This window comes from Palaemon carinicauda, chromosome 6, assembly GCF_036898095.1.
Source record: "Palaemon carinicauda isolate YSFRI2023 chromosome 6, ASM3689809v2, whole genome shotgun sequence".
NCBI lineage: Eukaryota > Metazoa > Arthropoda > Malacostraca > Decapoda > Palaemonidae > Palaemon > Palaemon carinicauda.
This window is the reverse complement of record NC_090730.1, coordinates 9,086,408-9,230,586: the sequence shown is the minus strand read 5'-3', so window position 1 is coordinate 9,230,586 and position 144,179 is coordinate 9,086,408. Positions and strand designations below refer to the sequence as shown.

The 144,179-nt window shown below is 40.3% G+C and overlaps 2 protein-coding genes and 1 long non-coding RNA gene across 9 annotated transcripts in view; 2 read left to right on the top strand and 1 right to left on the bottom strand.

Annotated features, from left to right (window-relative positions):
* The window catches only part of LOC137642420 (uncharacterized), a 35,727-nt gene extending 28,653 nt beyond the window's left edge, over positions 1-7,074 (top strand). For 4 of the 6 annotated variants that reach the window (XR_011044773.1, XR_011044774.1, XR_011044778.1 and 1 more), the window contains exon 2: positions 5,734-7,074. This is a non-coding gene — a long non-coding RNA (uncharacterized lncRNA). Of the gene's footprint in view, positions 1-621; positions 954-5,733 lie in introns of all 6 variants that reach the window. The other 2 variants (XR_011044776.1, XR_011044777.1) reach the window with 1 other exon arrangement.
* A 38,833-nt stretch (positions 7,075-45,907) lies between these two features.
* Positions 45,908-65,436, top strand: Prosbeta2 (Proteasome beta2 subunit). The gene is made up of 6 exons (XM_068374973.1): positions 45,908-46,065; positions 49,391-49,584; positions 59,728-59,861; positions 61,195-61,362; positions 63,269-63,420; positions 65,032-65,436. The coding sequence occupies exons 1-6, from the start codon at positions 46,022-46,024 to the stop codon at positions 65,147-65,149; spliced, it is 810 nt and encodes a 269-aa protein (XP_068231074.1). The 5' UTR covers positions 45,908-46,021; the 3' UTR covers positions 65,150-65,436.
* Positions 65,437-66,207: 771 nt separating this feature from the next.
* On the bottom strand, positions 66,208-125,778 carry shtd (shattered). 2 transcript variants are annotated; one of them, XM_068374971.1, is made up of 21 exons: positions 125,625-125,778; positions 120,883-121,076; positions 119,803-120,031; positions 118,184-118,278; positions 115,401-115,557; positions 114,515-114,660; positions 103,878-104,149; positions 100,314-103,050; positions 98,497-98,799; positions 97,960-98,094; positions 96,488-96,661; positions 85,225-85,349; positions 84,320-84,478; positions 83,834-83,993; positions 82,685-82,782; positions 81,511-81,642; positions 76,265-76,439; positions 75,610-75,897; positions 72,245-72,479; positions 69,913-70,038; positions 66,208-66,372 (listed from the first exon to the last, which is right to left on the bottom strand). In XM_068374971.1, exons 2-21 carry the CDS (start codon positions 121,042-121,044, stop codon positions 66,278-66,280), a joined length of 6,003 nt encoding a protein of 2,000 aa, XP_068231072.1. In that variant the 5' UTR covers positions 121,045-121,076; positions 125,625-125,778; the 3' UTR covers positions 66,208-66,277. The 2 variants fall into 2 exon arrangements, with proteins under 2 accessions (XP_068231072.1, XP_068231073.1); XM_068374972.1 differs by lacking the exons at positions 103,878-104,149; positions 114,515-114,660; positions 115,401-115,557; ... (2 more) ...; positions 120,883-121,076; positions 125,625-125,778 and adding an exon at positions 103,811-103,829.
* Between the last annotated feature and the right edge of the window lie 18,401 nt (positions 125,779-144,179).

Here is a 144,179-nt window from a genome sequence, read left to right as displayed (position 1 = left end):
TAGAGTTAAGGCACTTTGACTGGCCAGACAATACTACATAAGATCCTTCTCTCTAGTTACGGTTCACTTTCCCTTTGCCTGCACATACACCGAATAGTCTGGCCTATTCTTTACAGATTCTCCTCTCTCCTCATACACTTTACAACGCTGAGATTACCAAAAAAAATTTCTTCACCCATGAGGTAACTACTGCACTGTAATTGTCCAGTGGCTACTTTCCTCTTGGTAAGGGTAAAAGAGATTTTAGCTATGGTGAATAGCTCTTCCAGGAGGAGGACCCTCCAAAGTCAAACTGTCTTCTAGTCTTGGGTAGTGCCATAGCCTCTGTACTATGGTCTTCCACTGTCTCGGGTTAGTTCTCTTGCTTGAGGGTATACTCGGACACACTTTTCTGTCTCATTTTTCTAACTTGTTTTATTAAGATTTTCATAGTTTATATAGGAAATATTTATTTAAATGTTATTTCTTGAATTATTTTATTTTTCCTTGTTTCCTTTCCTCATTGGGCTATTTTCCCTGTTGGGGCTCTGGGTTTATAGCATCTTGCTTTTCCAACTAGTGTTGTAGCTTAGCAAGTAATAACAATAATAATTAGGTATGTTTTATTTGTTTATATTTTAGATCAACAAGAAAACCCCCCTGTATTGATCAAGATTGAAGTTTGAGGTCCACTATCTCCCTTGGCAATTGTAGTGGCACAGAAAAAGACCAGTGTAAACAATGCAGAACCCAATTTATCAAGATCACTTCAAAGAAACCAACATGAAAGTGTTGATAATTGCTAATGGAAACACTCCATCCAAGTTCTTTCCTCCATGTTGCGATGGAATTGTCAGGGTTTAAGTGCAAAAATTTAAGCCCTACATTCATGAGCTTTTCCCTGTAAATGTATCTCTACAGGAGAGCAAGCTTTAATACTATAGGACACCGTTTACCCAAAAAGCAGTCATACGGTAAGTCTTTCACATTTGTCAATGCTCCCCAAATGTCTATTCATACTCTGCAGGCAGTGGTTGTAAAAATAATGTATGGAGAAGATACACAATTTTGCTCTCCAGTTAACTCGAAATAAGTGATAATTCTGTAGAGGTGATTAAACAACTCATCTTTTCGCGTACTTGGAGAGTTGAATGGTAGACATAATTTGTGGGGTGATGTTTTGGCAATCACAAAGGGCAACATATCATCATTTGTAGGACTTCTTAATCTTGGGAGCCCATGCACTTATATGTTCACTGGTACCTTGTCATGCATTAAATTTCAGTGCTGTTTTAATCTGGAGAGTGTTATAAGATTGGCATACAAGGGGTCATGCAACAATTGTTATAAACAGTAAATGTCATCCCTTACAGAGATTGCCACAATGGAACTTTGACAAGGTAGACTGGGATAGATTACATTAGTCGAGCAAAACATTTTAAAAATGTAGATACTATACTCGCTGAATGAAACTTGATACAGCAAGTCCCTACAATAAAAGGCTATTCAAATGACGAAGTCCCTTGGTGGTTTTCGGATCTAATGGGTGTGCACAGCCACAATAAAATATTAATCACGTAGATGCTATACAGAGGAAAATTTAGGGTTACAGTATACAAGTTTAAAGCATAGTTGTTGTGCAGTGAAAGAAGCTAGGCGCGAGTCTTGGATATCTTCTTCTTCTTTTTTTTTTTTTTTCCTCGGTTAACATTGGAACACAACCATCTATTTTTCCCTGTTGGTGCCCTTGGGCTTTCAGTACCCTTCTTTTCCAATTAGGGTTGTAGCTTAGCTAGTAATAATATGGAAGAAAGTAAAAAAGATGGCAGGCAAGTTTAATCCCAATCCACGACAGTGTTGAAGGTGAATGTTCAGTGTGACTGGAGCGCACAAGGTTATTTCTCCAATGTATCCTGCAAGTATGAAGCAGCAGCTGGTCACCAGTATAAAGGCGATGAAGAACAAACTGAAATTTTCCAACACCTTTTACTGAAAGGTAATTTGATTCTGCACTTGCTACATGTAATGATACAGGCCATGGCCCAGATGGAATTCCATGTGCAATGATTTAAAAATTTAACCATCAATACTAAGTTGTCTACTTTAAGCATTATTAACACTGTTATGATCAGTTATCAGTGTTATTTTAGCACTCTTCAGACCTGGTAAGGATAATTTTTTGTAGCAAGCTATTGACCAGTTTCATTGACTAGTTTGTGTAAGATAAAGAAGGTCAATGCAAGACCAGTTTGGTAACTGGTGAAAGGTATTTAATCTCCTAGCCAGTGTTGGCTTGAAAAATGCACTTGAATGATTTGTCTGTACTGAATCCTCTATTTGTGATGCCTTTGCTTCCAAACAGCACCATGTAACTGTTTTATGACCTTGAAAAGGCTTATGGTACTGCATGGAGGTATGGTATACTAAAACCATTTATAATTTGGGATGGAAAATCACAAATCTTTTTAGCAGTTGTTGAACATGGATTTTTTTAGGTGAAATATGCCATTAGCTCTACTCCTGGTTCTTGACTCAACACTTGAATACCTGGACCAATATGTACTGAAGCTTTAATTTGGGATTGATAGCAGACACATTCCTACAGGTTCTAGCAGCTGCAACATCACTGCAGTTAATCACTGTTCCTGCTCAATCCTCATGCCTGGAGAGAGGAGCTGTGGTGATGGCCCTTATTGTGTCCTTGCTTGGTGCTGCACACACTACCTTGTTGCGCTCTCTTCTTGCAACTAAATAATGGACTCCAGTGGAAGAAAGCTGGTTGCTGCCCTTCACCTGCTTAGTCTGTTCCTGTGCCTGCTCCCTGCTGAGGAGCTGTTTTCTGCTCGGAAGAAAGAGTTCTTTAAGGCACATAACTGACCTGGAGGAGTCTCTTCAGTCTCAAACCTGTTCCAGGTTTCTTGGTGGTAGCAGCTCTGTACTGAAACCATTTGCCCTGCAGGAAGCTTTGAGGCAAGGTCCTAAGACACCTGACCTAGTTTGGTACCATATCTCAAAATGTCATGAGCACTGTTGGTCCGGATGACTAGGTACGTTCTAATCCTCATGTCCAAGAATAATTCCTGGATGATAAGTTTGATTTATTTCAATGCGCTGTGACATGTAGAGAATTAAAGCTGCCTCGAAAGACAAGCTAGACTGTTAGTGTTCCTGGCGAAGGAACATGCACGTGCTAAGAATACTGTTAGCATTACTCTCCCATTTAGACCAGTAGGTTTTGTCCTTCTGTGGACCGTTGAAGCACATAGAGAATCGGGAAGTGGACAGTCTGTACTATCACCGAAGTATTGGATCTTTGGAGGAACTACTAACTAGACGCCCAAGAGTGTCTACAGTCGTCAGTATGACCACTTCCTAAGGCAAATATAGTAGATAAATAGGTTCCATTATGTGTTAAGGTAATTTACAGTAATTGTATGGAAGCTAGGGTAGCAAATTCCCTTAACAAGGGGAATGATGTAGTGTATAGATTCCCATCATCATATAATGCCTTTACATTTGGAAACTATCTGTAATGATCTCCGGTAGATCCACTCAAGATTGTCCAGTTATCCTTTGTCAAAACATAGCCTTGCACCTGATGTATTTATGCTTGGGTTACAAGGAATTAACGATTTTGAAGGGTTCACTTTTTAGTCAGTCCGCTGACTCCATTTGCTCTTGGATGGTTAAGAAGTAAGTTTCTGTGATCTTGTCTTAGCTGCTGCTTGTATTAGTTGTTAATGTTCACTATGTCATCAGAAGGTCGTTCCGTGTATTTGCAATTTAGTATGTAAATAAATTGTTGGATCTCAAATTTTAATTTGTATCGGTTACCTCTACTGTTTAGTGTCGTGTGAAGAGGTTGATGTAATCTACATTTGTTATCAATTTAGGATTTTGAACATGGTAGCTGTCCCCTTCCTTAGTTGTAAAGTTTGTAGATAAAATTGGTTAAATTGTACCTTTCTCATAGTGAGTTTTCTTGGTGTTGACTTATTTGGGGGCACTAGCTTGTACTGCCTCCAGTCTTCCTGTATCCTTCTGTATGCTTGGAAGCCAGAATTGTACTCCATTCTAAGTTTGTTAAATGTTGTTTTCATTAGTGGTGTACAACAGTAGAATGTTTCTGTATTTGAATTCTCTCATGTATCCTATAAGATTTTGTGCTTTCGAACTTGAATGGTCTGTTAGGGAAACTAAAAATCTTACTAAAAATAATGCAGAGATCTTCCTGGTCCACACTTTTACTTCTCTTTGTGGATCACTATAACCCATGTGCATAAATTTGCATTTCCCACAGTTGAAAGGCATTTGCCATTTCCTGGACCATTTTTCAATATTAGATCTTAAGGCTTCTACATCAGCGATTCCTACTAGGAATTTCAGGGCTGTGTCAAATTGATATTCGTTGATAAAATTCTACCAAAACATCGGATGTTGGTCACGTTTTGGAAGTAGGTATTTGAAGCCACAGACTAATTGGCAAAAATATGCAGTAATGTCTAATGTGAATAAGAAAGGCACTTACCAGAGTAAATCTAAGAAATTGAAAGGGTAACTTAGCTAAATTTAGAAGCACCCAGAGAGAGAAAATGTAGACGTCATTACTAAAGGCCCTCCCACTCATTGATACTCTGCTGTAGTGACGTACTGTAGTTACTATACGCTCCAGTCCAGATTGGCTTTGACGTATGAATGGTCTGCTGTCCTCCGCTTGTTATCGGCGTGTTTACTATTGTGAATGGAAAGTTTACTGGGTATTACGTCTCTTAGTTCACGTCACAACTAGCCTCTCTCTGGTTACATCTAAATTTAGCTAAGTTACCCTTTCAATTTCTTAGATTTACTTAGGTAAGTGCCTCTATTCACATTAGAACTTATTTTATATTTTTGCCAATTAGGCTGTGGCTCCAAATACCTATTTCCAACATGCGACCCATATCAGATGGTTTGGTAGGATTTTATCAGCGAAAATCAATTGGACATGGCCAAGAAATGCGTAGTAAATCTGTTTTAAATATAAATTTGAAATGGTAAGGGGCCAAGGTTGGATCCCTGAGGTACTCGCTTGTAACAGCTGCCCAGAGGCTTGTCCTTTGATTACAACAGTTATTAGTCAGTCAATCTTCAATCCATTCAGGTGGCTCTTCAATAATGCTGAGTGCTCTTATTTTAGTAAGGGAAGTTGACACACATGACATTTGCTCCTGTACAGGTATTTTAATTTAAGTCAGTGAAGCCTAATAACTTCCGCCTGTTAAGAAAAGGTTTCCTATTAAAGATAAATGGTTTGTGTGGTGTAGGAACTAATTGAAAATTTTTGATAGATTTCTATTTTCCTAACCATGCTAACCAGTCCTTTACCATTGCACTAAAGTTTCAACCACCCAGTAAGGCCTAGGTAAAAGTGAAGGTAGCATTTTTTTCCTCTGAAAGCTTAATGGAAAGTCCAGCTTCGCCAAAGCCTTACTCCTATTAAAGTACTCTGGTTTGTTTGATTAGAAACATTTTCTGAAAATTCTAATTTTTGTGTAAAAGAAAGTTTATAAACTAATAAGCTTTAGCTTATTAAACTTTTGAATTAAGAATTACACTGGTTTTCTACAAATTTGGTACATTATTTTCCAAAGCAATATTTAATGCCATGAAGTTTTCAGTCACATTGAGAATAATTCTGAAGTTAACTTATGTAGATAGTCACATAATGAAAAAATTTCTGAAGTGTCAGTTTGTATTCATCATCTAATATTTCAGATTGGGGAATAAAATGATTGAAGAAATATGGCATTAGAAAATTATGAAATTTTAGGAAAGCAATGGAAAGTGTTGCAGAGAAGGATGTGCTGGGACGTCAGAGGACAAATTGTGGATATGATTTATTTCGACAAAGACGGGAGGTCTTTCAATTATGGCAGAGGAGTGTGGTAACGTATTAAAGGCAGGTGGCCATGGGATAGGAAAGTTGGGAGAAATGTAATATGCAATTAATGTTCTGGGACATCAGAGGACAAGATATGGAGATTCTTCATTTAAACACTGACTTTATTGCAACAAATACAGGAGATCCTTCAAGCGAATGCAGAGGGCAGGTGTGGTAAAGGATTAAAGGCAGGTGACCATAAGAAAGGAAAGTTGGGAGGAATGAAATATCTTTAATATATAGAGAAAATAGTAAGTAGCCTATTCAGAATCTTGAAGATGCTGAGAAAAATTAGTTTTAAAAGTAAAAATTCGATTAAAATTTATTACTGTAGTTATTGAAACAATGGAGGTAGCAATTTAATGATCGTGTAAAGATCATGAAAAGCTGTTTGAATTAGAAGTATCAATAGAGAATGACTAAGAGATTGTCCTTGGATGAATTTGAAATTTTAAAGTGCCTGTAACATTGAAGTGAAAGTATGAGGACCATGAGCCCACAACATGCTGAAAGAGAAAAATTTACAATAGGACAGGAAGAGTAGTAAGGAAACTACCTGATAATATGCAAAGGTAATTGGCTTTTTTATAAATGTAAAAATTATATAGCAATAGGATTTCTTTAGGGTACATTCAGGCACTAAAGTTTCTACTGTGTTCGGCATGCATCTATAGAGGAGCCATAGATGCCTCGTGATAGAGGTTGTCTTTTTCCTATTAGTTCATTTTCTCTGGTGTTAATGTTATAAACAATTTTTACTGCCCTCCCTAAAGTTTGTTATCCTGGTGGGAACCTAGCCTTGCATGGTCTTGCCTTTGCTATTTTGACCAATTTTATCAAACTGTTAAAGTTGTAGAAGTGTCTTTACATTTATCATAATTGTTTTGTAGTTTGACAAATTTTTTTATTGCTTTTGATTGTATGAAGATATTTAGCAAAATAAGAGATTTGTGCATTCTAGAGGAAGCATGTATTTATTGCACTATTCATTGACTGCATGGTTATGAGACACCTTTTAGGTGCTTCTTGACAATATGTTATGCTCAGAAACTTATAAAAAGTGCCTCATTTGAGAATCCCCTCTTGAGAAACCAGTAATTATGAAACCGTATGCTATTTATTTTATCGAGTATTAAAGGTTTATAGTTTTATATGTACCCTACTTCTCATAAATTCTGCTATGAATGTAGATGTGATGAGATATGAGTTATAACTTTTTTGTTCAATGTATTGAAACCAGACTAGGGTAATTCAGATTCACTAATTGCCATTATGGCTATTGTAAGAGATGATAGATTTCTTTGGGTTAGCAACTTAAATTTTCGTATAGGAAATAGTTTTTTTTTCTCATGATTGCCATTGCTTTGAGCATTGGGCTTTCTCTGAATCAGGATAAAAGGTATAATCATAAGTGAATCTTTTCACAAGTCTCTTCACTGCTTGGAACTAGTATATGCACGTTCATGGTGTTCTAACAATTAAGGTTTGTTCTCGTATTGGGAAGTCTGATCATGCCTTGGTGTGAATTAGTAATGAACACGGCAGCCTGTTCCTATGCCATAACAGAAGATATGCATGAATGCCATGTTATATGAAGGAGTTCCGTTCCTGAAGAAACTTTCGTAAAGCAAAATTCGTTCATTGAAGCACACTTTCCCATTGACTTCTATTATAAACATTGAGAATTGTTCCTACAAGCTCACTTAAGTTCACTTGTTTACATATTATTTCTTCATAAATCTGACACTTGGATAACAGAAAAATTCTCCACTCGAGGGGTTTACTGCAATGTAATTCAGTGGCTACTTTACTCTGGGTAAGGGTGGAAAACTTATGTGGTAAGCAGCTTGTCTAGGAGGCACCAAAATCAAACCCGAGTTCTTTTGTCTTGTAGTACCATAACACCTCAACCAAGGTCTTTCACTGTCTTGGGTTAGTTCTCTAGTTTTAGGGTACACACAGGCGCACTGTTCTATTCATCTTATCTCCTTAACTCACTGGGCTGGTTTCCCTATTGGAGCCCTTGGGCTTACATCATCCTTTTCCGACTAGGGTAGTACGTAGCAAGTAATGACTATACTCTTAAAAGCTGTGGCTCTGTTTATGCTTAAACAGAAAAGGAATAAAATTAGACCATATAAAAAATTCTGGTACAGACCAGGAACATAAATGTTGGCTTACCCTTAAATCAGCACACTTAGGTGTGGTGTTTCAATATTTTTTCCCTAACTTAAACCAGATAGCACACTCAACTGCCCAAAGGAAGAAAAAACTCCTTTAGGCTGATTTTTTTACATTGAGTAATGAGAAACTTAATTCTTCCTCACTCCTATTTACCCAAGGCTAAAATTTTGGCTTTAAAATCCTCCGAAATTAAAACGCTAGATGATCTGAAGTTAAAACACTAGATGGACCTTTGGTGTAGACCCCAAATTGTATAACTTTATTTTTTGACAGCTGAAATCTTAGCTCTAGTCATTTTCCACGTTAGTAAAAACAGTCTCTTTTGCATCTGTCTGAGAATGTTACTCCATTAGGTAAATTGTTGTAGGTCTAACCCTGCTGATTATCGCCAGATTTCCATAACTCCTATGAAAAGTTTTTTAACTTTTTGCTAAACTTCTAAATATGCTGGTTATAATCTGTTCCCTAGTTTGCAATACTGTATTGCAGAGGCCTTGGAACATCTGCCCTTAGTTTCTGATGCTCTACAAAAAAGGGATTTTGACGAAGGAAAAATCTATTTCTGGGCAAGGGACCTGTGTCGCTCCGTGAAATGCTCCTCATAGCACCATTTGTAAGGTATACATACTGCTAACTATACCAGAGAAAAAAGTTGCATGGAATGCCAGGAATAAACCCAGCTCGCTCACTCTAATAAAGTGTCGGTATAGTAACTGGGGTGTGTTAGAACCACTACCAGAGGTCCCTTACCAATTAGTCCTCTTTCCTCAATATGCCCCGATACTATGAGGTGCCGTTGTACATCCAACTACTGCCCGCTACTGACTACCCCCCCACCCCACCTCTTACCACTACCCATGCTTTTTCCCTCATAACTTTTAGCACTAGTGAGATTCAGACTTGTTGTTTTCATAGCTTTGTGTTTTTGAAGAGTCATATGTTTTGGAGATTCCTGCTCCAAAGTTGAGTACTATAATTCTGTTTTGATAATTCTAGGTAGCGACACATGTTAATTTTATAATCTTGTTGGTTTTAGTCTCGGCCACTTTGTATGATGCCTTCCCTTACGGGTATATTGGCAGTCATTTTGGTGTCGCTACCTCCCGATCTCTCTGTGCGACTTTAAATTAGTTCCTCGTACTAATGGTGGTCTCATTAAGTTGTTTTTAGACATCTTATACAGTGTTTTGTAATGGTTGTTGACAGTTATTTAGGCTATGTGGATGCTCAGTCAGTTAGCCTACCCGACAGGGTAGTACGCGGCTTCGGACGGTAACCTCCCCCGTGAGCTTCCTCTTCGATATATCCATTTTATATCAAAGTTAACTTGTTCATTTTGAGTATTTTACGGGTAATCAGAACACTTTTTACTTTATTTAGGGACTACCTGACCAGGTCAGTATTTTACCCAATTTTGGAGGGCGTTATTGTTTATAGGATGTGAAGAACCCTAACAAAACAAAAAGTATGATTGGAAGTTGGTTGTGAACACTGGCTCGTCATCGTTCAAAAGTAGGTCGTGAACACTGGCTTCTCGTCGTTCAGATCTCTGCATTTATGTGTCAAACTCAAGTTAAAATTTTAGGAGTGATTCTTTATTTTTTAGTTGGAAGACTGGCTTATTGAATCATTTCCAAAATCTGTCAAAGGTTTTAGTTCTTAGGTTCTAAAATTTTTCAATTATTTCTCTACACGGGCTCTTCAGCTGCTAACACTTTTTGTTGGACAAAAACGGTCTTAGTTTTTATTCCTTGATCTGGATATTAATGACACAGTTTAGGTAGGGTAGTTCTTTATGCATATTTCCTAAGATTTTTCTTTATTCTGACCGTTTAACTTGGCCAAATCTACCCAGATTGTATCATCTTGTACATAGTACTAGGTAGGCAGTTATTTTAGAAGTGTTGCTTTCTCCATCTTAAGGTTTGACACTACCAGTATTCGATAAGTTTTATTCCAACTGACCAGAGTGTAGAATGTTGCTAATCTGGTAATTGAATCTGGTACTTCCAAAGTTAAACTTTCAATGTTGAACCTCTTTTTCTCTACATGAAGGGGTTGGTAGCCTGATGGAGCATTGCCATTGCCTTTTACCAAAGGCATCCTCTTCTCTCCTTATCATTCTCTGCCTTCTCTAACTCTCTATAATTCCTGATACCTTCTATCTCTCCCCCCTCCTTAACATGTTCTTCCCAAGTCCACCTCATTCCCTCTTGCCCCCCTCCTTGAAATGTGCCCATACCATTTGTCATGACATTTCTATCACCTTTGTAGTCATTACTATGCCTGCCATTCTTCTTCCATTCATAATTTTCTGGTATTTTTGCACCATTCTCAAGTTTTGCTTCCTCTTATAAGCTTGAGTAATTGGTCTCATTACTGTGCGCTATAGATCTTGACTTTAGCTTGATTGGCTTTTTCTTATGTACCACCTTCCTCTTCCCCCAAGGTACTTTTCTTAATTTTAACAAGCCTCATATCCTCCCTCCTACCTTATAGTAGATCCCAAGTATCTTGATAGTTCCAATTTTTTTAGGACCACCTATATTAAAGCATGCATATCCTGTACCTACCTTCCTCACTGCCCACCACAGCTTCAGCCTTATAACTCCGAGCCACCCCTCCATAAAGAGTCTAGCTGGTGTACAACCCTTTTATGCAAGTCTTCTGGTTTTCAGTGGTTACCACCAAGTCTGCATTTAGCAACTCGACACAATTCGTTCCCATTGTCTTCACGGAAAACACCTATCACCCCCACTAAGTCTTGATGCAGACCCCTAGTATAATTCAACATTAACCTTAGACTTGTTTCCCTAACAGCTGTTATTACTTTGGTCTTTTTTCTTTTGTAAATCATCTCTAACATGGTAACTAATTGGGACATTACTTCCTTAAATACCAAAACATCGTGTCTTTGTATTTTATCATAAGCCTTCTCAAAGATCTACAGAATCACAGAAGAGCTTAGTTTCCCTCTAGCTGCCTTACTATAAAGATGGCATCCACAGTCCCTCTCCCTCTCGTGGATCCACACTGCTGTTAACCAATCTTTGATGATCTCTTGACCTAGTACCCTCTCATAAAACTTTTAAACAATGTTCAGTTCAATAACTCCTGCAGTTCCCACATTCCTTGATACAGTATCCCCTTTCTGTTTAAAAAGATGCCATTACTCACTCTCCAGTCTTAAGGCATGACTGTATTTCCTTTTCTCATATTACTTTTCATAAATCAAGCATCTCTTGTTCCCCCTTTGTAGCTAGAATCTTGACCTTTCCAGTTTGAAAAACTGGACTTCTTGCTTTACCATTTATTTTACTCATGTCCCCTTGAATCAACTCATCACTGACCCTTCCACCAGCTGTGCTTATTCCACCACCTCATAATATATTTCCATGTCTATCCTTTATAAATTCCAGTTACACTAAATCCTGTCTGCCTTTTCCTCAAATTTTATATGCTTTTCTTTCCTTGTTCCTAGCCCTTCATTCAAATGCTTTAATGCTCATACAATAGCTATACCTACTACCCTCCTAATACTTTTCCTCTTTACACACTACTTTCCAGTCCTTAAATACCTTTGATTTCTTTTAAGATTTTCACCTATCCCACCACCACCTTTTGACACCCTATATATTCCTCACAAACTCCACCCATATATTTTCGACTGTTACCCTGTCCAATCTAACCTTTTCTCCTTTTAAGGTTCCTAACCTGAATTTTACATCATCGTTTGGTTGTCTCCCTTGAACTTTAAAATTCAATATTACCATTTTAACACGTGCTTCCCCCCAAAATCTCAAGGATTTTTCACTTGCCCCAAAGTGACTTGTTTTGTAAACTTTTTTTTTTTTTTTTGAACAGACCGAATTCTATAATTTAGTACCTGTTTTAATGTTATTGATCCAATTTTAACGCCGGACTATTTTTCCCGCGTGAGCCCTTGGTGCTTATAGCATTGTTATCCTCTACCCAAGGTTGTAGCTTAGCTAGTACAGTAATACCTTTGTTCTTCCTTGCAATATTGGGTTTCTCAAAGAACAAGGCATTTGAGGGAAAGCAAGTTTAAAATTATCTTAAGAGAAAAAAGTTCTCTGCAAGAGTTTAAAGACTCAAGGTGAAGACGTGATGAACATTTTGCAGTCTTATGAAGGAACGGTAAGCAATATGAATATCAGGCGAGTATAGAAATTTTTATTACTGTAGCTGGAACTTGCATTGATAATTTGAAGGTTGTGATCACAAAATCAATGTCTTCTATGGTAATATCTGTGAAATGCTGAAAATACTGTAAAGGCATAACAGGTAGCATTAGACTTGCAACAGATGCGTTTTGACTCGATCTAGGCATTGTTGAACTTTGAAGTAAAGTTTCCGTAGATTTATTAGGCCACGGCATTATACTGTACAAATGCATTTTATCAATATTTTCTTAGATTTAATTTCCTTGGTTCATGTGATATGCTTTATTAACTTTTATTTGTATTAATTTTTCAATATTGGAATAATTTTAACAATAGAAAACCACTGCTTTATTTTGTTTAACTTTGTTACCAGTGGATTGGTCTTGCAATTGTATCTGGAGATGTACGAACAAGTGCGTATAATTTGAATTACTTCTTATTTTAATCGAATTCTTCACAAATATTTCATCAACACCAGTATGTTGAAGGTTTCCATATAGTTTGTGTATAGGCTTTGTTAATTATACAAATGTTCTCTTTCTGTGTATGGGTAGTCAAGTTATCATATTTCTTTATTTAATTTGCATTTATATAGCATGATTGCATTTAATTTCAATTTTGAGAGCATTTTAATCAGCAATTACTAGTTACTTAAGGTGGTAGTCGGCTGATCTCAAGGTCATGCTACTGTTGCGATAATACTCTCATACGAATAACAAGGATTGTCGATTACAGTACATAAATTCTTGAATCATTCAAAATACCTAAATAATGTATCAGCACAAATGTTACAGGATATCATAGTTGTCAGTTTGTTTATAACTATTAGAGAGTAGAGGTCCCCTTTTTGTTTTGTTTCTTGTTGTTGTTGGCTACCCCCCAAAATTGGGGGAAGTGCCTTTGGTATATGTATGTATGTATATCATATGAATACGTTCTAGTCAGTATTTCTCTGAAGACATTAGATATACTTGATATTACGTATTGTTTTGATAATGGGCTGGTACTTGATAAAGTATCGAAAGGAGATGGTTAGATTTGCTGGCTTGCCTACTGCCAAAAATGTAACGTCACCATACAGTATTTCTTAAATTTATGGTAAATAGTACTGTAGGATTTTGGTAACAACTGATAAACCACTGCAATACTTGGAATCATTAGTCGATGTTTCGATGATAGAAGTAAGAATACCCTATCACAAATCGATAGGAAAGCGCACTCTCCACCCAAAAAGTTGTCGGAGATGTACACTGTGATATGAACTTGGACTGTGTGTATGAAAAATCATTCTAAATGTTTGTGCAAGAAGAAATGCTATCTTTACTAGTGTAAGTATATTAAATTTTGTAACCGAAAGAAAATGTGACCTATTAGTGGTACTTGTACTAGATAATTGATAATTGATCTATCAGAAGAAAATAGCTATTAAAATGATTGATTCTGTCGTAGTTCTTGTCAAAATTATACTACATTATTTGTAACAGACTTGATTAATCTGCATTGTTACTCTATATTTCATTTATGGGTAGCCCATTGAAAGGAAACCACCATTTGCCCACTGGTTATCGACAGCTTCACCAGATATTAAAGCTTTTCTTATTATATCTAAAGTGGACACTATAACCAATGATAGAAACTCAACAATGTTAACTTATTTTTTACATACTTTACTGTACAAGTTTTTATATACTTTACTGTACAAGAAAATAATTCTAAACGTTTATTGGTGTACTATTAACTGGCATGTTTTCAGTCAAAAAGTGGTGAACACCTAAGTTAACTACTTGTATAGAATTTCTAGGTCTTAAAATTGTAGACTTCTATGGGGTTGTTTAATTTACTGAGCATTGCATGCATGTGATGCTTTTTTGTAAATTTATTGTATGTTCATGTGTGGCTTTATTGTATGTTCATGTGTGGCATTTTTTATAACTTGTGTGCGTGGCATTTTGAATACCTGTAACTTTTTCTAATCTTTGCTCATGGTGTGAAATAGTTTTAAAAGGCTGAAATTACTAAATGTCCTAAATCTTCATTATTAGGTAAAATAAAAAATCTAATAAATTTAAATTTATTGTACATAAATAAAAATACAAATAAAAATAAAATAAAGTAACTGCATTACTTGGATTTTCAATGTATTCACACCTACATTCTTATTGGTGCCTGCCTTTTCCTACACCAGCACCTGAATTGGTTGTCACCACTTAACTTTTACCACGTTGTGACAGTTGTTGTTACAAAATGACAATGTGTTAGTACGAGAGAGCTACTCCTCTCCCATCCCATGAAGTCCTAACCACATGCCACAATTCATTCTTAACTTCAAGCTCAACCAGCAATTAATCCCTCACCTGAAAAATATGAAAATAGCTTTATAGTGGACTAAAATGATTTTAGTAATATTGCTTTATAGAATATTTGGATTGAATTGTTCCTGCAATTTATACAAACCATTGCCCCTTAATAGGAAAGTTTGGTAAAATGGTGGGAGTTTCCCCACCCATGTGACCGGTACAGCATTCTGTTACTCATTGACGAGATGATAGATGAAGTTGAGCAGGTTGGCTTAACTCCTTCCAACAAAGTGCACAGCAGATTGGTCTAGATGATAGATGGTTTGCTTCGACATAAAGCGCACAGCAGATGGGTCTAGATGATAGATGGTTTACTTCGACAAAGCGCACAGCAGGTGATAGTATTACTTCTCGGAGAAGGCAGCTCCCTCCTTTCTCGCTCATGGCACTGAAAGAGTTAGAAGAGATGATAGATGGTTTGTCAAACACCTAGAAGGCTAGCCGGCCGGCAAAACTCCTTCCAACATCAAGCGCATAGCGAACTTCTACTTCTCGGAGGCAACAGCCCGGAGTTTGTCGCTAGAGGGAAATTTACCTCGTTAGCCCAATGTTGGATAGTGGTGACGAGTACGTTTTCTCAGTAGGTCAGAGACTACGGACATGGAACAGCAACATCTACAAGATAATCCATGTCACCACCAGGCTTGATCGCTGGTCTGGTCTACTCAATCTCATCATTCTTTGCTACAAAAATTATTTATGGGGACTAAATCTGCAGGAGGTATAACATGCCTCGTGTCCTTGGCAGTAAGGCTAGACACTGTCATCATAATCTCGATGCCTGAGCTAACTGGGTCCTAAGGAGACTGGATTAGATCTTCAAAGAAATATAGAAAGCATGATAGTCCAGAAACTCTTGCATGGCTTCTTCCCCAAGAAGTAGAAGACTGGAGAGTTGATTGCTGGAGGATGAAGAGCCAAGACCTTTTCTTGAGGAGAGTCTTGTTGTGGTCTATGGGGGCACGTAGGACCCTCGTTGTTAGGCCCAACTATGTCATTGCACCCTTGCTCATCTGTGAAGCGTTGTGTGTTTCCTACGGATGAATCTCCGTCCACCAGATGAGTACAAGGCCTTGTCAACAGTAGAAATGGCAGCCCAACATGGGACTCAAGGTTATGCCTAACTGAGGGAGGTGGATGGAGCACTGAGAAGACAAATGGAACGTTAAAGTTCTCTGTGACAGTTCCTGTATAAAATTCAGGGCCCCTCCAGTGCCGAAGAAACCACAAGAGTGGGGAGCAGAAAGTTTATACTGGGTAATCTTACAAAACTTAGTCTCGGACTTAGTTCCACATCAAAGCCAGAACAAGACATTTATGTGACTATGCTTTAGCTAATAGCAAAAGAAAGCTTCCTCTCCTCAAATTGATGGACCAGAACGAAGTGCATGATTAGCCGACAGGTTGACCAACCCATAGATACTGCATCATCAAAAATTGCAAATTGTGAAATGGGGCATCTTCCTCGAAAGTATAGAAGCAAAAAACCCAAGCATTTAAACTCTGGGTTAGAAAAGAGCTGGCAAAACTCCTGTTTCTACTTTGATACAGCTATGCAGACTACGAATGTATTTCTTAGTCTTGGATGCTGAAGCAGAGGATACTACAGGATGCTGGGACTACTTGGGTTCTATTAGCACAGCTATCTCTGAAAAATCCTGAAGGATATTCAAAACCTACAAAACAGGTGGAACAATGACCATCTGTTACAGTAAAATTCTGAGCCATCTTGAGACAGTTCACACTCAAAACTACATATAGTGGAAGCTTGTGGTTTTCTATTGTTTTTTTCCTTATGTTTCCTTGTTGCCTTTCCCCTCTGGGCTATTTTCCCAGTTAGAGCCCCTAGGCTTAAAGCATCCAGCTTTTCCAACTAAGGTTATAGCTTAGCAAGTAATAATAATAATGGTTAAAGTTGGAGATTTGAAAATTGCTCAAAACTCTGGTCCTGTGTTCAAGCCCTATGCCAAGATTGTCTGCCAGGATAATCAAAGTTTTTTTACTTAGATGTACCTGGCAGATGGAATGGTAAGAGCATTACTCATAATGGGAAGGATTACCTGCATTTGAGATTTCTCAACAAATATCTCCCTTTTTTGAGGCAACAAGCACCCACCTAGTTGTATATGAGGGGCTTATGGAGAGTTCTTTCGTGGATCAATTTTCCTCAACATCAGGACAACAATTATCAGTTCCTACACATTCATCTGAAAAGACAAAAACTGAGCACCATTTCAAAGGGCTCCTGTGATTGATCTCCCAGCCAGACCTGAACACATCTGTATGAATAATCATGGTAACCAGAGAGGGGACAATTGGAGCAACCTGGCCAAACAATTTGTTGTCATCCATAATCCAAGATTGCTTTTACACTGACCGGGTGACTAACGACGACTGTCCGAAAAACCTCTTTTGGGCCATCCTTCTCCAAATTCTGTTCTACAGAGGCAAACTGAAGGAGACCTTTAATGATCTTTGGTTGCCTCCTGGAAGAGTGGCTTGAAACCAAAGCTCTGACCCTACTTCTAAATTTTTGCCAAGGTCCCTTGTAAGGTTATTGCCACTTAAACCAAAATCCACTGGTGCCTAAACCACCACTGAGTTTCTTAGGGTTTTTATCCAAAGTCCTGAAGAAACAGATCGTGAACTTAAGGCAAATCAGTCAATTGCTTAAATGAGCTATGACCTTAACTACCTGCAACCTCAGGAGTTTGATCACTTCCTTACTTTGTAACCATCCTTGAGATCATACCAAGGCCAAATGGCATTGTTTTGAACTTGTGCACCACCCTCCCATGCCAAAATCCTTGGTGATGTAGGCAATAGGGGCATGCTAATAGTTTAGATCTACAGCATGGATCAAAACTTTTGTAGTATTTGTCGGACAAGCTGGACAGATGACGCATAGAGGTAGTACTAGATGTGTTCGAGAAGAGACAGGTCAAGAATGACGTTCTCTCCGGCTAGTCTTTCTTCAACACATTGAATAGTCTGGCCTGGAAGTTTAGAGGCTTCACCTTCTATGATTTTTTTTTTTTTTTTTTGACATCTTCCTCACAAAGAAGTTGAGTTCCAGGGTCCTAGCCTGGAAAAAAATTAGTAGTGCAGGGTGTTTGCTATCCACAATCAGCCAAGACTAAAACTTTATACCAAACTAGAAAAGGTCCAACAACATTCCCAAAAATGAAGGAGACAACCCTCAACAGGAGCTCCTAATTGACAAGATCCCCTGCCATTATTTGGTTTACTAGCTTTCTCTCTTGAAAGCTTTCCTATGGCCTCGCATTGCTGTCCTCATTCCTCTTTACGGAACTTTAGCGTGGGATGAGAGTCTGCCTCCTAGTGGGATATTTATGCCTGCTGCTGCTGGCTCTCATAGACACTATGAACGGAAATGTCCTTTTTATGGGAAAAAAAAAAAAAAACCTTCCTCCATTTTCTCTGGAAGTAAAGTGGCCACTACCTCGGCATTAGCTTTTAAAAATTGGGGGGAAGAACCATTTTCACCCTGGATCCCTGTACAATAATTGCCTCTACCTTCTCCAGGTTAAAAACACCAAAAGTACTGCAAGGCTTTAATACAGTGCCTACACAATAGCCCTACACTTAAATGGTAGACCACAAGATGAACAAGTCCTGTCTGGCACTACATTTTGCAGTCCAATCGTGATTAGGACCAAAGCGAAATGATCCTCTAATTGATTGTTCCCAATTTCGAGCATCTGACTTCTTGGGGAGATAGACTTCACGAAACGATATTAGTTCCACTAATTCTTCAAACTCTTAAGGTACACTCTCATGGAAGGAACACACTGTTGGGCAAGATAAAGTTACCTTTAAACAGCAACTCCCTTATTGACTCTGCAAAATTTTGCCATTTTGGTAAAACGAGTGTTCTGGCCAGGCACTATCATTCCAACTAACAAAGCAGGAAAGCCTACCAAAGTCAAGAAAAAAACCGTCGGCCTCTGATATGGTTGCTTCTAAGGAAATTGAGAGCCGCTTTGTAGGGCATCAGAAGAATCATTCGGGGACTGTATCAAAAGATAGATCTTTAATCTCCACACTGTTCTTCTAAGGAAATTGAGAATCGCTTTGTATGGCATCAGAAGAATCATTTGGGGACTGCATCAAAAGATAGATCTTTAATCTCCACACTGAGTCTGGAAATGCTGCCCCGTTTCAAGCTCTACTTCATCGAATGGCAAATCTGTATGTTGTGCTGAAAAACATTAGACTGATACCAGAATGTACATCCATAACAGAATTGCTAAGAATTACCTACTAAATACCAAATGCCCCTCATCAACATTCATGGCAAATTCCCACTGCCACATCCCCCACCATTACCTAGCCTTCTGAACTTGCAACAGAAGGAATAATTCCTACTAGACTCTTCCTTGGAAGCTGGAAACTTGAAAGGCTAGCATCAGCTGAATCCTTGAGCCCCAGAAAGAATAGGCCCCCTTCGAAGCCTCCCTTAAAAGCTGAAAAACCCGAAGGTCAGCAGCAGAAACAGAGGAGACTCCTCCCCCGCGGATTTTCCATTGGAAGCTGATAACCTGAAGGTCCAGCAGTAGATGAATTGAAAAGGCCGGAACAAAGACCGCTCACAAGAGACTTCCTTGAAGTTGGTAACCTGGAGGTCCAGCAACAGCCAGCTCACTAAGCTGGAGTGTGAAGGAACCAGAAGACAGGTCAATAATACTAAAGCGATCTCAGAGATCCTTACTGGGTAAATACTCCATTACCTATGATCTTAGAAAATTCTTTCTTCCACAGAAAGGAGGTAAACAGCCTTGGCTCTACGGTGTTCCTCCTCGGGCTCCAAAATCCGAGCGGAATTGATCTACTCCAAACAAATTGCATACTTTCCAGGGCCCCCTAAACCCTGCTACAATCGGGAAAACCTGTCAGAACAGATGAATGACTGGGCAGCCCTCTTAACCCAGCTAAACAGCTTCCAATGAGGCTATGCTAGCCAAGGCAAGGTATAGATACCTTTAGTTAATTTTCCTTTTGTATTTCATAACAATGTAGTTATTGAAACTCAATGAAATGAAGTTGCTAAAATGGTACCAGCAATCAACAAACCCTCCAGACATTGCTATGAGACAAAATATCTAGGACAGTCACTGTACTTCTGATATTAGAGGAACAACAAAATGTTTGGAGGGCAAGAAACAAAGACAATTACTGAAGTGGTGGTGCCAAGAAGCACACTTTTATATTAGGTAATTGAGTAATGAAAGAAAGAAAAAACGTGAATAAGGATACTCGTCTTAAAAAGGTTCTTGAAGAGATTGATCACACATAGAAATGTTGTATAAACTTCAACAACAATGGTGGTTAAGGGTTTGTTGTGACGTAGGCACGCCAGCAAGGACTGGAACAATGGTTCTTTAGACACTGCTTCACGTCACTCGTAGCAGCCAACTTTCAGCTACTGAGGTGCTGTAGCAAGTTAAAATAAGCCTGAACTTACTACAGCAGCTACTGAGGTGCTTTAGCAAGTTAAAATAAGCCTGAACTTGCAAGATCTCCCATATACACACTGAGTTCATGCCTTGCATGTTGATACACTGGCCCTAGAGCAGGGGTGACGATATTTCTTTGGTATTTGTCATATTGGATTCCTTCTAGCATTTCACAGGAAAAACTTTAGAGACCATAACACTTTAACCATAAAAATGGATCTTCAAGTATTTTGCATATATAGAAAAATTGTATCAGTCTATGAACTTTATAATTTTTCCACAAGATCTAAATCTAGAACTTACATTTTTTAAATAATTTTTAAGCAGTAAAGATCAGTTACTGTTTTTGTTTGATTTCTATTTTGTATAAGCTACTGACTGACTGATTCAGATGTGAGTGAAAGAAAATAAAAGTTAATATCAAAATGACGAACTAACATACCTTTAAATCACAAATCTATAATAAATTGCATGTTTGCTTAAACCCAGCACTTGCTCGGGTGTTACAAGCGGGCTCAGATGCATTGGATTTCCATCGTCCATTAACATGACTTCCTTTGGTGGCATGGGCATAGAAGTTACGCATTTAAGGAAATGAGCAGCTTGAGATATAAGTTTGACTTGCCATAATAACAATCCTGTCTTCTGGCTCAATCCTTTCACCCTAACAGAAGAAGAAAAATCAATGAAGCAGGTGTCAAACTTTTTTGCTCATAAGTAGCAATATTATTCCAAGAATAGAATTAGCAATAACAACACTCTAATATAGCAATATGATATAATGTATGGATACAGTATTGTAAATTTCTTTCTGAAATTAGAGGCAAATGATATTTGGTTTACAATATTAACTATTATTCCCAAAAATAGAATTTGCAATAACAAGTCTAATATAACAAGATGAAGTAAAGTACAGTAGTGATACAGTCCAGTAAATTTCTACAAATAAAGAGGCAAATGGTATTTGGTTTACAATATTAATGGTCCTATTATAAACTTTCACCTATGACAGTAAACTGTCAAATATGTAAAACTCCTCTACATCGTAAGTAAAAAAACCCTTACCTGAAGAGCTGCTAATCACACAGTGATGGCTTGAGGCTTGCCTACAGATAAGTACTCAAGCACAATAGTAACAAGAGCCTGGGTAAAGGCCTCATCTTCATCATCTAACTTTGGGTCAGAGTTATCCTTTGTAAAACTACTGTCCGCTGCTCCCGCCATCTGTGAACTGCTGCTACTCAGACCTATAGTGGAAGCCTCAAAAGGTCAATGTTTTCTTACATGAACCAATGAATAAAGTTTATAACAACCTTGCAGAACAGCCACTGACTTATGAAACTTACTCCTGAAAAGAAGTTAGGTGATAGGGGTGGTGGACAGCATTATGATTTGAAAGTTACGTATGTGACAAGAAAGGAATTTCAACTAAACCATACCAAATCAAGGTAAAAGGAGTAAGGAAAAAAAAAATAACAATGACCTTTCATTGTAACTAACATCAATACCTCTCAACAACAAGAGTGATAAAATTTAATTCCTGAGTATAAATTATTTATTATAGTATGAGAAAATATGCAAATTATTTCTTTTAACATGTTACAAAATTGTTTAAACAATGACAAAAATTCTTGGGCATTCATGTGCAGATATAACAAAAGTAATAAATACTTTCAAACTGATACCACCTTGACAGTCCAATGAGCTGATTTATCCTGAGTCGAGATGTGTTATCTGAACTTGAAAACCAGATAGAGCATCTCTCAATTTGAGAGAAAACCCTTCCCCTAAATACAGGAGTGTCTCTAAAACAGCCCCAGTGATGTCATCTGCTAAGAACCTGAAAATATAATAATGGAAATATAATAAAGGTAAAATTAAGGACAATTGTTCCCTTTCACGGCAAAAATACTTATATGTAGAACTGTACGAGAACCAAAAATATCAGATTCAAAACAATCAGGAAATTTTGTAGAAGCCTAACTTTTTGTATATGGATTTCTCAGGATATGGCAAAGTTGAATAATGTATGGTACTTAAGTAAGCTAAACTTTATGAAACAGATATGAGATGGGTAAAAAGTTATACAGTACTGTATTCAGTGATGTATAACTGTAGCAAGGGTGGAGGAATGCTGCACACCACTATGTTTCCTAGATTATAAAAAAATCATTTTCTAAAAGTAATTTATATTTTTCCTAACTATGCAAACTTCAGTCCTTTAATAGGAGTTTATGATTTCAACGCAGCTTGAAACTCGGCTGATAAAATTTACAACAAGGTGTCTGTATTTACTGGCAGGTAGTGGGGCAAGCCCTGACACATCTGCCAACTCACTAAGAAGGTAGAAAGTATAACTTAAAAGACACTGGTTTTGTAGGCAAGAAAATTTTATTTTCATTATAAAAAAAAATTTTGAACATACTTACCTGGTAGTTATATATATAGCTTACGTCTCTGACGTCACAGCAGAAAATTCAAAACTCGCGCCAATCGCAGATTGGATAGCCAGGTGTACGCTACCTGCGCACCCTAGCGAGGTACCTCGGAACCATCCCGTTCCCTCATATTTTCCATGCCCCTAGTCTCTAGAGGGGAGGAGGGTGGGAATTTAATTATATATAACTACAAGGTAAGTATGTTCAAACATTTATTTTATAATGTTAACATTTTTAAACATAAGACTTACCAGGTAATTATATATATAGCTAACTAACACCTTTGGTGGAGGGTTAGAGACAGCCAATACAGTAGGGATTTTTTACTTAAGAGTTAATAAACAAACTTAAGGGTTCGTACCTGATAAGGAAGCTGACTTCAATGAATTTTTTCATTATGCCCGCTTTCCTAATGAGATCCAGCGATCCACCCAGGGGGCTGAAGAGCTCTAGGAGCTGTCAAACCAGTCTAAAAACCTCTATGTGACAGAACCTCTTCCAATACTCTTGTTCCGGGCACTCTCAAGGAACAAATTGACCACCTGACTAAAATCAATGATTGTGGGAGACTGTCGCAATTTCCACAAACAACCATAAAAATATAAAAGTTCCAAGAGAAGAAAAAGGTATTAGGATTATGGGAATGTAGTGGTGGATCCTTCCCCCACTACTGCACTCGCTGCTACGAATGGTCCCAGAGTGTAGCAGTCCTCATAGAGAGTCTGGACACTTATCAAATAGTGTGAAGCGAACACAGATTTGCTCCTCCAAAAGGTTGTGTCCATAATGCTCTGCAACGATCTATTTTGTTTGAAGGCCACTGAGGTTGTTACAGCTCTTACCTTGTGAGTCTTGACCTTTAAAAGTCTAAAGTCCGTCGCACTGCAATGTGCATGAGCCTCTCTTATAAAAGTCTGATGAAGAATGAAAGGGCATTCTTTGACATCTACAAGGAGGGCTTCTTGACCGAGCACCACAGGGCTTCCGACTTGCCTTGCAACTCTTTCGTTCTGTCCAAGTAGAACTTCAGGGCTCTTACTGGGCATAGGACTCTCTCCAACTCTTCGCCAACCACATTCGAAAGATTCGGAATCTCAAAAGCCTTAGGCCAAGGTTGAGAAGGGCGTTCATTCTTGGCGAGAAAACCCAACTGCAATGAGCAAATAGCTTTGTTATCTCGAAAACCCACGTTTTTACTAAACGCATGGATTTCACTAACTCTCTTAGCTGTTGCCAGACTAACCAAGAAAAGGGTTTTCATTGTGAGGACCTTAAGAGAAGTTAAGTGCAAGGGCTCAAACCTGTCACTCATAAGGAACTTCAGGACTATATCCAGATTCCAAGCTGGTGAATCCTGAAGACGTTGCTTTGATGTATCAAAAGACTTAAGAAGTTCCTGAAGGTCTTAATTATTTGAAAGGTACAAATCTCTGTGCCTGAATACAGTTGCCAACATACTCCTGTATCCCTTGATGGTGGATGCTGAAAAATTGCGCTTCCTTTGCAGTTATAAAAGGAAGTCAGAAATCTGAGTTACAGAGGTACTGGATGAGGAAAGAGAGTTGACTCTGCACCATTCTCTAAAAACCTCCTACTTGGATTGATAGACCCTGATGGTAGAAGGCCTTCTTGCTCTTGCAATAGCTCTAGCTGCCTCCTTCGAAAAGCCTCTAGCTCTTGTGAGTTTTTGATAGTCTGAAAGCAGTTAGCTAAAGATTTGGAGACTTTGATGGTGCCTTTCCAAGTGGGGCTGTTTGAGTAAATCTACTCTTAATGGAAGGCTTCTTGGAGTGTCCACCATTCATTCCAGTACCTCTGTGAATCATTCTCTTGGGGGCCAGAAGGGGGATAGAGTCATTCTGGTCCCTTCGCTTGACACAAACTTTTGTAACACCTTGTAAAGGATCTTGAACGGTGGAAAAACGTACACGTCTAGATTGGACCAATCTAGCAGGAAAGCGTCCGTGTGGACTGCTTCAAGATCTGGCAATGGGGAGCAATACGTTTCTAGCCTCTTTGTCTTCGAGGTCGCGAAAAGGTCTATGCAAGGGCAACCCCAAAGTCGCCACAGACTCTTGCAAACTTCTTGATGGAGTGTCCACTCTGCGGGTAGGACTTGACCTCTCCTGCTGAGGCTGTCGGCCATCACGTTCTTCTCCCCTTGGATGAACCTTGTAATCAGAACTACATTTCTTTCCTTTGCCCAGATGAGGAGATTCATCGCCGTCTCTAAAGGGAAATCGAGTGGGTTCCGCCTTGCTTGGCAATGTAAGCCAATGCTGTGGTGTTGTCGGCATTGACCTGCACCACTTTGTTCAGAACTGACCCCTTGAAGCTTCTTAGGGCCAACAGGACTGCTAACAATAACAATTCCTTTTGGTTGATGTGGAAGTTCTTCTGAACCTCTGTCCACAACCCTGAAACTTCCAACTTGCCCAGTGTTGCTCCCCACCCCGAGTCCGAGGCGTCGGAACACAACACAAGGTCTGGGTTCTATTCTAAGGGGTAACCTTCTTGAAACTTGATTGGATCGTTCCACCAGTGAAGGCAACTTCTTAAGGACTCCGTGACTGGAATGCACATCGTCTCTAAATCCTTCTTCCTGTTCCAATGATGGTTGAGGTGGAATTGGAGAGGTCGAAGATTCAGCCTTCCTAGAGCAACAAACTGTTCCAACGAGGAGAGGGTTCCCAACAGGCTCATCCACTTCCTCGCAGAACACTTCTGCTCCTTCAGAAAAGATTGCAGCTTCAAGATGGCTTGCTCCGTCCTTAAGGGAGACGGAAAAGCCCGAAAAACTCGACTCTGAATCACCATCACCAAATAGAGTATCTCTTGTGATGGTGTCAGAAGAGATTTGTCCTTGTTGACAAGAAGACCCAATTCTTCTGTTAAATTCAATGTTATCTGAAGATCCTTCAAGCAGTGATCGTAAGAGAGAGCTCTGAGAAGCCAATCTTCTAGATACAAGGAGGCTCTGATGCCTCTTAAGTAGAGAATCCTTGCTACATTGAGCATAAGTTTTGTAAATATTTGAGGGGCGGTGCTGAGGCCGAAACACAGGGCTCGAAATTGAAACACTTCCCCCTTGAAGACGAACCTCAGATAATGTTTGAAGCTCGGATGAATGGGGATGTGAAAGTAAGCGTCCTGGAGGTCTAATGAGACTATCCAGTCGCCCTTTCTTACTGCTGCAAGAACTGACTTTGAAGTCTCCATAGAGAACTTCATCTTTTGGACAAAAGTGTTGAGTATACTTCCGTCCAGAACTGGACGCCATTCCCCCGAGTTCTTGGGAACCAGGAACAGGCGGTTGTAAAAACCTGGTGACTGCAAGTCCTGCACCCTCTCTATGGCCCCCTTCTACAACAAGAGAGACACTTGGCGAGTTGTAAAGCTTGCCTCTTTGACTCCTCTCTGTACCTGGGCGAGAGATCTACTGGGGTTAAAAGCAAAGGAGGTTTCCCTATAAAAGGGATTTTGTAACCCTCCTTTAGAACTGACAAAAGGTCTGCCCCCCTTATCTCGAACGCTTGCCAGAAGATGTGTATTCTGGCTCCTACTGCCTGAAGGCGAAAGCAGTCAGACTCTGCTTCGCCCTGTCCTGAATACTCTCCTCTTTGCTCTCCTTCCATTGGGCCTGCTGGAAGTCTTCCCTCGTAAGGGCTGAGAAAACTTAGGGAAAGGTGTTTCATCCTTTGGTTTGCGGCTAGAGAAGGAAGATGGTAGGACCTTTCTTGCCGTCTTTGAGACCAGATCTTGGGTGGCCTTCTGAGTCAATGAGGAAGAAATCTCTCTATTCAGACTTGCAGAAAAAGAGAGGAAGACAGCGGAGCATATAGCAATTCCGACTTCTGAAAGGGAGTACTGTAACCCCAAGAGACAGAAACGAACACATCTGAGCTCTCTTCTTAAGGATTCCTGCGGAGAAAATCGCTGCCAACTCATTCGATCCGTCTCGTAACGCCTTATCCATACAGGACATGATATGGATTAAACTAGAATAGTCACCTTCTTTAAAAGCAGACACTTTCTTGCCCAAGGCTCCCAGAGTCCAATCGAGGAAATTGAAAACCTCGAAGGCTCTAAAGACGCCTTTGGGCAGATGGCCTAACTCTGAAGTAGACCAGAGAATCTTGGTCTTCCTCATGGCCGATCGACGGGGAGCGTCTACTAGACTTGAGAAATCTCCCTGGGCAGAGGCAGGAACTCCCAAGCCGAGAACTTCTCCCGTATCGTACCGGATACTGAATCTAGATGCTAATCTAGTCGGAGGGAACGCGAAGGCTGCTTTCCCTTGGTCCTTTTTGGACTCCATCCAGTCTCCCATCATCCTAAGAGCTCTTTTTGATGATCGAGAGACAGAACCATTCTGGTAAAGAGAAACTTCTTCGACGTCTTCCCAAGCGTGAATTCTGATGGAGGCCAACGTGGAGCAACGGGAACAAAAGAATCTGGCAACTCATTGTTGAAGACTTTCATGAGTTTTTTCAGATCCACTGAAGGACGAAACGACTTAAAGTCTTCTCCTTCTGATAACTCCTCAAAAAGTTCGACAGAGGAAAGGTGATCGTCAACGTCTTCCTCTGACAAAGTCCCTTGAAGCTCTGTGAAACGCTCGTGATCCATGTGATCGGAACTTAAGAGTTCTTGATCTCGACTCTTGATTTGACTAAGATCATCATGAAGTCCGATGCTCGCATCCTCAAAGTCATGAGTCCTTTCTTGACTTTCATGTAAGGAAGCTTGACGCTCAAGTGTCATGCGCGATATCTCGTCCTGCTTGGCGCATGATGCCGCGTACCGCTTGACGCTCGACATCCTGCCTGGCTGCTCGCCGCTCGACGTCACGTCTCGCTGGACGTTCGATGTCCTGAATCGTAGGACGCTCAACGTCACGACTAGCTGGACGCTTAACGTCACGCTTTGCTGGACGATCTAGAACGCGCCCTGTAGTACGTTCAACGCTACGTAAAGTAGGACGCTCGACACCTCGCTCTGGAGGACGCTCGACATCGCATCTTGCTGGACGTTCAAAATCACTTCTACTAGGACGTTTGGCACCTCGCTTTGTAGGACACTCGACTTCACGTATGCCAGGACGTTCAACGTCACGTTTCCCTGGACGTTCAAGATCACGTCCTGTAGGACGTTTAACGTCACGTTTCCCTGGATGTTCAAGATCACGTCCTGTAGGACGTTTAAAGTCACGTTTACAAGGCCGCTCGGCGCTTTGCGCTGTTGATCGCTCGACGGCCCGTCTGGTCACTTGACACTCACTGACACAACTGGCTGCTTGACGCCTGCCGTCACGTTTAGTTGCCTGACGTTCGGGGTCAAGATTATGCCCACTTTCCTTTATAGGAACAGTTTTAGGACTTTTAACGGGGGAGACGTCCAAACGTTCGTCTTCAAGAGTCTCACGACTCACCGCCTTGCGCTGCTTGGCGTTCAGAAAGGAAGCTTCCTGACATTCAGGATCTAGGCACGCTACCCTTTTACTGTCAGTAGCTTTGTAGCTTTGCATAAATGACGAGAGTCTCTACTGCATCTCTTGCAGCATATTAAGAGGTTCGCTCTCAAGAGCGTCCAGAGGGCGATAACCAATCTGATGGTAGAGGCGGCGCATGAACCGAGGTCATGCCCGGTTCAGACAACTGCCCAACAACTGGAAGATTCTTTACAGAATCCAACGTCCTAGCAGGACGTTTGACAGACGAGCTCTCTTCGGTGGAAGGAAAACGCTCTGGACTGCTCCAATGGATACAACCAGGAACTTGCGGTGTCCTGGTAGAACGCTGGTTGACATTATTCATTTTCCTCTTAAGAGGTCTGGATGCTTGACGCCAGCCTCTTTTAGGAAGTGCGTCATCCAAGGATGAAGAAATCACCTTAACCTCACCTTTCCTATGGTGAGGGCGAACGTCCTGGGAAACGTCAACAGGAACGCTCGAGGGGACGTCTGCTCGGGAGCTAAAGCCTCTCGTTTCCTTTCGTCGTTCGACATTCCTTCTCCCAGGGGTTGGAGAGCTTGGAAGAGGTCTAAGACTAGGAGAACGACAAGCCCGAGCAGGCGCACCCTCCACTGCACTAAATAAGTTCATTGCACTTCTAGCACTGTCATCTTTTAACTGCTTCACATCGGACATTAATTGCGTCTTGTCCGCAACGATACATTCAACCTTCGCACCCAAAGCTTGAATAGCCAACATCATATCCTAAGCGTAGGTTCATTAGCAGTAACCGTAGTGGGATCAGAAACTACCACTACAGGGGAAGGAATAGGTTCGGTGACATGGGAAGAGGGAAAGTCTCTGGAAGAACGAGAAGAACTACGTCTCAACTTATCTCTTTCTAGTTTACGCGTATAGTGATCAAACTCTAGCCACAAATGCTCAGATAATAGAATGCATTCGTCACACCTATCATCCAACTCACATACCTTACCTCTGCATTTAACGAAGAGTGAATGTGGATTAATTGAGGCCTTAGCCAAACAGGTCTTACACCCAAGTCACACACATTCTAAAAGTTAAAGGAGGGGGTGGCCATTTTGAAAAATTTGTAAGAGATCAACAAGCAAGGGTCAAAATATCAAAATCCAAACGAAAATCAAGAGTGTCCAATAGAAAATCCAAACAAGCGAGAGTCAAAACCAAATTATTGTACATCACCAAAGTAAACAGCAATAATATCAGGTAATATTATTGGCGCGAGTTTTGAATTTTTCTGCCGTGACGTCAGGGACGTAAGCTATATACAGTATATAACTACTGGGTAAGTCATATGTTTAAAAATTCATATATAGTGTACTAAATCTAATATGGTTTTGCTGTAAACATACGCTATACCATATACAGTAAGTATCTCTATGTTTTTATCTGACCCGTCCTAGAGCGAGACCACCAGATAACTTTTAAAACACCATAACCCATACAGTACTGCTCACCCTTATGGTTTAGCATTAATGTCACTTTTAACTTCGTTCAGCACTCTCAGTTGGGGTGTACTACCCCATGCTAGGTGTAGCACCTGAACACAAGAGACAATATGAATAATGACAACAAAGATATTGAGCAATCTCTAAACTTAATCTTGTGATAGTTGATGACCTATACCATTGCAGTCTTCTGATCTCTTGATGCTCCAGTCCCCAAGGATAGGATCTGGATATGTTACAGGGAGATCTTCCAGGAGTCATTACTCACATCATATCAAACAAAAAAGGGTAAAATATAACCTCTTGGTCTGCAGTAATCCCATGTTTTTAGAGCAAGGACATATGGATATGTATAATAAAAAAACTTCAACTATACAGCAGGTACAGAACCACCTCTCAAAAGATGGCAATTGAAGAAAAACCATAGTACATTGACCTACCGGACAGTCCGATATCTTTTGCTTGCATTATTTCCTTTCATTGTCCCTTCTGCCAGTTTTGAAAGCTCGGGCAACATCAGTGAAGCCATCGTCGTACAGCTAGCCTTTGTATCGATCAGTGTCTTTAAATCTGCGGAAAGTGAAAATATTGTACCCAAGGTTTATCCAAACTTGAACTTTACACTCAAGAATACGTATAAAAACTAACAAATATTTGTAAACTAAGTTTCAAACTTGGAAGCCAGGACATTAGGATGTACTTTATACTAATCACTTGAAAGTTGATTGCATTTAAGACTAAGATACAGTATTCTCTCGAAGACCAACCAATGCTCTTACATTATATGGCCCTGTACTGACCTCTGTGCCATACCTATCCCTTGATCATTTATCATTCCTACAATCTGACATTGTTGTGTCCAAGTTAATGACTTCTGTCTATAAGTTTGGAAAATATCTCTTACACCCTTTGCTATATAAATATCACAAATTCTAAGTAATTTGTATTTTTCCTAACAGTACTTACCTCGAACTACTTTCTTAGGAGTATCTGGGATCTCCTCCCAACTGACCAGAATTTTGTGTAGTTTACCCTACTCCCGTTTTCTATGCGGGGTAACCTCTGGCGGAGTGATACGCGCCATGAGGCGACCCGGGGTCAGAGAGCATACTTGCTCAGGTCTCGATCTCCAGTAAGTTTTTGACAGATAGGTTTCTACTTAGTCCTATAAGGCACTCGGGGCAGGATGGGCGGGCCATAACCCAAAAGTAGTTCGAGGTAAGTACTGTTAGGAAAAATGTTATTTTTATTAGTAAAATAAATTTTTGAATATACTTACCCGATAATCATGTAGCTGTCAACTCCGTTGCCCGACAGAATTCTATGGAGGGATACGCCAGCTATCACAATACTAGAAGGGGGTGTACTTACCAGCGCCACCTGTGGCCAGGTACTCAAGTACTTCTTGTTGACACCTCCTCAATTATTCCTCGGTCCACTGGTTCTCTATGGGGAGGAAGGGAGGGTCGATTAAATCATGATTATCGGGTAAGTATATTCAAAAATTTATTTTACTAATAAAAATAACATTTTTCAATATTAAACTTACCTGATAATCATGTAGCTGATTCACACCCAGGGGGGTGGGTGAAAACCAGTGTACAAGATTAAAGGATAGCTAAGTATCCCATATTTCATATAACAGTTATCTCAAATAACAATGAAATAATAAGTACCTGGTAAGGAAGTCGAATTGAACCGTTACTCTGCCTCTTTTTAAGTTCGTCTTCCTTACTGAGCGCAGCGTTCCTCTTGGAGGCTGAATCAACCCAAAGGTGCCAAAGTATATGGGGTTGCAACCCCTACTAAAGGACCTCTACAAAACCTGTAACCCAGGCGCTTCTCAAGAATGAATAGACCACCCGCCAAATCAAAAGGATGCGGAAGGCTTCTTAGCCTACCGTAACAACCATAAAAACAACAATAAAAGCATTCAAGAGAAAGGTTAAAAAAGGTTATGGGATTAAGGGAATGTAGTGGCTGAGCCCTCACCTACTACTGCACTCGCTGCTACGAATGGTCCCAGGGTGTAGCAGTTCTCGTAAAGAGACTGGACATCTTTAAGATAAAATGATGCAAACACTGACTTGCTCCTCCAATAGGTTGCATCCATTATGCTCTGCAGAGAACGGTTTTTATTAAAGGCCATCGAAGTAGCTACGGCTCTTACTTCGTGGGTCCTTACCTTCAGCAATGCAAGGTCTTCCTCCTTTAAGTGAGAGTGGGCTTCTCTAATCAGAAGCCTTATATAATATGAAACCCCATTCTTGGACATGGGCCTCGAAGGTTTCTTGATGGCACACCATAAGGCTTCTGACTGTCCTCGAAGAGGTTTAGACCTCTTAAGATAAAATTTGAGAGCTCTGACAGGGCAAAGAACTCTCTCTAGTTCGTTACCTACCATGTTGGAGAGGCTAGGTATTTCAAACGATCTAGGCCAAGGACGTGAAGGAAGTTCGTTCTTTGCTAGGAATCCGAGCTGAAAAGAACATGTTGCAGATTCGGTCGTGAAACCAATGTTCTTGCTGAAGGCATGAACCTCACTGACTCTCTTAGCTGTTGCAAGGCAGACGAGAAAAAGAGTCTTGAGGGTAAGGTCCTTGAAGGAAGCTGACTGGAGAGGTTCGAACCTAGGTGACATAAGGAACCTTAAGACTACGTCTAGATTCCAGCCTGGAGTGGATAGACGACGCTCTTTAGACGTCTCAAAAGACTTAAGAATGTCTTGAAGGTCCTTGTTGGAAGAAAGGTCCAAACCTCTGTGGCGGAGAACTGAAGCCAACATACTCCTATACCCTTTAATCGTAGGGGCTGAAAGGGATCTCTCATTCCTAAGATGTAGAAGGAAGTCAGCTATTTGGGTCACAGAGGTATTGGTAGAGGATATTGAATTGGCTCTACACCAGCTTCGGAAGACCTCCCACTTAGACTGGTAGACTCTACGAGTGGAAACCCTTCTCGCTCTGGCAATCGCACTGGCTGCCTCCTTCGAAAAGCCTCTAGCTCTAGCGAATCTTTCGACAGTCTGAAGGCAGTCAGCCGAAGAGCGTGGAGGTTTGGGTGCAACCTGTCTACGTGAGGTTGACGTAGAAGGTCCACTCTTAGAGGTAGAGTCCTGGGGATGTCGACTAGCCATTGAAGTACCTCTGTGAACCATTCTCTTGCAGGCCAAAGGGGAGCAACCAGCGTCAGCCGTGTCCCTTCGTGCGAGATGAATTTCTGCAGAACTTTGTTTATTATCTTGAACGGTGGGAATGCGTACAGGTCGAGATGGGACCAGTTCAGTAGAAAAGCATCCACATGAACTGCTGCAGGGTCTGGAACAGGGGAACAGTACAGCGGAAGTCTCTTGGTTATGGAGGTGGCAAACAGATCTATGGTAGGTTGACCCCACAAGGTCCAAAGTCTGTTGCACACACTCTTGTGGAGGGTCCATTCCATGGGAATGACCTGATTCCTTCTGCTTAGGCGATCTGCTGAGACGTTCATATCGCCCTGAATGAACCTCGTGACCAGAGTGAGGTTTAGACCTCTTGACCAAATGAGGAGGTCCCTTGCGATCTCGTATAGGCTCCTCGAATGGGTCCCTCCTTGCTTGGAGATGTAAGCCAAGGCTGTGGTATTGTCTGAGTTCACCTCCACCACTTTGCCTAGCAGGAGGGACTTGAAGTTCAACAGGGCTAAATGAACTGCTAGTAGCTCCTTGCAGTTGATGTGGAGTAATCCCTGTTCTTCGTTCCACGTTCCCGAGCATTCCCGTCCGTTCAAGGTCGCACCCCAGCCCGAGTCTGATGCATCTGAGAAGAGATGAAGATTGGGGGTCTGAATAGCCAACGATAGACCCTCCCTGAGAAGGAGGTTGTGCTTCCACCACAGGAGAGTGGTCTTCATCTCTTGGGTGATTGGGATAGAGACTGCTTCGAGAGTCGAACCCTTGTCCCAATGAGCTGCAAGATGGAATTGAAGAGGGCGGAGGTGGAGTCTCCCTAGCTCGACGAACAGGGCCAGTGATGAAAGGGTCCCTGTGAGACTCATCCACTGTCTCACCGAGCAACTGCTCCTCTTCAGCATGCTCATGATGCACTCTAGGGCTTGGCTTATCCTGGGGGCCGATGGAAAAGCCCGAAAATCCTGACTCCGAATCTCCATTCCCAGGTACACAATGGATTGGGAGGGAATGAGTTGAGACTTTTCTATGTTGACTAATAGACCCAGTTCTCTGATTAAGTCTAAAGTCCAATTGAGATTCTCCAGACAGCGACGACTCGTGGAGGCTCTCAACAGCCAGTCGTCTAAGTAGAGGGAGGCTCTGATGTCCGATAAGTGTAGGAATTTTGCTATATTCCTCATCAGATGAGTAAAGACCATAGGAGCTGTGCTTAGGCCAAAACACAGGGCTTGGAATTGGTAGACAACCTTTCCGAAAACGAATCTCAGGAAAGGTTGGGAGTCTGGATGAATAGGAACGTGAAAGTAGGCATCTTTCAAGTCCAACGAGACCATCCAGTCCTCCTGCCTGACCGCTGCTAAGACCGACTTCGTCGTCTCCATCGTGAACGTCTGCTTGGTGACGTACGCGTTGAGCGCGCTGACGTCCAGCACCGGTCTCCAACCCCCTGTCTTCTTGGCCACAAGAAAGAGACGGTTGTAGAAGCCCGGGGATTGATGGTCCCGGACTATAACCACTGCCTTCTTCTGCACAAGTAGCGACACCTCCTGGTGCAATGCTAGCCTCTTGTCCTCTTCTTTGTAGTTGGGAGAGAGGTTGATGGGCGATGTGGTCAGAGGTGGTTTGAGGCAGAATGGAATCCTGTAACCGTTCCTCAGCCAACTGACAGACTGGGCGTCTGCACCTCTCTTCTCCCAGGCTCGCCAGAAGATCTTGAGTCTGGCTCCTAATGCTGTCTGGAGATGCGGAGAGTCAGTTTTTTCCTTTAGATGTCCTGGAGCCTTTCCTGGACTTGCTCCTGTAAGAGTCTGGACGGGAGCTTCCTCGGCTGGGGGCTCTACCACGAAAGGGCGGTATGAACCTCGTAGCAGGGGTATCAGCCACTGGGGAGCGATAAGTCTTGGGGACTGAGGTAGCAACCTTAGACTTACGAGCCGATGAGGCTACAAGATCGTGAGTGTCTTTTTGTATCAGGGCAGCAGACAAGTCCTTAACCAGCTCTTCGGGGAAGAGGAACTTCGAGAGCGGAGCAAAAAGGAGTTGTGACCTTTGGCAAGGTGTAATGCTGGAGGAAAGGAAGGTACACAGCTGTTCCCTTTTCTTCAAAACCCCTGATACAAACAACGACGCAAGCTCACCAGATCCATCCCTAATGGCCTTATCCATGCAGGACATTAATAGCATGGCAGAATCCTTGTCCGCAGGAGAGGTCTTCTTGCTGAGGGCCCCCAGGCACCAGTCAAGAAAGTTGAACATCTCAAATGCTCTAAACAGTCCTTTCAGTAAGTGATCCAGGTCTGAGAAGGTCCAGCAAACCTTAGAACGCCTCATCGCAGTTCTCCGAGGCGAGTCTACCAGACTTGAGAAGTCAGCCTGGGCAGAGGCAGGTACTCCCAAGCCTGGTGCTTCTCCTGTGGCATACCAAACGCTCGCTTTCGAGGTGAGCTTAGTCGGCGGGAACATGAAAGAAGTTTTGCCAAGGTGTTGTTTAGTCTGCAGCCACTCCCCTAAGATCCTTAATGCTCTCTTAGAGGACCTTGCTAGTACTAGCTTAGTATAGGAGGACTTAGCTTGTTGTACGCCCAGCGAAAACTCAGATGGTGGAGAGCGGGGAATAGCAGAGACAAAGTGGTCTGGGTAAACCTCCCTAAGCAGAGCCAAGACCTTACGAAAGTCAATAGACTGTGGAGAAGGCTTGGATTCATCCACGTCTGACGAGGGATCCAGGTGTGCCTCCTCATCATCAGACGCATCATCATCAGAGTGTAGCGAAGATATTGGACAAGAATGCTGAACAGCAGAGTCAGAACGAGTAGGAACAATATTAGTGGTTTCCTCTTCAAGTAACTGTTGAGGGAGAACCTGAGGCTCAGACTGCAAAGGCTGAATAACAGACAAAGCAGAAGGAAGGCGCATGGGTGGAGGAGGCTGACTCCTAGCATGAGAGGTTGAACCCAAGGGTTGCGCTTGCTGAGCGGTTGGTGGAAGCGGAGTAGCAAGTTCCTGTTCCTGTGGTGTGAGCGGAGCGTGAAGAGGTTGAGGCTGCGCAGAACAAGGTAAATGTCTCGCAAGCTGAGGCTCCTGAGGCGCAAGGCCAAGGTGTAGTGGAGCTTGCCTTGTGGAAGGTTGAGCTCGCTGCAGCGAGAGCTGAGGAGACTGACTCATGCACGGGAGAGGTTGTTGTACCTCAGCCGAGAGTTGCACCACTGGTGGAGCAGCAAGGGGAGGCGGAGGAAGAGAGGAATAATCCTCCTGATCCCATAGCAAAGGTTGCCTTAAAGAAGGCGGAGGCTGAACACCACTGGGAACAGCAAACTCAGACTGTGGCTCAACATCGTACGCCTGGCAGGTGGTACTGCGATCAGGCGGAGCAAGCGCAGGCGGAGCGAGCGTAGGCGGAGCGAACGCAGGCGGAGGGAGTGTAGGCGGAGGCGCAACACTCTCAGCCCGACACTCACGCATCAAGTCCGAAAGCTGTGCTTGCATGGACTGTAGTAGAGTCCACTTAGGGTCGGCAGAAACTACAGTAGGCTGAGGTAAAGCCTTAACAGTCGAGCTCTGTTGTGGCAGAACCTTACTCCTCTTGGGCGGAGTGCAGTCGACAGATGACTGCGGCGAGTCAGAGCTGAGCCAATGACTGCAACCTGGCTGAGCACTCGCGGACTGGACTCTGCGTTTAAGTGGTCTCGAGACCCGAGACCAACGTTTCTTCCCTGACAGATGATCAGCGGACGAGAACAAGACGGGCTCAATCGTCTGCAGGTGGGAGTGACGGTCTTTGGAAGACACGCCCGCAACCACCGAGGATACTTCTGTGCGCCTAACAAGGCCTGCCGAACCCTTATGCCCTTCGACATTGCTTCTCCCCTGGGCTTGGGAGCTTGCAAGAGGTCCCGGACTGGGAGGACGACTGGCTCGCACAGAAGTATCCCCACGCACCACACTGGCACTGACACTAGCACTTGGCACTGCACTGACACTAGCACTCGTCACAGCACTGGCACTAATTCCACCCACTGCACTCTTGACCTTAAGTTCCTTAACTTCGGCCATCAGAGACTTATGGTCACTTACCACTGACTCTACTTTATCGCCTAAGGCCTGAATAGCACGCAAAACCACAGACATATCAGGCGGAGGGCAAACAGTAGGTTCGGGGGTAGCCACTACAGGGGTAGGAAAAGGTAGGGGATCATGAGGTGAGGAAAACAGTGAAGAGTGAGAAGAACTCCTCCTAACTCTACCTCTCTCTAACTTAGTTGAATATTTTAAAAGACGGACAAATTCCAGTTCCGAAAGTCCGGCGCATTCCTCACATCGATTTTCTAACTGACAGGGTCTGTCCCTACAGTCAGAACAAGCGGTGTGAGGATCTACCGAGGCCTTCGGAATACGCCTATTGCAAGACCTACATCGTCTATGGGAGGGGGCTTGCGAAATGTCAGACATCTTGAATCCAAAGAGTTAGCCAAAGGGGTTTCCAAAATCAAGCAAAAGATCGTTAACCGTATATCAGGACTATATAAAAGCTATCTAGCTAATATAAGAAGGTTTCCAGTAAAGCGACAGCCGAAATCTGAGAGAATACTTCACCAATTAGCCGTGAACAAACTCGAAGATCATAAGCATATCCCAGAACATCTTGCCGGAAGCACGACAGAGGAATAATTGAGGAGGTGTCAACAAGAAGTACTTGAGTACCTGGCCACAGGTGGCGCTGGTAAGTACACCCCCTTCTAGTATTGTGATAGCTGGCGTATCCCTCCATAGAATTCTGTCGGGCAACGGAGTTGACAGCTACATGATTATCGGGTAAGTTTAATATTGAAAAATACAAATTACTTAAAATTTGTGATTTGTTCCAACACGGAGTACTTACCTCAAACTACTTTCTTAGGAGACTTATACCTTAGGTCGGGTGGGAGTGTCCTTCAGGACCTAGAGACCGTGATGAGGAGAGAAAAGGAACCTAGGTAGGAGGCTATGTTCTGCTGACCCCCAAAGGAAAACACGAGAAAATAGGAAAAACTACTAAAAAAACTATCTTAGTGTCTAAGTAACTCACCTCTGTAAAAATCCTTGGAGACGCATTCTTCTACTGACAGTGTATCCCATGGCAGTTAGAGGATTTTAGGGTCATTTCAGGGAAGGTAATCGGGGAAAAGCGGGGTAAAGAAGGAACCTGTGTCTCTTGGACTTACTGCCCGTGGTTTTCCAGGGGCTACACCCTTAAATCTTTTGGAGCGCGGAAATGACGGGACCGAGAGAGAATCCGTCCAGGGACCTGCTTAAACAATCCTTTAAGTAGTGAGCTGTGAAGGTTGACTGACTAGACCATGTACCTGCCCTCAGGATTTGGCCCAATGCCATGTTCTTCTCAAAGGCCAACGAAGTACTTAGTCCTCTAATGTCGTGGGGTCTAGGCTTTCCCGGAAGAGGAACCCCTGCATTACTGTAGGCTCTCATGATTACCTGCCGCAGCCAGAAGGAGATCGTATTTTTGGAGACTGGCTTCTTTACCAGTCCCGAGGAGACGAACAGAGACTTAGTTTCGGGGCGAAGTTTGGCCATCCTCTCGAGGTACTTACGTACCGCCCTGACTTGACACAGAAGCAAATCCGAACGAGGGATGGCTGGCACTGAGAATCCTTCAAACTTGGGGTCCCAAACAGCTGGATTCTGAGTCTTGGCTACGAAGGAGGGTAAGAATCTGTAGGTAGCTTCTCGCCATCCCTTCGAGTGTGAGACCTCGTAAGACAGCCCATGAATCTCACCTACTCGTTTTGCTGATGCCAAAGCCAACAGAAAGACCGTCTTGAGGGTGAGCTCCTTGTCTAAGATGTCCTTGAGGGGCTCGAAGGTAGGTTCTGAAAGCATCTTCAGTACTCTAGCCACATCCCACTGGGGCACTCTAGCGGCCTGGGGGGGGGGGGGGGGGGGGGGGCACAACTGCTCGAAGCTCTTGATGAGCATTGAGATATGTCTGGAGGCTCCTAAGTCTATGCCCTTCAGGAGGAAGACTTGTCCCAGGGCTGCCTGGACTCCTTTCATGGCTGGGATGGACATGCCCACTTCGTCCCTAAGATAGACCAGGAAGTCTGCTATCTCTGGAATGGTGGCCCCTAACGGCCTGATGTACCTCGAGGAGCACCACTTAGTGAAGGTAGCCCACTTTGCCTGGTATACAGCGACTGACAAACGTCTCAGATACCCTGACATCCTCGATGAATATCCTTCCTTCCTCAGGAGACACTCGATAACCACCACGCGTGAAGGCGGAGGGACCGAGGGTGTTCGTGGAACCTTTGGAAGTGAGGCTGCCAGAGAAGAGGCCAAGGTGGAAGGCACGCCAGTTCCTTTAGATCCGCGAACCACTCTCTATTCGGCCCCCAGGGTGCTATCAAAGTCATCCACAGGTTGTCCACCCGTCTTACCTTGTTGAGGACCTGTCTGAGCATCCCGAAGGGAGGGAAGGCGTAAACGTTGAGGTTGAGGTTGCCCCAAGGGTCTTGGAAGGCGTCCTCTAACGCTGCTGTTGGATCTGGCACCGGAGAACAAAACAGGAGGAGCTGTGCATTCAGTCTCGTGGCGAAGAGGTCTATCACCGGCGAGCCCCACTTCAGAATGAGGGACTTGGCCACTTCTGGGTGCAGGGACCACTCGGACCCTACTACTTGACCCATCCTTCTGAGGCCGTCGTCCAGGACGTTTCTCTTCCCCAGAATGAACCTGGCTAAGATTTTGATTTGCTCTACTTCGGCCCAGTCTAGGAACTCCATCGTGAGACTGCACAGTTCCTTCGACTTCAGTCCTCCTTGCTTTTTCCCGTAGGCCACCACCGTGGCGTTGTCGCACATCAGCGCCACAGTGTTTCCCCAGAGCAGATGGACGAACTCTAGGTACGCCCTTTGTACTGGCATCATCTCTAGCACGTTTATGTGCAGGCCCCTCTCCTCGCCTTCCCATTTTCCTTTTGCTGTCTTGTCGAGGAGATGGGCACCCCAACCCTCCTTGGACGCGTCCGTGAACAGAAGCATCTCCGGAGGGTCGGCTTCGAAGGGCATTGCCTTGAGGGTGTTCGATCTGACGTGCCACCACTCCAGGACTTCCTTTGTCTCCGGGGACACCGGGACTATCTTGTGCGGGGAGTCCCGCTGGTTCCAGAGATCCTTCAGGTTCCACTGCACTCCCAGCCTAACGTCTCTAGCCAGGGGAAGAGCCAGTGAGGGCCTCTGCTGCATGGGGGTATTGACCAATCTGCTGAGGCCCAAGAGCCGGTCTTCGTCTGTGGCGGGCTTCGACTCGTCCAGCCTGTGGTGCCGTCTAATGAGAGCTATAACCTTCCTATATGCTGAGACCTCGGCCACTGAGCCCTCCGCGCCGTCTCCTAGGCCCTCCGTCGAATGTTCCTCTGCCTGAGAAGGGGCACCCCCAACGGAGGGTGCCGCCTGTGGAGGAGGCATCTTCTTGTCGTGGCATACCCTCGGCGGTTCTGGATGGAGGACGGGCATTGCTGCTGGGACGGAGGCCTCCGTCCTGGTCTTGTCTCTCCCCACGGGGGCCCAGGCTACTGCGGGCTTCCTCGTGGATGCTGGATGTCTCTCGCGTTCCTGCTTGCTTGTCGAAGACTTGGAGGCTGGGACACGGCTGCCAGGCCGAAGGAGCGACTCTCTCCGCTGGGCGGATGGAGCCGGAACCTTTGCGGACTTATGCCTGTCTCCTGGGGCCTGAAGTGGGGACTCCCTCCGACGCTCAGACCTGCTGCAGGGGACGTACTTTGCTGTGGGAGAACGAGCCCTTGGGAGCCAGCCAGAGGTACCCGGAACTGGGCTGCGCGGGATGGCGACACGCACCCATTCCTCCCTAGGGAGCGGCTTCTTCTGTACTTCCTCCTGGGGGATCTAGCGTGCCTCCTGGCGTGGCAAGATCTGGAGCGGGAATGGGAACGGGACCTCCTCCTGCGGGACCTGTCTCGTCTTCTCTTTTGGTCCCTCGGAGCTCCATCCTCTGAGGAGTAAGAGTATGACTCGAATGAGGAGCCCGAAGACCTGTAGGACCGCACCGAAGGTTCCGAGTCGTCCCGCATCGCTGGTGGTTCCACGTGTCGATCCGTAGGCGACGAAGGCTCCAGGAAGACGGGAGGGAGCGTTGCTGAAGGCGCTGGGGGAGAGCGAGGCAACTTCTTGCTGGGGAACCAGGTCTCGAACTCTTCCTCCAGCCTCATGGGCGACCTGAAGGGCGTCCTCGGCGGCGCCGAGGCGAGGGGGTCCGACGGCGGCGAGTCCTCCTTCTCGCCGTCTCCCCCGGCTGTAGACGCACCTGAAATACAGGCCCATGAAGCGAGGGAAGAGGCTGCTGCAGCCTTCCCCCACATAGGATCGTCGGAAGAGACGGACCCTGCTGGCACCATGACTCCGTCCTCCGAACATACTCCCATCCCTCCCTCAGGCCCCCCACTTGCCTGGACCGACAAAACATCCCCACCAGCAGGTATCTCAGACTCCTGGGGAAGAGCAATGGGTCTCTTCCCCGCAACAGACTTACCTCGTCCCCTACCCTGGGTAGGAGAAGGCGGCTGAGAAGCCCTATCTGACGAAGCATCGGGAGAAGAAAGCGGCGAGGAGACGCTCAGCTTCCTAGGCGACCTCTTGGACGCCTTCTTCTCCTTGGTGCCGTATCGCACCCACTGCACCTCGTTCCAGGACTTGCACTCCTGACACGTGGCTGTAGGGGAACACACGCTGGCCCTACACAATGAACACTAGGAGTGCGGGTCGACTTCAGGCTTTGAAAGAAAAGCGCCACATGATTTACCGGCCATAGGCCCGGGACAACGACGGGGATGCTCCATCATGCACTAGTAAGGCACCGCGAGATATAGGAACAAAGAGAGAAAGGGTAGGAAAGGGTATGGAAAGAGCACAATGAGATCACGTGGGGACTGCATGAGACACAAAGGGTCGCACTGGATAAAGAGAGCACGTCGAGATGTTATTGCGACGCGACCAGAAAACTTACTGGAGATCGAGACCTGAGCAAGCATGCTCTCTGACCCCGGGTCGCCTAATGGCGCGTATCACTCCGCCAGAGGTTACCCCGCATAGGAAACGGGAGTAGGGTAAACTACACAAAATTCTGGTCGGTTGGGAGGAGATCCCAGATACTCCTAAGAAAGTACTGTAGTTCGAGGTAAGTACTCTGTGTTGGAACAAACTTTGTTTTTTATTGACCCTTTCTCCATGTTTTCTGTGTCTTCAATATTACTTCTATGACTGGTATTGATAGGAAATCTGCTGGTGTTATTACCTTTGATGTTCTCTCAGTACCGTATCTATTTGTGTCCCCATAACACAAATCTGCAGCCTATACTGTATGCCATATTCCCATGACTTCCATTTATTTTTCATAGTTCATTTCCTAATCTCTTTTATTTATTTTCAATGATCTTACTTCTATCTTGTTATTCACTTGCCCTATTCTGTCCTACTTTTCACACTTGCTCCTACTTTTGTACTGCGTTTCAATTTCTTGAAATGCTCTCTCAATCGCCATTACCAAAGGCTCTAGTTTCTTCTTTCTTATAATCATCTTCATTTAATTAGTTAAGTCGCTTGTCATTGTAATCAAGTATCCAATAGTACACTGATTAACTGTTACTTCCTAAATCAACATTTTGTGATGCCCCCTATATTTTCTACATTCCTCTTGTAATAATATTATCATTCTGGCCATATCTCTATTTGTTGCCTATAACATATCCATTTCATTCTCATCTTCAAATAACTTATTACTGCTTTCAAAGCTACTCAGTATTCTTCTTCTCTATTCGTACAATTTGTCCGAGTTTTTCTCTTATGGTTCATTCTTTTAGTTTACTGTAATTATTTTTTATATTTTTCCTTTTAATATAATCATCTACTGATTTAAAGTATGTTTTGCAAAAGCTAGATGGGCAAGTTAGTTTGACCATTTTTTTGAGAATCATTAAAATTGCTTTAGAATTTCTAAGTAACATGGGCTCGTTCCTCTGACATGCTGTTTCTCACTCTCTTAGTTCCTATTATTCCCTATAGAATACATTTTGCTCAATTCAGCGACACTTCAGTGGCAGAAAACTAAACTAATCAGAGACCTCATCGAACCCCACTAGACCAGGGAAATTGCCAGATGTTTTTCATATAGGATCAGAGTTCAAAAATTCAAACAGGGTAGTGGAAGCATCAAACGTAGTGTGGAGATGCCCGTTCTCAGCCGCCGAGACAGGAAGAAGGCAATGGGGAGCCAACACAGGGTAAGCTAATAATATGACCGTCTAAGAGGGGGTCACAGAGGCACGTAGCCTTCAGTAGATAAGGATATGGCTCCTAGGTTAGATTAGCTTAGGAATCGGTAAAATTATAGATGTCGTTCTGGCCGGTGTGACGGTCTGAACGATCCCCCGGTCTCAGAATTCTTCTTGATAATCTGCGCATGCGCGAACATTACCGTTTGCCAGTGCACACGAGGTTGACGTTTTATATTCCTGTAATGTTAGCATGCGCAGCTCAACGTTACCGCTTGCCAGTACATACGAGCTTGATGTTTTATTTTCATGCGAGCGAAGCGAGCTAATGGCGGAAAAAAACCATTATACAATGTCAAGGAGAATTCTGAGACCGGGGGATCGTTCTGACCGTCACACCGGAACTATAATAAAACTGGGGAATCTTAGGTTAGAGGATATTCTTACGTAGGGGTTTAGCAGTACAACGGCCCCAGCTGGGAACTACAAAGCAAGAAAAAAATATCAAATTTTCTATGTGCAGGAGACATTGGCCGCAATATACAAAGGCTACAAACTGTTTTACCTCATTATACACTATTCCTGCAATGATTTTTATAACTCCTGTCTTTGTTTCACTACCTCTTAAATCTTAGTCCCTGGTACTTAACTGAAGACACTAGTCTACAACCATAGAGCTAGACAAACATACTTTGTTACTCATACTTACATAGGAGCCTTTGTATATCAGCAGCCAGTTCCTCACGAGTTCATTAAAAATGGTCATCAAGTAACCTAAACTTTTCCCCCTAACCTAACCTACAAGCCGCGTCCTTACCTACTTACCTAACGGGGGTGTTGGCGCCCCTCTGCGACCCCAACACTGCCGTATTTTAAGTTAAACATAATAATACATACAGGTGGCTGCTATCGTATATACACCCCAATATTTATAACTCCTGTCTCTGTTTCACCACCTCTTAAATCTTTGTCCCTGGTACTTGTCTGAAGACAATAGTCTACAACCATAAAGCAAAACAAACATATTTTGTTACTAACACTTACATATTCGATATTGGTAGAAGAATAAGAGGTATTATTGTACTGTATTACAGGGTAAAGTAACCTAGAAAAACTTTTTTTCTGTAGAAAAAAAAGTCTGTTCTCTTAAAAAAAGACACACGTTCCTATCGGAGATGAATAGTTTCAGAAATATATATATATATATATATATATATATATATATATATATATATATATATATATATATATATATATCCACCAATAATGGGGGACCCCTAGTGGGAACTCAGGGTTTTGGATGGGGAAAACATACTGGGGAAACGGTACTTAATGGTAAAACAAGCCTTTTCTTCTTTAAACATTACCTTCTTGGCAAAAATGATACCCTGTAATACAGTAAAACTTTACCGAATAAGACCTTAGCTTGTTTAGGTCCCAACACAACTTTTATTACTAAGCGTTGGACGTAGATATTTCTGACTTGTGGTTACGAATAGTGTAAGTCCTGTAGGGCACAGGGTTTCCATGTGTAATGGGACCAGGGAAATAGGGTTTCATTGTAATACAATACAAATTTACCGGAAATAGTCCTTAAAGATGAATAATGTAAAATTCCTAATAATGTAGAACGAGTATGTCCTGCAATAAGTAATGTACTCCACGTAATAGGACCAGGAAATTAGCCCTTGAAGCCAAGTATAAATAATATTAACCTGTTTTAAAGTCAGCTAAACAGTTATAACTTTAATAAGAACTATAATACCTTTAAACTCACCTAAATTACAAACTCTTGTTGTGGCTGTGCTATCCATCTACAGAGCTGTTGGGTCCCGAATTGGTAATTTACAGTCTTTAACTGTCCCATCCAATTATATAGACTATTGAGCTGTTAAGATAATTTCAATTACGCTAATAAATCCCAATAAATCGTCGTTAATATTAAATCGTTCACTGTTAAAATCGTTCCTTTAAATCTTCGCTGGCTTTATAAACAAAACAACAGTGATACCAGATCCCTTTACTAATTTGTTAAACATTCTAAATTCAATTAAAAAATTAGATTATATATTTTACTTGGTTATTATAAAGGTAAATATAATTAGAGAGTTTTCTTATGAACTATAAAGTACGTATTTTATTATATTATAAGAAAATGTATGAAATTGCAACAAATGTTTTTTATGCTGAACAACAGAACTTGTCGAGTCACTTATTATAACAAATCTGTTTTGATGTTATTACGGAACAATGAGGTATTTTATATGCTTAGTCTAATATTTCCTTATTTCATTTCCTCACTGGGCTATTTTTCTCTGTAGAAGGCCTTGTGCATATAGATTCTGTATTTCTTACTAGGGTTGTAGGTTAGCTAGTAATAATAATAATGATACGTTAGTAATACTTCTGAATACAATGATATATATATATATATATATATATATATATATATATATATATATATATATATATATATATATATATATATATATATATATATATATATATATATATATATATATATATATATATATATATATATATATATATATATATATATATATATATATATATATATATATATATATATATATATATATATATATATATATATATATGGTATGCAATCGAATAAAAAATTTCGTTATTTATCTTAATATTTAGATCATATTAAAGATTATTAGATTTTAAATATCTAGTGAAAATTTCGATTATATCAATAACTAGTAACGTTGTTAGATCTTTGATAATCATTCCCCAATTATGATAATCATTGGTTAGCTGGAGTTCTTTTGCTTGAGGGCATATTATTGTCTCATTTCTCTTCCTCTTGAGTTAGTTTATAGTTTATATACGAAAGAGCTATTTTAATTTTGTTAATGTTTTTAAAATATTGTATTCTAATTTTCATTACTTCTGTATTCGTTTATTTCATTGTTTCCTTTCCTCACAGGACTATTTTTCCATGTTGAATCCTGTCTATTTGGTTATGGCAACACTGACTGACTCTGCTCACATTGAAAATTACTTGTCATCTATATCTCAAGACCTCGTTTGTTTTTTCTAAATTAATTTGTCCAAAAAGAACACAATGGAGGAAACACACACCGGATTCCAGTTTGATAACTCTGGAAGGTGAGGATTTACTTTTTAAATTGATAGTTTACTTATTCTACTTAGAAACTTACAAAAGAGTTACCGGTACGAGAACATTAGGTGGCCTAATGGCAAACTTTATTTTACGATGGGTTGTTATTTCTTGAATATATTTATTATAAGTCTTTGTTTTTATCGTATATGATTAAAGATTCATTTAAACCTTGGTTTTCAATAGCTTAATTACACTAGATTTTACGTTAAGGTTGTATCATGTTGGTTGGGAGTAACTTGGGACACAAACTTATTTCTTATTAAAAGTATTTCTTTATGGGTTTAAAATGTTTATCTTAGTCTGAAATATATTATTGAGCTTGTTTTAATATATTTCAAATATGATTTAGTTTAACCTTGCCGGTTAGAGAGCAAACTTAGGGTTACGACTTGTCTTAGGGTAAGATAAGTGGTAAAATTCTAGAATAGTACAATAAACAGTGTGTTGAAAATAAGACTGGGAGCCCTTGTAGAATAGCGGCCAGTTCCTCCCGCGTACATTAAAAATGGACACCAACTAACCTAAACTTATTCCCCCTCCAACCTAACCTAACCTACAAGCCGTGTCCTTACCTACTTGCCTAACGGCGAGTGTAACGCCCCCCCCAGCGACCCCCCTTACCTGACGTATTCCTAGTCGGCCGTCATCATGCATACACCCTCAAGACGTTTCCAGTGTATTTTGTGTTTGAAATGTATTTGTTAATGATTTCTGGCTTAAATCCAAAGTTTTTCATTTATGGTGGGTTGACTATTGTAACTGAAAAGCTATGAGCTACTGCTAGGTATCATAATCAAGAATGGGTGTGTTTGTATGTATGATAGTGGCCACCTGTATTACTTACTTTTACTTTTACTTTACGGGTTTATTTCTTACCCTCCGGCAGACACTAAAAGTCTGTTCAGGCGGGCCTTGGTGTATGAAAAAATAATTTCTTTCTAGTTAATATTTTGCTCTGTATCTTATAAGTTATTTCGCTAGCATTTGTATTCAGACTTAATAGTTTTCAGGTCAATAGTATAGCACTTTCCTAAAAGATAAGTCTTCAGGTTTTTCTTGAAAGCTGCCACAATTTTGCTTTTCTTGACATCGAGTGGAAGGTTGTTGAAGAGTCTTGGTGCAGCATAACTGAACGTTCTTCCTCCTATTGCATGATTCACACTAATTTCGAATAGTCTATGTGGGTCATCAGCATGTCTAACTCTTACAGCGGCGCTGGTAGCTTCAGGGTAGGGGACCAAGCAATCACAAAGATATTTAGGCTTATCACTTGTAAGTGCTTTGTGGGTCAACAAGCAAATCTTCAATTCTAGCCTTAACAGGTAACCAATGTAGATCGATCAATGCAGGAGTTATTTTCTCCCGTAGTTTAATGCCTTTTATCAGTCTAGTCGCCCGGTTTTGGCAGTGTAAGGGGATCGCTGGGGGGCGTTAGCCCCTCCATTTGTTAAGTAGGTGAGGAACTGGCCGCTGATATACAAAGGCTCCCAAGAATGTTCATAACGTCTTAAAATGTATTGTGTATCATTAATTATATATTTAAATTAGCTTTTTTAAACTGTTTTTGCCAGTCATTATCATAAAAAAGCAGTCATCGTAGTACAAGAAAATTACCGTAATCAAAGCCAGTAATAGTAATGAAACGCGATCAGAACACTGGAGCTTCTGTTTGGCAAGACTTTTGGCCGCTTAGGAATCATGTTTTTTTTTTTTTTTTTTTTCATTTTCTATGATGTCGTTTGTAGCCGTAGCCATCATACCAAGAAAACGTCCTTAAGTTTGTGAACCTGTATGTTGGTACTCCAAAATAACTATTTATTGTTGTTTGTTCTTCTGCTGTACCTCGCTTCGCTTGCAATTTAGTATTCTCGCATTGTTCCCATGTTCCGGCAAGTGGAGCATGTTTCACTACGCGTGTTAGCCACGTTGGGTAGTATTTTGTCGTTATTTTAGTTATCTAACTTATCACATACTGTAGTCGGCTTTTGTGTGCTGCCTATGCGCATGCACTCTTAAAGGAGTGCTATCTGTATTACTCGCGGCCCTCTCCATTTCATGCTTGTGCGGAATCATGCACACACTAATCTTTGCATGGGAAAAGTTCTGTGAAAGTGTCTCGCCTCTATACATCTTTCGATCAAAGAGAAGTCTAAGATTTGCATGCAGTTATGAGTGGGCTTGCTCTCTGGATAGCGAACATTCTTCTGTTCGTGTGCGTACATCTGTGCTTTTCTATAGAGTCATAGGTTTGGGCACGATCGTCCATACTTTGGCATACAACCTGGCAGCTATGCAGGAAACGTATATCGAAAGGAGCTCTCATTCTTGGACAAAGTCCCCACTTTAGTTTCCTTCATTCGTCAAAGGAACTGAGAATATTCTTACAGATCTTAAGGCTAAGGAATCAAGTAGGTAGAGAGGTACCCCTAGGTAGGTAGTGGGTTGGCCAGGGCACCAGCCACCCATTGAGATACTACCGCTAGAGTTATTGGGTCCTTTGACTGGCCAAACAGTACTGCATTGGATCCTTTGACTAGCCAGACAGTACTGCATTGGATCCTTTGACTAGCCAGACAGTACTGCATTGGATCCTTTGACTAGCCAGACAGTACTGCATTGGATCCTTTGACTAGCCAGACAGTACTGCATTGGATCCTTTGACTAGCCAGACAGTACTGCATTGGATCCTTTGACTAGCCAGACAGTACTGCATTGGATCCTTTGACTAGCCAAACAGTACTGCATTGGATCCTTTGACTAGCCAGACAGTACTGCATTGGATCCTTTGACTAGCCAGACAGTACTGCATTGGATCCTTTGACTAGCCAGACAGTACTGCATTGGATCCTTTGACTAGCCAGACAGTACTGCATTGGATCCTTTGACTAGCCAAACAGTACTGCATTGGATCCTTTGACTAGCCAAACAGTACTGCATTGGATCCTTTGACTAGTCAGACAGTACTGCATTGGATCCTTCTCTCTGGTTACGGGTCATTTCCCATTTGCCTACACATACACCGAATAGTCTGGCTTATTCTTTACATTTATATTGAAATATGTAGATATGAGCAGTTTTTACCTCCCCCCTCATTGAATATAGCAATCTATAAGCTCCTTTTTTTTTATCTTTTTTTTTATTTCTTTTGGGGGGGCTTAAGTTCAAGCTAGTTGGTCTACAATAATTTAATGTTCTTTAGTTAGACGTTTTTTTGTAAATATTGGTAATGATAATTTATTGGTTCTGTGTGCTTTTGATTTGAATGTCAGATATTTCCCATAATAAAAATTTGAACATCGTCTTTATTAGGAATGAAGAGCTAGCCGGCAAGGGGTTCGCAATGCCAAGAGCACGGAAGACTGGAACCACCATTGCAGGAATCGTTTTCAAAGATGGCGTGGTCTTGGGTGCCGACACCAGAGCTACAGAAGGAGATATTGTTGCGGACAAGAATTGTAATAAGGTCCATTATTTGCAGCCCAACATGTATTGCTGTGGTGCTGGTAAGTTCACGCACTGTTCTGTTTTTTGGGTACTAACTCACCATTTATTTTCTAGTCTTGAAATAATCATAATACTTATGCTGATATAAGTCTTTTTCAATATTAAACTTACCCGATAATCATGTAGCTGTCAACTCCGTTGCCCGACAGAATTCTATGGAGGGATACGCCAGCTATCACAATACTAGAAGGGGGTGTATTTACCAGCGCCACCTGTGGCCAGGTACTCAAGTACTTCTTGTTGACACCTCCTCAATTATTCCTCTGTCGTGCTTCCGGCAAGACGTTCTGGGATACGCTTATGTTCTTGGAGTATTTTCACGACTTTGGTGAAGTATTTCTCTTTGATTTCGGCTGTCGCTTTACTGGAAAACTTCTATATTAGCTTAGTTAGCTTTTGGAATTAATTTGATTAATTTTGGTGACGAGAGAGTATGAACTCTCGTTCACCTTTCAATGGCCGACCCTTCCCTTAGACGGAAGTGTTGGTGTCTAAGAGAGTATAGACTCTCTTTCTTAATTTTGCTTAACAAAAGTTATAGATTTATTTTACATCTCTCCGCCTCTTATAGGCCTCTTCGATTAACTTCCTTTTATTATAAACTCATTAAAATTAATTTTTATATTTGTTTATATTCGACCTTCCTAATAGTAGGCGGTCTTTTACCGAAGTTAATAAACTTTGAGCCCGTCATTTCGGTTTTACCTGTTAACATATTATGCTATTTCCGCCACAGAGTTTGAAAGATTTTCTTTGACAGTCTCGTACTGTTTTCAAAGCTGAACTAACGTTTTGTTTTGTCTCTGCAGTTGTTGACGTTCAGAACGTTCAACTTGCACTCTATCGTTACGATAGAGAAAGAATGTTCACGGTTTCACGTTGCAGTAAGAATAACCGTGTCTAGCGTTTTGTTCATTCTTTCTTAACTTAATGGTTTTGATCCTAATAAAGGAACTTTTCAGTTTTTTTTTTTTTTCCTTTAACAATAATATGTTTTAACGATATATATGATTGGGCTCTTCTCTCAGGTTCTAAGTCAAGAGAGAGAGAGAGAGAGAGAGATAGAGACGGAGGGAGAAAGAGGATAAACGTTTCATTCAAGCCTGCCAGGCGTACGAGTAACGTCGTTATCGTTTTTTTTTGCTCTTCTCCCTAGTCTCTTTAGGGGAAGAAACTAAACGTTTCTAGAGTGATCTAGTGTTTAGTCTCTTTCCAACCACTGATTTATCTTTCATTAGATTTTTCTGTTACATTGTAATTCTGTTTTCGCAATTACTAACTTTGAGAAAGGATAGAATTGCGTATTTCAGGTACAAACCACTTAAAGTTTCGAGTTCAGTGAAATAAGTGCAAACAGAAATCAAAGTGATAAGTGATTAGTGCGTGAGGGTACTTTTGTGCGCGCCAGTTGTCCTCCCAGTCCGGGACCTCTTGCAAGCTCCCAAGCCCAGGGGAGAAGCAATGTCGAAGGGCATAAGGGTTCAGCAGGCCTTGATCGGCGCACAGAAGTATTCTCGGTGGTTGTGGGCGTGTCTTACCGAGACCGTCACTCCCACCCGCAGACGATTGAGCCCTTACTTTGCTCGTCTGCAGAAGAGATTAGGGGAGAAAATAAAGGCAGAGTAACGCTGGTCTCAGGTCTCAAGACTTCTTAAACGTTAAGTCCAGACCTATGCCAGACGTACGAAGTTAAAGTTCACAACCCGAATGCAGTCATTGGGTTAGCTCTGACTCTCCTCAGTCATCAGTTGATTACACTCCGATTAAGAGGAGTAAGGTTCTGCCACAACAGATCTCTGCTGTTAAGGCTTTACCTCAGCAGAACTTAGTGTCTGCCGACCCCAAGTTAACTCTACTGCAGTCCATACAGTCACAACTTTCGGTCTTGATGCGTGAGTGTCGGGCTGAGAGTGTTGCACCGCCTGCACTCCCTCCACCTGTTCTCGCTGCACCTGTGCTCGCCCAGCCTGCACCTGCTCCGCCTGGTCGCAGCACCATCTGCCAGGCGTACGATGTTGTGAACTCTACTACAGTCCATGCAAGCACAGCTTTCGGACTTGATGAGTGAGTGTCGGGCTGAGAGTGTTGCTCCTCCGCCTCCGCCTACACTCCCTCCTCCTACACTCGCTCCGCCTGATCACAGTACCATCTGCCAGGCGTACGATGTTGTGGACTCTACTACAGTCCATGCAAGCACAGCTTTCGGACTTGATGAGTGAGTGTCGGGCTGAGAGTGTTGCTCCTACGCCTCCGCCTACACTCCCTCCTCCTACACTCGCTCCGCCTGATCACAGTACCATCTGCCAGGCGTATGATGTTGTGGACTCTACTACAGTCCATGCAAGCACAGCTTTCGGACTTGATGCGTGAGTGTCGGGCTGAGAGTGTTGCACCTCCTGCACTCCCTCCACCTGTTCTCGCTGCACCTGTGCTCGCCCAGCCTGCACCTGCTCCGCCTGTGCTCGCTCAGCCTGCACCTGCTCCGCCTGGTCGCAGCACCATCTGCCAGGCGTACGATGTTGAACCACTTTCGGAGTTTGCTGTTCACAGTGTTGTTCAGCCTCAGCCTTCTTTAAGGCAACCCTTGCTTTGGGATCAGGAGAGTTACACTCTTCCTCCTCCTCCCCTTGCTGCTCCACCAGTGGTGCAACTCTCGGTTGGGGTACAACAACCTCTCCCCTCCGTGAGTCTGTCTGCTCAACCAGCGCTGCACCGAGTTCAACCCTCATCTTGGCAAGCTCATCTACACCATGCACTTGCGCCTCAGGAGCCTCAGCTTGCTAGAACTTTACCTTGTTCTGCGCAGCCTCAACCTTCTCATGCTCCACTCATCTCTCAGGAACAGGAACGGACTACTCCGCCTCCGTCCTCCGCTCAGCTGGTGCAATCCTTGGGTGCAACTCTTGCTAGGAGTCAACCTCCTTCACCCTTGCACCTGCCTTCTGCTCCGTCTGTTGTTCAGCCTATGCAGTCTGAACCTCAGGTTTTCCCTCAAGTTGAGGAAACCTCTGTTGTTGTTCCAGCTCGTTCTGACTCTGCTGTTCAGCATACCATGGTTTAAACCCCATGCAAGCATGCATAAAGCACTCTAGCACTGGTCATGGAATTTCTGAGAAATGTTAAACGCCATGCACACGCTCTGCTTTCCTTTCAGCAGGCTCTGCTTACAGCAGGCTCTACTTACTACATGCTCAGCATTCAGCATGCTCTGCATTCAGCATGCTCTGCATACAACATGCTCTGCATACAGCATGCTCTGCATTCAGCATGCTCTGCATACAACATGCTCTACATACAGCATGCTCTGCATACAGCATACTCTGCATACATCATGCTCTGCATACCTTACCGCATGCTTCTCAACACATCTTGGGTTGTTGCCAACTCACTAGACTGTCAAGCAGTTTCATAACGTTGCCTTCTAGTCTGCTGCTTTGCACCAGTGAACCCTCACTCAGAGAACTTAGCTTTTCTAGGATAAGGTCCCTGTAGATGAGAAAGTTCTTTTCTCCCTCCTTCTGATATTCCCTTGAGGACTCTGTCATTTGGAGGGAGCCTTTAGCTGCATAACCTCTTATGGACTTTTATTTAAGCATAACATGCTTACAGGGAAGGTAATGGTTACACTTCAGCCGCTAATCCCGTCTGTTACCACACCTGCTCCCATAGACCTTGAGCTGTGTTGCATGACATGCAGTCCAAGCTTAGTCCTTGTTAGAGGATTTTTTGTTTACGGAGTCAATGTGTCACGGGGAAGACGTTCAACAACCAACAGAAGGGACTTGTTGTGACGCAGTGGGCAACCTCAGCAACCCGTTAAGGAGTTGTCTGTACGACCCAGACAGTCTAGACAGATTCGGGTTGTCACTGTACTTCCTCGCTTGCCCATGATTGACAGTTTACAGACTGTGCAGCAGTATCATGATCTTGTGTCCGGCTCCGTCAGACGACTGGCTTTTAAGAGCTCCCTCAAGTCGTCGCTGTCTGGAGATTTTCAAATGGACTATGGATCTGACCAAGGAACTGGGCCTCCTGGTCAATTTTGAGGAGTCTCAGCTCGTTCCATCCCAGACCATTGTCTCCTTGGGTATGGATCTTCAGAGTCGAGCTTTTCGGACTTGTCCGTCGGCCCCAAGGATCTTCCAAGCCCTAGAATGCATCCAGAGCATGCTGAGAAGGAACCGATGCTTAGTCAGGCAGTGGATGAGTCTAACAGGGACACTTTCATCGCTGGCCCTGTTCATCGAGTTAGGGAGACTCCACCTCCGCCCCCTTCAGTTTCATCTAGCTGCTCACTGGATAAAGGACATGACGCTAGAGACGGGCTCAGTTCCTGTTTCCGAAGAGATGAGGTCTACTCTAACGTGGTGGAAGAACAGCATTCTTCTCAAGGAAGGTCTACCATTGGCTGTTCAGTCCTCCGACCACCGTCTCTTCTCGGACGCATCGGACACGGGCTGGGGTGCGACACTGGACGGACAGGAATGCTCGGGAACATGGAATCAGGAGCAAAGGACACTTCACATCTATTGCAAGGAGTTGTTGGCAGTTCATTTGGCCTTGATAAACTTCAAGTCCCTCCAGCCTAACAAGGTGGTGGAGGTGAACTCCGACTACACCACAGCCTTGGCTTACATCTCCAAGCAGGGAGGGACTCATTCGAGGAAGTTGTTCGAGATCGCAAGGGACCTCCTCATTTGGTCAAAAGATCGAAAGCTCACGCTGGTAACGAGGCTCATTCAGGGCGATATGAATGTCATGGCAGATCGCCTCAGCTGGAAGGGTCAGGTCTTCCCCACAGAGTGGACCCTTCACAAGAATGTTTGCAGCAGACTTTGGGCCCTGTGGGGTCAGCCAACCATAGATCTATTCGCTACCTCGATGACCAAGAGGCTCCTCTTGTATTGTTCTCCGATTCCAGACCCAGCAGCAGTTCGCGTGGATGCCTTTCTGCTGGATTGGTCCCATCTCAACCTGTATGCATTCCCGCCGTTCAAGATTGTCAACAGGGTACTTCAGAAGTTCGCCTCTCACAAAGGGACACGGCTGACGTTGGTTGCTCCCCTCTGGCCCGCGAGAGAATGGTTCACTGAGGTACTGCAATGGCTGGTCGACGTTCCCAGGACTCTTCCTCCTAGAGTGGACCTTCTGCGTCAACCTCACGTAAAGAAGGTACACCCAACCTCCACGCTCTTCGTCTGACTGCCTTCAGACTATCGAAAGACTCTCAAGAGCTAGAGGCTTTTCGAAGGAGGCAGCCAGAGCGATTGCCAGAGCAAGGACGACATCCACTCTCAGAGTCTATCAGTCTTTATGGGAAGTCTTCCGAAGCTGGTGCAAGGCCAATGCAGTTTTCCTCAACCAGTACCAATGTAACCCAGATTGCTGACTTCCTGTTACATCTAAGGAACGTAAGCTCCCTATCAGCTCCTACGATCAAGGGTTACAGAAGTTTGTTGGCAGCGGTTTTCCGCCACAGAGGCTTGGATCTTTCCTCCAACAAAGATCTACAGGACCTCCTTAGGTCTTTTGAGACCTCAAAGGAACGTCGGTTGTCCACTCCAGGCTGGAATCTAGACGTGGTCCTAAGGTTCCTAATGTCATCAGGATTTGAACCGCTCCAATCAGCCTCTTTTAAGGACCTCACATTAAAAAACTCTTTTCCTCGTGTGCTTAGCAACAGGTAAAAGATTAAGTGAGATCCACGCCTTCAGCAGGAACATAGGTTTCACATCTGAAACGGCTACATGTTCCTTACAGCTCGGTTTTTTGGCTAAAAACGAGCTTCCTTCCCGTCCTTGGCCTAAGTCGTTCGAGATCCCAAGCCTGTCCAACATGGTGGGGAACGAACTGGAGAGAGTACTTTGCCCAGTTAGAGCTCTTAAGTACTATCTAAAGGTCAAAACCATTACGAGGACAATCAGAAGCCTTATGGTGTGCTATCAAGAAGCCTTCTCTACCAATGTCTAAGAACTCAGTTTCTTACTACATCAGGCTTCTGATTAGAGAAGCAAATTCTCATCTGAAGGAAGAAGACCTTGCTTTGCTGAAGGTAAGGACACATGAAGTGAGAGCTGTGGCTACTTCAGTGGCCTTCAAACAGAACCGTTCTCTGCAGAGTGTTATGGATGCAACCTATTGGAGAAACAAGTCAGTGTTCGCATCATTCTATCTCAAAGATGTCCAGTCTCTTTACGAGTACTGCTACACCCTGGGTCTATTCGTAGCAACGAATGCAGTAGTAGGCGAGGGCTCAGCCACTACATTCCCATAATCCCATAACTTTTTAACCTTTCTCTTGAATACTTTTTATGGGTTGTACGGTCGGCTAAGAAGCCTTCCACATCCTTGTTGATTTGGCGGGTGGTCAATTCTTTCTTGAGAAGCGCCAAGGTTAAAGGTTGTGATGAGGTCCTTTAGTATGGGTTGCAGCCCTGTATACTTTAGCACCTTTGAGTTGATTCAGCCTCCCAAGAGGAACGCTGCGCTCAGTAAGGAAGACGATCTTATTAAAGGCAGAGTAACGGTTCAAGTCGACTTCCTTACCAGGTACTTATTATTTCATTGTTATTGTGGATAACTGATTATATGAAATATGGGATACTTAGCTATCCTTTAATCTTGTACACTGGTTTTCACCCACCCCCCTGGGTGTGAATCAGCTACATGATTATCGGGTAAGTTTAATATTGAAAAATGTTATTTTTATTAATAAAATAAATTTTTGAATATACTTACCCGATAATCATGATTTAATCGACCCTCCCTTCCTCCCCATAGAGAACCAGTGGACCGAGGAATAATTGAGGAGGTGTCAACAAGAAGTACTTGAGTACCTGGCCACAGGTGGCGCTGGTAAATACACCCCCTTCTAGTATTGTGATAGCTGGCGTATCCCTCCATAGAATTCTGTCGGGCAACGGAGTTGACAGCTACATGATTATCGGGTAAGTATATTCAAAAATTTATTTTATTAATAAAAATAACATTTTTATAGTTTATATATGACATATCTGTTTTGACACTGTTACTCGTTTTAGAATGATTTATTGTTAATTTGTTCTCATCATTTATTTATTTCCTTTCCTCACTGGGCTATTTTTCCCTATTGGAGCCCTTGGGCTTATAGCATCTTGCTTTTCCAACTAGGGTGGTAGCTTGGCTAGTAATAATAATAATAATAATAATATTCTACGTGGTCAGTCAGGTTTACTTAAAGAAAACTATTTGTAAACCAATTGCAAATAGAGAATAATAAAGATTTAGCCAAATTTTTATGTAATAGCATTCATAAATTGAAATAAAATACAGTATAAAATATTGGAAAGGTAATTTGTTTTTTTGGTGCCAAAAGGAATTATAAACTATTTCATATTTAAAAAATATTTAAAGTAAAAGGTTTATTGTTAACTTTTATACAAAAGTAATTTTGAGTTTTTAAGTTTTTCTTGTTCCTACACGAATACAAATTCTCGTCCTTCAATAGGAGTATGATTTCAGCTTGGTTGGAACTCTGCTGTTGAAATTTTAACAAGGTTTATTGGTAGTTACTGGACGGTGGCAGGGAAACCCCGCCCACACCCCAGTACACTGAGATTCCACTTTGACTCCAGACGCCAAGGTGCACACATGTAGTCTTGGTGTCTATTCTGGGCTGTTTAATCTTTTTTTCCCTTTACAGAGTGAAGGTGTCAGTGTTTTGTGATGGAGAGAGACCAAGGTTGGACATGCCGTCCTTCTCTGGAGTTGCTAGATGGATGTGCGGCAATTTTACGATTAGGAGTCATGCTTATCCCCATTCTTTGCGTACCTATTGCAATGGGCATGACTGTTCTCAGTCTCTCCCCCTTGCAATTTGAGTAGAAATTAGATGTCAGCGTAGTGATGAGAGTACAGGAAGTAGCTGAAATGGGATCGTTTGCCAAGGGGGGTCATACTTTAACTCGAGCAAGTGTGTTGGCGCTCTAAGTTTTCTTCCAGTAATTGAACTTCTGACTCTTATCAGTCTTCCTCTTCCGGGCCAGTGAGGCAACTGTAATGTCACCCTTCATCAAGCTACAGCAGTGTGTGGTAGCTGCTTCCCTAGGAAAAGCAGTTATTCCCCACTCATTACCTCCTTGTGAGCCGCAGGAAATTGCCGAGTGCGCTAAGGAAATGGCTTTAAAGATGCTCTGGCTTTTCTCAGGCATGGATGGCATTCCCTCAACTCATAACCTGCTACAACCCCTGGGTACTACTAAGCCTGTATATCTCTCACCTGCCGCACCGATGTGGAGATGTGGACCCCCGTTTCTGTAGTACCAGGAGTGCAGACCACGGAGACGCCGACGACAACCATAGAGAGGAAGGGGCCTCGCACGCCTTCCTTAAATAGTCTAATCTATTTTACCTCTCCTTCAGTTTAAATTCGCTGTATGTTGCACGTCTGACAAGGTGAAAGGGCAAATCCGCTGTGAGGAGGCGACATCGATAGCAAGAAAAAGTTTGGCCATCGCCTTATCAAATATGACGGAAAATTTTGCGAACCTTGCTAGTGCACTTGTGCGCAGTCTCGTCATGCTTGCCCTTATTGGAGTGCTCATTAGCTTACCTTTGCTAACACACTCTCGTCATGCTCTCTTGAACCATCGCTCGGACTCAACACGCTCATTAGTTCACACTTTCCAGTGCACGAATCACGCTGATCTGTTCACGCACTATCAATCTCCTGCGCTTATACTTACTTCTGTTAAGATGAGCCCGAAAGATTTCAAGCACTTTTGCACAGAACGTCAGTTCGGATAAGCATAACTTCCAGCGCTCTTCTTCAGTGGCTACTTTCCTCCTGGTAATGGTAGAAGAGACTTTTGTTATGAAGCAGCTCTTCTAGGAGAAGGTCTCTATTCTTCGGTAGTACCATAGCCTGTGTACCATGGTCTTCCACCGTCTTGGGTTAGAGTTCTCTTGTTTGAGGGTACATTGGGCACACTGTTCTATTTAATTTCGCTTCTTGTGGTGTTAAAGTTTTTTATAGGTTATATAAGAAATATTTATTTTAATGCTGTTACTGTTCTTAAAATATTTGATTTTTCCTTGTTTCCTTTCCTCACTGGGCTATTTTCCCTGTTTAGGCCCCTGGGCTTACAGCATCCTGCTTTTCCAAGTAGAGTTGTAGCTTAGCAAGTAAAAATAATAATAATTCGAGATTCTATCTCTCAAAGCTGGAAGGTGGCAGGATTCAACACCCCGCACCCTTTACCTCTTAATATCCGAGTGCCTTGATATCTTGGGAGTTTGAACAAGCCAGTTTGGTTAAAGGGGCTTCCTCGTATTAAAGGACGAGGTTATGTGTTAGTGTAGCAACAGATCTTAAATTTTGAAAGTAATTTTTTATTTTTCCTAACTATACAAACCTTAGTCTGTAAGTTTCCCTTCCCCACTTTAACCACTGCATGCCCTAGGTAAAAGGTCAAAGTGGTGTCTTGGTGTGATGGCAAATGGCCGAGGCTTCTCCGCCACCACCTGTTGACACCTCATTATAATTTTAACAACCAAGTTCCAGCCAAGCTAAAGTCATACTACTATTGAAGGACGTGGGTTTGTTTAGTTAAAAAAAAATTGCAAGTTCATTTTGAAAGTCATAATTTTTAACAAAATGATGGCAGAATTAGCAATTTTTTGGCTTGAAAATAAGACTAAACAGCAAATTATCTGGAAAAATAAACTTAAGCAGTATAAAATCATCACTCTAACCCGTATACACTAAGCCAGAACTGAGTTCTTCATCCATGGCTTTGATCTCTCTCCCAGTAATCTCCAAGGGTTTAATTAAAATGAGGTTTGGTTTACCATAAAAATACAAGTCTTTTGTTTATTGTAAAGTCTTTAGAAGTTTCCACCCCACAATCAAAATCTTAAACCTCTGTGGGAGGCATCCCAAGCAAAATAAATATGGATTTATGGAAAATGGGTTTAGTTTTTTGTAAACCCATCTTGCCATAGTACATAATTATGCACAATATCTACTTAAATCAGATATTTCTACACTTGATCTCAAGTTAATCAGTACCTTAATTTTAGTTAATTAATTTGCTTTAAATTTATATCAGGATTTTAAAGGTAACCTAAAGAACTAATATTTATCAAAACCTTGTCCATCATAGGCACAGCTGCAGATCTTGGAATGACAACTCAGCTTATGGCAAGCCAGCTGGAACTTCATCGCTTGAACACAGGTCGACAGGTACCTGTCGTTGCTGCCAATCGAATGTTTAAGCAGATGCTGTTCAGATACCAGGTAAGTATCAGTTACCTTAAGTGTGAGAGTATAGTTACCATATCTTTCATAGCTACATTTATTTTTATATTAAATTCTACTGTTCAAATGTAGTAGGCTTTCTCTTCATTACACAAAGGTAGTTTCTCGTCAGTATGGTTCTTGAGCTGTTTAATGTTTCATTTGACTAGTTTTGATGGCACAACAAGAAAAGCCAGAGCAGTCATTTGTAAAAGTGATGGAACATAAAACATTTGTAGCAAACCTGACCAGTGAAACGATAAGAGAGTTATATGTTGGATTTTGAAGGTAGTAGATTGTCCAAGGTTATGGCTCTTTTATCCTTTGCATACACATACACCAAATAGTCTGGCCTATTCTTTACACCTTCTATTTTCATACACTTATAAATGCCAAGATAACCAAAAAATTCTTCTTCACTTAAGGTGTTAACTACTGTACTAGAATTGTTTAGTGGCTACTTTCCACTCGGTAAGGGTAGAAGAGAGACCTTAGCTATGATAAGCAGCTCTTCTAGGACACTCCAAAATCAAACCATTATTATCTAATCTTGGGTAGTGTCATAGCTTTTGTATCATGATCTTACACTGTCTTGGTTTAGAGTTCTTTTGCTTTAAGGGGTTCACTTAGACACACTATTCTATCTTTTTCCTTATATCCTTTCCTCACTGTGCTATTGGCTTATAGCATCCTGTTTCTCCAACTAGGATTGTAGCTCAACTAGTAATTTGTTTGGCTCCATAATAAGACTAAACTGCAAAGTAGAAAGAAAAATAAACTTGAAAGAAGGCGTGTAAAATTATCAACCAACTCATATACAGTAAGCCAGAAATTAATGCATTTCTTCACCCATTGGTTTGCCCTCTCTCCCAGTAATCTTCAAGGGTTAAAATGTGGTTTGGTTTACCATAAATATCAATCTTTGTTTATTGTAAAGTCTTTAGAAGTCTTTAGTAATAACACAGTAAGATAAAAAAAAAACAAGTTACCATAAGAGGAGATTTTTTCATGAAGCATAATGTTTTCTCTTGCAATTATTTCCACTTGAAAAAGTGAATATTTTATCATAGCTTGTCATCAAATATTGAGCTCATTCTACCAGTTCTATGGGATATAACTTGAATGTCTGTGTTCTAAAAATTATACAGAACTTTGGTCCTTGTTAAGGGTTCTTATAGGCCTCATTGAGTCTATTCCTGGTAATACTTTTAAATATAATTTGGAATACACTTATAAAAGGCTTGTCTTGCCTGTTATATAATAGTATTTTTTTTGTTTTAATCCATATCATTTATATTCAAAATATATATAATGCAGAATTTTACTTTTTCAGGGGCATATTGGTGCTGCTTTAGTTTTGGGTGGCGTCGACAAATACGGTTCCCACATTTACTCTATTCATCCTCATGGCTCTACTGACCGCCTTCCCTATACAACTATGGGATCAGGATCCTTAGCTGCAATGTCAGTGTTTGAGCAACGCTGGGAACCAGACATGGAGGTAAGACGGTATGCGCAGTTGAGGAGGTTTGGTGATATTGGTCTAGCTTCAAGGGCTGCCAATGCAAGAGCTAGAGTCCACTTAAGGTGGGGAAATCATAAAAACAAAACTGATCTGGTTAGACATGAACAATTTCATTACATTTTTTTTTTTTTTTTTTTTTTTTTTATGAAAGGATATTAAAAATGGGACAGACAAGATACTCTTTTGCTTAAAAACTGTAGACTCATTATTTCTTCTAATGTCCTTAAATTCAAGGTGATAGTTTTACAGAAACAATTTTTTATGTTTCTGAACAATTTTTGTCTTTCCTTATGCTTTATACATTGTATACAGTATTCAAATTGACTTGTGTTTTGTTAGGAAGAAAGTATAAAATTATTATGGATTTTCATATTATTACAAATGAATCTGTCGTAGCTGAACATAACTGTGGTTGCCAGATTTCATGTTGAAAAGGAATAAGGAAAAAGAAGAGCCCTAACTCAGGGAGGATAATGTGATGAGAGCAAGAATCACCGTACGGACAAAATATTGGGAGACCGTGGCATTTCCTGTGGAGGTTGGGATCCTCGTCGTTATAGAAACTTTTCAGATTTAAGGGACAACGCAGGATTGTGGGAACAGATGTTATGCTGATGATTAAATCATATAAGACACAGAAGCACTGCAAGAAAGGATTTTAACATGGAAAGGAGCCTATAAAGGAAAAGATTCAAAGTGAACACTGGAAAGAGTAGTACAAAAGGACATGGAAAAATAAACATTCAAGGTAGAAGACAGTACAGTGCTAAAACAGAAGAATGAGGTTAATTCCTCTACTTTGGATCAGTAGTAACAGAGGAGTAGAGTCCTGAGAATGCATTGAGATATTAGGTGAAAGAAGGAAAAATGGAGAGAAGTAACTAGTGTGTGTTAAGAAGAGAAAAGGCCATTAATCCTCTGAGGATCCCATGAACGTACCCATTCTTGTAGCTGTATAGAAAATTTATTCTTATTTCTAATGCAATTTCCAGTTTTTATATTCCTTTATTACGTTACGAAATGTTAACCTACTTAGGTTGACAAAATGTCATTAAGCACTGTGAAAAAAAATGTTTATGTCAGGATCACCAAAGGTTTAAGACTCCAAAGGAAGATCTATAAGACAGTTATCAGGCCTGTTCTTTGTAAAGGAGGTAGAAACTTGGTTACTTAACCCTTTTACCCCCAATGGACGTACTGGTACGTTTCACAAAACTCATCCCTTTACCCCCATGAACGTACTGGTACGTCCTTGCGAAAAAACTGCTATTTACATTTTTTTTTTCCTATTTTTGATAACTTAATGAGAAACTTCAGGCATTTTCCAAGAGAATGAGACCAACCTGACCTCTCTATGATGAAAATTAAGGCTGTTAGAGCAATTTAAAAAATATATTGCAAAATGTGCTTGAAAAAAAAATGCCTGGGGGTAAAAGGGTTGGAGAGTTCCAAATATCTTGGGGGTAAAAGGGTTAAGAGGACAGAGGAGGGGCTGTTGAAAGGAACTGAGATGAGGATGGAAAGATCGATTGCTGGAATATCACTACTGGAGAGGAAGGGGTCAAGATATTCAAAATGTAAAAAGAACTTATGGCGTATGTCAAACAAAAGATAAGGCTCAGGAAGCTCGTCCTAATTACCATGACCATTTAATAAGGAAGATGCTAGGAATAGAAATAAGGTCAAAAGGAGGTTTTAGCATATGTAGAATATTCAGTATCTAAACTTAGTGTCATTTTATGTAGGATATTCAACCATATTTTTTTTTTACTTGCAAATCACAGTGATCAGATTTCGTACTTATTTGCTAATTTGTGTAAACCTTTGTTGTTACAGTTGGAACAAGCCATTTGCTAATTTGTGTAAACCTTTGTTGTTACAGTTGGAACAAGCCAAACAGCTGGTGAGGGATGCTATTGCTGGTGGTGTGTTCAATGATCTGGGCTCAGGATCTAATATAGATTTGTGCATCATTACCAAAGATGGGGCGAATGTGATTCGTCCTCATGATGTTGCTAATGTGAAGGGAAAGAGGTGAGTCAGATGTTGCAATTCATTACAATATTTTAAAATTTACATCGACTTTCACAGTCTAAATATGAATGGAGAGAGACTTGAAAATATTTTGATATATGATACATAGATTTACAAATTGGTTAAACTTCTTAAGAAACCAGTAGGCTTCACCTGCTGTTGAGGAGGTACACAATGCAGTTATTAAAGTGATTATATTCCTACATAATCACTTTAATAAAAAGGGATTTTGACGAAGGAAAAATCTATTTCTGGGCGAGGGACCTGTGTCGCCCAGTGAAATGCTCCTTAAAGCACCATTTCTAAGGTATAAATACTGCTAAATATACCAGAGAAAAAAGTTGCATGGAATGCCAGGAATAAACCCAGCTCACTCACCCTAATTGAGTGTTGGTATAGTAACTTGGGCGTGTTAGAACCACGACCAGAGGTCCCTCACCAGTGAGTCCTCTCCTGTATAGTTACTATACCGACACTTAATTAGGGTGAGCGAGCTGGGTTTATTCCTGGCATTCCATACAACTTTTTTCTCTGGTATATTTAGCAGTATTTATACCTTAGAAATGGTGCTTTAAGGAGCATTTCGCGGAGCGACACAGGTCGAGCCCAGAAATTTAATTATTAAACAACAATGTTGGTAATGAAATGAATAAAGTCATTGAAGAACACTTGCCTGTATGCTCAATTTAAACATTTTAACACAGTTTGGAGTAATGACCAATAAAATATTAACTGGTATTTTTTTTCATTAGAAAGGTTTTCAAGTAAAATGATTAAGCCAGTGATTAAAATAGACATTTGGTGGAAATTAAATTTGGGTATATTGTTTCAATGATATGCAGTATCCCACTGACATATCATGTGCTTTATGCTTCTGCCTTGCATTTGAATGCTTATTATATCCCACAGTAGTAATTCCATATTTCTGTCCTTAAGTATACTTCACACTATAGAGCTGACTCAGATCCATCAGACTAATGTAGATTGCCAAGTTAAGAAGTCTCATAAGCAGAGATGTTACTATATGCACTTTGTTAAAAATTCCACACTGTAATGTTACTGTATACACTGCTAAAAGTGCCATGATTACCGTAATGTTACTGTATACACTGCTAAAAATTCCTTGATTACCGTAATGTTACCATATACACTGCTAGAAATGCCACTTTTAACGTAATGTTACTGCATACACTGCTAAAAATTCCTTGATTACCGTAATGTTACCATATACACTGCTAGAAATGCCACTTTTAACGTAATGTTACTGCCTACACTGCTTAAAATTCCTTGATTACCGTAATGCTACCATATACACTGCTAAAAATGCCACGATTAGCGTAATGTTACTGTATACACTGCAAAAAATTCCTTGATTACTGTAATGTTACCATATTTTTAGCAGTGTATATGGTAACATTACAGTAATCAAGGAATTTCTAGCAGTGTATACAGTAATATTACGTTAATCGTGGCATTTTTAGCAGTGTATGCCACGATTAGCGTAATGTTACTGTATACACTGCTAAAAATCCCACGATTACCGTAAATGATACTGTATACATTGCTGAAAATTCCACGATTAAATGGTAAAATCTGACACTTATTTTGCAGGTTAGGGAAATATCAGTTCAAAAATGGAACAACTGAAATTCTCAAGACAACTGTACGACCAATCCAGGTTGTGTCGACTACTGTTAAGAAGACAACAGGAGAGGAAATGGAGTTTTAGAATTAGTGGTTTCATAAATTATGAAAAGAAATATAAATACATGTGAATGGAGGGTGTGTCAAGCTTGAGATTATATTGCTTTCCCTAAAAGTGTAATGTTTGATTTGGTACAAGTCAGGGATGAATGAATTTAAATTTTAAAAGCTTTGTAACCTCTTTAGAAGTTCACTTTGAATTAATAAAAAAAAATACCTTGGCTTGAGTTTTCTTTAGTACAGCACTGAAGTTGAAAAGATATGGCTATTTTGATTTATATACCTTTTTCATATTAAAGCTTATTGTTAATACAGTTGGCCTTCTTTATCCACAGGTTTTTAACATTAAAATAATTACACGGCCCTATATCTGCAGGGAGAAGAATTACATACAGAAGGCATTTATAACGGAGTCTAAAATATTGTGAATCCAAATATTTTGTAGTAGACATGTTTTTTGAAATTTTATCTTATAAAATTAAGAAAAATTCTCATACAGAAGGAAACATTAGAGCAGCATCAATTACTTTAGTTGTAACAACTACAGTACAATATGTGTGCTACCATTTTTAAAACTTTAATTGTTCTGGCAGTCAGGATAGAATGATATATAGATCACCAGTACTCATGACACAAGACACTGAAAATATACAAATTCTAGATGAACGATGGCTTTACACATTGTACCTACTGGATTGTACTTTTCAGGTACATCAACGTTGGCAATATGTTATAAGAGAAAGGATTTTCCACAATGTATGGACAGAATGATGTGATAGGGACAATAATTGTCAAACACAAAGATGACAAGGTGTTAGGATTTACCACAACTGTACTCTTCAGTAACAACTTTGATTTGATGATGGCCACCAGGAAGGTGAAACTTTGTGGCATAAAGTACATAAGGAAAATTAAATCACATTTGAATGAGCTAATCAACACTTACCAGTTAATGGTTGCCGAATCTGCACGTACTGGAGCAATTTCTCTAGGAGTTTAGTCAAAATGAAGAAGTGAAGTGAAGTACACCCCACAATTACAAAACCACTTATTTCTCTTGGGGGCACTTGAAATACTTAATAAAACAATATTTAATTTTTATTATAAAAGAATCTACAATTTTCATATCAAAGAATTTTTTTAAATTACAAAACTACGAACAATAGAGTGTTCTCACCAAACCAGGTATTGCTGAAGACGGTACTTTAGCTTTCCGTAATGTAGAGAGCAACGCCAGAGGGTTACAGTCTGAAAAAAATATATCAATTTAATAATCCTTTAATGTGTGTTTTCAATAATTTAAAGTGCAGGAATTGTCCCCATTAAAGCTTATTTTGAGGTTACTTCTAACCTCTACATTTTTTTATCTACAATTTTTTCATTTAAAAATTACTTGAAGGATAATTCTAAATACAAAAAGTTGTTCATTAGAATTTCTTAAAACTTAATTTTTTATACAATTTAGAAGTTACTTTTAATGATGACTATTTTTCATGTTTCTTGTGAAAGTGAATGTACAGATTAGGCACTATAAAATCCCATACCTTCATGTATGAATGATAAAAAAAAAAAGGAATTTTAAGAAATGAGTCAACAGCTGAAAATCTGACAAGTAAACAAGTACTAAAACAAAGTAGAATTAACACATCTCTTCAAGATAGATTAATTGATCACCTTCAATCTTAATACTTTCTTAATGAGCCAATTATTTTGTACAATTGAAGAAGAAACAGACTAAATGTGTTTCTCAGAAGTATATTTGCAATCACGAAATACTTTTGAAATTTTAAAGTAGTTGCATATAGTTAAAGAAACATTATCAATGCTGAGATATGGATGTTGAGGAGCCACTATCCTCAACCTACTTACAAAAATACATTTAGTTTTGTTACGGTTCAACTTCATGGCCCATCATGTGCACCATGCACTAATTTTAGCTGGATCTCTGTTAAGGGAGGTCTGCATTTAGAAGATGGAATTGATGCAAATATAGTAACACCATTTGCATATGCAATGAGCTTGTTTCCTAGACCATACCACGTATCATGCGTATATAGTATGAAATTAGTGCCAAAAACACTACCCTGAGGAACACCAGATATTACATTCCTATACTAACTATGGTGTCAATCAACAGCAACTCTTTGCAATATACATATACCAAGGCACTTCCCCCAATTTTGGGGGGCAGCCGACATCAACAAATGAAACAAAATAAAAAAAGGGGACCTCTACTCTCTACGTTCCTCCCAGCCTAACAAGGGACTCAACTGAGTTCAGGTGGTACTGCTAGGGTGCCACAGCCCACCCTCCCCCATTATCCACCACAGATGAAGCTTCATAATGCTGAATCCCCTACTGCTGCTACCTCTGCGGTCATCTAAGGCATCAGAGGAAGCAGCAGGGCCTACCGGAACAGCGTCACAATCGCTCGCCATTCATTCCTATTTCTAGCACGCTCTCTTGCCTCTCTCACATCTATCCTCCTATCACCCAGAGCTTCCTTCCCTCCATCCATCCACCCAAACCTTGGCCTTCCTCTTGTACTTCTCCCATCAACTCTTGCATTCATCACCTTCTTTAGCAGACAGCCATTTTCCATTCTCTCAACATGGCCAAACCACCTCAACACATTCATATCCACTCTAGCTGCTAACTCATTTCTTACACCCGTTCTCACTCTCACCACTTCGTTCCTAACCCTATCTACTCAAGATACACCAGCCATACTCCTTGGACACTTCATCTCAAACACATCCAATTTCTGTCTCTCCATCACTTTCATTCCCCACAACTCCGATCCATACATCACAGTTGGTACAATAACTTTCTCATATAGAACTCTCTTTACATTCATGCCCAACCCTCTATTTTTTACTACTCCCTTAACTGCCCCCAACACTTTGCAACCTTCATTCACTCTCTGACGTACATCTGCTTCCATTCCACCATTTGCTGCAACAACAGACTCCAAGTACTTAAACTGATCCACCTCCTCAAGTAACTCTCCATTCAACATGACATTCAACCTTGCACCACCTTCCCTTCTCGTACATCTCATAACCTTACTCTTACCCACATTAACTCTCAACTTCCTTCTCTCACACACACTTCCAAATTCTGTCACTAATCGGCCAAACTTCTCTTCTGTGTCTGCAACCAGTACAGTATCATCCGCAAACAACAACTGATTTACCTCCCATTCATGGTCATTCTCGTCTACCAGTTTTAATCCTTGTCCAAGCACTCGAGCATTCACCTCTCTCACCACTCCATCAACATAAAAGTTAAACAACCACGGCGACATCACACATCCCTGTCTCAGCCCACTCTCACCGGAAACCAATCACTCACTTTATTTCCTATCCTAACACATGCTTCCTTACCTTTGTAGTAACTTTTCACTGCTTGCAACAACCTTCCACCAACTCCATATAACCTCATCACATTCCACATTGCTTCCCTATCAACTCTATCATACACTTTCTCCAGATCCATAAACGCAACATACACCTCCTTACCTTTTGCTAAATATTTCTCGCATATCTGCCTTACTGTAAAATTCAATAATGATTCTAAGCCCACTTACACCTAACTGTTAGAATTTGAAAACAATGGCCTCATGATTAATAATCAAAGGTAGCACTAAAAATAAAGGCCAATCATACAAACTTCCTTATCACCATCAAGGGAATTCTGTAGCGCATTGAAAATTTTAAGAAGGGCATCACATGCTCCACAGGCCTTGTGGAAGCCAAACTGCAAGCTAGGGAACAGAATATTACCTTCAGCATACAATACTTATCTAATTGTTTTGACAAAAGACATTCAAAACCTTTAGATAATACAGGACTCGTGGACATGGCGCGGTACTCAGCACGACTATAGCTACCAAAAACACATTTACCTAATGTGGTTATAATACCTACTCTCCAACAAATGCAAAAAGAACCTCTTTTCCCTAACTTGTAGAAAATAACAGAAAACTTAAAAGCAAAGAAATCAGTAGTTTTTATAAAAACAATGGAAACATACCATATGGTTCTACACCTCCACAAGCATCAAGGTCCATCAAGACTTATTTTCAAGGAACCAAAAAGCTAAACTAGTTAGTTTAGCCTCAGGAAAACAGGAATGAGGAAGATAGTTTCTTATTAATGTTGGTGATGGGAGATAGTCAACCTACTTGTAAATAGAAATTACATATTAATAGAGAGGGAAAACACCTATAACCCATACATAAGGCTTGAACTCAATTGTAAGTAGGTTAAGGTCAAAGGCTCCTCACCATCCAGATCTCAGCTTTGACAATGTTTATCTCTATACGACTTAAAATTTTAGGTGTGATTCTTGATAGCAAATTTACTTTTGGGGATGTATTTGGTCTCTTCCTTTTTCAATTGTACAAAAAATTAGCTTATTGATAGTCTTTCAAGATTTTAAGTGATCAATCTATTCTAAATAAATGCTTGAATTCTTTGATTTGGCCTTATTTTGAGTATCATTCTCCTGTCTGGTATTCAGCTGCTGAATCTCATCTTAATTTGTAGGACAGGAATTTGCCACGAGAAAGATAACTGATGAGATTTTGATAAGGTGTGACCTTACAATGTCGAGATCTATGGCTGAATTATGGTAGGAAGTTAATCAAAACGTAAATTGATGGTTAGTCTTTCTCTTTATAAAATGAAGAATCTCGCGCTTCATAGATATTAACTAAGAGACTCGGAGGTAAGTACAGTATCAAAATCTTAAATTTTATTATAAAAATTCTGTTAATTACATTACCTTGGATATCTTTTAGAGCAGTATTGTTTATCGGCAGGTCTTGCATGAGCAAAGTAAACGCACACTTTGCAGAAAAAGGTTTTCTGAAATCTCCTTTCCAATAGCGTAGAATTTCCTCATTAACCTCTGTAAGAAAATATGATGATTATTCAACATGATGACATTAATTACATTAGGCTGTAGTTATGTACTTTCACGTTCTTACTCTAAATTGCAGTCCTTATGGTTTCTATATTTCATATTACCTATACAAAAAACTCAAGTCATAAGTAAGTCCTGGTTCATAAAATGTTGTATGACATATCATTAGACATAAAAAAAAGGGCATCAAAATAACAAATATGGCTTGTCATTAACTTTATCATAATGACATTTGCAGAGTTCCTTCAAACATCTCTTAAGGCCCAGGCAACAATTTCTATTGATTTTTACTTTTCATGATGTTTCTTTGTTTTCCTCAAAACTCAATACCCATTAGTAACTTTATGTTCCAATTTTATTTCTTATTTATGGAAAAGTCTAGGAATTTGAAGTTTTAGTCTCGGGGTAAATTTTAACCCTTTTACCCCCAAAGGACGTACTGGTACGTTTCACAAAACTCATCCCTTTACCCCCATGGACCTAGCGGTACGTCCTTGCATAAAAATGCAATTTAAATTTTTTTTTGCATATTTTTGATAATTTTTTGAGAAACTTCAGGCATTTTCCAAGAGAATGAGACCAACCTTACCTCTCTATGTCAAAAATTAAGGCTGTTAGAGCAATTTAAAAAATTATACTGCAAAATGTGCTTGAAAAAAAATAACCCTATGGGGGTTAAGGGTTGGAAATTTCCAAATAGCCTGGAGGTAAAAGGGTTAATAATAGCTTCTCTTGCACAACAAAAAATGGCAGCTCTGGTTATAGAATATATTAACACAAAGGCCATTCCCTGATAAGTATATCCAAATCATGTGAATCAACCGAATTGATGACGATTGTCAGAGCACTTTTTGCAGAATTCCTTTAGGACCTACCTGCACTTGCTTTGCGTCCTACTTTACCTCCAATCCCATTTCCTTTCTTCTATCTTGCAGTTTAACCTCTTCTAACCTTTACCTCATAGTGTACCTAGCTTTACCTTGGGTGAACTTAGAGCAATGAATGGCCTCACAGACACAAGTACTGTACTGGGCTATATAACCTAAATCCTTACTTATGTTTTGGAAAGGCTTTAGATCGCTTTCAGACGTACAGTACTGGCCATCGTAAGTGTTATACATTTATATTACTGCACATTATAATATGAGAAAATATGTCATCTAATATAAATTTACATATGGAACAACATGTGGTAATCATCATCCTCTTTTTTTTGTGACAGGACTGGATTAAAAAATCTAGGCCAGGTACTTTTCTTTTTGATGAACTAAAACCTTGATGTGTTATTGTACATTTACACCAATGAAAAGATATGCAAAATTCAACCAATGTCAAGTACAGCAATTGTCCCTTACAGTTAAAGCAACCTATTCCTTGTCAAAAATATTAAAATAGAATAAGTCATTCTTCCATAGAGAAAAATTTAACATCATTAGCTATGATTATGTTGATTTTAGCAATCATATTCATTTGGTGATTTAAATAAACCAGTCTGGTATAAAAAGCTTAAATCTTACTTTTTATTGAAGTAAAAAAGGGATTTTGACGAAGGAAAAATCTATTTCTGGGGCGAGGAATCTGTGTCGTCCAGTAAAATGCTCCTCTAGCACCTTTTCTAAGGCATAGATATTGCTGGATATACCAGAGAAAAAAAAAGAGATGCATGGAATGCCAGGAATAAACCTAGCTCGCTCAGTCATTGAGTGTCGGTATAGAAAACTGGGGCGTGATCCCTCACCAATTAGACCTCTCCTTCATCAACATCCCCCCTCTCTACCCCCTACATCTCACCACCCTCTATCCTCTTTCCTCCTCAGCACTTGCGTTGGTCAGACGTGTTTTGTTTTGCTCTGTGTTGTTTTGTGTTTTTTGGGAGATGTCCGACGTTTTAGAGATCCCAGCTTCCAAGTTGAGTATTATATTTGTCAGTTTGGGATTTCTAGGTAGCGACACTTCAAAAATTTGCACCGATATAGTGCTTACTAAACATTATGTAAGTGTAAGAACATTAAATTTTTCCACTACGTATACAAATATAGAACCTATAATTTTTAAATGAATTTTTAATCAGTAAAGGTCAGTCAGTGCTTTTGTTTAATTTGATTTGATTCTGTATAAACTACAGACTGTGATTTTGCAGTGATTGAAAGCACATAAAAGCATTCAATATCAAAATTACAAAATAACGTACCTTTAAACCACGAATCTGTAATGAGTTGCAATCGCTTGCTCAGAGAGAGCGCTTGCTCGGGCGATACAAGGGGGCTCAGATGCACTGGATTTCCATCATCCACTACCATGGCTTCCTTTGTTTGTGTCGGCGTAGAGGTTAAACAATATAGGAAATGAGCAGCCCGAGATATAAGTTTGACTTGCCACAATAACAATCCTGTCTTCTGGCTCAGTCCCTTCACCCTACGAACACCCTTGAAGTAAGAAAAAAATCAATATAGCAGGTGTCAACTTCTTTTTTTCCAAGTACAGTAGCAATATTATTTCCAAGAATAGATTTGCAACAATAACATTCTAATGCTACTGTATGACAATATAAAACAATGTAATGTAATATGTGTACTGTAAAATTCTACAAATAAAAAGGTGACTGCTATTTGTTTTACAATATACTTAATGGTTCTATTATAAAAATTTTTTACTTTAAAATTTTCTAATGATGTTATATAACTGTCAATAATTTTCAATGTCACTGAAAATCAGACTTGGCTCTCTTTACATAATCTTACTTCTATGTCAGCATTAAAATACATACAGTAGGGTCCCGAATTACACGTGTTCTAATTACGCGATTCCTCAATTACGCGATCGATAGTTTTTAAAAATTAATTTTCCTGTATTTGCGAGGAGCATTCTAAATCCGCGAGTCAAGCACCGCGAAGCGTAGGAAATCTATTGTTTTCTTAATTGTATTGGGGGGGGGGGTGATGGTTCCCCGATGTCTGAGAAGGGGGGGGGGAGAATGTGAGAGAAAGATTTCTGTTCAAACATTTTAAGACTAGTTTTGGATGAAAAATGTTAAGGTTTGCCCATCTGTTGTGTGAACTTGTCGCTAGGCCTAGCCTAACTGTCCAACACCTATTTGTATAATATTCCATATTTGTACTAATTAATTTTTATACTTATGTTGTGATTATGGTGAAAAATCCTTATTCATTAAACTTTAAATTAAAAACCATCAAAATAAAGACTATTTTATATCATGCTACTGCCAAACATGTCACCACTACCAAACCCATTACTTTGTTTAGTACGTTCCATCGCTGATCATAACGAACTCGCTAACCAATTTTAACATCTGTCTATAGGTTAACTTTTGCGGCAAAATATATCTTACCAGGTACTATGTAATAATAATGTTATAATTAATGTTTTATTTATCCTTAGAAAATCAAAATATATGAAATATGAGCAATTTTATTTCGTGTTGTTTTTTTTTCCCTAAAAAAACGCCTTCTTAAAAGGAAAACGTTTTTTTTACGTTTCATCGTCGATCATAAACGCATTTACTCCTGAAAGTGATATTGAAGAGCTTTTACTAAAGATGTTATTATAAATAAAGATTATAAATTGGTGGTAAAATATCTAGAATTAAAGTGTAGCAGCATCAAGAAATGTTGGGGTTCGCCCTTTACATAAGAATGTACTGTACATTGGATTAGACAGAACGTAGAAAAAATCAATTAGGGAAAAATCGGTATTCGATATCCTCTTCATCAGCATCGTCATTCGTCAATCGGGCTTTTTTTTTTTTTTTATTCTCAGTCGCTAACTAGTTATCGCACTGCCAAGATCTGCACACATTCCGATAATTCACATTTGAAGGTTTTCTGGGAGAGGATGGATAGAGAAAATACCGAACTATATAAAATGTTTTTTTTAACCTGTTAGGCGTCACCCACGTGATAAACCGTTCACCACGATCTACTCGGTACCGCCTTCAACTGTATATTCCGTTCATGACTTTAATTGCCTTTTACAAGCCGTCAGTCTCGTGATGTTACTTTACTCGTATAGTAAGTATAGGATCACCACTTGGCAACACTCTCAGCATATGGGGACTGTGAATAGAAACTTATATGATGTCTGGCAACTATTTTTCTGAAGGTAGCTTGATGTTACAAAACTGTGGTTTGAACTGGTTTCTTATCAGTGCGCTCGGGCGTTCATGCATAAGTGGTTATCTGTTGTTCCTTTTGTAATGAAAGGTCTAAAGAGGAAGAAGGTTATTCCTTTAGATGAAATAAATGATATTCTTGTTGTGGATTTTGATAATGATAACCTGTTTGATAATGAGAGCACTAGTTCTGAATCCTCCAGTGATGAGTATATTGAAGAAACAAAGTTTTCTTTCGATGTCGAAAGCGAAAATGACTTCTCATTACCGAATGACTGGACAACGAAATTTCACAAAACTATAAAGGGAAAGGAAACGCAGAGAGAGAGAGAGAGAGAGAGAGAGAGAGAGAGAGAGAGAGAGAGAGGGGATAAATAATGTACAAATGTATGACGAACATATTTGAAAACTATACAGGAAACGATATGAAGAGAGAGAGAGAGAGAGAGAGAGAGAGAGAGAGAGAGAGAGAGACCTATTCCTTTCCTTTTATTGCTTATCCCGGCGTAAGATTTACGATTGAAGATAAAAAGAACCCATTAGAATATTCAGTATTATGTAGCCATTTGAAATTAAATAATAGTAGTATTAATTGTGTTTTTTACTCAACCATTTAATTAATATCCCTACTTTTAACTATAATTACGATTTATAAGCATAAAGAAATTATATTAACTTTGAAAAATTATCATTAGTGAAATGACCGCTCAGGGCAAAAAAAGCGTGATTATCGTACAGCAGCCTAGTGCACACTTGCGCCTAGTGGCCGTGTTTACGTGTGGTAGTGTCATCATGGATATACAGTACTATACTGTAATTTTTAACTATTGCTAGATACGTACTGTATCAAACCTTGAAAACCCTTTTTCGTTTTTTGTATCTATAGGAAATAATTCTACATCATTCGGAAAATACTGAAAACAGTAAGCTATGCATAGTACAGTAGTAAATACTACAGTCATATAAAATAATCAAAACTTTAACAACTTTTTATTGTTTTATTTATCCATAAAAGAAATTTTGTACAGTATTTTATAAAAAAAATCTATAAGAAGGATTTCTTACAGTATTGTTAAGATAAAAGCTACAGTATATATATATATATATATATATATATATATATATATATATATATAATATATACATACATACATACACACATACATACACACACACAGTGTATATACAGTATATATATAGCTAGAAAGCTAGAAATGGAGTGAAAAAAAAATTGACGGGTAGGTTGCTGTTTGCCGCCATGATGTGTTTCGAAATATACGAATTTCCAATTACACGAGGCCTTTCATCGACCAAATTCTCGCATAATTCGGGACCCTACTGTACTGTATATTAAATGCTATGTAAAAAAAAAAAAAAAAAAAAACTCAATATAAAATTCCTCCACATTGAAAATATGAAACCCTTACCTGAAGAGCTGCTAACCAAGTAGTGATGGCTTGAGGCTTGCCTACAGACAAGTACTCGAACACAATGGTCACAAGAGCCTGGGTAAAGGCCTCATCTTCATCATCTAACTTTGGGTCAGAGTTATTCTTTGTAGAACTGCTGTCCGCTGTTCCTGCCATCTGTGAACTGCTGCTACTCAGACCTAGAGCAGAAGCGTCGAAGGTCAACGCTGACTGGCAGGATGAACCACCGACTAATGTTCTCACTAACCTTGCCGAACAGCCACTGACTTCTTCTAAAACTGACCCCTGAAATGAAGTTTGATGATAGGGGGAGGGAAACATTATGTCTTAAAAGTAAGGTGTATGATACAGCAATGGAATTTCAACAAAACGATATCAGAACAAGGAAAAAGAACTAATGAAAAAACCTTTAATGAGCTTCCAGAGTAACTACAGTAATAGTAATACCTCTCTAAATGAGACAATGAAAAACGAATAATAATTCTGATTAGAAAATTAATATCAATTGATTTTTTTGTAGAGGAAAATATACACAGATTTCGTTTTAAAACATTACATAACTTTTTAAATCAGGCAAAAAAATTAGAATGATTAAGCATTCATTTGTGGATACAGTATAAAAAAGTAATAATCATCTTGAAATTGACACTACCTTGATAGTCCAGCGAGCTGATTTATCCTGAGTTAAGAGATGTGCCAATTGAACTTGAAAACCAGACGGTGCATCGCCATAGGGATACCGTCCATCTTTTAATTTGACAGAAAACCCTTCCCCTGAATGCAAGAGGGTCTCTAAAACTGGCCAAGTGCTGTCACTTGCTAAGAACCTGAAAATATAATTAACAAAAAAAGTTAAGATTAAGTACAACCTTTCCCTTTCAAGACAAAAATACTTTCTTGTTGAGCTCTACAATGACTAAAAACATCAAGACTCAAAACAATTATACATGTGCATCAGAACAATCTTGTAGTAGCCTCACTCTTCGTAGATATATTTAACTGGATATGGCAAAAATTATTACTGTAGAGTACTTAGCTAAACTGATCTTTTGTCCCTGGCACTAGACAAAGAGAATGCTGATCATGACCACCATAGAAATTTTTAATAACCATTTAACTTTACTTTCATACATACATATACCAAGGCACTTCCCCCAATTTTGGGGGGTAGCCGACATCAACAAATGAAACAAAAACAAAAAAGGGGACCTCTACTCTCTACGTTCCTCCCAGCCTAACAAGGGACTCAACCGAGTTCTTTACTTTCATAAGTCAGAAAAAAATAAATGATTTTACTTGAAGATCAGATACCATGCAGTGTGAATCTAAAATATATTTCATATTAACCTGAATTACTGTTTTAATATTACCAAGGGATCAAAAACAATAAAAATTAATCATCTGGACCTGACCTCAATTAGGTAGCTAGCCTCCATCTAATGATATTTTATGTAATTTACCTAATGTCTGTTAACGACATAAGGATAAATAACTTAAAGCAATCTGCCGACCTCCGAGGGTCGGGGAAGCAGTGACATGCCCTTAAAATAAATATAAACACCAGCCTTAGCTAAAGGCAAGGCAAATATAAGATTTTTTTTTTTTTTTTTTTTTTTGTCAAGTGTATGGGCGACCTCCGGTGAAGCCGGAGCGTAATGAGATGTCCTGAATAATGCTGCCTTAGCCAAAGGCAAGGCAAATATAAGTGTGAAGTGTATGGGCGACCTCCGGTGACGCTGGAGGATAATGAGATACCCTGAATAATTCAATTGTGGCTAATAATTCAATTGTGAAGATATAAAAGCCAAGCCGCAGCTAAAGGCTAAGGCTTAGATCATAGCAAAGCGTATTTACAATCTCCGGTGAGGCCGGAGGGAGAAGAAAGGTCCTGAATAATTATTGTGAATAAAAACACAATTGTAATAACAATGGCTATTGTGGATATGGCCGTGGCCTGAGACCACAGTAAGGGCCACCGGAGGGTCGTATCTAACCAATATGAAGCCCGTCCCATGCAGTAAACAATATATAAATATAACAATAGAACGAAAGTCATTGAGAATCCCTCAAGCCGGAGTAGAACTCAAGGCGGAGTGGCAAACGTTCATAAACTACTCCCGAGCCGTAACGGGGAGAGGACGAAACACGGACCAAAATAACGCTAACAATTGAAAAGTCACGAAAAATAAATAACTCGTAAGTTATCATCCACCCAGAGGGGGAGAGGTGAGGGAGGGAGAACCCGTTGAACGCACAAAACGGAAAACGGGAAATCCGCTCAACCACCGGAGCTAAGAAAGAAAACGAGAGAAAGGGGTAACTCGTGACTGCGAACAGAAAACGGGGACCCCAATCTCTCGCTCTCTTGGACACAAAAACAGGACTAAAAATCACACAACACTATTATAAACGTATAAAATAAAAATGTACATCCATATAACACTACGATCGAAGAATAACATCTGCTAAAACTTAAAATAAATAGCTCAGTCGAGTGACGAACGCCTCGGTGGGGCGGATACTAAACAAATACAAAGCTAGATCGCTATCTCGTTCGTAGGCTGGACTTGCTAGCAAAAAGTACCATGAGCATAAATACACAAAAAAAAAAAATAATAACGGTTCTAAAGGCATAAGGCCAGGGACTTAACCAAGAACCTAAGTGACAGAGTACTAAACGGGCAGACAAAGATGAATTCCCAAACAAGTGAACAAACAATGGCCGCCATGAAAGGCCAGACGGGAATATTAAAACAGACTATACTGGATATAAAACAAAAGCTCGGTACAATAAAAACTTGTCAAAACAAACTATGGTACTTAACATTGGAATGTGTGAAGATGGAGCTTCGGACATGACAAAATAAATCCGCGATTGACAAAAAAAGACCGAGAGCACCACAAACAAATTCAACACTTAAGATTCCAAAAGAAGGATGTTGTTCAGATGGCGCTCGCGTCGTGGCGTGGTGGTGTGGCGCTGGTGGTTGGCTAGGACCTTTGTATCGGCCCATCCCTTTGACGAAGGAATTAACTAAATGGAAGACAACCTGTGAATAGTGATTTTCACGCGCCTTTGCTTTATACACGACACCCAAAAGGGGCTCGCGCGAGGGTAGTAACCTCAGCATTCCATGCCTTTATCTTTCTCTGGTATAATTGGAAGGTTTTATCAGAAAAGATATATAAGAAGGACTCTTTTCACTCGGCGCCACAGGTCTCTCCCCAGAAATAGATTTTTCCTTCGTCAAAATCCCTTAATACTACAAACTCCAAAAAAACCTAAATAATTCATCAGGATATTTCTCAATAATTTCTTTGCTAAGGTAGACAAAGTCAGACAATACATCGTAATTCAGGACTAGATTGCCAAGAATCTGTCTTGGGTAAGAAAATGCTTCAACATCAAACAGAAACAGAGTTATCAGCTTCATTTAGAATTTGGATAACAATTTATATTTTTATCCAAAACGAACTACGTACCCTTATGCAAATTATTTGCATGTTTTACATTTATGTACAGGAACTAATGTGTATTTAAATAATAGGCTTGATAATGTAAATTGGTTCTAATTCTTACATTTACCTTGTAAGAGAAAAATTTTGTGATGAGCTAGTGGGCAAGCTTGCAAGTGAACGACTCATACAGCCCTCTGAGCATAAAGCAATCAAACAGATTTAACCAATCTTAACAGATTAACTCAAAATAAAATGATTTGTCAAAGAGAATCATACAATTTATCACACCACCCACAAAGATTGTACTTTCCTAATTTCTAATTAAAGCAGTTTACTAACAGCTAACACGACTTCAAAGGAAGAGGGAATGTGAACGAACAACATTCCTCTATACACATAAACAAAACACTGCAGTCGCCATACGTTTACATTACAGGAAGCCAAAACAAATTTTAAACCCATTGTGATTTATTAGTTCAAAATAAACTTATTTTGCAGGGCGAAATAAGGATATTTTACTAAACACCAGTAACGAGATGAAATGAAAAGTAAGAGACAAATGGCTCTGTCCTCAACGAAGTTAGATGCCATCAGCCGCCAAATGGCGTGGTGGTTCCCAGAGGGAAAAGCATTTTTGAGGGGGAAGAGCACAACAAACATTTTATTTTAGGGTAGACATCGACACAGCTTTTTCTGGGCTCAATCCCTGCGCCGCCCAAAGCAGGGGTACCAACCTAGTTACTGAAGCGGTAGATCGAATAGTAAAAACAACAAAATACGCGAGAGTCCCACTCGAACCAAATGTAAAACTAGGTGGAGCGTAATAAAACTAAAAGGTTTAATAATAATAAGTGAGATGGTCGTCTTTAACGCTCCTAGAACTAGCGAAACAATCTCAATGGTGACGCTATCCACCAACATGCACGAATGCAGGCATACCAACATAACCTACTCCTGATGAAACGCTAACACCGATATCATAGGATAACATAAAATAAATGCTATATGAAAGCATAAAGTCGGTGTACTATATAAATATAAGGAAAAAACTCCTAAAAGTTCGAACGAATATTAATGACGGACGAACTAACGAGAAAAAGGGCAGAGACGAAAGTAAGAACGGTGACGCCGCTCATATATAAACACTTCTCAATAATAAAAACAAAGGTTACACTGCCCAATCTCGCTAAAACTCATGGATAAAGTACTTAACTTCGATGGGGTATCTTGGGAATCGGCCATCGAGAGAAAGTTGATGATAAATCCAATGGTAAACACGAGAAAAAACACGTTGGACTTATACGTATTAGGTGCTAGAAAGGAGTGATGGGCAAGCGTGGGTAGAGTTAGTAGTACTGGTCTGCGAGGCAGGGGAGGTTGAACTGCACCTCACTATTGAGGGATTTCGAAGAGGAGAAGTCTAAATGGTACGAGACCTCTGGTATTTCGCCCCAGTCTATACCGACACCATTAGGTGAGCGAGCTAGTTCAACCTAGCATTCCTATACATTTTTTCTCTGGTAATATTAGCAGTTATATTCCTTTGAAATGGTGCTTTAGGAGCATTTCACTGGGCGGCACAGGTCTCTCGCCCAAAAATAGATTTTTCCTTCGTCAAAATCCCTTGATTAGAAGCAATATGAACATCAGGGGAGATTCGTTATAATGAAAATAACTTTTATCTAGGGGCATAATAGATTGTACATGCGGTTAACATAATGTCACTATTTAGTTCCACAAAATAAGAGAAATTAACCAAATTTCTAGATTGAAAAAAAAATAATGAAAAGAAGAATGTAAATATATATTTTGGAAAAAATATTAAATCTTATTGAGACAAATATATTTACCATGAAAAATACTATTGGTTTCCGTGCAGCAATGATAAGAGTAGTCAATTCACCCCAGATCAATATCATTATCACCCCCATAAAGGTCAAAGTATAACCGCTTGGTATGGAGTAATCTTATTTTCCTTATTTTGGTACATTAATAAATGGGACATCTATATAAATGGAGCAGGAATTTTTTGTTTTTCACAATTTGCAGCTAAGACAGTTAACTTTATTCACACCAAAAGATGTGAAACATGGCCTCGAGGACCTGGTTATTGTGTAGGCTACAAAAAAAATTCAACACTTGCATCCCGAGAAAAATTCTGCACTATAAAATCAAAGGCTTTTGTATCTGTCTTCTCCCTACCACTCATAAATTGAGTAGCATTAGTTTTAAGGAAAACTCTGTTATGCACATATACATATAGATTTGAAGTAATTAGTTGTTCTTCAAAAATGCAGCACATTTGAATGAGAGGATGGCCCAATGGACTCCTTTTTGCCAGTGTCTAATGAAAAAAAAAAAAGTTAAGTTAAATTCTAGAGCAGTTTGAGAACCACCTCTAAAAGATGGCAAATGAAAAAACTCAGTACATTGACCTACCTGACAGTCCAATATCTATTGCTTGCATTATTTCCTTCCATTATTACTTCTGCCAGTTTAGAAAGTTCAGGCAGCATCAGGGGTGCCATAGCCTCGTACAGCTGGTCTTTATATTGATCAGTGTCTTTAAATCTGAGAAAATGGAAAATATTTTACATAAAGTTTATTCAAACTTGAACTTTACGCTCAAGAATTCATGGATGAACTAACAAATATTTGAAAACTTACGTATAAATCTTGAAAGGCAGGACTTCATGATGTACAGTGTACTGATGACTTGAAAGTTAATTGCATTTATGACTAAGATATTCTCTCTAAGGCCAACCAATACTTTTACATTGTTACTCATCCTGACCACACAATGCATTGCAGATGGGTATGATAACAACAATAATAGTACTTAAGAGTGCTGTATAGTTTTACAACAACTCCATTACAAAAAATTGAATGAATTGATACACAGCCAATGCAATACAGCATCAAGCCTGAGATGACTAAGGAAACTCATCTGAGAAGATGGATCATGAGTGCCAAGAAACAATTCCCTTGAACAAATTATGCTGTAGCTACTAACAAATCCAAAAAAAGACATCTAACACACTAAAAAAACCTGAATCTGAATAATCTGGAGTTAGGGGCTGTAAACAAGCTGAAGGCAACACAAATTGAAATGTAGATGGTTACTAATATTGACAAATAGATTGTCTCATTACTTTACTAGAGGTAAAAAGTGTATTGAAAGGAGAGAAAACAAGAAACCTTTTAACTTTGGTGGTAAAGGTTGATAAAAACAAGCTTCCAAAGAGATATAATAGGAACATCTGGGGAGATTCATAAAAAATAATAGGTGATAACTTATGTACGAATAATTTACATACCCGCGAGTGGAATTACCCTTAGTCACAGAAACAATTACAGATTGGGTGTAAAATGTTATGCATATTTAACCCATAGATGTCCTGACATTAAAATTTGATTTGAATAGGATTTTCTACTCGCACAATACATATGAGTAACTCATTAAATTTCAACTGCTTTCTGGGATTGAAAATTATGTTCACTTAGAAAAGAATAAACAAGAATAAGAGATAGTATTTTTTTACAATTATTTTAAGAGAACTTTTGCTTGTGATTATGTATGTAATACACTGATTAATGTTGGCGTGTCTCTTACTTCAAGGTAACATGAACTTGGCAAAGTCGGCCAGTATCAGCATCTACTGGTATTAGCAACCTTGGTTCAGCAGCTAACACATACAGATGACGAAGAGCCTGAAATAAATATACCTATTGTAGTATAATCATAATTTGGAAATCTAATCAATCTTTTATTCAGTTCTGAATATGAATGTCACTGGCAATGGCATATGCTGGAAGGTAAATACTAATTTAACAGCAAATAATATGTTGTCCCAACCAAAAAGATCTACCCGGATAGACTGAGGATAAAATCATACCCAAATTGTAATTCTACTGAAGATATTTCTTAAAAACCAAATTTGTAACACACATGGATTCAAGGGAGTACAGTAAAGGGAAATTAACCCTTTTACCCCCAGGCTCTTTGGAAATTTCCAACCCTTAACCCCCATGGGGTTATTTTTTTTCAAGAACATTTTGCAGTATATTTTTTTTTAATTGCTCTAACAGCCTTAATTTTCATCATAGAGAAGTCAGGTTGGTCTCATTCTCTTGGAAAATGCCTGAAGTTTCTCAAAAAATTATCAAAAATATGCAAAAAAAAATTTAAATAGCATTTTTTTGCAAGGACATACCGGTACGTCCATGGGGGTAAAGGGATGAGTTTTGTGAAACGTACCAGTACGTTCTTTGGGGGTAAAAGGGTTAAGAGAATTTTCTAGTAATGACATCCACACAAATTATGCATGTCATAGTTACCTCCGCCAACAAAGTTGGAGAGGTGGTTATGTTTTTGTCCCTCTTTGCCTGTTTGTTTGTGTGTGAACAACTTCCCGGACACAATTTTATTCATAGAGCAGTGAAACTTTAAGGGATTAATTGTTATGTCAAGATGTGGAAGCGATTCAATTTTGAAAGTTCTAGGTCAAAGGTCAAGATCGAGCAAAAGGTCGACCGAATTAACCCTAACATTGAGAAATAAGCTGCCGTGGCATAGGCATGCTTGCTACTGAGTACCCCTCTAGTTATATTTTCAGGAAGAATATGAAAATTATTATAGTCAATAACCTTTAGCATTAACAACTTTAAATGGCAGTGATTTATTCATATCACACCTGGAATGTCTTAACTCATGAATTTCAAGTCTATGAGAAAAATCAAATGTCTTTGTTTATCCACTAACCTGCAAGTGATAACGGTTATCATTTGAGTGTGTAGGGAACTTTGGGAAGCAAGCAATTAATAGCGCAGCAATAGCCATGTTGCTTGTCCCTAGAGAAAACCTCCCTCCCCCAAGGAATAAGAATCCAAGGGACATGTGGATGGCAAGGTGGGATCCGTACCTGAAAGAGGAAAGGAATAAATTTTGGGTCTATATCATCTCAATAGATTGTTTGCCTTGCATGGTAGTAAAGGTTCTGAAAGAATAAAATAAATACCTAAATAAAGTAAATGTGATATAAGTGTGTCTGATTAGAGATTTATAACATGGTGCACATATTACTTGCAAACACAGATTTATTATATATTTAATCTGGTAACAAAAAATTATGCACATAGATTTTGATTTCATAACACACAAACTTAGATATAGAACACTTGCAACCATTGTAAAAGATACACTTTTATTTCCCTTCCACACTCTTGTATGAATGTATTCATATCATACCCAACAGTTGAATTTGTAGGGCCAATTCTTGAGCGTAGGTATCTAATGATACGTAAAACGTCGAGGTCTCCTGTTCCAGCCATCACCATGGAGAGACTTAAAAGGATAACATTCAGACAAGTCTCAATTGTAGATTTGCCAGCAAGTTCTGCTACGCTCCTGTAAATAAAGGCATATGTGGATCATTAAAAGGAATTCAATAATGATATGAATTGCTTTTAATTCATGATCTATTCAAGATGACAAAAGTTCAAGCTAACTCTGGAATAACTCGATGGAATATTGAAAACCGCTCTGCTTTAGAGAGAGGTATAACTAAATGAGATGATCAGACTGCCTCTACAGGAAGATACTGTTATACACACTGAAATTCCCCCTTTATTGAGATGTTCAGAAGAGCACGTTAGTTTTGGTTCAATAGTATACAATTCATATTAAAAAAAGGCTCAAATACTTAAGAGAATATTGCATTTACACTTGTGGAGTTTTCAACAGCAGTCAATGTTACAGGGGTTACATCAATAAAACACTTTCCAGAGAAGAAGCCATATAAACGTTGAGAAGTTTTTATAGAAATAATAAAAACTAGATTCTTCTCAAGGCTGGATGTAGTGATATATCAAAAGACAATATATGCAAAGGTACAGAAAAAAAATTAGGGACTGAGTGCTCATCAAATGCAATGTTAAAAATTCTTTAATTGATACCTATTATACTCAGATGAAAAGTAAATAAAGTGTACAGCTAAAACCTGCCTCATACTTTTCCTTATTAACCTCAAGTTTTGGCCAATATTGACTCTCTTTACCAGATCTAATGGGTTACATTTGAACATATGAAAGAATTAAAGTAAAAATATATTTTTCACATTAACAAGGCTCAGTTGACAGATCAAAATTACATACCTTTTGGTGAAATTTGTAAACATTCGTGTAAATTTCCACAGAATCTGAAAGGCTTCACTATTTGCAGATCCAGCAAACTTCAAACCAATCACCATACATGCACCAGCAAGAATGTTGTAGTATGCCTGAAGTGAGAAAAATTGGGAATATCATATATATGTTTGAAATGAGAGGATCTCATTTCAATATTAACTTAAATTACTAGTATTACACCTGCATTTCAAGATTATGATAATATACTTTCTGACCTCTAGCAAGTTCTGATGCATAGATTTTTCAGCTTTCATCCCTCTTTGCTGTTTTTAAGATGATTTAATAAACTATACTTTGAGATTAGCACTCCTAAAATTATAGCACTATATAATGAATATCATGATAAAATAGCAAATTACAAAGTAATTTGTATTTTTCTTAACTATACAAACCTCAGTCCTTTAAAATAGGGAAGTGTCTCTAGCGGAGCCAGAGCGGATGTTTAAAACACTAACAAGGTAGTTAATGACAGTGGTGAGCACTGGCAAGTACCCCTGTCCACCAACCTATCAAAGACTCCTCACTTTTGACCTTCAGCTCAGGACTGAGAGGGGTAGTTGACGTTTGAAAGTTGTATAATTAGGAAAAATACAAATTATTTTTAAAATTCATTGCATGTATATTTGTTTCTATGTGTATACAAACCTTGCTTCTTTTAAACATAAGGCCTGACCAGTATTTTGGTTGGTACTTGGATAATTGGTCGATGAAGGAATCTATCTTTCACGATGGGGAGATGCAGTCTGGAAATAAATACTTGGAGCATGATGGCCAAATGATAGCTATCCATTCCACCATCCTACTCTCGTAAAGGGAAAATGAGGAGAACTACTCTTACAAATCCAGACTAATACAAATGGTGCTCAGAAGTGTAGCTTAACCAAAGCAAAAGAGCCATTTGATCACATTACATGGAACTGGCCTGGCTACAAAAGTACTAGAGAAGCCAGCACTGCCAAGAACAAAGGGATTGAAGGACTTGTATCCCTTAAGAAGCTGAAAGTTGTTTGGCTCACCAAATGCTATTCCGAGTCTAACTTAGATATTCGACATTGTGAGCTCTAAATCGAGCTGATACCTCAACTACCTTAAAGGTTGAAGCATATGACCTTAAGTGTCCTCAGAATAGTGTTGCCACTGCTAAGGAAGAGATCCTGATACTCAAGCATAAGACGTCAGGTCCTCTTCAGAAGCATCAACTGGAGAAGTGCTTCTTTTAAATTGAATATGGCCCATCTTCTCTACTAGATAGCAGACTTTAATTATCCAGGCATCTCCTCTGCATACCTTGTGAAAGGCCTTCAGTGGAAAAAATGTATAGCCTCCAACCAAGAAGGACAAGAACCTCACAGAATGGAGGTACCTCTGAAGGTACAGATGACAAGGAGGGGTGGTGTTTTCTTTATAATATGTTATTTTCATTAGTAAAATAAATTTTTGAATATACTTACCCGATAATCATGTAGCTGTCAACTCCGTTGCCCGACAGAAATCTACGGACGGGATACGCCAGCGATCGCTATACAAGAGGGGGGTGTACTCACCAGCGCCATCTGTGGTCAGGTACTGCAGTACTTCTTGTCAACACCACCTCAATTTTTCCTCGGTCCACTGGTTCTCTATGGGGAGGAAGGGTGGGTCAATTAAATCATGATTATCGGGTAAGTATATTCAAAAATTTATTTTACTAATGAAAATAACATTTTTCAATATTAATCTTACCCGATAATCATGTAGCTGATTCACACCCAGGGGGGTGGGTGAAAACCAGTGTACATGTTAATCAAGAAGCTAAGTATCCCGTATTTCATATTTATCAGTTATTCAAAATAACAAATGAAATTATAAGTACCTGGTAAGGAAGTCGACTTGAACCATTACTCTGCCTTTAATAAGTACGCCTTCCTTACTGAGCGCAGCGGTCCTCTTAGGAGGCTGAACAACTCTAAGGTGCTGAAGTATAAAGGGCTGCAACCCATACTAAAGGACCTCAACACAACCTCTAACCTAGGCGCTTCTCAAGAAAGAATTGACCACCCGCCAAATCAACCAGGATGCGGAAGGCTTCTTAGCCCACCGTAACAACCCAAAACAACAATAAAAGCATTCAAGAGAAAGGTTAAAAAAGGTTATGGGATTAAGGGAATGTAGTGGTTGAGCCCTCACCTACTACTGCACTCGCTGCTACGAATGGTCCCAGGGTGTAGCAGTTCTCGTAAAGAGACTGGACATCTTTGAGATAGAATGATGCAAACACTGACTTGCTCCTCCAATAGGTTGCATCCATAATACTCTGCAGAGAACGGTTCTGTTTGAAGGCCACTGAAGTAGCCACAGCTCTCACTTCGTGTGTCCTTACCTTCAGCAAAGCAAGGTCTTCTTCCTTCATGTGAGAATGAGCTTCTCTAATCAGAAGCCTTATGTAATAAGAAACTGCGTTCTTGGACATAGGCATCGAAGGTTTCTTAATGGCACACCATAAGGCCTCTGATTGTCCTCGTATAGGCTTTGACCTTTTAAGATAGTACTTTAGAGCTCTGACAGGGCAAAGAACTCTCTCTAGTTCGTTACCCACCATGTTGGAAAGGCTAGGAATTTCGAACGATCTAGGCCAAGGACGTGAAGGAAGTTCATTTTTTGCCAAAAAACCGAGCTGTAAGGAACATGTAGCTGTTTCAGATGTGAATCCTATGTTCCTGCTGAAGGCGTGAACCTCACTAACTCTTTTGGCTGTTGCAAGGCAGACGAGGAAAAGAGTTTTGAGAGTAAGGTCTTTGAAAGAGGCTAACTGGAGAGGTTCAAATCTAGGTGACATAAGGAACCTTAGGACTACGTCTAGATTCCAGCCTGGAGTGGACAAGCGACGTTCTTTAGAGGTCTCAAAAGACCTAAGGATGTCCTGCAGATCTTTGTTGGAGGAAAGATCCAAGCCTCTGTGGCGGAAAACTGCTGCCAACATACTTCTGTACCCCTTGATCATAGGAGCCGAAAGAGATCTAACATTCCTAAGATGTAACAGGAAGTCAGCAACTTGGGTTACAGTGGTACTGGTAGAGGAAACTGCATTGGCTCTGCACCAGCTTCGGAAGACTTCCCACTTGGATTGATAGACTCTGCGAGTGGATATCCTCCTTGCTCTGGCAATCGCTCTGGCTGCCTCCTTCGAAAAGCCTCTAGCTCTAGAGTCTTTCGATAGTCTGAAGGCAGTCAGACGAAGAGCGTGGAGGCTTGGGTGTACCTTCTTTACGTGAGGTTGACGTAGAAGGTCCACTCTTAGAGGGAGAGTCCTGGGAACGTCGACCAGCCATTGCAGTACCTCTGTGAACCATTCTCTTGCAGGCCAAAGGGGAGCAACCAACGTCAGCCATGTCCCTTCGTGAGAGACGAACTTCTGAAGAACTCTGTTGATGATCTTGAACGGCGGGAATGCATACAGATCGAGGTGGGACCAATCCAGCAGAAAAGCATCCACGTGAACTGCTGCCGGGTCTGGGATCGGGGAACAGTACAATGGGAGCCTCTTGGTCATCGAGGTAGCGAACAGATCTATCGTTGGCTGACCCCACAAGGCCCAAAGCCTGCTGCACACGTTCTTGTGAAGGGTCCATTCTGTGGGGATGACTTGAACCTTCCTGCTGAGGCGATCTGCCGAGACATTCATATTGCCCTGAATGAACCTCGTTACCAGCGTGAGCTTTCGACTTCTTGACCAAATGAGGAGGTCCCTTGCTATCTCGAACAGCTTCCTCGAATGAGTCCCTCCCTGCTTGGAGATGTACGCCAAGGCTGTGGTGTTGTCGGAGTTCACCTCCACCACCTTGTTTAGCAGGAGGGACTTGAAGTTCATTAAGGCCAGATGTACTGCCAACAACTCCTTGCAATTGATGTGAAGCGTTTCCTGTTCCTTGTTCCATGTCCCCGAGCATTCCTGTCCGTCCAAGGTCGCGCCCCAGCCCGAGTCTGATGCGTCCGAGTAGAGATGAAGATCGGGGGTCTGAACAGCTAAAGAGAGACCCTCCTTGAGAAGGATGTTGCTCTTCCACCACATTAGAGTAGTCCTCATCTCTTTGGTAACAGGAATAGAGACCGCCTCGAGCGTCATATCCTTGTCCCAGTGAGCTGCAAGATGGTACTGAAGGGGGCGGAGGTGGAGTCTCCCTAACTCGGTGAACAGGGCTAACGATGACAGAGTCCCTGTTAGACTCATCCACTGTCTCACCGAGCATCTGTTCTTCTTCAGCATGCTCAGGATGCACTAAAGGGTTTGGTTGATTCTTGGGGCCGACGGAAAAGCCCGAAAAGCTTGACTCTGAATCTCCATTCCCAGGTAAACGATGGTTTGGGAAGGAACAAGCTGGGACTTCTCTAAATTGACCAATAGACCCAGTTCCTTGGTCAAATCCAAAGTCCATCTGAGACTCTCCAGACAGCGACGACTTGTGGGGGCTCTTAAAAGCCAGTCGTCTAAATAAAGGGAGGCTCTGATGTCCGCCAAGTGAAGGAATTTCGCAATATTCCTCATCAGTCGCGTAAACACCAGAGGTGCCATGCTTAGGCCAAAACACAGGGCTTGGAATTGGTACACAACCTCTCCAAAGACGAATTTCAGAAAAGGTTGGGAGTCTGGATGGATGGGAACGTGAAAGTAGGCGTCTTTCAGATCCAACGAGACCATCCAGTCCTCCTGCCTGACCGCTGCTAGGACCGACTTCGTCGTCTCCATAGTGAACGTCTGCTTGGTGACATAAGCATTGAGCGGACTGACGTCCAGCACCGGTCTCCAACCTCCTGTCTTCTTGGCCACCAGGAAGAGACGGTTGTAAAAGCCCGGGGATTGATGATCCCGGACTATCACCACTGCCTCCTTCTGTAACAGGAGCGACACCTCTTGATGTAACGCTAGCCTCTTGTCCTTTTCCTTGTAGTTGGGAGAGAGGTTGATGGGAGAAGTGGTCAGAGGGGGATTGCGGCAGAACGGAATTCTGTAACCCTCCCTTAGCCACTTGACAGACTGAGCGTCTGCACCTCTTCTTTCCCAGGCTTGCCAGAAGGTCTTGAGTCTGGCTCCTACAGCTGTCTGGAGAGGAGAGTCAATGCTTGCTTTTCGTGGACTTGGCACCTTTCTTGGACCTGCCCCTGTGACCGTCTGGGCGGGTACTTCCTCGGCTGGGGGCTCTGCCACGAAAGGGCGGAATAAATCTGGTAGCAGGTGTATCAGCCACTGGGGTGCGGTAAGTTCTCGGTACTGAAGGTACAATCTTAGCCTTACGTGCTGAAGAGGCCACGAGGTCATGCGTATCCTTCTGTATAAGAGCCGCAGCCATCTCTTTGATTAGATCCTCAGGAAACAGGAACTTGGAGAGAGGAGCAAACAGTAACTGTGACCTCTGGCAAGAGGTGATACCAGTAGAAAGGAAGGAGCAAAGTTGTTCCCTTTTCTTGAGGACTCCCGAGACAAAAATAGAAGCAAGTTCGCCAGAACCATCGCGAATTGCTTTGTCCATACAGGACATGATCAGCATGGCCGAGTCTTTGTCAGAAGGGGCAGTCTTCTTGCTCAAGGCCCCCAGGCACCAGTCGAGGAAATTAAAAATTTCAAAGGCGCGAAAGACTCCCTTCAAGAAGTGGTCCAGATCAGAAAAGGTCCAGCAGACCTTAGAGCGTCTCATAGCCGACCTACGGGGAGAGTCAACCAAACTTGAGAAGTCAGCCTGGGCAGAGGCAGGGATCCCCAAGCCTGGTTCCTCTCCCGTGGCATACCAGACGCCCGACTTAGAAGTCAGCTTAGGAGGAGGAAACATAAAAGACGTCCTTCCCAGTTGCTGCTTGGACTGCAACCAATCCCCTAAAATTCTCAAAGCTCTCTTTGATGATCTAGCGAAGACAAGCTTAGTGTAGGCAGACTTAATAGGCTGCATGCCTAGAGAAAACTCGGATGGAGGAGAACGAGGGGTAGCAGAAACAAAGTGTTCAGGGTATAACTCTCTGAACAGAGTCAGGACCTTACGAAAGTCTATGGAGGGTGGCAACGACTTGGGTTCCTCCACATCAGAAGAAGGATCATCCAGGTGAGCAGCTTCATCCTCAGAAACCTCATCACCTGAGGGTTGAGAAGCGAGAGGTAACGATAAAGCGGTATGCTGAATGGCTGAATCCTGAAGAACGGGTGCATGCGCACTTGCGGATTCATCATCAAGTCTCTGCTGAAGAGGATGAGGGCTGGCAATGACAAAGTCATGAGGCTGGGATGAAGGAGGTTCTGCGGAGGTCTGAGGAGCAAGCGTGGTGAGAAGCGAATGCTGTAAGGCATGAGGCTCATGCTGCATAGTCTGCGGTTCATGTTGAATGGGAAGAGGCTCATGCTGCGAAGAATGCGGTTGCTGCATGCGTTGAGGTGGCTGCCTCATAGCATGAGGTTCCTGCCTCAAGAGTTGCGCCTGCCTCAAGGGTTGAGGAGGTGGCTGCGCAGAGAGAGGCTCTTGCCTCAAGAGTTGGTGTTCTTGCCTCAAGAGTTGAGGTTCTTGCCTCAAGAGTTGAGGTTCTTGCCTCAAGAGTTGAGGTTCTTGCCTCGAGAGTTGAGGTTCTCGCCTCAAGAGTTGAGGTTCTTGCCTCAAGAGTTGAGGTGGCTGCCGCAAGAGTTGAGGTTGCTGCCTCAAGGATGGTGGAGGTTGCCGCAACGCAAGAGGTTGCTGCCTCGAGGATGGAGGAGGTTGTCGCAACGCATGAGGCTCCTGCCTCAAGGGTAGAGGAGGTTGCTGCAAAGCATGAGGCTCCTGCCTCAAGGGTTGAGGAGGTTGCTGCATAGCAAGAGGCTCCTGCCTCAAGGAAAGTGGAGGTTGCTGCACAGCGCTGGTATCTGGCAACTCCCAATGCGGCAGCTCACGCATGGAGGCAGGAGGAACCTCAACATCATACGTCTGGCAGGGTGGACTGCGCAGAGGTGGAGGAGCGCTCGCAGGAGTAGGTGTGCTAACCTTCTCTGCCTGAAACTCCTGCATCAACACCGCAAGCTGCGACTGCATAGTCTGCAGCATAGCCAACTTGGGATCAACAGAAGTTGGAGCAGAGGCCTGTTGAGGCATCGCTTTACCTCTCTTAGGAGGCGTGCAGCCATCAGATGACTGCGGCGAGTCCGAACTGGCCCAGTGGCTACACCTGGGCCGTTGGACTCGCTCGGTCTGGACCTTACGCTTAAGAGGCCTTGAGACCTGGGTCCAGCGTTTCCTCCCGGAAACTTCTTCCGCAGACGAGGAAATTAAGGGCTCAATCGTCTGAGAGTGGAAGTGACGATCTCTATAAGATACGCCCGCAACCACTGAGGATACTACTGTGCGCCGATCAAGGCCTGCCGAACCCTTTTGCCCTTCGACATTGCTTCTCCCCTGGGCTTGGGAGCTTGCAAGAGGTCCCGGACTGGGAGGACGACTGGCACGCACAGAAGTATCCTCATGCGCAACACTGACACTGACACTAGGCACAGCACTGGCACTACCACTTCCCACTGCACTTTTCACTTTAAGTTCCTTGACATCTGCCAAGAGAAATTTGTGGTCACTCACTACAGACTCCACCTTATCACCTAAAGCCTGAATGGCACGTAACACATCCGACATATCAGGCTGAGCACTAGTAATAGGTTCGGGGGTCACCACTACAGGGGAAGGAAAAGGTTGAGGATCATGGGGGGAGGAATAAACCAAAGAGCGAGAAGAACTCCTCCTAACTCTCTCCCTCTCTAACTTAGCCGTATACTTGAGGAATTCATTAAAATCGAATTCCGAAAGCCCGGCACATTCCTCACATCGATCTTCCAACTGACAGGATTTTCCCCTACAGTCGGAACAAACGGTGTGAGGATCAACCGAGGCCTTCGGAAGACGCCTACTACAAGTCCTAACACTACATCGTCTTTGTCTAGGAGCTTGAGAATGGTCGGACATCTTGAATTAGAGAACAGTCAAGGGGGGTTTCCAAAATAAAGCAAAGATCGTTATACCATTAATCAAAATCAATCCAAAAGCTATCTAAGCTAAGGGAAAAGCTTCCTGTATAGCGAAGGCTAAATTTCAGAGCAATACTTCACCAAAACCGTGAACAAAGACTCCAAAATCAACAGCGTATCCATGTAGGTCTTGCCGGCGGCACGACAGAGGAAAAATTGAGGTGGTGTTGACAAGAAGTACTGCAGTACCTGACCACAGATGGCGCTGGTGAGTACACCCCCCTCTTGTATAGCGATCGCTGGCGTATCCCGTCCGTAGATTTCTGTCGGGCAACGGAGTTGACAGCTACATGATTATCGGGTAAGATTAATATTGAAAACTATTGTTTGAGATCTTACTAAATTGTGTTTGACTATTCATTTACCTTACATGGGAACTGATGCTCATTTCAGCAACTGAGGTACTAATCCCTACATTTACCTTGTAAGGCAAAAATCTATGAAGAGCTAATAGCAGAGCTTGCTAGTGAATGACGTGCACAACCATTTAAACATGGTGTAACTTGGCAATTCTATGAAATCTTAAACAAATCAATTCAAAAGCAGAGCATTTTGGTCTAAGGGAATCGTATGGTTTGTCATGACATCTACATACATATACCAAGGCACTTCCCCCAATTTTGGGGGTTAGCCGACATCAAACAAATGAAACAGAAAAGGGGACCTCTCCTCTCTACGTTCCTCCCAGCCTGACAAGGGACTCAACCGAGTTTGGCTGGTACTGCTAGGGGTGCCACAGCCCACCCTCCCCCGTTATCCACCACAGATGAAGCTTCATAATGCTGAATCCCCTACTGCTGCTACCTCCGCGGTCTTCCAAGGCACAGGAGGAAGCAGCAGAGCCTACCGGAACTGCGTCACAATCGCTCGCCATTCATTCCTTTTTCTCTTGCCTCTCTCACATCTATCCTCCTACCACCCAGAGCTTCCTTCACTCCATCCATCCACCCAAACCTTGGCTTTCCTCTTGTACTTCTCCCATCAACTCTTGCATTCATCACCTTCTTTAGCAGACAGCCATTTTCCATTCTCTCAACATGGCCAAACCACCTCAACACATTCATATCCACCCTAAGTCATTTCTTACAACCGTTCTCACCTTCACTACTTCGTTCCTAACCCTATCTACTCGAGATACGCCAGCCATACTCCTTAGACATTTCATCTCAAACACATTCAATTTCTGTCTCTCCGTCACTTTCATTCCCCACAACTCTGATCCATACATTACAGTTGGTACAATCACTTTCTCAAACAGAACTCTCTTTATATTCATGCCCAACCCTCTATTTTTTACTACTCCCTTAACTGCCCCCAACGCTTTGCATCCTTCACTCACTCTCTGACGTACATCTGCTTCCACTCCACCATTTGCTGCAACAACAGACCCCAAGTACTTAAATTGATCCACCTCCTCAAGAAACTCTCCATTCAACATGTCATTCAACCTCGCACCACCCTCCCTTCTCGTACATCTCATAATCTTACTCTTACCCACATTAACTCTCAACTTCCTTCTCTCACACCCCCTTCCAAATTCTGTCACTAATCGGCCAAGCTTCTCTTCCGTGTCTGCAACCAGTACAGTATCATCCGCAAACAACAACTGATTTACCTCCCATTCATGGTCATTCTCGTCTACCAGTTTTAATCCTCGTCCAAGGACTCAAGCATTCACCTCTCTCACCACTCCATCAACATACAAGTTAAACAACCACGGCGACATCACACATCCCTGTCTCAGCCCCACTCTCACCAGAAACCAAAGACATCTACATACTGTATTAATAAGATGTTAAAGGCTGCTTATTTCATCGTAAGGAGTGAAATATGATCCAGACTACCATCTTGACACATAAGGGATAAGCAGTTGTTTAATGGCCCTTACCTTAGCAAGAGGAGGGATATAAGAATCTAGTCTACCTTCTAGGTCTTCTGCCTCGCAATCTATCTACAAGAGCAACTAGAGATGTGGGAATGCTTGTATTTTGCACCATAAGGTTCTAAAGTAATCAAAGAAAGAAGGGTAAAACTACTAGCTACAAACAGAGGAGTTAGGATAGGGTTTGAAATGGAGGAGGTTAGGCTTACATAATTACCCTTAATCAAAGACTTGTTGGTCAAAAGCTGGAGTATCATCATCCCCTCTATAATCAACTAGCCTAGTCTTCTCCGGATTTCCCAATAAACTAAAAGTAAGCTTTCTTTTATGCTTTGGACTTTTATCTGATCAGCAACATGAAACATACTTTCCAAGAGGAAGAGAGAGGCCTTTACACTCCTCACAACAAATCCCTCGAATAAAAAATGGTACCTAGCACAAGCCACAAGTAAAAGTGGATCATGATCACCAAAAAAAGATACCTTTGTATAATTGCGCTGCAATTGCTAACAAACCCAGAAGATCTTTAAACTATTAAAATATGAACTAAAACCTCACAACCCGGTAGCCGATGTTATAACGTCCCTGATAGGTGAACGCCAGACTGGGGTTTAAGTCCCGCTCAAACTTTTTAGTTTCTTTAGTTGCTGCAACCTCACCATATTTGTGAATTTAGGATGGGGGTTTGCGGCAGCCTATAGGTCTATCTGCTGAATCATCAGCAGCCACTGCCTGGCCGTCCTTGGTCCTAGCTTGGGTGGAAAGGGGGCTTGGGCACTGATCATATGTATATATGGTCAGTCTTTCAGTTATTGTCCTGCTTGATAGGGCAATGTCACTGTCTCTTGCCTCTGCCATTCATGAGCAGCCTTCAAACCTTTAAAGATATCAACATTGTTCCAAAGTGACAGAAAGACCAAAGACAATACGACAAGCACAGCATGTTATTGTCGGTAGACCCAGTCAGCCACATTGTTTACTAGAGCCATTAATATAGTGGAAGGAAGGAAAGAAAACGGGTAGTTTTTTCATTTTTACGGGTTAACGTCAACATAACCAAGCTTCCGGAGATGAAAGCATTATGAACATCAGGAGGAGGTTCATAGAAATAACTTTTGTTTCGCAGTTTGGAATTATTCGCACAAAACTTTATTTGCTCTGTATGTCACATGATTTGATAGAGGGATGCTAAATGCTCAGTATCGCATGTATATCATACATTATAAAGTACTTCTAGCAAAAAATTTCAGTGTACAGCACACACATATACATACTGTACTTGAAATTCTTTTTCCTTATCATAACTTACATAAGTAAATTTTAAAAACAAACACTGAACGCCAAACCTGATGCATTGATTCATAGTCAATCCCCGGAGCCGACTGATTTCCACCTCGGTGGACGTGAGTAAGTACAGTAGCAGGGACATGGCTTTCAATCCAGCGGGAAGTTGGTACAACGTCATCCCATAATATCAAACCAAGGGCTATGGTGCGTAGCAGAAGGAAATCTGGCCTTACCTGAAAAAGAACTTTTCATTATAATACACTTGAATAAACAATGGGAAGTCCTGTTGCGATAAAATATACCAAAGATTATCTATTCATCATATTTGCAAACAGATCTACGTGCTACTCATTCAACAAAGAGTGTGCGTTCTACAGAGAATTTAAGAGTCTACATCAACAATACCAATTTAGAAGTTTTATTCCAGCTGTTACCAAGTTATGGAATGATCTTCCTAATCGGGTAGTTGAATCAGTAGAACTTCAAAAGTTCAAAGTTGGAGCAAATGTTTTTATGTTGACCAGGCTGACATGAGTTTTTATAGTTTATATATGACATATCTGTTTTTGACGTTGTTAATAGTTTATATAAGCCATATCTGTTTTGACGCTGTTACTGTTTTTAAGAATGATATATTGTTAATTTATTCTCATCATTTATTTATTTCCTTATTTTCTTTCCTCACTGGGCTATTTTTCCCTGTTGGAGCCCTTGGACTTATAGCATCTTGCTTTTCCAACTAGGGTTGTAGCTTGGCTAGTAATAATAATTATAACAATAATAGTTGTCTTTTTATGGTATTCACTATCAGGTGTGATTTAAAGATTGGGTTACAGTTTGTTTAACAATACAATTTCCAAACCATGAAGATGAAAGTCTTGAATCTAATAAGGCTAACCTAAAGGGTTTGTTCCTACAGAAAACATTACATCTTATTTAGCATCTTGAAAGTTCTTAAAATTTCAATAATTAGATAAAAATTTTGAATTATGACAACATTTTTCAAGGTTTTTTTTTCCACACTTTATGTACTTTGTTGGCTTAAAACTGGACAACCTATAAAACACTTGCAAAAGCAAGTGTTGTCCTGGATATTCATCATATTCTCAGAAGTAAAATTATCAATACAGTACTTAATTAACTGGGCTACAGAAGGTACTAGAAGAATTGGGAGACCCAGGCCCACATGGCTTAGGACTATGAAGCATCAAGTCAGAGATGATGAATGGAGAAGTATTGAATTAAAAGCTCAAGATAGAAACGACCAGCGAAATCTAATCGAGGCCCTTTGCGTTAATAGGCGTATAAGATGATGATGGTGATGAATATGAGGACGGAATAGCATTACTTTTCATTGAAGTTCAAAGAACAAAGTCCAACAGTTATTTTGAACTATGTTAATTTGTTAAGGTCAGATTCATTATCCCACAACACTTGTCATTTATTAAAGCTGATGCATTTCTGGAGATAGTAATGAACCACTGAAAAGAACAATATTTGACCACACTATAGTTTTTAGATAAACTATTACCTGGTCCAGTAAATAAGGTGTACTTGGAGCAACCATCCATTCAGCAATAGCTTTGTTGTTACTACGGAAATATATCATGCCCAGCGCTAACGTGGCGCCAGGAGCAGTGACGTCTATATTCATACATTCGCCTTCCTGAAATCATAATTCATTATGAACTATTAGTGCTGGTTTCAATCAGTAGACTTAATATTTAGGTTTCTAAGATTTTATACAAACAACCGTACCAACAACTATGGCCGTACACCGAATTGAAAAACTAAAAGCTGCTATCTTCTTGCAAATGCAGTTTGCATTTCATCACAAAATATGAAAAAAGGGATATTAAGTGCTTGAGGATGATATGCAGATGTTTTTCAAAATATAAATATAGAAAATGATAAATGGACTTTCAAGTTATTAGAAGTTTACTGTTTAAGTATAATGTAGGAGGAAATTTTTTATCAAAGATTTTTAACATGAAATCATTTCTCCTCTCCTGTGCTTTTACGCATCAAAACTACTACTGTATTCAAGTTGTAGCAAATCTATTCTTACCTTTATTTGGTAACTTGGGGACTTCTTTTCTTTACTTCCAAAAAGAGGTCTTTTGTGTCCGCCTTCAATGTAATGGTACAATTCCCCGGCAATGTTCAAATCGGTGAAGCCAGCCGCTTCTCCGCCCCTTCCAAAAAGAACCAAACCCAGAGCTAATCCGGCTGCCAAAGAATATGATTCTCTATCATTTGAATTTTCCATTTCAGGTCCTGGCGGTCGTCCAATTTCTTGCAGAAGAACTTCGGCAATGTGACGGTGAGCTGTGTCCTGGTACACAAGCCCTACTCCAATTATAGCACCAACCTTAAAATACAAATTTGCAAATAGTATTAAATGCAGTACAGTATTATAATCGAACAACTTTCAACTTATATATCAAAGAAATTATGGGGTTTAAAACATCATGTTGAAAGCAAAGTTTGGATGTCTAAGCAAACTAATTCATATTATGTCAAGCATTAAGGAAACATCTGTAAGCTGAAAATCAAACACTTTAGAATTAAAGTTATGGTTTTCTCAAAGTAAAAATCTAATTTCTAGCATTATGCATCCACCCAAACTGTAGATGTTTGATTTCATAACTAGCTGCAAGATAGAATAATCAGGGATAATAACTATGGTAGCAATTAATGAAGTGTACTTTATAATTATTATACTGTACACACAATCTTTTTGATGAATTGACAGGCTAAGCAAGGCTGAAGTAAGTTTTAAAGTATTCTGTTAAACATCAGCCTGTATCAGAGCTCTAAAATTACATGCTTAGCACAGAAAATGTATACGTACACTGGGAAGAAGAGTACAGGATGGCAAATAAAAATGAGAAAAATAGAATAACAATAAATAATACTATGACAAATATAATACTCAATTTGGGAGCATGAATCTCCAAAACGCCTCACATCTTCACAAACACAAAATAACAGAGCTACGAAAAACACGTTCGAATGTTCACGGGTGCTGACAAGGAATGATGGGAGAAAGTTAGGTAGTGGTGGTGGTGGTGGTGGTGGTGGTTGGGGGGGGGGGGGGGGGGGCAGTAGCTGTAGTGAACGACACCTCGTAGTAACGGGGGATTTTGAGGAGGGAGAAGTCTAATTGGAAAGGGATCTCTGGTAGCGGTATCACTCGCCCCAGTTTTAATACCGACACCCTTTAGGGGTGAGCGAGCTGGATATATTCATAGCATTCCATGCAACTTTTTTCTCTGGTATATTTAGCAGTATTTATATCTTTGAAATGGTGCTTTAAGGAGCATTTCACTGAGCGACACAGGTCCCTCGCCCAGAAATAGATTTTTCCTTTGTCAAAATCCCTTTATTGGACATAACATTAATGGAAAATCCCTATAAATAACGGATGAATATAAAAATAAGATTTATCATAGCAATCACGACCCCATTGACAACTGGACTTCAGGCAAAATTTCAGGGAGCTAACCTTCTCAATCCTAACCTTGCTTACTTGTGTTTGCTAACCCTTTATTATGTGCTGCACAGGTATTCTAATTTTTTCATAAAAAAAGAATAATATTCTAACTGATTTTCATCTTCCATTTTATTATTCTATTTTTCCGAGTCATATTTATGCATTACTGTACTTTTCTTTATTTGATATTACATACCAACTCAGGAGTCTAGGTTAAACCATTATTTACTTTGTAAAATTTCCCTCTATTCTTCAACTTATTATAAGATATATACTAAAACAGCATAATTTTCAAACATCCTTACTTAACCATACGAATTTAAAGCATAACCTAACACTTATGATTACAAGTGGGTTAGATAAACCAGTTTCAACTGCCAATACAATACCTGCACAGTATGTGGGACATCCAACTCTGTAGACGTAGGTGGCAGAAGACACTCTAAATGAACACTGAGTAACTTTGTGGTCTGGATATCCATTGTACCTCTCTTCGCAACTGAAATACCAAGAAGCAAACCAACGCTTGTCATTTCATGTCCTCGCTCTAGATAATCGTGCATGTTCACCGTTGCTAAATTCCTGAGGTGTCCGTTCAGTCCGAGGGCCATTAAAAACCCAGCGTGTTCAGTAGGACTATCAAGTGAGCCTTTAAGTTTGTTGTAAACAATCCAAGTTGAGTCAATTTCACCACAATTTGGGGCAATCTTGAGGCCAGCAGCTACTCCATTATGGAAATGCGGCCACATATCCATATTAGGTGGTACTTCAATACTTGACAGGTCGATGGCAGTTCCTCGAGGCGGAGCTTTGCCCGAGAGATTAAGCTTGGGAAGTGGCAATGTTTCTGTCATGATAGGTGCAGTAGAACACAGAGTAAACATTCCTCGTCCTACTGGCAACGACATTGTCCTTATACAAAGAGCATAAAGATGACGCTCTTGTTCTTCCAAGAAGTCATGATCTGAGACTTCTGGACGCTGGGTGATATTTATTGTAACTGCGCGGGAAGAGCACAGCATCCGACGGACTTCTGCCACACGCTGATCTTCTCGCCACCTAAGCTTTAGCATGTCCATGTCTAGTGTTTCCATTCCATCTTCTTCATCTTTCAATTGCTGAGATACTTTTTTGACTTCTTGAACTGAATCAGTCTCTCTCTGACACCTCACTTTAATGTTAAAAGGATCTTTAATTTGCCCAATATTTTTTGTAGCTGCTTCTCTTTGAGCAACAAGATCTGGCCTGTGAATCAAGTGATAAGCTGATGCTGGCCAATCCTGCGGTGGATACATGCGACACATATGCTGAGCGTTCATCAGTACAAGAGAGACCCCTGGTGATAGTAGCTGAATATCACGTACAGTCAATCCAAGTTGATCTGTCAAGAGAACAATTTTTTCATGAATGTTTGATTTTCTTTCTTCCTTACACTGCAAATCCATCATCACATCTGTCGTGTTAAACTGTCTTTGTCCACTGGGATTGAGACGTAGCAAGAAACGATCGGCTGGAATATCATTCAAAGAACAGTTTGCTACTGCTAGGCAATATAACAAGACAAGATTTCTGGTTGTAGTGCATACTTCAGGAATGTAAGGAAATGGTTCAACTTCGATGCCTCCCATAATTGTATATACATGTCCCAATACATGAGGAGGACATTCAGTGTAGTAAGCAGGAATAGTTAAATTCTTTACTTCTTCTAAGGGAACCTGTGTGGGAGCACCATTTAATGGGCATACAGTCGGAAAATCTTTCCAGTAGTGATGGAGATACTGACCGGCACGCATGTCAGAAGCAAGTTGATGCAAGCATGTTACCAGCAAACTGCAAAACTCCCAGTGGAGAGTATTCAGTTTAAAATCCTCATACACCAAATGAAGGGAAAATAAAACTGCGGGAAGATGGCAAAACAAGGGAGCTTTAGTATTAACAGTTGCTTTACAATCGTCCTGAGGTTTCCGTAACACCCCAACTCGTTGCAATCCAAGTATCTCACTTAACGTATTTCCTGCCGCCATATGAAAAGCCGAGGACAACATGTATTCCCAGTCGCTGTCGGAGCCACTCTCAGCGGCACGGAACTTCTTTGTAGCAACTAAAGGGCTACATGAACCCGAAGCTTCGACTGGGCATGATGTCAAAGCAAGCTTATCTGTATCGTATCCCATCATTGAAAGCAGCATCATAGAGAACAGTGTCCACTCGCTTTGTGGGGAAAAATCTCCCGAGCCTGGAGCATTCCTCGTTGCATACCACTTGTTTATTAGCAGAAGAGCACTCTCTCGAGGGAGGATATACTGCAGTGCTTCCAGTGCTTGCTTTACGATTGGTGAAGACGTTACTGCTGGTAAAGTTATTCTATAAAATATTCCACTAGCATGCTCCAAGGTTACACGGTAATTTGTTTCATCTCTCAAGGCAACTACTGCAGATGAGAGGGGCAAACCAGGATCATCCATTAAGGAGCTCTCAAGACCAGACTTCTCTGTTATTACAGGAGATAATCCCAAATCAAACTTTGGGTCAACAGCAGACGCAGGCCGGCTGGATGTGAGGAGACTGTGTCTATTGTAAGGTGGAGTAGAAGGGCTCTGTAAGCGTGATGATATGTTGAGCGACGAAAAATCTCTAAATAAGGAAGAGTTGAAAAGTGGCACACCACTCAGGTTAACACGGCACACATGAGATACACCAGTGTACAAGGAGAGACTACCACCTCCATCGACCACAATCATCATTTTCAAAGCTTTGATAGGTAAAGCATCTTTGGCTGGAATTGAAGATATGGACCCAAATATGAGACTGCAGTGGTCGTTGGAATAGTCATACTTGATGCATCTTAGCATTCCAGCTTGTGTTAACATCAAGCACATGTATTTCTGGCCAACGCTGCTTTCTGTTAAGAACGCTTTGGTGGCACGAGCAGAGGAATGATCAGTCCACAGATGATCCAGGCAGATATCTGGGACGAGGGGTTCGCTTTCCATTAGAGTTTCATTCGCTAATGATGGATGCATTGAACGGGGTGAATATAAGGGTCCGAGAGAACGACCTGGTGATGAGGGAGAGCTGGGAAGACGAAGATTTTGTCCTCCGAACAATGACGGTGACTGTGTGCGGCTGAAACAGAAAGACAAAATATTAATAATAAATGAGGTATGCATTAAAAAATAATTACATTTTACACATAAAAAGCTAATAAGGACCATCTATCTTTTACTTTCTGAAAGTAAAATTGAAATGTCTCCCACATGCGGGTGGGCAGGGCTAGTTGCCCAAGTATATCACTTGTTGCTAACTATCTTGTTAACGCATTCAATGGCAGTTCCAGCTCCACTGAAACCATTCCCTATTTTGAAGGACCAACGGTTTATGTGTAGGAACACAAAGCACAAGAAATATGATAAACGTACAGATGACTCATGAGGTTATAGATGAAAAAAAAAATCTCTTTCTATAAGACCAGAAGGGCATGCAAATCATAATACTACTGTACACATCATAAAGATGCAATGAAGCCTCCTCACTCAAAAGCAAAATAATACCCTCATGAGTCTGCTGGTTTACAGATTCCAGGCCTTTCAAATGAAATTGATCCTTGAACTTTTCCAGACCATCCACAAAACTTTGTTCTTCCCTCCTAAAATAGGAGCAAAAGACTTGTATGTGAATTTTCGTAGCATAAGTAGGGTACACGCATTACTATTCTACATCTCACAGAAGTAAAGAGCCCCAATCAACATACCTCTAGGTTGCCATATGACTTTTAGTATTCTACATCTCACAGAAGTAAAGTGCTCCAATCAACATACCTCTAGGTTGCCATATGACTTTTAGTATTCTACATCTCACAGAAGTAAAGAGCCCCCAATCAACATACCTCAAGGTTGCCATATGACTTTTAGTATTCTATATCTCACAGAAGTAAAGAGCCCCAATCAACATACCTCAAGGTTGCCATATGACTTTTAGGGGACTGTGAGAAAGGGGTCTTCGGAGTAGTCAGCGCATTCGTATACACGTTTGATCTAGTTCTCAGCGATGTTGGAGTAACTGACATCGAGGTCATTTGGCCCCCTGGAGAACTCTGACGGGACTGACACTGTGATGGGGAGTGGGAGTTAAACTGCCCCGAAGAAACCATGTTCGAAAACAGAGCCGATGCCGAGTTGCTGTTATGACTAGATTGGTTATTACTTTGTATCACTAAATTGTTTTCCTGAAAATATAAAAATACTTTAATATGCTTCTTTTCATCACATTCCTAAACAAAATTCAATACATAACCATTACTGATGGGATGAATATTTCAAATCTCACTTTTAGAACTTAATAATATAAAAACTCAAATTTGACATAACACAGTTTCCATTCATACAAAAATTTAACATTTTACCTTAAACCTTATATCACTAATAATAACATAGTTTTTTACCTTATAAAACTATCGCTTCTTAAAGTTCTCTTCCCTCACAAAATAACTTCTACTTATGCCAAGCCTGTCAATGATTACATAATTGCTTAAAAAGAAAACCAGGTTTATTTTTTCATATGCAAACCATCTAACTTACAACAACCTTACTGATGTTTCCACTTAATCCTCTCGACGCTCCACATAAATTATAGTCATTCAGTTCCACAACACAGGATGTGCATCAGGGCTGGCTCTACCACACCTCTTGTAACAGGTAGAAACTTCATGATGTCAATAGTGGGTTTGTATAAAAAGGCCATCAATCATAATATGCAAAATTCTATCAAAGAAGCAAAGTTCTTTCTTGCATCTTCAATAATGTACCCAGACCCAGGGTAACCTTGTAAACTTTTGAAGAAACTGACAGATTGATCAATACGGAAATAAGTTATTTGGTGTCACAACAATACAGCTTATTGAAGCTAGAAAAAAAGTTAATACAAATTCAATAAACACCAAACTGCAAATAATGAAATGATGATTACATTCTGCCTGTCTATTTAGATGTTTTGCCTAAAGACATTCAAAAACTTCAGATAATATGGTGGTTATGGAAATTGGTCAGTAATCAGCCAGGTTGGAGTTACCGGAAGCACAGTAATCCAATGGTATAACATTATCAATTTTCCAACAACTGCAAAAAGAACATGATCTTGCTAACATGTGGAAAATAACAAACCACTTAGGAGATAAGAAATAAGCTGACCTTTTTAAAACAACAATGGAAAAATACCTTTTAGGTCTACACATCTATAGCCATCAAAGTCCAAGAAATGTTTTAATTTCCAAGGACCAAAAAGCTAAAGCAGTTAGTTTAGCCTCAGGAAAACAGGAATGAAGAAGATATTGTTTCTAATTACTCTACTTATTATCAAACACATCAGCCATAAGGGTTGATTTTCCTTTGGACATTGAGTGATATAGCCATCTGGTTTAAGTAGCATAAGAACTATCAAGTCTCCACCAAAGAGTGCAGATTTGAGGGTAGCTGACCACTTATGCTCCTGGGTTGTAACAGAAAAGGTTTCTTTCATGGTCAAATTGTATTCTTTACCAATTGAAGCCTAAACTCTCTGAGCAACAACTCTTTGCTAAGTATACTTATTCCCATTCAAATCTGATCTGTTACCTTTTCAAAAATGATAAGCCTCCATTTTCTCCAAATAAGCACATCTACAATCATCAATGGAACAAGATTTATCTTTCATTTTGCATTTTAACACACGAGAAGGGATACGACTATCAACTATGCTGACCAGATTTTCATTTATGAGAACATCGTACTCTGCCACTTTATACAATTGTGACTGATTCAAATGTATAAGATCATTCTAAGTGCTATTCTAGTCTCCTTGAGTAATAAAAAAAACCAAGTCACGATCAGACATCCCAACTGGAGGATCAACTTAGCTTGTTATAATGCTAGGCCAGTCGACGTATACCAGGTCCAAGCAATTACCAGACTCATGATTTGCTCATAGCCTGATTCAGAAGCAAACTCCAAAGTTCTTAGGCCAAGACAATCAGTAGGAGAAACAGAATTCAACCATTCACTATAGTGAGAACTGAAATTAACAACAAGCACAAAAAGGAACTTTTTATTATCTTTTATCTTAGCCATAGTGGTAAGAAGACCATTGAAGATAGAATCTACCAAGTCTTGATTCAAATGTATGAAATGAATAAAAGTTAAGGCCACCACATATTTTCATGACCTGAATTTCATGACATCCACATTGATAGCAGGACTTATGAGAAACAGGGTACTCAGTCGTAATATAAACTGCCATACCCCTGGCCCTAGGAATGGAATCCCATTTTAAAAATATGGCTTCTTAAAACCTACAATAAGCAGCTGAGATGAGTGCCTCATTTGAGCTACCAAATTTTCTGAGCATAATAGAATATCATACTGTCTGGACATCAGACTTGCACTGAGATTCTGGAGTACAATTAGGCTTTTATGAAATAATGGGCTTGTGATGAAAATAAACACTTTAGTGATTACTATCATGAAGGAACAATAATTTGTAAATTTTTATCAACACTTAAATTGATAATCATCTCCATTCTATTCATGGTTTAGTTTATGATTTAGAGTAACATTTCTTTTACTGGTTTTATCTTAATGACATCATCAGTTGTTATTGATTAAACATTTTTTATAACATAAATTTCCGGACAACATAAGTTCAGAACAAAAATTACTTTGAAGTTCAGTATCCAAAAGACAAGACTTCCTTCGCCTTCCCAAATTCTTTCTTTTTCAATCTTATTTCATTATAAAATCCTATCTTTCTCACAAAGGACCACTTTGACTCTACTGGTATAATTGTTAATTGTATGTATGAAATCAATGATACAAAAAGCATGCAGAATTCTATAAATATCAAAAATTTTAAGTAATTTTTATTTTTCCTAACATACTTACCGAGAACTACTTTCTTAGGAGTTACCTGTAATCTCCTCTCTACCGACCAGAGTTTTGTGTAGGATACCCTAAAACCCGTTTTCTATGGAGGGCTATCTCGGGCGTAAGAGAACGTGCCCCGAGGGTAGCTTTTGCGCTAGGTCGAGGTCCGCTTGGGTCATGAGCGTCAGTAGTTCTTCGGATGTTGCACAATACTCGCAAGGGCAGAGAGGCACTTGGGGAAGGAAGGGAGGGCCATTACCCGAAAGTAGTTCTCGTAAGTATGTTAGGAAAAATAAAAATTAGTTAAAATTTTTGATTTGTTCCAACACGAATACTTACCTCGAACTACTTTCTTAGGAGACTTACCCTTTAGGAGGCGGGAGTGCCTTTCTGACCTTCAGACCCAGTAAGCGGAAGCCAAGAGGCCTAGGTATAAACGAAACATACTAGGAAAACGGACGATAGGGTAACTACACAAAGAGCTTACGTTAGTGTCTAAGTACTCACCCTTTGAAAAACTTCTTCTGAAGTTGAATCCAGTAACGTAGTTGCGGAGAATGTGTTATCCAATGGTTACAAGAGGGTTATCTCCGATAAGGATAGGGAAAAACGGGGAATAGGGTGAAAGGGAACGAACCTGTGTCTCCCGGTTTGCTATCCACGATTGAGCCTGAGGCTTTTACCGTTAAACCACTTGGAGAGCGGAGCTGACTGTTCCAATGGAGAACCCGTCTAAGGACTTCCTCGAGTAGTCCTTGAGGTAATGGGCAGTAAAGGTTGACTGGTTAGACCAGGTACCTGCCCGAAGGATCTGACCCACTGCCATGTTTTTCTCAAAGGCTAAGGACGTACTCAGACCCCTGATGTCATGGGGTTTGGGGACGCCTGGCAAGGCCAGAGCTTCTTCCCTGTAGGCCCTGGCAATAACTTGTCTCAACCAGAAGGAAATGGTGTTCTTGGATACCTGTTTCTTAGTAATACCCGTGGAGACGAAAAGGCTCTTAATGCCTGGCCGGAGATGAGCCGTCCTTTCAAGGTATTTTCTAATGGCACGGACCGGGCATAATTTCAAATCCTCAGCATTCCCCGTCCTAGGGATGGCTGGCAGAGAGAAACCTTCGAATTTAGGATCCCAGACAGCTGGATTCTGGGTCTTCGCCACAAAGGAAGGAACGAACTTGAAAGATATTTCCTTCCACCCCCTCGAATGAGAGACGTCATAAGACAGCCCATGGATCTCCCCCACTCTTTTAGCGGAAGCCACGGCTAGCAAAAAGACTGTCTTGAGAGTGAGATCCCTGTCTACGATATCTTTCATTGGTTTGAAGGGGGGGCCACTTAACATCTTCAGGACCCTAGCTAAGTCCCACTGAGGTACCCTAACTGCTTGTGGGGGGCAGGACTGCTCGAAGATCCTGACAAGCATCGAGATGTGCCTAGAGGAACCCAGGTCGATGCCCTTCAGGAGGAAGACTTGACCCAAGGCGGCCCGTACTCCTTTTATGGCTGGGATTGACATTCCCATTTTGTCCCTGAGATATACCAGAAAATCCGCTATGTCTGGGACCGAGGCTTTGAGGGGTTTAATGTGCCTCGAAGCGCACCACTTCGTGAAGGAGGCCCACTTAGCTTGGTAGACTGCTGCCGACGACCTTCTCAGGTATAGCGACATCCTCTTAGCAGTAGCTGATGAATACCCCTCCTTCTTCAGGAGTCGCTCGATAGTCTCCAGGCGTGAAGACGTAGAGACTGTGGGTTGTCGTGAAATCTGAGAAAATGCGGTTGTTGTAGAAGATCTGACCTGTCGGGGAGTGGCCACGGAGGTTGACTCGCCAGGTCTTTTAGGTCTGCAAACCACTCTCTCTCCGGCCACCAGGGCGCTACCAAAGTCATCCTTAAGTTCCGGGCAGTCCTTACTCTGTTGAGTACTTGCCTTATCAACGTGAAGGGGGGAAAAGCGTACACGTCTAGGTTGTCCCACCTGTGTTGAAAGGCATCCTCCAAGGCTGCCTTCGGGTCTGGGACAGGCGAAAAATACACGGGAAGTTGCGCGTTCAGTTTGGTTGCAAAGAGGTCCATCACCGGGGAACCCCAATGTTGGATGATGAGCTTGGCTACTTCTGGAAGGAGGGACCATTCTGTCCCTACTATTTGACCCATCCTGCTGAGACCGTCGGCCAGCATGTTCTTTTTCCCGGGGATGAACCTTGCTAATAACACAACCTGGTTCGTTTCTGCCCAATCTAGAATCTCTAGGGCAAGATCGCACAATTCCCTTGACTTCAAACCTCCTTGTTTCTTTATGTACGCTACCACTGTGGCGTTGTCGCACATCAACGCCACAGTGTTTCCCCTTAGTAGATCTACGAAGTGTAGGCAAGCTTTCTGGACTGCCTTCAACTCTAGGACATTGATGTGTAGGTTTTTTTCCCCGTCCATCCAGGTTCCTCTCGCTGTCTCGTCGAGGAGATGGGCTCCCCATCCCTGGTTGGAGGCGTCTGTGAACAGAAGTAACTCGGGAGGGTCGTTCGCGAAGGGCATCCCCTTGAGCGAGTTCGATCGGCAATGCCACCATTCCAGGGAGGGCATTGTGTTTGGTAGGACTGGGATTAGTTATTGTTGCGAGTCCAGTTGGCACCAGAGGTTCTTCAGGTTCCATTGGACGGCTCTGAGCCTGATTCTCCCCTGGGGAACCAGTTTTTCAAATGACACCAGATGCCCTATTAGTCTTTGCCAGTCCTTCACTCTCCTGGGTTGCCCCGATAGGAACGGACGAAGGATCTCTATCAGATTGCTTATTCTGTCTTCCGAAGGAAATGCTTTTCCCAGAAGGGTATCTAGTGTCATCCCCAAATAGGTAATTCTGGTGGAGGGGGATAGGTTCGATTTTTCCGGGTTGATCACGATACCCAGATCCTTGCAAAACTGGAGAAGTTTCATCCCTTGCTCCTTCAAGAGGTCCTTTGAGGAGGAAAGAAGCAACCAGTCGTCCAGGTACCGGATGAGGCGAATGCCTCGTTCGTGAGCCCACACTGAGACTGTCGTGAAGACTCTCGTGAATACTTGGGGCGCTGTTGACAATCCGAAGCAAAGGGTCTTGAATTGCAGGATCTGGGTACCCCATTTTACCAGGAGAAACTTCCGACTCGAGGGGTGGGCCGGAATTTGGAAGTAAGCGTCCTTGAGGTCTATGGTCATCATGTAATCTTTCTCCCTCAAGGACAGCAGGACTGACTTCGGAGTGTCCATTTTGAAGTCCGTCTTCCTTATGAATTTGACGAGAGCCGACAGATCTATAACCGGACTCCACCCCCCTGTCGCTTTTTCCACCAGGAACAGACGACTGTAGAAACCTGGACCTGGGTGTAGGATCTCCTCCATGCGCCCTTCTCTAACATGGAGGACACCTCCTCTTGAAGGGCGGCCCTCTTCAACGGATCCTTGGGAACCAGTCACTCCGACCGGATGGCCGGAATTAGAGGGGGGGGGTTCTGCTAAGAACGGTAACCTGTAGCCCTCCTTCAGTACGGACACTGTCCAGGGCTCTGCTCCGTGAGCTTTCCATGCTTGCCAATATAGTCTGAGGCATCCCCCAACCTGAGGCTTGGGCAGGGATATGGGGCCTCCCACTCTATTTCCTCCTGGAGGAGCGGCCTGAACGGCCTCTCCTGGAGGCAGAATAACCTGTCCTAAAGGAGGCTGAAGCTGCTGGGGCTCTTCTACGGGGGGGCTGAGGCGCTGAGGCCCAGGAGGAAGAAGGAGCTTCTCGCTTCGTCATGCTAGGAGAGGCCTGAGACGTCGCGGCACTGTCTGAGACTGACCTCTTGTAGGGCGGTCTCCTTATCGGCGTAGGCCTGGGTGTGTTTAATTCTTTCCTTTTAGACACTTTCTCCATGATCGTTTCCAAGTCCTTTAAGGGGAACAAGGAGTCACCCCACAAAGGAAGGCTCCTCATGGCCCGCGCCTCTCTGTCTGGGACCTTTCGGGACACCTTCGCCAGGATGGTGTCTCTCTTGCGAAGCACCCAATTTGCTGTCAGGGCGAGGGACTGGTAAGTCAGGAACTTAAGAGTCTTGCCCCCGGAGGTGATAAGTTCCCTCAGGAGGCTTTGCTGTTCCGGGTCTGTAGGGTCGAAGGTAGCTTGCACCCCTACTAAAGTGGAAGCCCACCAGTCTAGCCAAGAGGAGACGTGTACCAGGTCCCTAGACATTTCCTCCATCATCGCAGCCTCCGATGGAGAAAAACAGACTGGGGCTGAAGAGGCTCTGTCCTCCGAGACGCCCTGCCCCAGAATGTCTAGAGAAGGTTCTAATTTGCAGGCTCCCGGCCGTCGTCCTTCTGGTACATAGACCTTGCTCTGCGTTTTGAGTCCCTGGAGCAACTTAGAAGAGCTCTGAGTCTTGGGGGCTTCGGCATTACCTGCCACCACTCTATCCATGTGCTCCTGTCCCAGGACGAGATCCCGGGCTAAAGGAAGAGCCAGGGAAGTTTTTGGCTGGGCAGGGGCCTGCATCAGCCGGATAAGGCTGGACCTCCAATAGTTCTCATCGGTAGCTGCCGGTTCTTCAATCTTGTGATGCCTCCTGATTAGGCCAATCACTCTTCTATAGGCCGAGTCCTCCGTCAGGGAACCCTCTCTACCGTCGGCCGAAGCTTCGGCTTGAGCCCGGGGAGCCGGGTCACCGGGCACTCCCATCGGGCGCCTTGGTCCTGGCACAACAGGCACTCCCCTGCAGAGGTACTGGTCCTCCCCGGCGGAGGTCTCCGCACCAGGGGCGGGGGTTAGGACAGGCATCGCCGAACCGGCGAGGACTAGTGTCCGATCATGTTCCCTGGGGGACGAGGACGCGGATCCCGTGGGCTGACCCAACAGCGGGAACCGTTCCTTAAGGTCCGAGGGCCGCACCAGTTGGGCTGGTTCGGCCAGGCTGCCCGTAAGGAAGCGCGGTTCCCCCCGCTGGGCGGGGTGAACCGGAGGCTTCGCGGTCTTACGCCTGCCTGCAGAGGCCTTATCGCGTATCTCCCTGCGAGGGTCATAACCATGCTTGGAGGATGGTCTCCTTGGCGAGAAATCCCTGGACCGCCGGTCCGGGGGACACTGTATCTCCGACTTACGGGGTACGAAAACCCAATCGCCATCGGGTGACCTACTCCTCCTGTGTTTTCTTCGTGGAGAACGGGAGCGCCTCCTGCTGTACCTGGAACGTGATCTTGAGCAGGAACGCCTGCTCCTGGACCGCTCCCTCCGACGCCGATGTTTCCTCCTGGCTTCTTCTCCCGACGAGAAAGACTCCTCTGAGGAGCCCAACGTCACTGTACCTACCGTACGGTGGGCGGGAGCGGGGACCGCGGGGGTCTTCGCGACTCGTTGTGTACCCGAGGTAGAGGGTTGCAGGAATTCTTCAGGAACTTCCGTGAGAGGGGTTGGAAACGAGGGTTGGCGCCCAACACTAGGGAACCAGGAATCCAGGCCCTCTTCCATCCGCATAGGGGACCTACCTGGTGTCTTAGGGAGCTTCCATTCGAAGGCATCACTCCCTGCGGAACCTAACTTACCCTGGTTGTCGCCGCCTGCTGAAGAACCTGAAACACAGGCCCATGAAGGGGGCGAAGACACAGAAACAACGTTGCTACACCACAAGGGGTCATCGGAGGAAACGTGCCCCCCAAGCACAAGGGCCGAGTCTCCAGAGCTCCCGGACACAGCACTACCGGGCTCCTCACTAGCCCGAGAAGGCCCCGCAACCCCCACTTCACATTCACCAGACTCCTGGGGAAGAATGCTCGGTTGCTTCCCCACGATGGACTTACCTCGTCCCCTACTCTGGGTAGGGGAAGGCGAGACAGAAGCCCTGTCGGACCGTTCACTGGGCGACGGTAGCGGCGAAGAAACACTAGCTTTTCTGGGTGAACGCTTCGACGATTTCTTCTTCTTCGTGCCGTAACGCACCCACTGAATATCACTCCAACCAACACACTCGAGGCACGTATCCGAAGACGAAAAAACTTTGCCCCTACAGGAAGAGCAAAGGGAGTGAGGGTCCACTTCAGGTTTGGAGAGGAACGCTCCACACGATTTTCCGGCTCTAGGCCCAGGACAACGGCGGATCTGCTCCATAACGCACAAACACAAGACACAGGAACGCAGGGAATTAAAGGAATACACTGGGGAAGCACAAGGAAGGGAAGTGAACACACAGGAACACAAGGGATAAGCACAAGTTACCACGCGGTAAACACGTGGGACACACGCGTCGCACACAAAGGGTCGAGAGGGAACGAGAGCGACGTGGTGACACGTCGCGACCAGAGAACTTACTGACGCTCATGACCCAAGCGGACCTCGACCTAGCGCAAAAGCTACCCTCGGGGCACGTTCTCTTACACCCGAGATAGCCCTCCATAGAAAACGGGTTTTAGGGTATCCTACACAAAACTCTGGTCGGTAGAGAGGAGATTACAGGTAACTCCTAAGAAAGTAGTTCGAGGTAAGTATTCGTGTTGGAAAAAACCATTTTCCGTGGAAAGGTGGGGCTTTAATTTTCTTAACACTTTCTCCCCCAAAGAACATACTGGTTGCAAAACACTGTTAATTACACGTTTTTTCATATTTTTGATAATTTTATGAGAAACTTCAGGCATTTTCCAAAAGAATGAGACCAACCTGACCTCTCTAGGACAAAAATTAAGCCTGTTAGAGCAATTCAAAAAAAATATATAGCAAAATGTGCTCGAAATTTAACCTTATGGTGGGGGTAAAAGAGTTAAAATAGTATGAATCCAAATCACTTTCTCTTCCCAAGGGAGATTAGTTCATCAAACTTTCAACGGGGCTCCAAAAGGCACTAGAAGAGTTGGAAGACCCAGGCCTACATGGATGGTAGAGTATTAGGAAGGAGAAAGCAGAAAGGAAGATTTAGAAATTAGGAGAATTTGATGGTAGAGTATTTGGAAGAGAAAGTAGAAAGAAAGATTGAGAAATTAGGAGAATAATCTGATGGTAGAGTATTTGGAAGGAGAAAGCAGATAAGAAGATTGAGAAATTAGGAGAATAAACTGATGGTAGAGTATTAGCATGGAGAAAGCAGAGAAGAAGATTGAGAAATTAGGAGAATAATCTGATGGTAGAGTATTAGCATGGAGAAAGCAGAGAAGAAGATTGAGAAATTAGGAGAATAATCTGATGGTAGAGTATTTGGAAGGAGAAAGCAGAGAAGAAGATTGAGAAATTAGGAGAATAATCTGATGGTAGAGTATTAGCATGGAGAAGGCAGAGAAGAAGATTGAGAAATTAGGAGAATAATCTGATGGTAGAGTATTAGCATGGAGAAAGCAGAGAAGAAGATTGAGAAATTAGGAGAATAATCTGATGGTAGAGTATTTGGAAGGAGAAAGCAGAGAAGAAGATTGAGAAATTAGGAGAATAATCTGATGGTAGAGTATTAGCATGGAGAAGGTAGAGAAGAAGATTGAGAAATTAGGAGAATAATCTGATGGTAGAGTATTTGGAAGGAGAAAGTAGAAAAAAAGATTGAGAAATTAGGAGGATAATTTGATGGCAAATCTTTACTGAGACAGCCTCTGTAACGTTTACAACGCTTCCAGAAGGCTAAAATCAATGACAGCAAAACAAATTGCACTTCCCGCAAAAAAAATTACCAACAAATGAATCTCAGAACACATGTCGTAAAGCTTACTTCAGAAGTGGCGCGACGAACTTTCCAAAACGTGTGAGTGTTGTTGCTTGAATTATAAAGGATACAAAGAGATGGATCGCCAGAAATAAAAACAATCTGCTGAGATAAATCGTTCATAAATACGGCACCTCCTGATCCACTGTAACCTGCAGATGAGGAAACCAAACATAAAAGTTTCAATGTTTTATATTTACTAATGATGAAGGATTTTAGAGATGTTAACATCAGAAATAAAATGGTTACATTTAACCAGGCTATATGAGATGCACCTTTGGTTATGGTATCATTATGATCCTTACTGTTACAAATACAGTATCATCACCGTCATTGTCATTAGTATCATAAGTCACACTGCAGCCTTTTTAAGAAAGGCAGAATGCTACAAATCCAAGGGTCCAACTGGAATTCTCTTGCTTGAGAGTACACTTGGGCACACTATTCTATATTACTTCTCTTCCTCTGGTTTTTTAAAGTGTTTAGTTTATATATGAAAGATTTATTTTAATGTTGTTACTGTTCTTATAATATTTCATTCTAAATTTTAATTCCTTCTCTTGTAGTTTCTTTATTTCCTTTCCTCACCGAGTTGTTTTCTCTGTTGAAGCCCTTGGGCCTATAGCATCCTGCTTTTCCAACTAGGGTTGTAGCTTAGCAAGTAATAATAACAATAATGATAATAATTGCAACCAAGTATGGACATAAAAACCAAGTACAGAGAACACTATAATATAAATAATGAATTTGAAAAGCAGAACATAAAATATGAAACCAGAATTATACAAAAATGCTCAACAAAAGAGTATTTAAAAAGTTTGAAGTTCTTTCTATAAAACAGTACTATTGCGATCCTTTTATTTTTAAGAGAGTAAACTACGAGTTAACTTACTAGTTTTACTCAGCAATGGATTGATTTCATCCAACGGATGCAAAAGACTGTAAAGCAAAGGCAATTTCTCTCTGTCTGACTTTGGCGAAGCAATTTCATAGGCAGGCACTTGCCGTTCCAGAATAATTCCATATCTGCAGGGCCATACTCTTCTCACCTGGAAAGAAGTCTACATTAATCATCTGCTATTTACAGCATTCAAATTTGATTTTTACATTTTACACCACTACGCAAAAACATTCTATTCTTTATTAGCATTTGTGACAAGAATGAAGACATTTAAACTCATTAATGAGCTTTAGGACAATATTTTAGCATATCAATAATATGCTACATGTGCCTCATTCAACTGCTACTCGCTCATTGTATTCATGAGGTAACTCAGTTTGTACATTCAAAATAATTCATTAACTAAAATTTATTTCAAATTCTGTTAAAAACAAAAATTTCTTGGAAAAACTGAAAGCAAAATAGAGGTCAAGTAGTAGAACATAATTTGGTTAAGAAAAACATTAGTACAGTATTTTAAAATTTCTTGAAATGGAAATCTTAAAATCCTGAAATACCTGCATTGTCTGTTCTTGTAATTGCAAGTTTGTTTTTATCAAATTCTAATTAGTTTTATAATTTATGTGATAAAATCAGTAAATGCTAATTTACAAATAACTTGTTTCATTATACGCCCATACTTCTGAAAAGCGTAATTGTGTATCGGTGGAGATCCACAAGATGTAACACCTAACACAGTTAAATTATTAGTACTGTAGTTCAAATACTCCTGGCAGGTTGGCATATGCTCAACAATTTCTCTAGTACATCCCATGCCTGACCACTGTCAAGCCAAAAGACAGCTTGGAGGGTGGCAATGGCAGAAGCTCAAGTCCACCAACTCAAGAGTACGAGAAGGATGTGCCTTCTCTAAGTCTCTCCATGGAGAATTCCCCCGACAGTGCATACACTGACACAAACGACCTTAATGTCTCGAGAGTGGGTGTGGCAGGATCTTGTTTGGTTGATCGGAAGTGAGAGAGTTCTCAGGTCCACAGATCTGACTGTTATCTCGATCCATGTCCAACTAGCGAGATCCAACCAAGGAATCTCAAGATAATGCCTTGCCCCTTGAGGAGCAAGGAAATGCTAGTCAATGACCAAGGCCCAACATCGACGAGTGCCAGAAAGTCCACAAAGGAACAATAGGACTCAGATTTTCATGCTTCCATTGTAATAGTCCCAGGTTTGGTACTTGTAGAGCAAAAGGACCCCAAGTACCCTTATACTTCCCAGAAGTAGAGGGTCCAGCGGGCTGCTCCAGAGATCCACCCTCTTCTCAAGAAAAAGAGCGTCATGACCAAGAGACAAAGGCTGAGCATCCTTTGCCACAGACCTGCAGCCGTCAGCTTTACGCAAAGACGACCTCGAGAGGCCCATCTTCTCAACACTGGATATTACAGTATGTAGTCCAAAGAAGGAGTAGTAATCCATTGTCCAGGTAAGATGGGTGAAGGCAAGCACTTTATCTCTTGCAACACATGGCCAATAGGTGTACGTGGGCCGGCCCAGGGCCATGTAACTGTCTCATCTGGTTACTGGGTAGCCAGGGGAACCCAGGTCGTAACCACAAGGTGGGAGTGACACGAGCCATGGTCATGGCCCCATGCATAGGACCCAGAATGCTGTAGCACAGGGCCAAGCCTTCCTTACGTCACTCACCTTCGGCAGTCTGCAAAACCTGAAAAACTCGACAATGTAGATCTGAATTCTCCCTCCTCTTGAAGCACACTTCCTCGGCCTAAGCCAGGTGCATAATATGCAAAGGCTTCAGCAAATGGTGAACTCGATCAGGAGTGCAGTGCTTAAGTCTTTCAAGCAATGCATGGGGCTTGCCAGAATAATGCCGAAAACGACTTAGCTTCCAGCTCCTCAACAAAACCGCAATCCCATTGGGAGGCCACGATCTACAATGTAAAACATGGATAATTGCAAACAATATGCTCCAAAGTAGAGTGCATGAATGACCAGTTTATCCAAAATTAAACAAATATTCTTGCTTAGTTCCATTATTATTCCAAAGTTGCATTATCAACCATTCACTCTAAAAGGTAAAAAAATGAATACACAGCCTTGAATAGGACTCAACAGTACGTCCATACTCGTTTCAGCCAAAGACAAAAGTGGGCAGTCTTTGTCTGACAGGTGGTTGAGGCTACTTGCATGCACTCACCATCTGTCATTAAGTACCTCATTAACATCTGTCATTAAGTGCCTCGTTAACAATTTCCATGACCATTTCAGCTCTGCTGGAGGCAATTCCTCATCTTAAAGAATGAAAGGTTTGTATAATACTTTACATTGGAACAAAAACATTTGAAGTAAAAAGGCAAAAGATGTACTATGAAAAGACTTACAGGATGTCAAACTGCCCATCAATAAAGCATTTGCAATACACGTAAGTTAGAAGTTTTGAGTTTCCACAATCTTAACTGCAGTATTTGGTTAGGTGGATCATTCCATAATTTGGTAACTGCATGAATAAAATGTCTAAAATGCTGTGTAGTATTAAAAGGGTCTTTTATGAAATGAAGTTACATTTCGGCAATCTGAATATCAAAAAAATATAGGGCAAAGTGTACTGTTGGTAATTACAGTCATTAATTATTAAGCTCATAATTGGAATTTTATTACTCTCCCTATCATATAGCCTATATCTTTGGAACATACATGAGCAAATACATGTGTGATTCCAATTAACCATCTACATGCGAGTATAAAGCTGCTGTACTTACTGGAAATGGAAGAGAAACTGAATAATCCTCTCCATCATCTGTGTAAGCAGTCAGGGTATCACTTTCAACGATGCAAATGCTAGGTAAAGGGGTTCCTGAAAAAATCATACAATATCAAGAAGAGCAAACAAAACTGTTGCCATCAACTTGAAAAATGGAAATACATACATATACCAAAGGCACTTCCCCCAATTTTGGGGGGTAGCCAACATCAACAAGAAACAAAACAAAAAAGGGGACCTCTACTCTCTACGTTCCTCCAGCCTAAAATGGAAATACAAGAATTAAGTTCATACTTCTTTTTAAATCAACAACACTGAAATCTCTATGAACCTTCACTAATTATAGACTGCATTTTGATTTCTTGAAACAGTTTTTAATACTTACAAAAATAAGAAATTAAAATTATCGATATTCTTATGATATTTGGCATGAATGACTGATTCAGTGGAAATACTGTATACATAGTGATAAAAAGCAGAAGAAAATTTCTAAATGTATTTTATATTTTTCTTAGCTATACAAACCTGAGTCCTTTAAAATAAGGACCATGTCTTCAGTAGAGCTGGAATGACCATTGAATTTATTACATGGCAATTAACGACAGGTAGACAGCAACGGGGAGTACACCCTACATTTAGTATAACACCCTTAGGTGCTGGGGCTTTCTCACCACCACTCATGTTACAGGACAAGCCTTTACAGTCCTTCTGGGCTTTGGAAGGGGCACCACACACCAACCAGGCCTTTCACTACTGGTGTCACCAGCAGTGGAGGCACCGTGGAAAAAGTAGCCTTAACTACCAGCTCTCTCTACAAGGTCATGGACTACCTCACTGCAAGACCTACTGAGGCCCAAGCCATCGATGATGGGTCACAATACTCGTTTGCATATTTAACGGCAATGGAAGAAGAGCCTCCAACTTCCAATGGGGTGTGGAAAACAATACGGGAACCCCACTTCATCAAAACCTGAAAAGTCTGCTGACGTATCTCTAAGAGTTTACTCCTGATGCATACACCATGGGGACCAAGCCAGGGGTATACGCACAGAAACAGTGCTAGAAGGCACACCCAATGAGAGAACAGAAGAGGCGGAAGACCTCCTCAGTGTGTTCTTGGGTATGGCCAAGACAGACCCAAGAGAAGGCACAGCTCTCTTGCCCCTCCTCAACTTTTACGCCTGCCCTTCCACAGATAACGACCTACATTCAGCACATGGATGATTGTGAACACTCATGCACCATACAAGAAACAGTGTGTGCCTAAATCTAAACCAAATTTAGCCATAAACAAGGTTGCAACATCCACCCTTTGCCTGAAAAGTATGTATTTCTTGTTTCACAAGCAACACCCAGTATTCACTTCCTGTAAGAAAAAGAAAGAGGAAAAAGTTTGGTAAGGATGCAAGAGTACGTCCATACTTCTTGCACCTAAAAATAAAAGATAAGAGCTTTAAACAGGTGTGGAGGAGAGCTACTCGTCTGCAGTCACCACCTGTTGTTAACAAATTTAACAGCTGTTCAAGCTCCACTGAAGACATGTTTAAAGGACGAAAGGTTTGTAAGCATAAAAACAAATTAGAATACCATACTCCACAAATATTATCATAAACATACCTGTAGGCTCCTCAGGAACAGATTCTCCTAACAGCGTTGGCTTATCTGGGTACGTGTAGAAGGTTGTGAATGCAACTTGCTGGATTGGAGAGTCACAAGTGATGCATTTGATAATCTGACGACATCCAGACTGACCTGCGTGTCCTCGTGACCAAATCATTGTTGGCCCACAGACATAAACTTCCTCCTCTGTCAAACCATCGCCACTGATTCGGACGTCCCACCAGTCCTAATAAAGTAATATAGCATATGATAATGTTTACTTCCTCTTCTGTCAAATCATCACCATCCATTCAAGCATCCTTGCAGTTCTAATACATTACGGTACAGAATATAATGTATGGTATACTGCATTATATCTTCCTGGGTCATAAAATTCAGCTCTTAACTTTTTCATGAATAGTGCAAGACAAACATAAAAAGACAACTATTGGTTTAACAACAGACCAGATCAAATTATAAATATCTAGAGTAAAATACCCAACCAACTACATATGTTTTCTGCAATGACACCATCTTTCTTTGATGAAATTTTTTATAGCTATTCTTGGTCCAAAAATTTTTCAAAGTGAACGGTGGTTATTTGATTATAGTAATAAGACCTAATATATTACACCATAATTGGAAAGTGGGGCTCCAATAATAAGGTCTTCCTCCATATGAGAAAGAGATAGGTAAAGGTTTTATTTTAACTTTGTTGGTATTTAACTTTAGTACAGCAAACTTTATTAAGTATCCACATTTACACTTTTTTATATACAGTAATACAGGAACAAGTACCATAAATGTATAGCATTTATAGGCTATGGGAAAGCTTTTGATTCTGTAAAAATTTCAGCAGTATTGAAAGCCCTTCAAAGACAAGGCATAGATGAATCAAATGTTAAAACAACTTGAAGATATCCATAACTTAAAATCTTAACAACTTTCATGAAAAGCTTGACAATGCAATATAATACTTGGCTATCATATACCTTCCAAAGAATTGAAAACTTCCTTTACACAATGCAGGATTTTTACATCAGTCTCCTTACATAATAAAATAAATATAATCTCTTATAAGTGGATACCTGTACTTACCTTCGAACCATTCAAAGAAACTGTGTTCAGTTGTCGCAGAAGGTCTAAATGAGGTGGTGTAGGGCACGAATGTGAAGACTGCAGCCGAACCTCTCCCGGATGATGCTGAATATAATCCCTTCCGTACGGAACATACTCCTGTGCGTCCCCACATGATATCATGATGTCGTCAACATCCAGATTGATCACTGGAACTGAAACAGGGAAGACTGTAAGAATACAGAAGTCATCTAAAGAAAAGTCTACAGTACAGTACATACAATGATTCAGATATTTTCTACAGTACATACAATGATTAGTTCACCAAACTTTCTACTGAGCTCCACAAGGCCCTGAAAGATTTGGAAGACCCAGGCCTACATGGCTGAGGACTATGAAGCGTGAAGTAGGAGATGATGAATGGAGAAGTATTGATTTAAAAGCTCAAGATAGAGACGACTGGCAAAATCTTACAGAGGCGCTTTGCGTCAATAGGTGTAGGAGGAGATCATGATGATGATGATGATAGAAGGATGAAGATTCTCTAATGAATTCGATCTAGCAGTGTGAGTAGATCTTTAGCCTGAGACACAACTACCAAGTTTGTGGAGTAATGGAACTATAGCCTCAACCATGGTCCCACATAACTAATCTCCTATGAATTCGATCTGGGAGTGGGAGTAGATCTTTAGCCTGAGACACAACTACCAAGTTTGTGGAGTAATGGAGCTATAGCCTCAACCATGGTCCCACATAACTAATCTCCTATGAATTCGATCTGGGAGTGGGAGTAGATCTTTAGCCTGAGACACAATTTCTAAGTTAGTAGAGTAATGATGCTACATCATCAACCATGGTCCCACATAACTTACCTCTATTAATATAATCTTTTTTTAAAGTGATTTGTAGGTTTTCAAGCTATACAAACCAGGATCCCTTAAATAGGGGGATGTTTTCAGCGCAAGCTGGTTCCACGGCAAGTGGGAGAGAGGCCCTGTCCCTCCACCAGTCTGAAGATCCTCACTTTGACCTTTCAGCTCAAGACTGAGAGGGATGTTTGAGAACGGAAGTTTAACTTAAGGAAAGGTTTACTTAGCTATGAAAAATAAAATTTTTCTTTTTTTTTAATAATTTACATTTTTCCTCGCTATAGAAACCCTGTGGTGGATAACGGGGGAGGGTGGGCTGTGGCACCCTAGCAGTACCAGCTGAACTCGGTTGAGTCCCTTGTCAGGCTGGGAGGAACGTAGAGAGTAGAGGTCCCCTTTTTGTTTTGTTTCATTTGCTGATGTCGGCTACCCCCCAAAATTGGGGGAAGTGTCTTGGTATATGTATGTATGTATGTATGTATAGAAACCCGAGTCTTTTAATTGGTGTATGATTTCAACAAAGCTTAAAACTTGGCTGTAAAGATTATATAAAGAGGTGTCACTAGTTACAGGCAGGTGGTGGGGAACCCCCGGTACCCCTCAGCTCATTGATTAGCCACTTAAGACCTTCGACTAGGAATTCCATGGTGGATTGAGGCGGGAAGTTAAGTTAAAGGACTCAGGTTTGTATAGTTAGGAAAAATACAAGTCATTTGTGAAATGTCGCTACATGGATACAACCTTCGTCCTTTAATAGAAAAATTATCCTACGACCAAACTGGCTGGTATAACATCTCGGATGTCGTAGCACTCTTACCTAAAAAGGTGAAGGAGTGCTAACTTCCATCCACTTACATGGTTTAAGATAGATTTAAGCTTCTGCTGTTAGGAAGATAAACAATTCATGATACAGTACTTTATCCAGACTGGGTTACCTCGTCAGAATGTAAAGCCAATATAGATTAACGGGTTTACATTTATGTCTATCCTCCCCCTCATTAGGAAGATGAGGGATCTAACTTCTACTTTTACATAAGGTAGAATAGAGCTCAATATGGCATCTTAGCTGCATCCGTGTCCATTTCAGCAATGTGATATGCCAACTACTGCACCCCAAGGGAGGGGAAGAAAAGAGGAAAAGGACAGACATTTTTGCTCTTAACTTAGACTAACGCCACAACTGCTACTAAAGATAGCCTATGATGCTTCTTCTTCTGTGAGGAGCTAATAGCACTACACTACTTGTTAAGCGGCTATCACAGGTCTCAGAGAAAAAGTTGAAAGACTTCTGGCTACAATCCCTTGGGTAACATCACCGGGGTCACAAAAATGCCTTCCACCACTGGTGTCACCGGGGGAGACACTGGAACTGAGGCCACAGGGGGAGGGGTAGCCTTAGCTTCTAGTTCTCTCAAAAAAGGCAGCACAAACGGCAGGAAACTAGAAGGCTAATTTCTGAGTGGTGCAGCCAGGGAACGAAAGGACACTGCAAAATCTTTAAAAATGCATACAATGCAATACATGATGCGCACTAACAGCACTACCTCCTCCATTGGGTGGTGATTAATCTAGTCAACACTATCACAAACGCCATTGTAGAATCAGCTTAATTGGATGAATATTTATGTCACAAGAAAAGTTTAATTATGATGTCAAAGTGCATACTAATTCAAAGCAACTGCCTGTCACATAAAAAGAGCTTTATCTTGCATCAATAAAGGACAGTGAAAATGCTAAAAATAAACTTCCTTCTCCTTTCTGCCATTGACATTGGCCAAAAGAATGGATATCTTTTGTTTCTGGAAGACCATTGACCAATTACTGCTTACAGTAGTTGAGCAGAGCTAGTTATCATAGAACCAATATGGTTTATCTTTTAAAGATATTTGGAATGAAATATTTCTAAGTAAACTTTGGGATTCATTATCATCATAATTTTGATAAAAGCTGCGGCTTAGGCTTCCTGAATGAGGCCCCTTTTAGCAAGCTGAGGGCTGCAAATATACTAAGAGCTGTAAATTTTCGTAAATCCATGACAAATTCAACAGCTCACACTGCACGCCACCAATATACATTATAACCTAACATACTCATCCTGGACATGACTAAGAGTGCCATATCCTTACCTGGCTGCTTAAGGGCCTCTTAGACACCCCTTTTCTCTATCCTCATTATGAAAATTCCAACCAGTTAATGCGCACTCATGAGCACTAATATAATGCAATTGAAGAGGGCTGGAAATAACTGAGCCAGACCTGTCCATGACACAAGTAAATATCTCCAGGAACTTAAAATTTTTTACTAAGATAAAGGAATGCTGATTTACGAGAAATTAATTTTAAGAATATCTCATAAAATGTAACTTTTAGAGATAACTTTTTTCCAAGGAACTTTTTGTGCAGATTAGCGGTCTGACTCGTATGGCCCCTGTAACTATTAAGAACACTTGCGGTGTATGTACGATGACGGCCATGCCCCATAACTCCCATATTTTCAACCCTATCGCTAAAAATACGGCATCTAAGAGGGGTTACAGAGGGTGTGTTAGACCCCCGCAGGATAAGTAGGTAAGGATACAGCTTGTAGGTTAGGTTAGGTGGGGAAGTTTAGATCAGGAGGTGTTATATGATCGCGGGAAGTCTTGTCCGTCATTACGGAAAGTCTCCAAGCATTTTTATCGTCAAATAAGTAGTTTGACCCATACACAGTACTTTACATATCTACCCTCTGAAATAACAGTAAATAATCAAATCTCCTCAAATACGCAATATTTAGGTATAGCCTTACCCAATATTTAAAGGTTAAAAGGTTAAAGGTGTCTGGTTTCAGTTCCAGTTCCATCAGAATAGATGCTCACCAGAACGTCAGCCGGGCAAGCCCAACCCCCCACTGTGGTGCCCTACCACAGCAGTAGCCTCCCCAGTAAACAGCTTAAACTCACGGCCCTGGGCGGGGATCATCTCTTGCCACGCAAATGCGAGGCAAACACGTTACCCATGTACCATTCAGAATTGATGATTGTTCCAGGTTTAACAATAACCATATATATTATCATCAAAGTAACCAGTACTAGTGGTAAAATTATAGTTACGGACGGAACAACAACTTTTAACATGAAATATAGTTTTTCCTGTAGCAAATAATGTGCTTTTACCAAATTTGACCTTCATTTCAACAGCAAACAAACCAAAAACACGTTAGACCGTCTAAGAACGGGAATATTCTTTTATAAGTCTTATGATTCTTGCTCTGCCGTACTCTCGCTTTGCTCGTGGAAAAAGAAAAACATCAAGCCCGTGCACTGGCAAGCAGTACATGATGAGCTACGCACATTAATCCCGTTGATTATAATTTCTTAGATAATTAAGTTTTATTTGCAGTGCAAATGTGTCATTTTCGAAGAAAACGGACACTTTTCTATATAAAACACCTGGTTTTTAGTAGAAAAACTTTTTCTGTCCGTAACAATAATAAAACCTTCGTAGCCTAGGCTACATGAAAACTAGAATAGATAATTAATATAACCAACTCTTATGTTTATATATATGTTAAGATATACAGTCAATGCCGTCGCCAGTCTTGCATGGACTGCCTTTGGCTTTCTTAAAATTGGTAATTATCCAACAGGTGTCTCATATGGCATTTTTTTGGTTACAGCAAGGAGGTTAAATTTAAGGGAATATTGGACAAACAAGAACGCACAATCATAAACAATAAACACAATAATAACTTACAATAAACAATCTCGTATAGCCTGGGGCAGCGTTTAGCTTAGGCTAGCCTAAACAATGACAAAACTTCAGAATATCATAACATTGATTTATTTACTAATAAATAATAAGAGTAAAATAATTTATATTATTTCTTAAACAACTAGAATTAAAATCCACTCACCTAAAGGCCAGAACAACTAAAAATTGACCAGAAATATCCCTAGTAGGGAAATTGCAACCCTTCGTTCAAAACGAACGGATTGTTTACATTTGGTGGAAAGGCTAATGTTCCCCAAGACTAAGAAACAAGCTTTTAGAGAGAGTATATATCTCTCTCTCTCTCTCTTAATTGTCTTTACGTTTCCCCCCCCCCTCTCTCTCTCTCTTAATTGTCTTTACGTCTCTCTCTCTCTCTCTCTCTCTCTCTCTTTTCAAATTGACCGTTTCCTTCTCTCTCTCTCTCTCTCTCTCTCTCTCTCTCTCTCTCTCTCTTCTTTTCTTTTCAAATTGACTTTGTTTCCTTCTCTCTCTCTTTTTCTTTTCAAATTGACCTTGTTTCCTTCTCTCTCTCTCTCTCTCTCTCTCTCTCTCTCTCTCTCTCTCTCTCTCTCTTAATAATTACCGGATATTTGCTCAATGACTTCATTTAAGCAATGTGAACAATCAAATCTGAAACAAAAACAGAAGTGCAGAAGTGTATACCTTACACTGGCTGTCATACAACTATTATTATTATTATTATTATCATTATTATTATTATTATTATTATTAGGTAAGCTACAGCCCTAGTTGGAAAAAAACAGGATGCCATAAGCCCAAAGGCTCCAACAGGGAAAAATAGCCCAGTTAGGAAAGGAAATAAATAAGCTACAAGAGAAACAATAAACAATTAAAACATTTTAAAAACAGTAACAACGTTAAAATAGATCTTTCCTAAATAAACTATATAAAGAGACGTGTCAGCCCGTTGAACATAAAAACTTTAACTGCAAGTTTGAACTTTTGAAGTTCCACAGATTCAACTACCTGATTAGGATCATTCCCCAACCTGGTCACAGCTGGAATAAAACTTTTAGAATACTGTGTAATATTGAGCCTCATGACGCAGAAGGCACGACTATTAGAATTAATAAATACTCACATTACCTTCTATATAGTATATTACATTCAACATGGGGATTCACACACACATTAAATATACATAAACACATACACACACACACATATATATATATATATATATAGGCTATATATATATATATATATATAGGCTATATATATATATATATATAGGCTATATATATATATATATATGTGTGTGTGTGTGTGTGATGTGGAGAATTTTTATGTTTAAATGTTTGAGTGGGAACTTAGTCCGGGAAAGTCTCCCTACGGCAGTTACACAAAGATCAACAGGGGAGGATAATGAACACTTCCACTCGGGGCACAAACACCCTGCTAATATCTTTACTGCCACAGTTTACTAACCTAGTCCTTCACTCTTAAATACGAAAGGGGGGAATTTTTTACTGTCCAGAGGCCGGAGAACTCCACACGTGAAAATAAAAGTAATTTATGGCCTACTCTAGCTTTGTCAGGCCTATAGTCATCTCACTCTTAGGCTCTGTTTTGATTCCGTCCCAGTGACCGCAGTGAGATGCTGGACAGGTATCTTAAATTAATGTAATTAGAGACAAAACCAAAAATGGGAGCAGTGATGTAAAGTTTAGAAGTTTAAAAATATGGATCTTTACCTTCGAAGCAGATATATTAATACAAAGTTCCTCGCTGAAACCACTTATAGACTTAGGCATACTCCTTTCAAATATCTGTCCCGTGATGAAATATTCATAATTTGCACATTGAAATAAATGAGGGAGCAAAAATACGAAGATTTAATTAACTTAATATTGATTTAGTTCACAAATTTACATTAAAAGAAACGAACATCTTAACATACAAAATGGTATAAAAAAAGGAATGCAATGAAAAGATATTCTAAATAATATTAAATAATCAGAACTTAGGTCGGACACGTGGTCCATGTGACCCAGAGACTGTGCTAGTCTCAAAAACAAAAAATGATATCCATGAAAATTATATTCACACACATGTGAATCCCCAAGTTGAATGTAATATACTATATAGAGAATAATGTGAGTGTTTATTAATTTTGATCGTCGCGTTAGATGGTATGCCTTATTGGTTAAATTCACAAACACAAACACTCTCTCTCTCCCTCATATATATATATATATATATATACACACACAAATATATATATATATATATATATATCATATACATATATATATATATATATATACATATATATATATATATATATACAGTATATATATATATATATATGTATATATATATATATATATATATTACTGTATATATATGATCAATTTTGCACATCTAACCGTTTTTCTTATTCAAAAAGGCCATATATTTTTTTGATACATTAATGTCTGGATTCTCTTAACGACCTCGGGATCAGAGCCCCAGGCAAAATCACACAAAGACAACAGCTTCTGACCGGCCGGAAGTCGAACTAGTCCGGGAAACTTGTATGAACAGTGACTTACCACTTGGCCACGATGAAAGATCTGTCTTCCTTCGTGGCCAAGTGGTAAGTCACTGTTCATACAAGTTTCCCGTACCAGAGTTCGACTTCCAACCGGTCAGAAGCTGTTGTCTTTGTGTGATTTCGTCTGGGGCTCTGATCCCGAGGTCGTCAAGAGAATCCAGACATTAATGTATAAAAAATATATGGCTTATTTGAATATATATATATATATATATATATGTGTGTGTGTGTGTGTGGAGAGAGAGAGAGAGAGAGAGAGAGAGAGAGAGAGAGAGAGCGCTATGCTCGGACACGAAGTCAACAACACAACTGAAGTTACTGAACCGATCGTCCGGTTCGTCCCCAACAACCTTTCATCTTCTACCTTCCGGCGTTAGGATTTCAGGACACCCAATTCCATTGTCTCTTCTCATTGCTTTGGCAATTGTTGTCTTGTCCTTCACCGACGGAATATTTAGAAGGGATGTTTGCCACTGTTTCTAGGTCAGTCATTATTTTATGGCATGGGATTTAGGTTAAATAATTACAGGTTATGCCGCGTCACTGTTGATAAAGCCTTCATGTCATGAAGTGGTTTTCATTCAAAAACATTTCTTTTTTTTATATATTTAGAATAAGCGTCTACTGAAATAACTTTTTTTTCTTTTTTCTTTAAATATGATTGTAAATTTCTTTAGTGTTATGTTGAGAGCTGGCACTTATTATTAATATTATTATTATTTAAGCTTCAACCCTAGTTATAAAAGCAGTAGGCCTATGCTATAAGCCCAAGGGCTCCAACGCGGAAAAAATAGCCCAGGGAGGAAAGGAAATAAGGAAATAAATAAATCTATGAGAAGTTATAAACAATTGAAAGCAAATCGAATGCTATGAATTATTTAAAGGTCACTCAGGAATGGCAGAGGAAAGGGACAGTTACGATGCCCTAGGGAGTGCCAGACAATGGCTGCTGATGACTCAGCATGTAGACCTATAGTCTCCGACAAACTTCATATCCAGAATTCACAAGGATGGTATAGTCACAAACTCTACAAGGAACTATCGAGCTAGCACAACGCTGGAACCCTAGCCCGGCAAATCGATAGGCAGGGATATTTGCAATAAGCAACTAAACCCTATTCTATGGATTGAGACCATTTTTAAATCATCTTCTTCTTCATTGTCTACATCTTTTCCCACTTCTATGTGGGGTCGATGTTTCTGGTCCGCTTTCTCCATCTACCTCTGTCCCACACCTCATTAACGGTTAATCCCTTTGATTGAAGGTCATCCTTGATACAGTCCATCGACCTTTGCTTTGGACTCCCTCTCCTACTATTTCACTTATTTGCTCTGCATTTGTCCACCTGACAAAGAAACAGTACAATTGAATCTTCATCAGGAAACAAAGCATACTAGAGCAAGTCAGACTTCTTCTCTCTGCTAGGGTGCAATCAAGGATACCCCTTATGTATCCAGACTAGATTACTGCTGGGGCTGCTAATGCTGCTTTTGGTTCTACTTCTTCTTCTCCTACTGAGGGGGTCACAGCCTACTAGAGAAGTCAGACTTGTTTGTTCTGCATTTGTCCACAGGACAAAGAAACAGTACAAGTGGATCTTCATCAGGGAACAAAACATACTAGAGAAAGTCAGACTTCTTCCCTCTGCTAGGTGCAATCAAGGATACCCCTTATGTATCCAGACTAAATTACTGCTGGGGCTGCTAATGCTGCTTTTGGTTCTGCTTCTTCTTCTCCTACTGAGGGGGTCACAGCATACTAGAGAAGTCAGACTTGTTTGTTCTGCATTTGTCCACAGGACAAAGAAACAGTACAAGTGGATCTTCATCAGGGAACAAAACATACTAGAGAAAGTCAGACTTCTTCCCTCTGCTAGGTGCAATCAAGGATACCCCTTATGTATCCAGACTAAATTACTGCTGGGGCTGCTAATGCTGCTTTTGGTTCTGCTTCTTCTTCTCCTGCTGAGGAATTCACAGCATACTAGAGAAGTCAGACTTGTTTGTTCTGCATTTGTCCACCTGATAAAGAAACAGTACAAGTGAATCTTCATCAAGGAACAAAACATCCTAGAGCAAGTCAGACTTCTTCCCTCTGCTCAGTGTAAATGAGGATACCCCGTACGTATCCAGACTAGATTACTGCTGGGGCTGCTAATGCCGCTTTTGGTTCTGTTGCTTCTCCTCCTCCTACTGAGGGAGGTCACAGTATACTAGAGAAGTCAGACTTGTTTGTTCTGCACATGTCCACCTGATAAAGAAACAGTACAAGTGAATCTTCATCAAGGAACAAAGCATACTAGAGCAAATCAGACGTGTTCCCTCTGCTATGTGTAATTGAGGATACCCCTTTCGTATCCAGAATAGATTACTACTACGGCTGCCAATGCCGCTTTTGGTTCTGTTGCTTCTCCTTCTCATGCTGAGGAATTCACAGCATACTAGAGAAGTCAGACTTGTTTGTTCTGCATTTGTCCACCTGATAAAGAAACAGTACAAGTGGATCTTCATCAGGGAACAAAACATACTAGAGCAAGTCAGACTTCTCCCCTCTGCTAGGTGCAATCAAGGATGCCCCTTATGTATCCAGACTAGATTACTGCTGGGGCTGCTAATGCTGCTTTTGGTTCTGCTTCTTCTTCTCCTGCAGAGGGGGTCACAGCATACTAGAGAAGTCAGACTTGTTTGTTCTGCATTTGTCCACCTGACAAAGAAACAGTACAAGTGAATCTTCATCAGGAAACAAAGCATACTAGAGCAAGTCAAATTTCTTCCCTCTGCTAGGTGCAATCAAGGATACCCCTCATGTATCCAGACTAGATTACTGCTGGGGCTGCTAATGCTGCTTTTGGTTCTACTTCTTCTTTTCCTACTGAGGGGGTCACAGCATACTAGAGAAGTCAGACTTGTTTGTTCTGCATTTGTCCACCTGACAAAGAAACAGTAAAAGTGAATCTTCATCAGGGAACAAAATATACTAGAGAAAGTCAGATTTCTTCCCTCTGCTAGGTGCAATCAAGGATACCCCTTATGTATCCAGACTAGATTACTGCTGGGGCTGCTAATGCTGCTTTTGGTTCTGCTTCTTCTTCTGCTGCTGAGGAATTCACAGCATACTAGAGAAGTCAGACTTGTTTGTTCTGCATTTGTCCACCTGATAAAGAAACAGTACAAGTGAATCTTCATCAGGGAACAAAGCATACAAGAGCAAATCAGACGTCTTCATTCTGCTATGTGTAATTGAGGATACCCCTTACGTATCCAGACTAGATTACTACTACGGCTGCCAATGCCGCTTTTGGTTCTGTTGCTTCTCCTCCTCCTGCTGAGGAATTCACAGCATACTAGAGAAGTCAGACTTGTTTGTTCTGCATTTGTCCACCTGATAAAGAAACAGTACAAGTGAATCTTCATCAGGGAACAAAGCATACAAGAGCAAATCAGACGTCTTCATTCTGCTATGTGTAATTGAGGATACCCCTTACGTATCCAGACTAGATTACTACTACGGCTGCCAATGCCGCTTTTGGTTCTGTTGCTTCTCCTCCTCCTGCTGAGGAATTCACAGCATACTAGAGAAGTCAGACTTGTTTGTTCTGCACATGTCCACCTGATAAAGAAACAGTACAAGTGGATCTTCATCAGGGAACAAAACATACTAGAGCAAGTCAGACTTCTTCCCTCTGCTAGGTGCAATCAAGGATACCCCTTATGTATCCAGACTAGATTACTGCTGGGGCTGCTAATGCTGCTTTTGGTTCTGCTTCTTCTTCTCCTACTGAGGGGGTCACAGCATACTAGAGAAGTCAGATTTGTTTGTTCTGCATTTGTCCACCTGACAAAGAAAAAGTACAAGTGAATCTTCATCAGGAAACAAAACATACTAGAGCAAGTCAGACTTCTTCCCGCTGCTAGGTGCAATCAAGGATACCCCTTATGTATCCAGACTAGATTACTGCTGGGGCTGCTAATGCTGCTTTTGGTTCTGCTTCTTCTTCTCCTACTGAGGGTGTCACAGCATACTAGAGAAGTCAGACTTGTTTGTTCTGCATTTGTCCACCTGACAAAGAAACAGTACAAGTGAATCTTCATCAGGAAACAAAGCATACTAGAGCAAGTCAGACTTCTTCCCTCTGCTAGGTGCAATCAAGGATACCCCTTATGTATCCAGACTAGATTACTGCTGGGGCTGCTAATGCTGCTTTTGGTTCTGCTTCTTCTTCTCCTACTGAGGGGGTCACAGCCTACTAGAGAAGTCAGACTTGTTTGTTCTGCATGTGTCCACCTGACAAAGAAACATTACAAGTGAATCCTCATCAGGGAACAAAACATACTAGAGAAAGTCAGACTTCTTCCCTCTGCTAGGTGCAATCAAGGATACCCCTTATGTATCCAGACTAGATTACTGCTGGGGCTACTAATGCTGCTTTTGGTTCTGCTTCTCCTTCTCCTACTGAGGGGGTCACAGCATACTAGAGAAGTCAGACTTGTTTGTTCTGCATTTGTCCACACGACAAAGAAACAGTACAAGTGGATCTTCATCAGGGAACAAAACATACTAGAGAAAGTCAGACTTCTTCCTTCTGCTAGGTGCAATCAAGGATACCCCTTATGTATCCAGACTAAATTACTGCTGGGGCTGCTAATGCTGCTTTTGGTTCTGCTTCTTCTTCTCCTGCTGAGGGGGTCACAGCATACTAGAGAAGTCAGACTAGTTTGTTCTGCATTTGTCCACAGGACAAAGAAACAGTACAAGTGAATCTTCATCAGGAAACAAAGCATACTAGAGCAAGTCAGACTTCTTCCCTCTGCTAGGTGCAATCCAGGATACCCCTTATGTATCCAGACTAGATTACTGCTGGGGCTGCTAATGCTGCGTTTGGTTCTGCTTCTTCTTCTCCTACTGAAGGGGTCACAGCGTACTAGAGAAGTCAGACTTGTTTGTTCTGCATGTGTCCACCTGACAAAGAAACAGTACAAGTGAATCTTCATCAGGGAACAAAACATACTAGAGAAAGTCAGACTTCTTCCCTCTGCTAGGTGCAATCAAGGATACCCCTTATGTATCCAGACTAGATTACTGCTGGGGCTGCTAATGCTGCTTTTGGTTCTGCTTCTTCTTCTCCTGCTGAGGGGGTCACAGCATACTAGAGAAGTCAGATTTGTTTGTTCTGCATTTGTCCACACGACAAAGAAACAGTACAAGTGAATCTTCATCAGGGAACAAAGCATACAAGAGCAAGTCAGACGTCTTCCCTCTGCTATGTGTAATTGAGGATACCCCTTTCGTATCCAGAATAGATTACTACTACGGCTGCCAATGCCGCTTTTGGTTCTGTTGCTTCTCCTTCTCCTACTGAGGAATTCACAGCATACTAGAGAAGTCAGACTTGTTTGTTCTGCATTTGTCCACCTGATAAAGAAACAGTACAAGTGAATCTTCATCAGGGAACAAAGCATACTAGAGCAAGTCAGACTTCTTCCCTCTGCTAAGTGTAATTGAGAATATCCCTTACGTATCAAGACTAGATTACTGCTGCGGCTGCTAATGCTGCTTTTGGTTCTGCTTCTTCTTCTCCTGCTGAGGGAGGTCACAGCATACTAGAGAAGTCAGACTTGTTTGTTCTGCATTTGTCCACCTGACAAAGAAACAGTACAAGCGAATCTTCATCAGGAAACAAAGCATACTAGAGCAAGTCAGACTTCTTCCCGCTGCTAGGTGCAATCAAGGATACCCCTTATGTATCCAGACTAGATTACTGCTGGGGCTGCTAATGCTGCTTTTGGTTCTGTTTCTTCTTCTCCTACTGAGGGGGTCACAGCATATTAGAGAAGTCAGACTTGTTTCTTCTGCATTTGTCCACCTGACAAAGAAACAGTACAAGTGGATCTTCATCAGGGAACAAAACATACTAGAGCAAGTCAGACTTCTTCCCTCTGCTAGATGCAATCAAGGATACCCCTTGTGTATCCAGACTAAATCACTGCTGGGGCTGCTAATGCTGCTTTTGGTTCTGCTTCTTCTTCTCCTGCTGAGGGGGTCACAGCATACTAGAGAAGTCAGACTTGTTTGTTCTGCATTTGTCCACCTGACAAAGAAACAGTACAGGTGAATCTTCATCAAGGAACAAAAGCATACAAGAGCAAGTCAGACGTCTTCCCTATTTTATATATTTTTGGATTTTTTTTTTTGCTGCTGGAGTTTCTCCTCCTCCTTCTCTTTCTCTTCTGGCTGCTGATGCTGCCTTTTTTTGGATTTTCTATTTTATATATTTTTTTGGATTTTCTATTTTATATTTTTTTGGATTTTTTTTTTGCTGCTGGAGTTTCTCCTCCTCCTTCTCTTTCTCTTCTTGCTGCTGATGCTGCCTTTTTTTGGATTTTCTATTTTATATTTTTTTTGGAATTTCTATTTTATATTTTTTTGGATTTTTTTTTTTTTTTTTGCTGCTGGAGTTTCTCCTCCTCCTTCTCTTTCTCTTCTTGCTGCTGATGCTGCCTTTTTTTGGATTTTCTATTTTCTATTTTTTTTTGGATTTTCTATTTTATATTTTTTTGGATTTTTTTTTTTTTTGCTGCTGGAGTTTCTCCTCCTCCTTCTCTTTCTCTTCTTGCTGCTGATGCTGCCTTTTTTTGGATTTTCTATTTTATATTTTTTTTGGAATTTCTATTTTATATTTTTTTGGATTTTTTTTTTTTTTTTGCTGCTGGAGTTTCTCCTCCTCCTTCTCTTTCTCTTCTTGCTGCTGATGCTGCCTTTTTTTTTTGGGGGGGGGGGGGGATTTTCTATTTTCTCTTTTTTTTATTTCCTATTTTCTATTTTTTTTTTTATTTTTTTTTTTGCTGCTGGAGTTTCTCCTCCTCCTTCTCTTTCTCTTCTTGCTGCTGATGCTGCCTTTTTTTTTTTTTGCATTTTCGCTTTTATATTTTTTTTGGATTTTCGATTTTTATATTTTTTTTTTTGGATTTTTTTTTTGCTGCTGGAGTTTTTCCTCCTCCTTCTCTTTCTCTTCTTGCTGCTGATGCTGCTTTTATTTTGGATTTTCTATTTTATATTTTTTTTTGGATTTTTTTTTTTGATGCTAGAGTTTCTCCTCCTCCTTCTCTTTCTCTTCTTGCTGCTGATGCTCTCATTTTTTTGGATTTTCTATTATATATCTTTTTTGGGGATTTTCTATTTTATATTTTTTTGGATTTTTTTTTTTTTGCTGCTGGAGTTTCTCCTCCTCCTTCTCTTTCTCTTCTTGCTGCTGATGCTGCCTTTTTTTTGGATTTTCTATTTTATATTTTTTTTTGGATTTTTTTTTTTTGCTGCTGGAGTTTCTCCTCCTCCTTCTCTTTCTCTTCTTGCTGCTGATGCTGCCTTTTTTTTGGATTTTCTATTTTATATATTTTTTTGGATTTTTTTTTTTTGCTGCTGGAGTTTCTCCTCCTCCTTCTCTTTCTCTTCTTGCTGCTGATGCTGCCTTTTTTTTGGATTTTCTATTTTATATTTTTTTTTGGATTTTTTTTTTTGCTGCTGGAGTTTCTCCTCCTCCCTCTCTTTCTCTTCTTACTGCTGATGCTGCCTTTTTTTTGGATTTTCTATTTTATATATTTTTTTGGATTTTTTTTTTTGCTGCTGGAGTTTCTCCTCCTCCTTCTCTTTCTCTTCTTGCTGCTGATGCTGCCTTTTTTTTAGATTTTCTATTTTCTATTTTTTTTTGGATTTTTTTTTTGCTGCTGGAGTTTCTCCTCCTCCTTCTCTTTCTCTTCTTGCTGCTGATGCTGCCTTTTTTTTTTGGATTTTCTATTTTATATTTTTTTTTGGATTTTTTTTTTTGCTGCTGGAGTTTCTCCTCCTCCTTCTCTTTCTCTTCTTGCTGCTGATGCTGCCTTTTTTTTTTGGATTTTCTATTTTATATTTTTTTTTGGATTTTTTTTTTTTGCTGCTGGAGTTTCTCCTCCTCCTTCTCTTTCTCTTCTTGCTGCTGATGCTGCTTTTTTTTGGATTTTCTATTTTATATTTTTTTTGGAATTTCTATTTTATATTTTTTTGGATTTTTTTTTTTGCTGCTGGAGTTTCTCCTCCTCCTTCTCTTTCTCTTCTTGCTGCTGATGCTGCCTTTTTTTTAGATTTTCTATTTTCTATTTTTTTTTGGATTTTTTTTTTGCTGCTGGAGTTTCTCCTCCTCCTTCTCTTTCTCTTCTTGCTGCTGATGCTGCCTTTTTTTTTTGGATTTTCTATTTTACATTTTTTTTTTGGATTTTTTTTTTTTTGCTGCTGGAGTTTCTCATCCTCCTTCTCTTTCTCTTCTTGCTGCCTTTTTTTTGGATTTTCTATTTTCTATTTTTTTTTGGATTTTTTTTTTTGCTGCTAGAGTTTCTCCTCCTCCTTCTCTTTCTCTTCTTGCTGCTGATGCTCTCATTTTTTTGGATTTTCTATTATATATCTTTTTTGGGGATTTTCTATTTTATATTTTTTTGGATTTTTTTTTTGCTGCTGGAGTTTCTCCTCCTCCTTCTCTTTCTCTTCTTGCTGCTGATGCTGCCTTTTTTTTGGATTTTCTATTTTATATTTTTTTTTGGATTTTTTTTTTTTGCTGCTGGAGTTTCTCCTCCTCCTTCTCTTTCTCTTCTTGCTGCTGATGCTGCCTTTTTTTTTTGGATTTTCTATTTTATATTTTTTTTTTGGATTTTTTTTTTTTTGCTGCTGGAGTTTCCCCTCCTCCTTCTCTTTCTCTTCTTGCTGCCTTTTTTTGGATTTTCTATTTTATATTTTTTTTTGGATTTTTTTTTTGCTGCTGGAGTTTCTCCTCCTCCTTCTCTTTCTCTTCTTGCTGCTGATGCTGCCTTTTTTTTGGATTTTCTATTTTATATTTTTTTTTGGATTTTTTTTTTTTTTTGCTGCTGGAGTTTCTCCTCCTCCTTCTCTTTCTCTTCTTGCTGCTGATGCTGCCTTTTTTTTTGGATTTTCTATTTTACATTTTTTTTTTTGGATTTTTTTTTTTTTGCTGCTGGAGTTTCCCCTCCTCCTTCTCTTTCTCTTCTTGCTGCCTTTTTTTTGGATTTTCTATTTTATATTTTTTTTTGGATTTTTTTTTTGCTGCTGGAGTTTCTCCTCCTCCTTCTCTTTCTCTTCTTGCTGCTGATGCTGCCTTTTTTTTGGATTTTCTATTTTATATTTTTTTTTGGATTTTCTATTTTATATTTTTTTTGGATTTTTTTTTTTTTTGCTGCTGGAGTTTCTCCTCCTCCTTCTCTTTCTCTTCTTGCTGCTGATGCTGTTTTTTTTTTTTTTTTGGATTTTCTATTTTATATTTTTTTTTTGGATTTTCCATTTTATTTGTTTTTTTATTTTCTATTTTATTTTTTTTTTGGATTTTTTTTTTGCTGGAGTTACTCCTCCTCCTTCTCTTTCTCTTCCTACTGCTGATGCTGCCTTTTTTTTTGGATTTTCTCTTTCATATTTTTTTTGGATTTTCTATTTAATATTTTTTTTGGATTTTTTTTTTTTGCTGCTGGAGTTTCTCATCCTCCTTCTCTTTCTCTTCTTGCTGCTGATGCTGCCTTTTTTTTGGATTTTCTCTTTTTTATTTTTTTTTTGGATTTTCTATTTAATATTTTTTTTGGATTTTTTTTTGCTGCTGGAGTTTCTCCTCCTCCTTCACTTTCTCTTCTTGCTGCTGATGCTGCCTTTTTTTATTTTCTATTTTATATTTTTTTTGGATTTTTTTTCTGCTGGAGTTTCTCCTCCTCCTTCTCTTTCTCTTCTTGCTGCTGATGCTGCCTTTTTTTTGGATTTTCTCTTTTATATTATTTTTGGATTTTATATTTAATATTTTTTTTGGATTTTTTTTTTTGCTGCTGGAGTTTCTCATCCTCCTTCTCTTTCTCTTCTTGCTGCTGATGCTGCCTTTTTTTTGGATTTTCTCTTTTTTATTTTTTTTTTGGATTTTCTATTTAATATTTTTTTGGATTTTTTTTTGCTGCTGGAGTTTCTCCTCCTCCTTCACTTTCTCTTCTTGCTGCTGATGCTGCCTTTTTTTATTTTCTATTTTATATTTTTTTTGGATTTTTTTTCTGCTGGAGTTTCTCCTCCTCCTTCCCTTTCTCTTTTTGCTGCTGATGCTGCCTTTTTTTTTTTTTTTTTTGGATTTTTTATTTTAATTTTTTTTGGATTTTCTATTTTCTATTATTTTTGGATTTTTTTTTTCTGCTGGAGTTTCTCCTCCTCCTTCTCTTTCTCTTCTTGCTGCTGATGCTGCCTTTTTTTTTGGATTTTCTCTTTTATATTTTTTTTTGGATTTTCTATTTTCTATTTTTTTTTGGATTTTTTTTTCTGCTGGAGTTTTTCCTCCTCCTTCTTTTTCTCTTCTTGCTGCTGATGCTGCCTTTTTTTGGATTTTCTATTTTATATTTTTTTTGGATTTTCTATTTTATATTTTTTTGGATTTATTTTTTTTTTGCTGCTGGAGTTTCTCCTCCTCCTTCTCTTTCTCTTCTTGCTGCTGATGCTGCCTCTTTTTGGATTTTCTATTTTATATTTTTTTGGATTTTCTATTTTATATTTTTTTCAATTTTTTTTTTTTTTTTTTGCTGCTGGAGTTTCTCCTCCTCCTTCTCTTTCTCTTCTTGCTGCTGATGCTGCCTCTTTTTGGATTTTCTATTTTATATTTTTTTGGATTTTTTTTTTTGCTGCTGGAGTTTCTCCTCCTCCTTCTCTTTCTCTTCTTGCTGCTGAAGCTGCCTTTTTTTGGATTTTCTATTTTATATTTTTTTTGGATTTTCTATTTTATATTTTTTTGGATTTTTTTTTTTTGCTGCTGGAGTTTCTCCTCCTCCTTCTCTTTCTCTTCTTGCTGCTGATGCTGCCTTTTTTTGGATTTTCTATTTTATATTTTTTTTGGATTTTATTTTATATTTTTTTGGATTTTTTTTTTTTTGCTGCTGGAGTTTCTCCTCCTCCTTCTCTTTCTCTTCTTGCTGCTGATGCTGCCTTTTTTTTTGGATTTTCTATTTTATATTTTTTTGGATTTTTTTTTTTTGCTGCTGGAGTTTCTCCTCCTCCTTCTCTTTCTCTTCTTGCTGCTGATGCTGCCTTTTTTTGGATTTTCTATTTTATATTTTTTTTGGATTTTATTTTATATTTTTTTGGATTTCTTTTTTTTTTTTTTGCTGCTGGAGTTTCTCCTCCTCCTTCTCTTTCTCTTCTTGCTGCTGATGCTGCCTTTTTTTTTTGGATTTTCTATTTTATATTTTTTTTTGGATTTTCTTTTTTATATTTTTTTTGTATTTTTTTTTTTTTGCTGCTAGAGTTTCTCCTCCTCCTTCTCTTTCTCTTCTTGCTGCTGATGCTGCCTTTTTTTTTTGGATATTCTATTTTATATTTTTTTTTGGATTTTCTATTTTATATTTTTTTTGGATTTTTTTTTGCTGCTGGAGTTTCTCCTCCTCCTTCTCTTTCTCTTCTTGCTGCTGATGCTGCCTTTTTTTTGGATTTTCTATTTTATATTTTTTTTGGGATTTTCTATTTTATATTTTTTTGGATTTTTTTTTTTTTGCTGCTGGAGTTTCTCCTCCTCCTTCTCTTTCTCTTCTTGCTGCTGATGCTGCCTTTTTTTGGATTTTCTATTTTATATTTTTTTGGATTTTCTATTTTATATTTTTTTTGGATTTTTTTTTGCTGCTGGAGTTTCTCCTCCTCCTTCTCTTTCTCTTCTTGCTGCTGATGCTGCCTTTTTTTTTTGGATTTTCTATTTTATATTTTTTTTTGGATTTTCCATTTTATTTTTTTTTTTATTTTCTATTTTATATTTTTTTTTGTATTTTTTTTTTGCTGGAGTTTCTCCTCCTCCTTCTCTTTCTCTTCTTGCTGCTGATGCTGCCTTTTTTTGGATTTTCTCTTTTTTATTTTTTTTTTGGATTTTCTATTTAATATTATTTTTGGATTTTTTTTTGCTGCTGGAGTTTCTCCTCCTCCTTCTCTTTCTCTTCTTGCTGCTGATGCTGCCTTTTTTTATTTTCTATTTTATATTTTTTTTGGATTTTTTTTCTGCTGGAGTTTCTCCTCCTCCTTCTCTTTCTCTTCTTGCTGCTGATGCTGCCTTTTTTTTTTGTTTTTTTTTGGATTTTTTATTTTAATTTTTTTTTTATTTTCTATTTTCTATTTTTTTGGGTTTTTTTTTCTGCATGAGTTTCTCCTCCTCCTTATCTTTCTCTTCTTGCTGCTGATGCTGCCTTTTTTTTGGATTTTCTCTTTTATATTTTTTTTGGATTTTCTATTTAATATTTTTTTTGGATTTTTTTTTTGCTGCTGAGTTTCTCCTCCTCCTTCTCTTTCTCTTCTTGCTGCTGATGCTGCCTTTTTTTGGATTTTCTATTTTATATTTTTTTTGGATTTTCTATTTTATATTTTTTTGGATTTTTTTTTTTGCTGCTGGAGTTTCTCCTCCTCCTTCTCTTTCTCTTCTTGCTGCTGATGCTGCCTTTTTTTTGGATTTTCTATTTTATATTTTTTTTGGATTTTTTTTTTTTGCTGCTGGAGTTTCTCCTCCTCCTTCTCTTTCTCTTCTTGCTGCTGATGCTGCCTTTTTTTTGGATTTTCTATTTTAAATTTTTTTTTTTTTTTTTTTTTTTTTTTTTGCTGCTGGAGTTTCTCCTCCTCCTTCTCTTTCTCTTCTTGCTGCTGATGCTGCCTTTTTTTTTTGGATTTTCTATTTTATATTTTTTTTTGGATTTTCTTTTTTATATTTTTTTTGTATTTTTTTTTTTTTGCTGCTAGAGTTTCTCCTCCTCCTTCTCTTTCTCTTCTTGCTGCTGATGCTGCCTTTTTTTTTTGGATTTTCTATTTTATATTTTTTTTTGGATTTTCTATTTTATATTTTTTTTGGATTTTTTTTTGCTGCTGGAGTTTCTCCTCCTCCTTCTCTTTCTCTTCTTGCTGCTGATGCTGCTCTTTTTTTTTTGGATTTTCTATTTTATATTTTTTTTGGGATTTTCTATTTTATATTTTTTTGGATTTTTTTTTTTTTTTGCTGCTGGAGTTTCTCCTCCTCCTTCTCTTTCTCTTCTTGCTGCTGATGCTGCCTTTTTTTGGATTTTCTATTTTATATTTTTTTGGATTTTCTATTTTATATTTTTTTTGGATTTTTTTTTTGCTGCTAGAGTTTCTCCTCCTCCTTCTCTTTCTCTTCTTGCTGCTGATGCTGCCTTTTTTTTTTGGATTTTCTATTTTATATTTTTTTTTGGATTTTCCATTTTATTTTTTTTTTTATTTTCTATTTTATATTTTTTTTTGGATTTTTTTTTTGCTGGAGTTTCTCCTCCTCCTTCTCTTTCTCTTCTTGCTGCTGATGCTGCCTTTTTTTGGATTTTCTATTTTATATTTTTTTGGATTTTCTATTTTATATTTTTTTTGGATTTTTTTTTTGCTGCTAGAGTTTCTCCTCCTCCTTCTCTTTCTCTTCTTGCTGCTGATGCTGCCTTTTTTTTTTGGATTTTCTATTTTATATTTTTTTTTGGATTTTCCATTTTATTTTTTTTTTTATTTTCTATTTTATATTTTTTTTTGGATTTTTTTTTTGCTGGAGTTTCTCCTCCTCCTTCTCTTTCTCTTCTTGCTGCTGATGCTGCCTTTTTTTTGTTTTTTTTTTGGATTTTTTATTTTAATTTTTTTTTTATTTTCTATTTTCTATTTTTTGGGGTTTTTTTTTCTGCATGAGTTTCTCCTCCTCCTTATCTTTCTCTTCTTGCTGCTGATGCTGCCTTTTTTTTGGATTTTCTATTTTATATTTTTTTTGGATTTTCTATTTATATTTTTTTTGGATTTTTTTTTTTTGCTGCTGGAGTTTCTCCTCCTCCTTCTCTTTCTCTTCTTGCTGCTGATGCTGCCTTTTTTTGGATTTTCTATTTTATATTTTTTTTGGATTTTCTATTTTATATTTTTTTGGATTTTTTTTTTGCTGCTGGAGTTTCTCCTCCTCCTTCTCTTTCTCTTCTTGCTGCTGATGCTGCCTTTTTTTTGGATTTTCTATTTTATATTTTTTTGGATTTTCTATTTTATATTTTTTTTGGATTTTTTTTTTTTTTTTTTTTTTGCTGCTGGAGTTTCTCCTCCTCCTTCTCTTTCTCTTCTTGCTGCTGATGCTGCCTTTTTTTTGGATTTTCTATTTTCTATTTTTTTTTGGATTTTTTTTTTTTTTTTTTTTTTGCTGCTGGAGTTTCTCCTCCTCCTTCTCTTTCTCTTCTTGCTGCTGATGCTGCCTTTTTTTTGGATTTTCTATTTTATATTTTTTTTGGATTTTTTTTTTTTGCTGCTGGAGTTTCTCCTCCTCCTTCTCTTTCTCTTCTTGCTGCTGATGCTGCCTTTTTTTTGGATTTTCTATTTTATATTTTTTTTGGATTTTTTTTTTTTGCTGCTGGAGTTTCTCCTCCTCCTTCTCTTTCTCTTCTTGCTGCTGATGCTGCCTTTTTTTTGGATTTTCTATTTTATATTTTTTTTTGGATTTTTTTTTTTGCTGCTGGAGTTTCTCCTCCTCCTTCTCTTTCTCTTCTTGCTGCTGATGCTGCCTTTTTTTTGGATTTTCTATTTTATATTTTTTTTTGGATTTTTTTTTTTGCTGCTGGAGTTTCTCCTCCTCCTTCTCTTTCTCTTCTTGCTGCTGATGCTGCCTTTTTTTTGGATTTTCTATTTTATATTTTTTTTTGGATTTTTTTTTTTGCTGCTGGAGTTTCTCCTCCTCCTTCTCTTTCTCTTCTTGCTGCTGATGCTGCCTTTTTTTGGATTTTCTACTTTATATTTTTTTTTGGATTTTCTATTTTATATTTTTTTTTGGATTTTTTTTTTTTTGCTGCTGGAGTTTCTCCTCCTCCTTCTCTTTCTCTTCTTGCTGCTGATGCTGCCTTTTTTTGGATTTTCTATTTATATTTTTTTTTGGATTTTCTATTTTATATTTTTTTTTGGATTTTTTTTTTTTTTGCTGCTGGAGTTTCTCCTCCTCCTTCTCTTTCTCTTCTTGCTGCTGATGCTGCCTTTTTTTGGATTTTCTATTTATATTTTTTTTTTTTTTTTTTTTTTTTTTTTTTTTTGCTGCTGGAGTTTCTCCTCCTCCTCCTTCTCTTTCTCTTCTTGCTGCTGATGCTGCCTTTTTTTGGATTTTCTACTTTATATTTTTTTTGGATTTTCTATTTTATATTTTTTTTTGGATTTTTTTTTTTTTTGCTGCTGGAGTTTCTCCTCCTCCTTCTCTTTCTCTTCTTGCTGCTGATGCTGCCTTTTTTTGGATTTTCTATTTTATATTTTTTTTGGATTTTTTTTTTTTTTTTTTGCTGCTGGAGTTTCTCCTCCTCCTTCTCTTTCTCTTCTTGCTGCTGATGCTGCCTTTTTTTGGATTTTCTATTTTATATTTTTTTTTGGATTTTTTTTTTTTTGCTGCTGGAGTTTCTCCTCCTCCTTCTCTTTCTCTTCTTGCTGCTGATGCTGCCTTTTTTTGGATTTTCTATTTTATATTTTTTTTTGGATTTTCTATTTTATATTTTTTTTTTTTTTTTTTTTTTGCTGCTGGAGTTTCTCCTCCTCCTTCTCTTTCTCTTCTTGCTGCTGATGCTGCCTTTTTTTGGATTTTCTATTTTATATTTTTTTTTTTATTTTCTATTTTATAATTTTTTTTTTTTTTTTTTTTTTTTTTTTTGCTGCTGGAGTTTCTCCTTCTCCTCCTCCTTCTCTTTCTCTTCTTGCTGCTGATGCTGCCTTTTTTTTGGATTTTCTATTTTTATTTTTTTTTGGATTTTCTATTTTATATATTTTTTTTTTTTTTTTTTTTTTTTTTTTTGCTGCTGGAGTTTCTCCTTCTCCTCCTCCTTCTCTTTCTCTTCTTGCTGCTGATGCTGCCTTTTTTTGGATTTTCTATTTTTATTTTTTTTTGGATTTTCTATTTTATATTTTTTTTTGGATTTTCTTTTTTTTTTTTTTTTTTTTTTTTTTTTTTTTTTTTTTTTTTTTTTTGCTGCTGGAGTTTCTCCTTCTCCTCCTCCTTCTCTTTCTCTTCTTGCTGCTGATGCTGCCTTTTTTTGGATTTTCTATTTTTATTTTTTTTTGGATTTTCTATTTTATATATTTTTTTTTTTTTTTTTGCTGCTGGAGTTTCTCCTCCTCCTCCT

Bases quoted from the DNA above. Each gene is read 5' to 3' on its own strand.
- shtd (XM_068374971.1), bottom strand. From the start codon at position 121,044: ATGATATCATGTGGGGACGCACAGGAGTATGTTCCGTACGGAAGGGAT. The intron at 104,150-114,514 runs GTAAGCTTTACG...TTATATTTTCAG, and splicing joins TTCGTCGCGCCACTTCTGAA to GAAAACAATTTAGTGATACA. The intron at 103,051-103,877 runs GTATGTTGATTG...TTTCTGTTTCAG, and splicing joins AGTCATATGGCAACCTTGAG to CCGCACACAGTCACCGTCAT.
- Prosbeta2 (XM_068374973.1), top strand. From the start codon at position 46,022: ATGGAGGAAACACACACCGGATTCCAGTTTGATAACTCTGGAAG. The intron at 49,585-59,727 runs GTAAGTTCACGC...TGTCCATCATAG, and splicing joins CATGTATTGCTGTGGTGCTG to GCACAGCTGCAGATCTTGGA. The intron at 63,421-65,031 runs GTGAGTCAGATG...CTTATTTTGCAG, and splicing joins GCTAATGTGAAGGGAAAGAG to GTTAGGGAAATATCAGTTCA.